Genomic DNA, 144,179 nt, shown 5'->3' with positions numbered 1-144,179 from the left:
GCGACCCATGAATAGGGTTTTCATGGTAAGCAGTATTCAGAGGTGGTTTACCATTGCCTTCCTCTGAAGCTGAGAGGCAGTGACTGGCCCAAGGTCACCCAGTGAGCTTCATAGCTGTGTGGGGATTCAAACCCTGGTCTCCCAGGTTGTAGTCCAACACTCAAACCACTACACCACACTGGCTCTCACAACATCGTAACACTTATTCAAAAATATGACTGTATCAGTCAGGGGCTAAACAGGGAGTTTCTTCTCATGTTACAAAAATAAAAAGAAGCATTTGTGATTTTGAACCCTGAATGCTTCTATGTATAGGTAACTGTACCTTTAAAGATTAAAGACATCCCATTTGCTGACTTGCAGTCTGCAGTTCAGCTCTAACATCTGATGAAATAAGCAATCATCTACAAAAGCTGAAGCTCGTTCAACAAAACCATTCTATTTAGACTTAAAGGTGCAAATGGACTCTTCATTTTTCATTCTACGTTGTGATTAGCAGCTGCATTTTTCAAATCACTGCTATTCCTGCTGAATTTACCGTTATGCCAGTGTATTACAAAACAAGGACATAAACAGTTTTGGAACCCTGCTAAAGTCTAATTGTCCACTAGGCCTTTTGTATGAAGGAGGTTTGTAAAGAGGTGTGACTAGAACTGTCAGGCCCTTGATAACTCTGCATCTATGTAACGTCCGATAGAAGCTATTGAAGCATGACATGTCAGGTTATCCTATCCTGTACATAGGGCCTAAAAGATGCCCAGGACTCAGCTCCTGAATAATGAGCAGAAGTCAATCATACATGACTGAAACTGACACTTTTAGAGAAGCTGGGACTTGTGTGCATACTTAGCCTGTTTCTCTGTGAGGTTTTAGAATGCCTGCTGGGACAGTATTTGTCCCACACGAACATACACAGTTAAAGTTTTCTAGCAGCTCTGTTGCTTTTCTTTACCTTCCTGGTATTTCTGACTCTGTGATTTGTACTCCGCAGAGTGAGATTGACAGAAATCTTATTTGATGGATGTGGGAAGACATGAACTTTTCTTGAGAGAGTTTTTACTGCATGTTTTATTTATGACAGGGGTGTTCTAAATATTCTTCTCACCTGTGGCCCTCCAGATGTTGTTGGACTCCAACTCTCATCAGACCCAGCTTTCATGGCCAATGGTTAAGGATGATAGGAAATATTTTTTTGTCCATCAACATATGGAGGGCCACAGGATCGGGGATACTTTTGTAATGTTGCTAAAATGTAACATACAACATGAGATTAAGGTTTTAAACAGGGCTGTGCATCTGGTATGGACAAATCCTGGATCCTGAACCAAATCAGACTGATCATGGATTTGTCTAGACTGGGTTGAGGCAGCCTGGGATCACCCAGGATCAGGTCAATCTGGGGAGATATGGGGCTGTCAGAGGGGTGGTTGGGGGGCAAAGAGAGGGGCACAGAAGGATACAATGCAGGCAAGAGTTTCAGCCTGCACATCTCCTTCTTCCCCTCCCTCTTGCCACTGACCACATGTTTAATTAGGATAGAATGTGAAGGCCCAGTAAAAACTGGAAAAATTAGGGGGAAAGCTCATATACCCCTTGTTTTATGGCCTGGTTTAGATGCCTACTTGTTCCTGTTTCACCCATTTCCACCACTCTTATAATGTATGCTGCAGCCTCTCCATATGGAAGTCCATCCACACAGAAGTCCAAATTGGGGAAGAATCAAGTGATTTAACCATCTGAACATTTGAGCATCCACGTGGAGCACTCATATCATATATTATAGAGTACTGGAGGGCCGGCCTACTTACACATCCTTCACAGGAAGAGGGTCTTTGGAACCAGAAAGAATCTGAACTGGCCACACACCTAGCAATGGAATGCAGTACAAATAGGCAAAATAAGTCACAATGAGATAATCTCTTCATAACTTAAGAGTTAACAGTGAGAGGAAAGAAAAATGTTATCTTGGCTAAGGGTATTTGGATATCTATAAAGAAAAAAAGGTGCTTTTTGACTGCACCAGGAAAAAGAAGAGAGACACGCCTGATTAGAACACAATCTTCTGATAGCCCAAGGTGTACAGGTATATATATTCTATTTTATGGCCAAGAAGCAATAAAAGTATACCCTACGGTGCTGTAAAGTAGAGTAGGCAATGAACACTCAAGAAGGCACTGAAGAAGCAAATGCAGCAACAAAACATGATGTAGGAGAGAAAGGTACGGTAAAATAAGATAAGCCAGAGTAGGAAGCTCCACTCATTGGAGATGTTTGATTCAGGTTTTATCTAAAACCTTTGACCTGTATAAGAGGTAAAATGATTGTTATGCAATGTACCTGGGCTTATAAGTAACCCTTATATTACTTGGAATGTGTTCATTAAAGGAACATTTTCATTACTCTGAAGAAGAATGAAATAGTCAGAGGGATGCTTCCAGAAAAAGAAAACAATATCATGCTTGGCTATGAGAAATCCTGGTTGAAACTTCTTTTGATGTTTAGCTCACTAGAGAAAACTGCATCTCTCTCAGACTAAACTTATGACATGATCATGGGAATACATAAAGTGGGTTTGTAAATCAGTTTTTACATTGGAAAAGGTAAATTCAGAGAAGGAAAAACAGGAAATTAAATATGCCTAATGAATTTACATTTTAGTTATTAGGTGGCTGGCAAAATTTTACTCATGTAATCAGTAATGTAAGGAAACTTTTGAAATGCCCCAGAATGGGTCACCTAAAATCCAGATTCTCTTCTCCCTCTTAAAAAGAAAATGGAGCACAAAGCAGTTCTACTATGGATGAGACTTGGAAATGTGGTGAGGAAAAGAACAAGTAACGCTGACTTCTTCTCTTGCTGCTTCTCTGGGAGATTTGGAGCAGCGCTCCCATATATGAAATTCCTGGCATTCCTTTTTATTGTACTGATGCAAGATACTTCTAGGTCCATGTGCAAAATGATGTCAAAATCACAAATGAAGGTGTACGTGGGATGCCCCTTTGTGAAAGCTGTTTGCCATACAGGAGTGAAAATCAATACATATTTTTTTTTTCAATAATTTTTATTCAGATTTTCATAAAACATACAAGACGAAATCATAAAACATTCGAAGACAAAAAACAAAATCAAAAATAGTTAAACAAAAAGAAAAAAAGAAAAAAAAAACAAAAATAAAAAATAAAGAGTAAAATATTGACTTCCCATTTGTCAAAGATCAAATCAGTTATAAGTCTATAATATATAACAATCCTGTCTCTTAAGTCATATTATAAAATCACTTTCCTCCAGTAGTTATCTTACTTAATCATCAAATCTCATAAACATTACTTTATTCTTTCCACAAAAAGTCAAAGAGAGGTTTCAATTCTTTAAGAAATATATCTATCAATTTTTTTTCCAGATAAGCATATCGATTAATCCATCTCATTACTAATTATGATAATCTTATTGTCATAACCATAGTCAAAATAAACATTTCAATTAATCCATCACATCAGAATCTGTTAGGTTCAATAATTTCAGTAGCCATTGTTCTATTATCCCTATTAGTTCCATTTTCCATCTTCCATCTTCAGTAGTCTTGTTAAGTCCAATAATTTCAGTATCCAATCTTCCATTATCAGTATTCCATAATAATCTTGCTGTCAAAGCCATAGTCATATAGTAAGAGTCTGATGGGAATTACCTCTATCCCAAATATTTTCTTGCCATCCATTCTGAATAGGTTGCTGAAATACTGCTGTAAAATCATATCTCTGTTCTTTTTTTCAAAATACACTGGGTCATCTCTTGAAAGTTTTTCCATTGTCACATGGCTGCAGTTAATTCCATAGATTTTCTCTATATTGGGCTCCATCACATCATTCCAGTCCAGAAGATTATCCATGCCATTGATAACTTTATCTCTAGAATCTTCATTAATTTCTTCAGAGATAACATTGAGTTCCAAACAATAGATTTTATTTCTAAAGTCCATAGACTCCAAATCTTGTTCCTGTTCCACGTTTGTTCCAATCTCCGGGATCTCCTCTCTCACAGGGACCCCTGTTCCAGTCTCCAGGGTCTCCTCTCTCACAGGGACCCCTGTTCCAGTCTCCAGGGTCTCCTCTCTCACAAGGACCCCTATGTCTTTAATCTCCTGTGTCTCCAAACAATAGATTTTGTTTCTAAAGTCCATAGACTCCAAATCTTTTTCCTGTTCCACGTTTGTTCCAATCTCCGGGGTCTCCTCTCTCACAGGGACCCCTTCCAGGGTCACCTCTCTCACAGGGACCCCTATATCTTTAATCTCCTGCTTCATTTTACTCAATTCAATTTTCAGCTCCTTACAACCCTGTCGCAGGTTTTGTTTCGTTATCTCAATCTCATCCATTATTTTCTGAAACATAGTTATTTCCAGATTCTCAGCCACTTTCTTAATTGCCATTTTAAAAGAAAAATATAGGAAAACCACTTCTTATTTCAGCAACAATTGGGTTAATACTCCAAACTTGGTGACATCACAGTATAAACAGAGCAGACAGCCTTATCTCTCCATGCTTAAGTAAACAAAATGTAGTTCCCAGGATCGAAACAATTAATGGCGGTCGTCAGGAAACAGATTCGTCAAAATAAAATAGACCAAAAAGAGAGTAGTCTCAGACAATATAATATTCTTCAAAATAAAAATCTGGAATAGAAATCCCTCTTCTGTGTATATCTTTAGAATGCAAATCCAGGACAGCTTTTTGCAACAAAAACAGAGATAAGCTATTAATTAGTGAGTAGCAGAGAGAAGTTATGGCTCCCCAGTGAGATGTCAAAAACCGATCAATCTGGCAAATCTCTTTTAAACAGCAACAATTTAAGTCAAGTAAAAGAAAAATATAGAAAGAAGGGTGCTTGCCTGTTAGTGCGTTCTCTCTTAGAAGATAAGATGAACGTTCGCTTTATCAGATAGAGCTTGTTGTTGAAAATCCGTCCCACCTTCGTCGGCTGGACCTCGTCCCATAAATTAATGAGATCTGGTCGTCCCAACAAAAATAGGCTTTGAGGTTAATCTCTTCGTTTCTCCCTACCCGGGAGAAGTTTAATCAGTCAAAAAAAAAAAAATCTGACTGATATATCTGAATAAGCTTCTTTTGAGGCAGGAGCCCGTCTCAAAAGCAGGCACAGGCTAAGTCACCCTTCCCGGAAGTCAAAATCAATACATATTTTTATGAGATTTACAAAGCACAGTTTTGCCTATAATACCAAAGTTTATCTGAGATCAGAGTCCAGACACATCAAGATGCAGTTGTCATTTGAAACTACTCCCACAGTGCACAAACATTCAACATTACTTCCCCAAAGATTATGCTTTAGGCTGAACCTGAATTTCATTACCTTTGAACCATGTTCAAATTGCTATTCTTGGAGGCTGTAGTCCTTCCTAATTATACATAAACTAATCCCAGTGATTATAGACAGAATTACATATATGAAAGTGAGTGTGAGGTTGTAACCATGGTAGCATGATAGGTGATCTCTGTGTAAATTACTGCACTCTTTGACTAAAGAGTATTACTCTTTCCCATGGCTCTCGATACATAAATGGGTTCTTAAGAGCAAAGGGCATACTCACCATTGCATTTATGACAGGTTGACAGTTCTCTGGCATCACCTGCACCTCTGTTCCCAATTGACTTCTCCAGACAAGGATGCTGATTGATAATCCTGCACAAAGTTTGTGCTCTGTTTACTCTTAGCTGTAAAATTTAAGATGTTCTCCCTTACATCTATGGGTTTTTTATTTAGCACTCTTTATTTCTTTCAAGACTTTTCTTGAAGATTTTGTGTTTTAGATCTGGATCTGGCCTGGGATAACAGCCTCAGCTGCCACACCAGTGTTCCCTAAGCAGGGAAGTTCTACCTCTACTATTCTTAACTTCTCAAATATCTCCTCCAAGGTCTGTTCCAAGGTGAAAGCCTCTTGGATTATTTGACATCTTCAAATACCAACTGGGCTGTCAATAACTCACTCTCTCTCCCACGCACACACACCTAACATGCCACTTCACTTTCATTTCCACCTCCAACAGATGCTGAAAAGTAATACATACCCTCAGATTCTTGTCCCCAAGTCAAATTGCTACCAATACCTTCAGGGAATTACAGAGAAAAAATTGTTAACTTTGGAAAATAAACTATCCAGGCTCAGCACATCATCAGCTAGACAAACAATGAAACACTGGCCTGATAAAGATGTATTTTAAAGTGAAAAAGATTAACAATTGGTAATTAAAGAAAAAATATACACAACAGAATCTTTATCTGCCAAGCCATATGTTCACATATGAATTCTGTTACAATTCATGCTAACATTGGGCAAATGAAATAGTCTTGGTATACTGTTAATATTTTGTTTTCACCATTTAAGCATCTTGCAATAATTCACATTTAAATGTTCTGTAAAATCAAAGTTTTTTTGACATAACTTTTCCAAAGACTGTGCAACTATTCTGCCATATTAATAAAATATGATGCCCTACAATGCCTTCTTGAACCATTTTTGTTCATTTGCTGTTTTTAGGACTATATGCTTTATTTAAAGATATATATATAGTACATTACTTTTATGCAATTGTCTCAAAGGAACACCCAAAACTAATGGATAATTTAAAATGCAGATGAGTGTGAAGCTTTTCTGTTATAATGGGAACATAAAATTACTTAATGAAGGAATTTCGTACACTTACCTGACAGTAAGTTGCGTTCAACACAATGGAACTAATGGAACAATAGGGTTGCACTGTCAGTTAATTGAGTTTAAGGTCATGGTCACTTCATTATATGCCAATGTGGCAGTGTAGTTGCACCACCAGTGGAGGAAAGCTGAACAAATGAGTTTTATTGAGGAATCTGATTTGCAGAAAATCCTTCTATATTGATGGTTCAAGATGAGCTCTTGTGCATTAGACTTAGAAAAGTATACCTGGTGCACTTGCACGGAGTCCCATATTGTAGCCATCCTTCATAATGACTGTTCCAAACAATTCATGAGCATAGAATAGCCATGGCATCCCTCATCAGCTTCTCTGCCTAAGTTGCAAATCACTCAGAGCTAATAAGTTGGCCTAGCTTCACTGCCTCAAGTCCATCTGTAACTTCTACAGTTGTCCTGACAAGTAGCATCAACCAGCTTGAACCTGCCCTGTCCTACCACGTACCATCCCCATCTAATAGCTAAAAGGAAACTACTAAGGACCCCTAAGGAGCTTTGCATGTTAAAGTCCCCCAGCCCTTGGCACCAATCAAGGCTTACACATTCTGAACCCTCTACTATACAAATGCACTAGATTGCCTCAGGAAGCACTTGGGATGCATATTTGATTTGGATGACTCCTGACTCCTAATTGGATCAGGCAGATTTGGAGATATATTGTGCACTTCCAAGGTGAAGCAGGTGTCTTCCAAGGTGTCCAAACTGAATTAGGGCTACTCCAAGAGCCCTGAGGCCAACTCAGAACTTCAGAGATTCCAGAACATATGAAATGGAAATGGACTGCCTTCGTGTCAATTCTGACTTATGGCGACCCTATGAATAGGGTTTTCATGGTAAGCAGTAGTCAGAGGGGGTTTACCATTGCCTTCCTCTGAGGCTGAGAGGCAATGACTGGCCCAAGGTCATCCAGTGAGCTTCATGGCTGTGTGGGGATTCGAACCCTGGTCTCCCAGGTCATAGTCCAACATATAGGCAGACTAAAATTATCTTTCTCTTTCAACTTGTTATATTTCCTCAAGCTCTCCATATAAAAATAGGGGACAGTTTTAGCTTCTAACCAGGGAATAACTTTCCCAGGGTTTTCATTTTAACTTTCAGTCACGGTGCTTTTGGGAATGATGTAGAAGTAAGGAACTTGTCCATTGTCAATTGGGCAGAGATCCCCCAACCCCTCCATGCAATCTGTTTTTAATTATCATAATTCTTTAATCCCTGCACCAATCCCTCTAAAATCTTGCAGGGTAGGAGTAGCCAACGTTGTGCTCTCCAGATGTTATTGGACTACAATTCCCATTACCTCTAGTCAGCATGGCCAATGGTGAGGGATGATGGGAGTTATAGTCCAACAACATCTGGAGGATACCACATTGACTGCTCCTGATCTAGAGGCACCTCTAAAACGTATGTTATTTTCATACAAATCCTGCCCGCCAAACACTGGGACGTAAGCACATTCCTTTTAATTCTCCCCCCCCCAAAATCAACTTTAAAAGTGCCAAGCACAAAGGCCATTGCCCCTAGGTTTCTTACCTAGAGACCCCTGTATAACAGATACTATTTTCATAAAAATTTCCCACAAAACAATAAGAAGAATAAGCAAATCCTTTTTTTTACCTTACCCTGAACAGTAAAGGTTGACCTTGCAGTAAAACCTCTGCATCTATGCTTCGAAAATATAATGAGCTACCATGCTTGTCTACTTCATCCAATTCTGCCAAAAAATTGAAGTAGATGGTTCCTTTTTTTAAAATCTGATTTTAAAGACACCCAGGACAAAGACCCTTTGAATGTATTTGACTAAAATTTGGCAAAATTAAACCACTCAGTAGGAGCTTCAATGCCTGCAAATGTTATCCAATTCTATCAAAAGGTAAACGTTAATTTATTGAAATTAATTTAAAATCAGCCATGTTCACACAGCACCTGTAATCCTGTTATTGACCTTGCCCCATACTCTGACCTTCATCTTCTGCAGTTTAAAAGTTAAAAAAAATGCCTGGCTGATTTTTAATAAATTTAAGAAATTTAACATTGGAGTCAATGATAAGCATGGACATGCTAAGTAAGAACCAATTGTCAGTGTTCTAAAAGCCAAACTCACAGCTGCTGGGCTTGCCTAATCAGGGGGCCACATGCACACCAGTCATTGATTCCACTGTAAACAGTCATGGCTTCCCCCAAAGAATCCTGGGAAGTGTAGTTTGTGAAGGGTGCTGACAGTTGTTAGGAGTCTCCTATTCCTCTGACAAAGCTTTAGTGGTCACTGGTTTAACAGTCAGAATCCCTTTTCTGGGGATTGTAGCTCTGTGTGGGGAATAGGGCATCTCCTAGCAACTCTCAGTGTCCCAGGATTCTTTGGGGAAGCCATGACTGTCCAAAGTAAAATTAAGGTCTGTTTTGGATGTGGCCAATGACAGCTTTGGTTTAAATTTGGGTGGCAGACTACATGTGCCTGCTGTAGAATAAAAAGGTGGGGGAAACTCTGAAAAACAGTTCACAATGTTTTCCTTTTGGAAAAGAATGGAAAGGGGCTTTCGCTCTGCCCAGTGCCCATCCACCCAATCTCCTCCCCTCCTCCTTCCCCCTCCCCAAGTCAGTTTCACTTATCCTAAGCATGTTTGTATAGGAGTAAATAAATCCCACTGAAGTAAAAAAGCATGATCAATAGCTTAGCTGTCTTTGGAATTAAAGAATGGACACCTTTTAATAGTCTATAACAAAGAAGGTTATAGTATTAGAGACAATATAGAATTCTGAGTTTCATAGGAAATGAAATTCTGTAATTAATTTACTAAAACTTTAGGGCTCTTTCAGTATTAACAGACAACAGCCGTTACTGAAGAGTTTATGAACTCTGCAGGAATTAACAAAGTCAGATTCCCACTATTATTATTTTTTTTGGTAAATCAGCCATGAAGCAAATCCTGCCTTAATTGTTTTTATTATTCCTATTCACAATGCTGCAGCAGTAGGAATCTTAGCAATAATCCCAACAAGAATTCCTGTCAATTAATATGAGTTTCTGCTTTAGAAACAATGAACTGTAATGTGTTTGGTGTTCTTACAGAGTAGATACTTGAAGAAAGCTGATTTAGTCCAAACCAGGGGTGGAGAGCCTGTGATCCTACTGATGTTGCTGGACTCCAACTCCCATAAACCCCAGACAGCATGCCCAATGGTTAGAGATGATGGGAATTGTCCAATGGTCAGAGATTATGGAAGTTGTCATCGATAACATCTGAAGAACACCACATTGTTACCACTGGTCAAAACCTCTCCCCCCCCCCGAGCAGGATACAAATTCATACTTACTTGACATGAACCCCCTTCAATTCCCCTTGTCAGAAAAGTTCTTATGAGCCACAGACTTAATGGCAAACAGTGAGTTTGGAACGACAGGATGATATTCAATGTTAGTTCTACTCAGAGTAGACCCACTTAAGTTAATAGACATGACTAACTTCATGTCAGTGGGTCTACTCTGAGTAAGACTTAGTTGAATACAAACCCCTGGGGTTTCCTTTGTTCAGCAACTGAGAAAAGGTGAAGCATTTTCCAGGGGAAGGCCTAAGCAAAAGCAAACAGACAGACTATTGTAGGACAGGCACTCAAGCAGAATTCTGTCATGAGACTTTGGGCTTATCCACACGGGAGCCTCACTTTGTACTACAGATGCTGCTTTTACCATTGTAATAGATTTTCAAGGTCCACACTTCTTACTCAATGGTAGCTTCCAATCTGCTGTTTTCTATTCGCACAAGCAGGCGTTCCTCTGCAAAGGATTACTGTCGCTGTTTCCTTGTGGCCCCACCCCAATTTTACCTGTTTACTCCCTCCAGAGTATAGCTATTTTATGGAAGGCAACAATTCCCTCAGTTGCAATCCCCATGACTGTTTGGGCTTCAAGGTTGAAGCAGGAAGAGCGCCTCTGTGTGCAATTGATAAGAAACATGAAACTGACCAGACCCCCCTCCCCTTCTCCATTGACCAAGCCTGTGTGAAAAGTGGATGGGGGGGTGAGTGAAAGGCAAAGTAGGCAGTGGCTGCGGCAGCTTTTGTGGCCAGCAGATGTAATGAAAGCATCCTGGGGAAAAGGCTGGGGGAGAAAGGCAGATTCTGCCCCTGGGAAAGTGGGGACATGCATCCCCTGGGAGGATGAAATACAATGGCAATTCTGATTAGATACTGTGGAAATTGAGCCCATCTCTGGTTACAAGGAGTGAAGGAAGGAAGTTCATTGGGAGAGAAAGGGGGGAAAGAAAGGAGGGCTGCAGCAAACTCCTATAGGGGAGGACGGAGCAGTCAGTCAGAAGTCGCTGGATAAACCACCGGAAACAAAATGGAATTCATGGGAAAGTTAGTGGGTGGAGAAAGAGGAACAGCTGAAAGTGACAATTCACCTACCCACTAAAAAACATTAAAGCAAAGCACCTACAGGGAGGAGTGCAGTGCAGCTGATACGGTTTTCCCTTCCTTTTCGCATTATCAGCGGATTGGGTTAATATGGATTTAAAGGGGAAAACTGCATCATAGTTTCTGCTTGCCTGCAATGTCATGTGAACCATGTGAATTAAAAGGGGATACAAGTAGCACCAGACACACAGTAAACTGCTGTGTGGATAAGCCCTTTCATAAAGAAGCACATGCTACAAGCATCACACAATTGAGGCAAACACATACTATTCAACTGGCATATGCAGCGGGTATAGGCCTCTAACAATCCATGAGGGGAAACTTGATACCCCTAGCAAAAGGAGTATGGATAGGTTTTGCCAACTGCCTGGAGAAAAGACTATTATTTTTAAAGGTGGGCCAAAAATCACTCCCCATTTTTGTGGGTCCCTTTGTTCCTCTGCAAAAATGTGTGTATGTAATTTTCTGCAGCTTTAAGGGGAGGGAGACTTTTTGAATAATTTTGGGGAAAGAGTGGTATTAGTTGTAGATGCTATTGCTTGGTGTCTATGTAACTTGTAAGCACATAGAATAGCTCTTGGATGAACAGAATGCTTTCTGTTGACCAGCCTCACCCAGGTGTACCAGCATTTTTTGTTTCAAGTGTTGGTAATCCTAATAAAAGGTAATAACTAGTCCATGTTCTTAGTTGAGCAGGGATTTGGAATCCAGGGCTCTATATCCACCATTCAATCCACTGGAATCCTTAAGATCAGCCTCGGAGGACCTGATTATGAAATCAGAAATAGGTATGCTTATACTGATGTGTACACAAGGGAAATATAACAGTAGTATATTACTACAGCCATTTTCAGTAGTGCCCCCACCTGCGGAACTCTTTTCCTCGACATTTTGCATCTGGTTCCCACATTGATTTATTTTAGGTGAGCCCTAAAGACTTTTTAAAAATAACCTGCTTTTGGTTAAGGCCCAGGCTGGCTGGTTGTGATATATTGTGTAAGATTGGGGCTAGCTGTGGTGGAATTAGAATTAAAAAAAAAAAAAAGCTGCTGCTTGTCTGACTTAGATTGATGGAGCCTATTTATTTATTTAATAAATAAATAAATAAATAAATGTAGCCAATTATGTACTGATTTTAATTATTACTTCACAATATTGTGTATTGTGTTGTGGTGCTTTACGGTAAACTGCTTTGGCATGATCTATGATCCTGAAAGGTGGCAAAATAGTCAGATAAGCTAAACAGATAAATTAATAAAAAGTAATAATCAAATATAAATAATTTACAAAACAGCTGAAAGTGGTAATTGTTGCAGAAGTGTGGAGAAGAGCATTTAAGACTGAAAAAGGGAGAAACTGAGAGAACTGAAAATGACAGATTTGCTTATTCCTACATGTAGGCTGCATATGTGATCTGGATCCCTTGAATAGGCCAGGTCCCTGATGGCATAGGGCATACATGCTTACGCTTAGGCTGTAAACACGCTAGTTGCCAGATCAAAGCGTTTCCATTAGCCACACCTGGAGGGGGAATGGGTTGATCTGCCAATCAGTTGCAAAATCTTTTTGAAGCTGAATAATAATGATAAAAAATGCACTCAAGCTGCTCCCACCAGGGTTTACAGTAAAAAGGGATGGAGTTTGACTAGTGTAGTGTGCTCCCATTTTCAGAAGAGAGAGGTGGAGATGCACTGGAACCAGCAGAACTGTGAGTGTATGTCTAGCTTTAATATGCGCTTAGGTTGTTTCTCAGATTATCATATGCTCACATAGGTGGGGGCAGGATCAGCCACTATGAAAAGGCGCTGTCTTTCTTCCTCTCTCTGTGCAGTCCATGTAATGTGTGAAGAATCCTATCATTCTGTTTTTCAAAGAAATATTGCAGTTCCAGTTTACAAATGCCCTTTTTGTTGGTGTAATATAATATTAATGTCTAATGGAAAAAGAAACCCATACTGAGCTAATCGCTGTGAAGCAGCTGTTTCTTGAAAAGGCCAATTACTATTATATTTGTCTTATTTCATATTTCTGTGTTTTAAAGATTGCTCACCAAGGCATTTGTGGCCCTTTAATAGAAGCTTAAAGCATTCAGGAAAATGCCTATAGTAACTGGTAAGAGGAGTTATACTTACTCCATAATCAGTATCAGCAGGGGAGGGCTAGTGTCATACACATAATAGTAATTCTTTGCTTTTGTCTACTATTGCAGGAGGAGACTGTTAGAGAGCTGCAGCAGCTCTCTATGGTTAAAGAACTAGAGTCTAGTCCTCTGTGAGTTGCCTGCTGAACAGTGGAGCTGGTGGCACATTTCCAGTCTTACCTCCTGCATTTTTTTTCTTTTAAAGCTATTTGGTTTTACGTTTAAGTGAAACCTGAGTTTTCAAGGTACAGATTCGGGAGGCTCTTTTATGTTTGTTTTTTGCATGTTTAAGACTAAGTGATAGCTTAATCAAAGGTCGGTTATAGCTTTGCATGCTAGAGTGGAATGAGATTTATTTATTTATTTATTACATTTATATACCGCCCCATAGCCAAAGCTCTCTGGGCAGTTTACAATGTGGGTCTAATAAACTTTGGCAAAATGCTTCCACCTCTGTTCCTAACATGTAGCACATGATGTAATGTTTAGGGTTGCCAGTAGGGTTGCCAGGTTCCTGGCCTGAGACTGATCCTGTATCTTTAGGAGAAGAGAAAGTCAGCCAAGTGCAGGTGTTCTTGCAACAGTGTAATGGGAAAAAACCACAAGGTGGAATTCTCCCTTCCCCCTCCACAACTTTTAAAGATACAGAAGACCTCTTGGAGGCCGGGCCTGGCAACATCTGCTTTAAAAGTTAAAATATTAGGAGGACTGTTACATGATTATAGTGTTTGAACTATTTATAACTGTTGTAAAATGCCTTGTGAGGGCAGAAACTCTGAAAGGCAAGTTAAAAATCTGTAAAATAAATACATTGTTATGATGAATTCAAAATAAGTGATTGTACTGGTAATATATGTCATAAGCCGCAGTCCTTGCCAACAGCTGGTTGGTGCAGAGTGGGTGGGAATGTGGGGGGGGGCAATCCACTTACAGAATGCTGGGCCCAGAAAATCCTGTTGCCACCCCTGGGTGTCAGACTGTCAGGAATGTCAGACTGGCTCTGGCACCACAGCCACCCCACCCCTCACCTCTTCCCTTCTTGGTAAGCGACAGCGACCCTCGGTGTCGAGAAGCCAGGTACACAATGCCACTCTACCTTCACCACTCCACTGACCACTACTGGGGCTAATACTGAATATTTTTCACCCCTCCCCTGCTCAGAATTTGCATAGTTTATTTTTAAACATCTGTATTTGTTCTTAACATTTACTAAAATGGGCAGCTATACAGCCATGTACATGCAAAAGCCATTAAAGAGTAAGATAATCACTATCTCATTTCTTCCAAGTTCCTACCTCTGTATATTTGTTATTGCTGTTTTTACCATGAGTGCTTACATTAAGATAAGATCTAAAATATAGGCATTCAGTGTATCTCTAATCCCAAAGCTCTAACATTTTCATGGCCTTTAACAGTCATGTTCCTCATGGCTTTTCTGTAAGCACCATAGTTATGGCAATATGTTCATGGGTTCCATTTGAGGGCTTTTCAAAGTTATATACATTTATTATTATTATTGTTGTTGTTATTATTGTTATTATAGTTTATTTATACCCTGCCTTGTGGCCAAAAGGCCCTCAAGGCGGCTTACAAGAAAAACATAAATATAAAAATACATCAATAAAACTATACAATTTACAAAAATTAAATAACAAATAACATTATTGGAAAAAACAGCAAATTACAACTTCCAGTGAAAATACAGGGTGGTGCAGGCACCTGGAGTGGCAGAAACATCTCAGGTTGCCCCCAACAAAGCTGTGAGTTGGTTCTCTCTCTTTCCTTCTATGCTTGCAAGTCTGACACCTTCAGTTCAACTTCTGATCAGCTTCTCATTTTCCAGGCATAGCTCACGTTGTAGACATCTTTCCCAATTTCACAGTTTGTTTACATGCCAAGAGGGTAAGGAGTTCACCGGGACTGTAATAAGCTGACTGCCTAGAGTAGCCTTTCCCAACTAGTGGGCCACCAGATGTTGTTGGACCACAGTTCCCATCTTTCCTGACCATTGGCAATGCTGGCTGAGGCTGATGGGAGTTGTGGTCCAACAACATCTGGTGGCCCACTAGTTGGGAAAGGCTGGCCTAGAGGGAGGCTAAGGATGTATACATCAATTCTAGTCTTGAAAAATATGATGACATTTGAATCATATTTGAGTCTTGAGGTGACTTTTTGATAAAAACTGAGTTCATAGCCTGTTAATGAATTACAATGAAGTGCTGTGAAGTGCTGAGGATCAGTGGTGGGCGACTTTTTTTTTTGTAAGTATCAGTTCCAACGTATGAGAGAGTGCCACATTAGGGTACATTGCACTGCATATATAGCACCCTTTCCTTTGGATGTTTTTTCCTCTAATTTACTGAACCACAGTGCGAGCCCACAAATATTTCTACAGATCTTTACTGCAAATGTGATGTATGGTACCCAAGCTACAGGCTGTCCATCTATGATGTAGATATTCAATGTAGAATCTTCAACTTCTCTGGAATTAATCTATTGTCATTTAAAGGGAACTGCCCATATGAGCTTGGGTAGCAGTGCTTCAACAGACTTCTTGCAAACCCTTAAGAGAGCTGCTGCCAATCTGAGTAAAAAAATGCTGGCCTAGATGGACCAGTGTTCTGATCTAGTGTAATTCAGCTGATGCAGTGTGTAGAAGGCTGATGCAGTGGAAAAATGATGCACATAGGATGTACATCTGCATGCAAAAGTCATGCAGATTTCCATACCCACAGGCCTCTCTGCAGCCCTGTGTCTCTATTACCCACGTCTCCCCTTGCCCCAAATCACTTGTTCTTTTCTTGGTGTATCACCACAGGTCTCTCTGAACCCTATATTATACCCCTTTTCATTGGTTTCTCACCCCACTCAATTCTCTGCATCTCCGTTCCCTTCCCCTTTGCATCATTCATTCCCACCTCCTTTCTCTCATCCACTTTATTTCTGCTCCTTGCTGAATTCAGTGGTGACATCATACAAGGCTTTTAGTTTCCCAGCAGGTCACACAATAAATGAATATAAGGCAAGGGGAGCTATACTGCAGGACTGGGTGGCTGCAAAAGGCTGTGAAAAAACGGATGCCAAGTCCACTAAATCCGTAGACAGTAAGAGCAATAAGGTGGCATTCTTCCACACTCACTTTTGATGACCTGTGGAGCCCATAAAGTGTTGGGAAAGGACTACATATGCTGTACTATATATATATATATAGAGGGAGAGTTTGGGGACTAATTCCCACCATTCCACTTTCAGATACAGAAGAGCCGGGTTCAGATACCATTCTCCTGATCGGTTGCCAAACAATGGTTTGGTGATAGGGAGGGCTCAGGGCTATACAGATTTGTGGACTCCTTTCTATGAAGCTCACTGGGTGACCTTGGGCCAGTCACTGCCTGTCATCCTCAGAGGAAGGCAATGGTAAACCCCCTCTGAATACCATTTACCATGAAAACCCTCTTCATAGGGTCGCCATAAGTCGGAATCGACTTGAAGGCAGTCCATTTCCATTTTTTCTATCTTCTTATGCATGGATTCAATTCTCCCTTTCCTTGTTTTCTTTAACCACAGTTTGCTGTGATGTACAAAGGCATGCTATGATTAGCACTGAATAACCAGGGTTTGCCTCTAACCATGATTTAAAACTGTGTTTTAGTAAACCGTGATTAGCTACCATCATTGCAAATTATGATTACAGCAAGCCAGGAAAGGGAGAAGGGGATCTCTGTAAGTGGGGAGGGGAGAAAGGCAGCTCATGAGCCTATGTGGTAGTGTGACATCTGCACAGAAAAAGTCACTACCCAAAATTGCGAAGGAAAATGGACAACACTGTGGCATGCTGCTGAAATAAAAGCTAGCAAAATAATAAAGGCAAGCACAATGACTGACCTTCTCTTTTTGGTTGGTGGTGTGACATCTGAACAGGCCAAATTGTTAGTGTGTTTATTGTGATGGTTGAAAGCCTCAAATCAGTTACTCCAGAGTAGCAAAAATCTGTATTTGAGCTCCCGTGATTTATTAGTTACTGTATAGTCATTGTCAAAATTAGTACTAAAATGGCTCTAAGTTCTTATTTTACTGCAATATCACTGACACTTAACTCCTGTTGAGGAATACAGTTTAAGAATGCAAGCTGGGTTGTAATCATTTCAACAGCCATTGCTAGGTTATAGTTACGGCATTTTTTAAAATTCCAAACAGAGACTTAATCATCTCATAATATTGCACTCCAAAATAGTATCTTGCTGCCCTGCCTTTATAGCCTTGCTCTTAACGCTTAATAGATATGCAAATGCACGAACAGGAAAAGACATCTACATATTTAATATTTTTGTATAAATAGGTGCATATCATTAACTGAAATTAATGCCCATGGCCTTTTCATGTATAAAACAATCAAGCTGTGCATCATTTTCAAAGCTTTGCACATATTTCATACATATTTGGGAGAAATGCTTGAGGAGATTGCTGAATCCTCTGAAGCTGTGCTTGTGTTTCCAGTTCACATAGAATTACTATCTGTACAGTCATGAAGATGCTCAAGCTGCAGGAGAATCACATTGAGAAAATGGAGTGCCACTGCTCCATGTGTAATCCTTGATTATAACCCAGAATTTAACCCTCATTCCCCATTGATTGGCAATGGAAGGAAATGCCTGCAGTCATAACAGCCCATCTCCTTAAATATATAGGAGGAAAGTGCTAGAACCTACTGCCATGGGTGCAGGCCTTCAACCAGGATTTTTGAGCTCCATGACAGTTGCACAGATCAGACTGTATCCACAGTAGGACATAGAATATAGTAACCTGCCTTATACAGTGTCAGACAATTGCTCCATCAAGCTCAGTATTGTCTACACTGACTGGCAGCAGCTCTGCAGGGTTTCAGATTGGAATGTTTCCCAGCTCTACTTTGAAATGCCAGGGATTGAATCTAGGACTTTGCATGAAAATCCACTCAACTGTGGCCCTTCAAATAAAAATTCAACTGAAAGGAGCTCTGCTGAGGTTCTACAAAAGACATACTTGCTCTCAAAGAGTATACATCTCAGTTTTGGTCCTTGGGTTGCTTTTAGCACCACCATTTGACATGCCCCTTTTAAGTGGCAGACTTGAAACAGTTTGATGTGGCTAACAGGAGCATATTTTCATAGGTAGGTTTATTTGCAGACAGGCACCCCAGTCATTGCTCTAGGCATCACATTTGCCCTTGTTACCTTTCCCAACATTATTTCTATTCTGATGTTTACACATGTAAACTTCAAGCATTCATACATGAATTTGTTGGGGAGATATTTGAAGTTGCATGTTAAATGTCATTTTAAAATTATAAATTGCTTATTAGTTAACCACAGGATGTATGCTTCTGTGGTATTTTGAATTAGACTATATGGTAAAAGATATGCATGTAGCATATAGTACTGTAATATACTAATCCATATAAAATTATTTCTGCTTTCTCAATAGAACCCCCTTTCTTACTGTTTTTTTCCTCCTGCAAGTAGATATGACCTTTCTTTCATGTACAAAGTATGAATTATTGTCTTACAGTCTGTTATAGTCTTTCACTGTCCTCTCTCTCTCTCTCTCTCTCTCTCTCTCTAGATATATATATTCTGTTTGTTGCTTTCAAAACTGTCTTATATATATACACATACAGAGAGAGAGAGAGAGAGAGAGAGAGAGAAAGAGAGACTGCCAGAGGCAAAATGAAGTTCTAAGTTCCCCCCCTTTTTAATAAGTCACTTATATTTCAAAACTGAAGTGAGTACCAAAGTCATTTTGAAGCAATATTTAACCATCACTCCAAAGCCATCAAAGTGAGAAGGCTGATGCTCTAACTTGAATTCACAGTGAAAGAAAATAAACACCAGATGCTTGGGGGGTGGACGTGGATATACAGAATTAAAATTATACACACTATTACACAACAACTACTGCTCTGTTGATCCCAAAAGATGGAATGGTGACTTGCTCAAACGGAAATGAATAAACACAAAGTATTTTGATGAAATACATAATTAAGAATGTTATCCCCAAAGCATTTGCAAGGGCAAAGTCCTATCTGAACAAAAACAGAAGTTTCTGAAATAATCACAGCATCAGAGAGGTCTGAGAAGAGAGGTCTCCTGTCCCTGATTGCAAACACCAAAGGGTTGGTATTGGAGTACTACAACACAAACCAACAGGTAGCTGCTGTTCACTCTGGAAATGTTGAAATCTTACTGGGACAGGATAGTGGATCAGGAGTGTGTTATTTGGCTGTAGGGTATGGGTAATTGGGCCACTTCTCAGCCAATTCCTCTGTCATTACATCATAGTAAACTCAGTGCTCAGACAATTTAAATACAATACCCATAATTACAATTCATTACAATATAACATGACCAATTCAATAATTGCAGTCCATCAAAAGCATATCAAAATCAAGATGAGGGATTCCCAAAGGAAAGAAAATAACTATCTAAAATGGCTTGGACATTAAGACTAACGGAGCAAAAATTTAAAGCCCATGACCTCTCCTTGGAGGTGGGAGAGATCTCTCATTTTATGCTGGACCTGTTCTAAGTCCTCTGTTACATGCAGAGAACTCAGGAGAATGGAAAGGTTAGTTCATGCTGTACTTTGGTCATCCTTGGAAGCATTGGGAGCCTCTGTTGATGCTCCCATCTGTCTCCAAAGCAGACATGAAGTGAGGGTCTGCAGCCTCATCTTTCTTCCCAAGTCCCAGATATCGAGAGAGATAGCTTCTGTCTCTCATACCCAGTGCAAAGTGAGAGGCCACTCCCATGTCTAAATTCTCTGCAATGCACAGAGAACTCAGGGAAAGGGAGAGCTTTCTCACTTTGGGATGGGCAAGTATTATTTTTATTATTTAATGTGCTTACATGTTGCTTTTTGTTACAAGTGAGAGCAGGTGATCACCAGAAACAGATATGTGATCACTGCTGGCCATTTGGCAGCTACATTTGTGGACCTCTGCCATATCCCTAATTCTCTACTGTGTTCTAAATGTATGTACAGTACAATCCATGAGGTTAATTTCTGGATAAATGGGTATAGGAGAATAGGCTTAAGATATTTTTAGATACTCTTCAGCCTATGTTCTTAGAGTTGTTAACAAACATAAGTTGTTCAGTGGCTGGCTAAAATAAAATGTATTTTAACAAACATAAGTTGTTCAGTGGCTGGCTAAAATAAAATGTATTTTAGAGATCTGGAAACTGCAAACACATACCAGAAAAGAGAAGAAATATATATTTTTGGGGGGAGGGGGGGTTGCACAAGAGCTTGATATGCTTATGAACTGGATATTAGATTTTTCTTTTTCCCTTTTAGAGTAACACGCCAAGAACAACAGATATACATGATTTGAGCCAGTATCAAGTATATTGATAAAATGAATTCGTTGGGCAGCATATTTTTCTGAAACTTTAGCTGTAACTTAACAATTCTGTGGGCAATATCTGTTGACAAGTGAAATTCAACCTTAGATGAACAAGTGAGCACAGCGGGTACAGCATCAGTTATCTTAACAGGCTCATAGGATGAAGCTATCCAACAGTTAGAATGCAAACATTCAGTCTTAACTGTTTTCTTGATTGGACTGCAAGTCTAACTGATCTCAGTGGGACTATTGTTGTCGTTATGTGCCTCCAAGTCGATTACGACGTATGGCGACCCTATGAATCAGTGACCTCCAAGAGCATCTGTCATGAACCACCCTGTTCAAATCTTGTAAATTCAGGTCTGTGGCTTCCTTTATGGAATCAATCCATCTCTTGTTTGGCCTTCCTCTTTTTCTACTCCCTTCTGTTTTTCCCAGCATTATTGTCTTCTCTAGTGAATCGTGTCTTCTCATTATGTGTCCAAAGTATGATAACCTCACTTTCATCATTTTGGCTTCTAGTGTTCTGGTTTAATTTGTTCCAACACCCAATTATTTATCTTTTTTGCAGTCCATGGTATGCGCAAAGATCTCCTCCAACACCACATTTCAAATGAGTTGATTTTTCCCTTATCCAACTTTCAACTGTCCCACTTTCGCATCCATACATAGAGATCGAGAGAATACATGGTCTGAATGATCCTCACTTTAGTGTTCAGTGATACATCTTTGCATTTGAAGTGGGACTATACCGACTTGGTAAATGAAACAGATTCAGACTTTTTGGGTCACTCTCTTTCCTGCGTTTCTTAGACAGCATGGATTAATTAAAATGTATGTGTGAAAATCTTGGAGAAAAACAATATTTTGCTATCTTATGGATGAACAACAGATGAAGAAGGCCAATCTGACATTAGTTATTTCAGAAAGAGCTTCATTCCATCCTCCCATGTAAGCCCTAGGTCACAATCAAATACACTGAGTCCATTCAACAAAATGAGACTTCCTTCCAAATAAGCATGCAGGGGATCAGTCTGCAAGGTGGAAATCTCCTAACAGTCTTGTCAATAACTTTTTGCCTTTCTTTGAGACAATAAATTTATACGCTAAAGTGATATTGAAAATAGAACTACCATCACAACTAACAATTATGTCTACTGATTCTTTGTCTGATCTTTCCCCTTTGTTTTTCATTTGCAAATTAGTGGGCCTTGGTAACTAGGAAACATTCTGATGTAGCCAAATCCTTGATAAACAGACAATTGTGCATTAGAGACAAGTTACATTTGTCCATATTAATTTATACTATATATGCACATCTGTGTGCTTATAAATATTTGTTTTTCTAACAATTCTTAATAGAAAATCAATTTGTGATAAAATTAATTATGCATCTGAAGACTTCTTTAAGTCACATCGTACAGCCCCCATTCAGGTCATACCACTTCAGAGTACAGGTGTGGAATTATGTACTCAAATACTCTTCCATGTTAAAAAAAGAAGAACCCCCTCCCCCCGAGAAAAGCAGAGGCAGGCTAGACCCAGCATGCTAGACCCAACATGCTATTTTACAAAGTTTATTTATACAAAGATGAAATAACATTCAAACATGTAGTCCCCACCTGCAATCTGAACTGATGTAGTCCCAACAGATCTGTATCATTTGATTATTTGGAATGTGTAGACCGACTCTTCCAATAACAGTTTACCAAAAAGAAAGCCAATAAAGTAACTTTGGCAGCTAAACCCCCCCCACTTTAATTGATAAAAGCTTAATTTTATATTTTTATGTAAGCCACCTTGAAAAGTGGCCTACAAATATTTTTTACATACCAATATATAATTGATGGCTCTAAAACATTTGTATAGGATTTAAAATCCAACCTTGTGTCAATGGGATGTATACTTTCAGGCACAATAAAACCTACAGGGTAGAAGAAAAAGCCCTGACATAAGCCAACTAATAGCTGTGGTGTATTCTAATTTATAGCTACCCCATGATCTGTAACTTACCTTACACAGCCTGAAATCACTGGGAACTCTCTAACACTTCACACTGAAGCCTCCTTTTCTAGCTCTTATCACTACACCTTTTGCCCTTCAAGTGCAGCATGTTCCAAACAGGTTGGCAGGAATAATGCAGTTTGGCCTTAAACTGTTCCCTGTTAGGAGGTGCTTTTTGTTTGACTACCAACAGCTCCCTCATATCCTTTTGCTCCATTTCAAGATGGAAATTTGACAGAACTGCCTGAGGATACAGAATTTGGCATTTTTAAGATGGAGAGCATTGCTGCCTCATACATGTCTAGGCCTACCTAGTCCGGCATCTTGTTTCAATTAGGCCAGCTGAATGTTTCTGAGAAGCTATGGGGAGGGGGGGCACTGAAGCAGCATCCCTCTCCTGTGGCTTCTCCCCAGCATCTGATACTGCCTATACACTACTCCTGGCTTTGAAGCTTCATTTAAAGCTCACAGCTAATAGTCACTGATAGTTCTATTATCCATACATTTGTTTCAACCCAGTTTTTAAGGATGCAATCCAAAGCACACATATACTAGAAAATGTAATTATATTAATGGGACTTTCAACCAAGTAAAGGTGCCTAGATCTGGGCTGTAAATAAGGCAGAGGCAACGCGCTTTGCCACCTATTTGTTCTTTTAAAAAAAAAGCTTGTCAAGTTTCACAGACACTTGATAACAAGAACACCAAACTATGTACCTACAAACAAAAATCCCAGTCTTGAAAACACATTTCTTTCTTTCTTTTACTCTCTGTAAGTCTATGAGGCAAGTGTTTCCAATATGTGCTAAAATAGTTTTGGGATTCAAGTCTCAACAGGTATAGGTTGTGCTCACAGAGTTTTAAAAAATCATATATACAAACCCCAATAGCATTAACAAGTTATGCAATTCAAAACCTGACAGTAATTTTGTTAACTCTAACAGATAATTTGTTCTTCATGACAAGTAAGCTGTGTTCACATAATTAGAAACTTTGTTCTTATTTATTATAACAGAAAATGCTTTAAAAAGTACCATTATGAGACACTTTTGTGTATAATACATACATACATATATTCACTATTCTCAAACTTCCCTTAATTCCTATCCAAAGTAAGAGCATCAACAATTGTGTTACACTGACTGTTTTCTTCAAATTATTTAAATAAGATGCTGAATCATTTCACCGAAGTATAAAGGACCTCCCTGGATGAGTCAGTCTTGCAAAACTAGGTTCTTAATATCTGATAGCATCTCTGTACCACACACAGGATCTGTTCAAAAACATCCTTCTATCATCCCTTCACCTCCAAACCCATTATTTGCTAAAGAGATCTGATTGGCTAAGAAGATTGGGAATATGATACCCTGCTTTTCACTGATGCCAGTTTTAATCTGTTTCCACAGTGTAACAGCAAATAAAGCTTGCTCCTATCCCACATCTTTAATGGACTGTGCAAAATGAGTTTTTCTGTAGTCTTATTAGCAGAGTGCAAATGCCCACATAATAAAAATGACCACTGGAAGGGGCAGTAGTTGGGATGCAGGTTAGCAAAGGAAAGAGTTGTTTTTTTACATTTACAGAAGAAGGCTGCAATAGATGGATAGGAAAAGAAAGCTTGAAAGCTTGCACTGTCAACTCACTACCTCTATTATTGTCCACCACCATCCCCCGAACTGCTGCAGGATCAAGCTGGTATCTTTCACTAGCAAGTACATTTGCTAATAAACAAGCATTTAATGTTCCGTTAATTGGTTGCCTCATCTAACTTTGTCAAGTTGGCCGCATCCTTTCCTCTCTCCTTCCAGGTCATTTGTCCTTTTTCAGCCACAACCGAAAACACTGTAATTCCAAACTACTTTTTTGTTTGTTTCTTTTTGCCAGCTTTTAAGAACAATTTCCGGGAGGGGGGGAGGAGAAATCGTGCTGGTGTTAACAGTCGCCTGCTGCGTCGTTAAGCACTCCTAACCCTCAGGTGATTATGTGAAGCCAAGTCACGACTGGATGACGACGATATTGATGATGATGAAGAAGGGAGTTTGTTTTGTTGATGGCTGGTAGAAAAACAACCTTGTCTTTTTCTCTCCTCTTCCTGTGATTTCAGCTTGTCGGAGGAGGACGATTCTCGGAGGGTCCAAGCGTGGAAGGAGAAAGGCCGGGCTAGCAAAGGTTTGCAGCCAGAAAACCAGTAAGCCTTACTTTTTCACCAGACACGAAGGGCTCAATAAAACCCAAAGTAAATGAGGCAGACGGCGAGGGCAGAGAAGGAAAAGAAAGATGGAGAAGGGCAATTATGGAGAGGAAAGAGAAATCAATCACACCTTGAAACAAAGGGAAAGAGCAAAAAGACACACTACGAAGGAAAGAAAAAATAAATTAAAGTGTAAGAAGCAGAGAGTGAGTGAAAAGCACGGATTCTTTCCCCCGGCCCTCCTCCTTTGGGCAGCTGCAAGTGGGGAAGGGGAGGGGGAGGCGCGGAACGTACCAACAACTCTCAAAGGGAGGGAGGGGAAGGCATTGTGACATACCCTCCACTCTCTGTCTCTCTCTCTTCAAGGTGTCCAGCTTCCCGAGAGGAGTCATGTCGTTCGGTTCGGGGGCAGTCCTTTGGGGCAAGGCGTTCAGGAAGGGGAAAGTTTCAGGCCGGTGGGTCAGCATGAACGGGAGAGCCGGGATTGGCTCCCCCTCCTCTCGCAGACGGGATGGTGCGTCCTGTCCTCTGGAGGGAGGGGCGGCGGGCGCGACGCCTCCCCACACAGTGACACACGGACCCGGCGCTGGGAAGAGAAGGAGGAGGTTTTGCTCCGGAGTCGTAGCGGCGGCGGTTCCTGCTACTGGGAGCAGAGCCCCGAGCATGGCCGGGTCCATTGTGGCGGCCACTCCGCCGCCGGCTCCTCCCGGCTCCCACTTTCCCTCTTCTTTCCCGTCGCCCCGGCGTTGTTGCCGCCGCCCGACTGTGCCCGCCCTGCCCGGCTTGCTGTCGCTGGGCTTGCTTTTCTCCCGTGTCTGCTGCGGTAAGTAGTGGAGAAACTTTCTTTTTCGGGAAGGGGGCGGCGGAAGCTTTCCGGACCAAACCAGTTTTTCCTCTTGGGAGCCTGTCCGAGCCTGGGGTACGAAGGGGCCGCCGCTATGGGAGGGACGGTCGGACAAACAGACGGAGAGAAGGGGGGAATCAGAAGTGGCGGGCGGGACTTGAGGGAAACTTTTCCCTCTGTCGGTAGTCGAGAGAAGTTTGTGTCCGAAAGGGGAGTGGGCCCGCTGAGGGGCAGAGACCCCGGGCGGCGGAGAGACGGAAGTGCCTCACGTCTCTCTCCCCCAGTCCACCCCACCCCGCGAGGTGCCGAAATAAAAGGCCTGTTCCCGCCCCCCCCCCACATTTGTTTTTGTTTCCTTTGAACATGCCGGAAGATTCATTTTATACTTGTGGCGGTAACATTTCACGCACAACGCTGAGGTTGAGGGGCTTGGGTGGGTTGGTATGGGGGCGCCTGCAGTTGCTGCTTCTGGCTTGGTGCAGGCTGGTTGTGGCACTTGAGGAGAGGGTTTCTTGTGAAGGAGTGAAAAGGCTGGGCAAAAAAATTAAAAATAAAGAGGAGGCGGCGGTGGCGGCGAGTTGTGGGGTTGGGAGGCGTCGCGAAGAAGGGGTGTGTACTTGTGTGTACTTGTGTCTTCTCTCTACGTTTTCTTCTCGTGGATTCCAGTCTTAATCTAATACGCTCAACTTGGTTAAAAGGCGGGCAGCAGGCAGGCATATGTAAATAAGGGGCTGCAGCACTTTTGGGACTAGCTATTATCTGCCATTATTATTATCATTTATTATAGTGGCGTGGAGCCCTCCTCCCTTGATTGCCTTTGGGCTGTGGCGTGCGCGAGTCTCGAGGGTGCGCAGCTCCTTTCTCAGGGTTGGTTGTGCCTATTGCCAATGCCGTGCATCTCGTATTAAGAAGCGCTCCTCCGCCCGGCATGCGGGCGAAGTGTGTGTCCCGTCGCCTTGTTGTGGTTTGTTGTCGGCGCTGTTGCTGGGAGTTGGAGCTGTTGGGATTCCACTTGTCACTTGGAGCCGCCGCCGAGACCGTTACGTCCAGCATTCTGGGAGCTGAGATGGGCAGGGCTGGCTGGCTGGAGGCTGCGCTTGCTTGTCTCCGTTCTGTCTAGGTTGATGACGGGGCGGCCGTGATTTGTAGGGAGGACAGGCAGATGTCATTATGTAGCTGGTCCCCGCCCTTTTAAATGCTCTCCATCCTATTCTTCCCCATTCATTTCAGGGTGTGTGTGGGAAAGCCCCTGCCTTCCAAAACAACTGGTGGGCTTGGCTAGAATTGGCCTTTAGCCAGTTTGATGTTGAGCAGCAGGTGTTCAACCGAATATGTGAGTGTAACAACCTTTGAGCTGCTAGTTTAGGGGACTGTTCAGTCTTACTGATTAGTTGCATATTTATTTTTTCCTTGTCCCTTTTATGTCTGGCCCCAAGAATCATGTCTTTGTCTATTGATGTAAGTGGGCTATGTAGAAAGGGAATTATTGCTACAATAAGGAATGCAGGAATGCAAAGCCTGTAAAGACCTGAGGAATAAACATCAATGTTGCAATTCAGTTTTGGAAGATTTGAGAGAGTAGGTCTGTGGTAAGAATGGTAGCTGGAAATAGCACCTTGGAAATCTTAGCTTCAGTACTGTCTCATCTCTTGTCTAGACTTACACATAAGTGAGCACCACTGACTTCTTTTGTGCTCAAATAAGTGAGCATAGGCTTGCAACGAATGTGCAGTAGCTCCTATATGGACACCTCCCCCCCTTTACCCTGGAGTTGGGGTATGAAGGGGAGATGAGAGAGTGGTGCAAGTATGTCTAGAGTTGGTGTGTGAGGGTAGACACCTCTGTCAGAGGAGACAGAAACACTTACAATGGGAGTTAGGTGACTACGTTATTATTGTAATTCAAGAGATGAGAAACAGAATTGGTGTTCTACTTTCCCTTTCTCCACACCTCCTTTCTTAATAATAATTAGTGTGATTTGTGTACTGGAGGAGCAGATTAGAAGACAAACTTTGAAGGGAAGAGTTAATTAATATACCACCAGCAGCATGACAGAAAGCCAGTACATGGTCAGAGGATGTGAATCAACTTTCATATTTGATGTTGCTCTTGAGTCTTCTAAAAGTTAGAATTATCTTTTTAAAAATATCACACTGAGAACAATTTTTGTTACATCATGACCTAGTGCTTGTAACAGAAAAAGTGCTTGGAGCAGAAAAAGAACTAAGTTATAATGCAACTAGTAACAAGCACTCTTAGTGTCTGTCCACAAACCTGTAATTGATGTATGCATCTGAAAGGTTTTCTTGGATCTCTTATACATCACTTCCCTGAACTGTCAGGTAGCCAAGTTTGATTGTGTAGATGTGTAATACACATGCCATACAGGAACTTTTTATGCACAACATTTTGCATTCTAACACAAGGTAAAGATGACTATAAAAACAAAACAAATTCGGTGTAGTATGGGTATGAACAGTTCATCCATTGCATAAATTGTTACCCTGTGTAGCCATGTGTGGGAACAGTGCTAACTGTGCATTTGTGTTTATTATTAAATTTTAATCCTGCCCTACCTCCCAAAGGTTTCCCAGGGCAGTGTTTTGTGACTTGCAAGTCTTAAGTGCTCCTGAGCCCCTCCTATGCAGGAACACCTAGAGGCAGCATCGTAATGATTTCAGTAGCAGATAAAGTCAATTTTAATTTTTTGAAGACAGTATACCAATTCTACTTCATAGAAGCTTAAAATGGTGTATAAGATTTAACCCAAACTGTCTCTTGAGTGATGTGTACAAATAGGTATATGGTAAGTAAGAACTTTAAATTTCTGTGCAAGAAAAAAAAGTAGTTCACAACAAAGGGGGCGACTTTGCCACCATAGCCATCAAATGACTTATGCATTTTTCCCCTGTTTATTTCTGTAGCACTTTTCAGGGTATGAAATGCCTTTCAACACATAAGGCTATTGTATTTTACTGTTAGGTGTTTCATTCTTAAATGATCATTTTTATGACACTATATATAGTGCTGTGCTCAACATCATTTCCAGTGGAGACCTGGAATGCTTAAACACTCGAAAAACTGGCCACAGTATGTGGAAATTGGGTGAATATTTGCAGCTTCTCTCCCTCCTTCTCCTCCTAGCAAGATGCTTGAACACTGTTGCATCTTGTCCAACAATGAATTAGCACCCAGGTCTACTTTTTTTACCAGATTTGGGAGCACATATTTTAACTGCCATGGGTAATCAGATAGCAGAATACACATAGATGATGAATTCATATTTCCTTTCTTCTCCTTGTGTCAAATTTGAAAAAGCTTAAGCAGATGATAGATTACTCAAATCTAGTTTTCTCTAGGCTTTCTAGAAGGATATCATGTGGGGCCACATCAGTAACCATTCTGAAGTCCAAATAATACAGTGTTGAGTATATTCTCTCACTGTATTATAACATATTTACTATTTAGAAAGGGAGACAATTTGTTTGTACAGGAATTGCTGCTAAATACTACACACAATGACATTGAATGGAAGATAATGTGTATTGCTAGGAAAAGAATCTAGGAGATTTCTGGCAGGTCCCCATCATTTCATAGGTCATGGCCTGTGCAAACCTTACTTCTTCAGTGTGTAATAGCACCTAGAGGAAACTGGTTAATATTAATGGCTGTAGCTTAGTGGTAGAGCATCTTCTTTCCATGCAGAAGGTTGCAGGTTCAATCCCTGTCATCTCCAGGTAGGCCTGGGAGAGCCTCTGTTTGAAATCCAAGAGAGCCATTTCCAGTCACTGTAGACACAACTGCCTAGGCAGACTAGTGGTTTGACACTATATAAGGCAGCTTCCTATATTTCCACATTCTACCTAATTATTTATTATTTATTTATTTAGTATATTTGTATGCTGCTTTTCATCACCAGGTGACCCCAAAGTGGCTTCCATAGCAAGAACAAAACAATATAATAAAAACAATTCAGAACATAATAAAAAACTACAACAGTATCAATAAATAACCACAAAAATATCATAAAAAGGCTGAAATCTCATAGAATCATAGAATAGTAGAGTTGGAAGGGTCCTATAAGGCCATCAAGTCCAAACCCCTGCTCAGTGTAGGAATTGAAATCAAAGCATTCCCGACAGAAGGCTGTCCAGCTGCCTCTTGAATTCCTCCAGTGTTGGAGAGCCCACTACCTCTCTAGGTAATTGGTTCCATTGTCGTATGGCTCTAACAGGAAGTTTTTCCTGATGTTCAGTCGAAATCTGGCTTCCTGCAACTTGAGCCCATTATTCCGTGTCCTGCACTCTGGGACGATCGAGAAGAGATCCCGGCCCTCCTCTGTGTGACAACCTTTCATGTACTTGAAGAGTGCTATCATATCTCCCCTCAGTCTTCTCTTCTCCAGGCTAAACATGCCCAGTTCTTTCAGTCTCTCCTCATGGGGCTTTGTTTCCAGTCCCCTGATCATCCTTGTTGCCCTCCTCTGACCCTGTTCCAGTTTGTCTGCATCCTTCTTGATGTGCGGAGATCAGAACTGGACGCAGTAGTCAAGATGAGGCCTAACCAGTGCTGAATAGAGGGGAACTAATACTGTACAGTATTATTTATCTCAAATAAGTCTAGTCTGCAAAAGAGAGAGAGAGAAAACAAATATACAGTAAAGTCCCATCATTGTATAATAGTCCATGTCATAACAGTCCATCATTGTATAACAGTCCATATCCCTCAAAGAAAGCTGTAACAGATTCCTTGGTAGCAGTGTCTTCCTCCAGTGTCCAGATAGGCTTGCTTCCATCTCCACATCCTTGGGCTCATTCAGCTGCTGCTCCCCGGGCTTCTGCCGCTGTTGTTGCTTGTTGTGGTGGTTCATGTCGGGTGGTGGCTGCAGCAGCTCAGGCTTGGGAGCCTGGGCCTTGTGTGGAGGAGGTGGCGGTGGACGCTGTGGGACTCCAATACAGTGTTGCTTTGAAGTTTAATTTTGAATATAACCAGGGAATGGGCCTTTATGCCTTTTTAAAGTATCTTTCCTCCTGACATCTACAGATATTTCTCTCCCTACATCCAAATCCTTACCTAGCCTTTATAGTGAGGAGTAGGCACTTTCTGCTGCCTGTGTGGAGCCATTTGAGGGGGACAGAGCTTTATATGTGTGCAGCCTACAAATTTGGGATCATCCAGGCTCATGCTTTCACATAATGCATACTTGGATGTGAGCAGTATTTGGGGGGGCTTCCAATCAGGCAGTGGCCTAAGCAGTTAGATAAGGCTCTTCTTGCTCTTCCTGCCATGTGGATGATTCCATAGTGAAGTCAAGCCAGCAGAGCATCCCACTCCTCATCATGCAGCCACAGCTTTATTGAAGTTCTCTAGACTTTGGTGTGCACTTAAACTCTTGATAAGCCTGCCATGGCTCATCAGATGTTTGTGGATTTACCAAAACAGCGAAATGCTTCATCCACATGTATGCATCACTCTGCTTCCGCCATAGCTTCCAATGGATTTTGCCTAAAAAGCTGGGAGTTCTATAGATGTCTGACTGCTACTTGTTTTGGTGCCAGTTTAATATGTACATTTTTGGAATTGAGCTGCTCATCCCTGTTTGAGATAATTTGCTTCTAGAAGATCCATGATTTGCATTCATCCCTAGTTCCTCCTGAATGCTTCCAAACCAAATGTTTAATTCTTGGCTCTAAACCTTAGGTAGTTGTTAAATTGTTTTTAATGTCATATTTTAAAATTGCTGTAACCTATCCTGGGCCCTTTGGATGAAGGATAGGTAGTTGATGATGATGATGATGATGATAAAAACAACAATTTTGTAAATATTACTGACAAGAATGTATGTATGCAAAGTACTCATAACAAACTATGTAAATGCTAAATTAGTATTTGTTCTAGTGTTGTACTTTTGGTACAATTTTGTGCTTTAAGATCCTTGAAGAAACTTGCTATTGAGTCATGTTTGGGGCCCAGCGTTGGGATAGAAGCTGCTTTGGTTGCTCTAGTGCATCACTTGTGCTGGGACATGAAGAAAGGGGAGTGTCACCTGGTTGATTTTCCTGGGCCTCTCAGTGACAGTTGATGCCAAAATCATTGGCGTTGTCTGAGCCACTTTTTAATGGGATTTCAAATGGTTCCAATAATTTCTGAAGGGCTGGTTCCAGAAGGTGGTGCTGGGGAACTATAGCCCTGGACTACTGCAGAGTATCTTGTTTCTCATGCATTTCAATATCTATATGAAACTGCTAGATAAAGTCTGGTACTTGGCTGAGTAGTGTGCTGGTGATGCCCACCTTTTATCTTTTTTTTTAATCTCTATGCTAAGAAGGCATTTGGAATCCTAAGCTGTTTGACTGTGAGACTTGATAGGATATAACAAATTGAAACTTAATACAGATAAGATGGAGCTACTGTTGAGTGGGCGATTCTTTTAATCTCTATTAGATGATACAGCTAGTACAGCTATAGTTACATGGTTATCCTCCCCCTCAAGGATTGGGTTCATTGATTGGCATGCTCCTTGATGCTGCACTGCTTCTGGAGGTTCATCTAGTATCAGTATCTAGGAGCACCATTTTCTAGCTTCAGATGTGGTTCTGGCTATGTCAAACCTCACAACAATCATTCATGCCCTAGTAACCTACAGATTACTGCTGTGAAATACATTGAAAAACATTTGGGAAACTTAAGCTACTACAAAATGCTATTGCCTGAGTTGTATGATCAGAACAGGTGTGGAGAACCTTTGGCAATTCTCTTCTCCAGGCTAAACATGCCCAGTTCTTTCAGTCTCTCCTCATAGGGCTTTGTATCCTGTCTCCTGATCATCTTTGTTGCCCTCCTCTGAACCTGGTCCAGTTTGTCTGCATCCTTCTTGGAGTGTGGAGACCAGAACTGGACGCAGTATTCAAGATGAGGCCTTACCAGTGCTGAATAGAGGGGAACTAATACTTCATGCGATTTGGAAACTATACTTCCGTTAATGCAGCCTAATACAGTAGGGCCCCACTCGTACGGCGGGTTACATTTCGGACCCCTGCTGTAAAGCGGAACCCATTGAATGAATGATGTGCGATGCCCGGAAACCGCCATAAAAGCGGACCAAGCGCCATACGAGTGGGACTTCAGTCTAATTGCATCTAATTGAGACCGTTGTATTAGCGAATTGCTGTAAAGCGGGGCCCTACTGTATAGCATTTGCCTTTCTTGCAGCCACATCACACTGTTGGCTCATATTCAGCTTGTGATCAACAACAATTCCAAGATCCTTCTCACATGTCGTATTGCTGAGCCAAGTATCCCCCATCCTATAACTGTGCATTTGGTTTATTTTTCCTAAGTGTAGAACTTTACATTTATCCCTGTTGAATTTCGTTCTGTTGTTTTCAGCCCAATGCTGCAGCCTATCAAGGTCCCCTTTGAATTTTGTTTCTGTCTTCCATGGTATCAGCTGTGCCCCCCAATTTTGTATCAACTGCAAATTTGATAAGCATGCTCTGTACCTCCTCATCCAAGTTGTCCCTCCCCTTTCTTTCTTGTTGGAATTGCTTGCCATTGCGCTTTTAGAATTTCCTTTTTCAGAAACTCCCATCCATCTTGGACTCCTGTTCTCATTAGGGTGGCTTGCCATGGAACCGTACTTACAACTGTCCTGAGTTTATTAAAATCAGCTTTCCTGAAGTCCAGGGTGTGCGTATGGCTACTCTCAGCTTTTGCTTCTGTTAAAATCACGAATTCAAGTATGTTGTGGTCACTTTCCCCCAGAGTTCCCGTAACTGCCACTTCATCCACCAAATCATCTCTGTTGGTTAGAATCAAGTCCAGGATAGCTGATCCTCTGGTTGCTTCCTCCACTTTCTATAGGAGAAAGTTATCTCCAACACAAGTCAGGAATTTCTTGGAGGGGCCGTGTTTGGCAGAATTTGTCTCCCAACAGATATCAGGATAATTTAAATCCCCCATTACTACTACATCATGCCTCCTTGAAACATTGGCAATTTGCTTTTCAAAAGTTACATTCTTGTCTTCTCCTTGATTGGGTGGTTGGTAATAGACACCAAGCACCACATTCCTTTTATTACTTGCCCCATTAATTTTAATCCAGATACTCTCGGTGGAACTACCAAGCTCATCTTCCTGTATTTCTGTGCAGGGATATATATATTTAACATATAGCATGACTCCACCTCCCTTTTTATTCCTTCTGTTCTTTTTGAACAAGTTATATCCTTCAATTGCTGTATTCCAGTCATGGGAGTCATCTCACCAAGTTTCAGTTATACCTATCAAGTCATAATTGCCCTCCTGTATTAAGAGTTCAAGTTCATCCTGCTTGTTTCCCATGTTTTGTGCATTAGTATACAGACATCGAAGACCATGTGATTTATGGCTTGGCTTCCTTACTACATTTTTCTGAGAACTGTCACTGGTCCCTATTACAGCCGATCTCTCTGTTCCCGTTACTGTGCACAAGCCTTCATCAGTCGTTACCACCAAGTTTCCATCTCCCTCCACCTTAGGATTCAGTTTAAAGCCCTCCTGATGAACTTTTCCATGCTGTGGCATATTAGAAATAAAATCTACTGTTTGGAATTTAACGTTATCTCTGAAGAAATTAATGAAGATATTAGAGATAAAGTTATCAATGGCTTGGATAAACTTCTGGACTGGAATGACGTGATGGAGTTTGATATAGTGAAAATCTATGGAATTAACTGCAGCCATGTGACAATGGAAAAACTCTCAAGAGATGAGCCAGTGCATTTTGTAAAAAAGAAGAACAGAGATATGACTTTACAACAGTACTTCAGCAACTTATTCAGAATGGATGGCAAGAAAATATTTGGGATAGAGGAAATTCCCATCAGACTCTTATTATATGACTATGGCTATGACAGCAAGATTATTATGGAATACTGATAATGGAAGATTGGACACTGAAATTACTGGACTTAACAGGACTATTGAAGATGGAAGATGAAATTAATAGGGATAATGGAATAATGGCTATTGAAATTATTGGACCTAACAGATTTTGATGAGATGGATTAATTGACATGTTTATTTGGAGAAAAATTGATAGATATATTTCTTAAAGAATTGAAACCTCTCTTTGACTTTTTGTGGAAAGAATAAAGTAATGTTTATGAGATTTGATGATTAATTAAGATAACTACTGGAGGAAAGTGATTTTATAATATAATTTAAGAGACAGGATTGTTATATATTGTAGACCTATAGCTGATTTGATCTGTGACAAATGGGAAGTCAATATTTTATTTTTTTGCTTAATCATTTTTGTTTTGTTTTGTTTTTTGTCTTTGAATGTTTTATGATTTTGTTTTGTATGTTTTATGAAAATTTGAATAAAAATTATTGTAAAAAAAAAAAAAAACTTTTCCATGCTGTGGCCAAACACATTCTTCCCAGTCCTTGTGAGATGCAACCCATCACGTCAGCAATCCATCTTCCAGGAAGCATAGCCCGTGGTCCCAGAATCCTGGGAAGCATAGCCTGTGGTCCCAGAATCCAAATCTCTCATGTCAACACCACCTTCGTAGCCATTCATTCACACAGAGTATTTTTCTTTCCCTTCGCTTGCTGAACTACAACTCCAGTGAGCCCTGGTAAGCATGACCAGTGGCTAGGGATGATGGGAGTTGTAGTTTAGCAACATTTGGAGGTCAAAAGGTTCCTCACACCTTCATTAGAGTATACTATTCTGATTCTGTGTGATCTGTACTGGTTGCCTTTGTTTCTGGGCGTAACTTAGGTGCTGAGTTTGACCTTTAAAGCCCTGTGTATCTTAAGGACCACTTTCTTTCGTATGTGTCCGCCTTAGCACTCGGTTCAACTTCTGAGGCCTTCCACAAGATGCTATAGCCAAATAAAGTCCAGTAGACATCTACTACAAGCAGGATCTTTGATAGTGGTAACTATGTGGAGTACTTGCTGCAGAGATGTTTGCCAGGCCCTGATGCTTTACTCCTACTATAGAACTTGGCTCCTTCAGAAAGCTGCTGCTTGTTGTGATTTCCTGTTATCTGATGTTGCCTTTTCTCTTGGTACTTTGTATTGTTGTATGATTTATTGATTTTATTTGTGAGCTGCTTTGATTTTTATTCCTGATAAAGTTTGATATACATTATTAAAATAAACAGACATGTCTAGGGATTTGGGCTGTGAACAAAAGCTGCTGGAAGATAATAATTATAGTGTTTACTTTATTTAAATGATTTATTGGATCCTGCTTTTAAAATCAATTATAAAATCATATGAAATATGCATACTAACATTAAAATGCATATATAGCAGCATTAATATCAGCATATGAAACATTGTTCATTTAATTGGACCATCAACTATAAAAAGAACTGTAGGATTCTAAAATTAAAAAAGTTTTTCAGTTTCTGCCTAAAAATAGGATGATGTTTCTTAGTATTTCTTGGAGTGAGAATTTCAGAACTGCAGTACCACCACCAAGAAAGCCCTGTTCCTTGTGCGCCTCCCCCCAATTTAAATGTATGCAAAAGATAGACCAGAGGTCTGCATGGGCGGACAGGCTCATGCGGGTGTGCAAACATGTTAACTGTGTTAAAGTTTAGTACAAAAACTTTAAGCTGACCATTGAAACAAAGAAGCAACCAATGTAACTGTTGTAGGATCGGTGTGATATGCTGTGACCATCTTGCCATCTTTTGTACCAATTGCACTTTACAAATTAAGACAGCCTTGTGCAGAGAAGAACGCAGTAGTTGCATAGGCCAGATCCATCTTCTCTAGGTAGAGCCAAAGCTGGTAAAAGGTGTTGCTGGCCACCAGTGTCATCTGGGCATCTAGGGGTAATGAAGAGTTTTTCTAGATCTAATAAATGACATACTTAATCCTTCAAGGGGGTTACAACCCAATCTGGGACATGTTACACATCTCTACCCAGACTAGCAGAACTTCTAATACCGCTCCTGTCTAGTTTAAATTTCATTTTGCTCACTGAAGTCAACCTGGGCAGGCTGGTGGTTTTGCACTTTGCTGGCTGTAAATATGGAAGGCTTGAAATGATGTTTCATAGCTACAAGCCTTCACACTGATAGCCTCACCCAGCCTCTCCACTATATAAATTGCAGTAGTAGTGAAAGGGGAAGGCAGAGAGGGAGGAAGCTATAGTGTGGGAGGCTGTTTTAACCAAGAAGAGTCTGAGATACCTAGGATTTGTTTGTTCTCCTTTTCCAAAGGCAAGGGGTGTTCAAATTGGGCAGACAGGAAAAGAGTCTCGGGGGTGGGGGAGAGTGTTAGTATATGACGGAAGATAATTTTGGCCACAAGAGGGCAATCCTGTTTAGGAAGTCCTGTCTACAGAGTGTTTGGGGATTGATAAATGTTGAAAGGCAGGTAGTTTAATACAAAAAAAAAAGTTGATTCTGAGACAATCACCTATAATCCTTGATGGCTACGGGATTTGGGCTTGCACTGAGGATGTCTACATGATTATTTGTCATTTGCCCTCTTGTTGACAAGAACTACTTCTACACACCAGCTCAGAGTTACTACAACTTGCCTTTAGATCTGAAGATGGGAAAGCCATGTTGGACTAGAACCAGGGAGATCCAGGTTCAAATCCCCACTTAGCCATGAAGGCTTGCACCAATCACTGTCTCTTAGGTTAGGCTAAGAGATACTGACTATCTAACAGAGTTGTGAGGATAAAATGGACTGGGGGAGAACCATATATGCTGACTTGAATTCCGTGGAGCAGAGATGGAATATAAATGTTACCATTATTGACAGAGAGAGTGATTGCCAGCAAACACTACAGCCCCAAATTCCTCATAAGCATTTCCCAATGACTTCAGGTAGATATTGAAAGGCATGGAGGGTCCCTGTTGCATCTCACAAGAAAAAGCTGCAGGGTGAAACACCCCACCCCTCAAGTACCATTTTCTGGGAACACCTCTCAAGGAATGGCTGGAGCCATTGTAAAAGAATGCCTCCCAGTCCCAGCCTAGCAAGATGACACAGAAGGAAAGCTTGGTTGATGACACCTTAAGTTGCTGGGAGGTCCAGGAGAATTAACAGCATACTGCCTCTCTCCTTTTGAAAGTACTTTACCAAGATAATTCATTTTTTTAAAAAACCAAACTTATATTTTTGCCTTGAGACAAAACATTGTGGATAACTGTCTCCTTTCCCCCCAGGTTTATTTATTTATAGTAATTCTGAATTATACTCAACCTGGCTAGCTGATTAATGTTGGAATGGTGGGAGGATTTCCCAGTCTTCAGTGGAATGTTAATAGATGAATTTAATGTTAATATATGGATTTGATTGAGCTGTATTAGTAGTGACTCTTGTTAGTGATTTCTGGTTGAGAGTGTCAAAGTATGATTTTATTTATTTATTTATTTATTGCACTTATATACCGCCCCATAGCCGAAGCTCTCTGGGCGGTTTACAGCAATCAAAAACAAATATACAATTTAAAACACATATTTTAAACACAATTTAAAACACAATTTAAAATTCAAAACAATATAAAAACAATTTAAAACAAATGCTAAAATGCCTGGGAGAAGAGGAAAGTCTTGACCTGGCGCTGAAAAGGTAACAGTGTCGGCGCCAGGTGCACCTCGTCAGTAAGATCATTCCTTAATTTGGGGGCCACCACTGAGAAGGCCCTCTCCCTTGTTGCCACCCTCCGAGCTTCCCTTGGCGTAGGCACCCAGAGGAGGGCCTTTGATCTTGACCATAGTGTATGGATGGGTTTGTATTGGAAGAGGCGTTCCATCAGGTATTGTGGTCCCAAGCCATGATTTTGGACCTGTAGAGTAGGAATACAGAGGGGAAAAGCCTGTTAGCAGATTAAATTTATATGAAAATTGAGTGCCTGCTAAAAAATATGAGGTGGGTTGCATCGGGGAAAATTTGTACAAGATGGAGACAACAAAAGTGTCTGGGGATAGGGGGTGGCTATCAAGGAGAAAGAGATGAAGGGTAAAGATTTGAGATCTGGAAAGAGGTTGTGAGAGAAAATAGGAGTTGTTCCCACAACCTGTGATTTGCATTTTAGCAATTCATAAAGGAAAACTTTTTTTCCTGTGGATTAAAAGCAGATTTTAGATATTTAAGCAAGAAACATAAACTAGCAGATGAATGGAGTTAGTCCAGATGAGTTCATGATGGCTGATCATGATCCCTGGATGGAGCAAAAGGCTCCAGGAGATGCTACAAGTCAACCAATTTGCCCAATTACGGAATCGCTTATATTCATTACCTGCCCTCCTCCCCTGATTAATAGAAAATTTGGATTTCCTGATTTATTTTCATTTTCTTAAGCAATCAGTGTACACAGTTTTGACCAAATCATCTTTAATTCACAATGCAAATTTAAAGCAAAACCCCATTATTTTGCAGCGCTGAGAAATCTTGGAGTACCTAAACAATTATTTGTCAGCATGTAGAACCATCTTGTCTGTGTGATAATGCACCCTCTAATTTTAATTAAAAATCATTTTTTTTATTTAGAACAGTCAGGTAGAGGTCTCTTTATACTCCATATAATTTGTCTCCATTCCTTATTTTTCTTTTTTCACACACTTATTCATTTAACAGAGCTCCAACAATAACATATCCATTCACAGAGCAGTATATCTTTTGAGGGCTTTATCTAACCATATCTTGCTGGGATGACCATACATTTTAGATAATATCACTGTGAATCCTATGTATGTGATTCATGCTAATTACAAAGAGGAGTTGTACAGGCTGATGCTATTTGTCTCCACAGAGTGTCAGAAATCCCTGATACCATCAAGTCTCTTACTAGCTTTTGCTTCTTTGTGTAGAAGGTAAATGATGTTCCAGTCAGTGTCATAAAACTGGAGTTTAAATTCAAACAGTGAGCAGCAGCATCTTTAGCATGTGCAAGAGAAGCTGAAACCTGATGAAAAAGAAAGGGGAGCTAGTCTGGGGAACCTATGTGAGACAAGAGGGTTCTGGTTTGCACCTAATGCCATATGTTACTGTCTGTATATCTATTAGTGCACTGATAATCAGTGCTATTCGAGGAAGAAGCATGAGACATCAATCTATTTCATTGGAGCTGCATTTTAACCAGAAGGAACTGATGATCAGAAATGTACAGGGGGTCCTAGATATGCTTTATGGTGTTGTCATGCACGAACAGCACACACACACACACACAAATGTTCTGAATTATTGAGAAAAGATGTGGGAGCTGTACACGCTGGTACCAGTTGAAACTATTTCTGCAAGAATAAGCTGTACTAGAATAAGGCAGTAGTGACTGAGAACCCACACCTTATTGGGGAACTTGAAGGGAGATGAAGGAATAAACAAGACAGAGCCATCCCATCCCAGAGGGATGTGAGTTAACCTTGCTTCCAAGTGAGAAGTGGAATGCTGGGAAACTGCAGCTGTGGTGAGAGCAGAAATGCAGCGCACCAATGTATATCCAGTGTAATTTGTGGGTATTGGTGATTTTTGTAGTTTATATTGTTTTGACTATTTTATTTTTACTTTTATTGTACTTTTCTTTTGTTTCAATACTCTGTTCACTACTTCGGGGGCCTGTGAGCCAAAAAATGGTGTATAAATAAACCAGAACATAAGAGGCAGAAAAACCACAGCTCCATACGCTATGAATACCTTCTCTGTGGACTTGTAGTCTTGATGCAAAGCAAAGGATGCACAAATCTGTACTATGGCTGAGCCTCTTGACTGACCTCCCCATCTTTGTCCATCTTCACTCTTGATTTAAATAGGGAAGTTTGTGCTAGAACCTTAGAAGCTGTTTTCTATAAGGATGAGTTGCAGAATATATGGATAACTGAGAAAAATGCCTTTGAGCATGTGCAGAGTGTCTTTACCTAAAAGGAATCACTGTCTGACCCCTCCCACACACACTACTAAGGCACAGTGTTCAGGGCTGATGACATTGCTTTCAGATAAGCTTCTGTTTTGGACCTCTCATTTTAGAGAACACTGAGCTTAGGGTAGTGGTGGAGTGTCTTGCTCATATTTGGAGGATGGAAATATTGCAGTTTCCTGTAGTGTAAACCCATACTCAATTAGAACTGTATCACATATCAGGAATATACCTATTTATTTATTTATTTATTGAATTTATTAGTTGCTCATTTGGCTGGTTATCCAGCCACTCTGGGCGACGTACAATATAAAACATCCAAATACATTAAAACATTTAAAATCTCGAACCAGAATAATAAAACCTAACCCACCCCAAAAGCCTGCCTGAAGAGCCATACCTAGAATACATACTGACATTTTACTTTTAAACTTCTCTTATCTGACTTACATGGTTTTATTGTGTTATATCAGCGATGGGGAATCTTTGGCCCATGGGCCTAATTAGGCCTGTTAGGCCTCCACACTTGGCCAATGGCATGCTTTGGCCCAAAGCATGCACACTTGTTAATCACCTGATATCATAAGAAGTCAGGTGTGGGACAGGTGGGGCCAAATTGAAGAGGAAGGATTGGGAGTGTACTCTCAGAGAAATCTCAGTCCTTTTTCTAGATGCTGGTAGAATTTGCTGCTTTTTGAACGTCAAAAAAGGTCAAACTACAACTAGGAAGAGAAGTGGGAGCACTTCAGGTGCATGTCTAATTCTTCCTTTGCAAGCCATGGATTCAAAGTAAAATCACCTGATATGTCATTTGGTTATTGACAGGTGGATGCCTCCATCCTCCCGTCAAAATAGCATGCAGAGGGTTGGGGAATTCTGGATCCGGCTGCTGGCCAAATCCAGTTCCCCATTTTGTTATATAGATTAGTTTTTTTCCTATTGTGAAGTTTACTCTTGGTTGCTTTGGTCATTTTGTTAATGAAAAGGTAAAGTATGAACACAATTAAAATAGATAAAACATTGCAGTCTATCCCTTAGCAATCTGGATCAGTAGGCTTGATCTCTTTTAACATGACCTGTTTTGGATTAAAGTCCACAACAGCTATTACTCTGAAGTATTTCAAATCAAGGCTTAGTTGGATATACAGGGTGGCACAGGATCAGATTCTGTATGTTGAAGAAATGTTAACTGATCTTGACAAATTTACTCTACCAAAGTCGGGAACTTCGCTAATTATCACAACCAGTAACTTGTTTGTTGTGCTGTGTAATCTAGAACAGACAGTATTTCATTCATTGGCGACCACTTGTGGCCGAGTAAGATTGTCTTCCAAGATAATTTGGTTGGAAGATGCCTGTGTGTGAATTTGTTTTGTGGGGAGATAGGCACACAATGATCAACACACAATCTTGACAGAAAAATGCTTTGATCCAATGGCATGGATACCATGATGATTGGAAGTCTTTTATCTGCTGTAGCCTTCATGTGCCTTCACAGCTGTTGTAAGATACACATTGCTATCCTCTGCCTGTTCTGCCATTGAGGACATTCTTGGATCGTTCTTTGTCTGGTTCCTCTCCCTTGACCTTACTGCCATGGATGATCCTGCTGGGAGTACATGACTCCCGATGGCATCTCTCACAGGGTACATTGGAACACACAAGCCCACTCACCACTACAAGGTGACGATCCATCGAGTTGGAGACAATATATGCTTCATTGTATAGGAATGTTTGGAAATGGAAGACATAAATTCAGGACTGAGATTACCAGCATTATCATATTATAATATATAAACACTGTTTCTGATTTAAATTTTTCCCTGTATCCACTCTCCCTCCCACCAGCTGAATCACCCCAATCTCAAACCATTGATCTGTATCAAGAAAGTGTTTGCTCTTTTTTACCAGTGCCTGCAGAACTTAGAATGTTCATTTGGATTCATATCTCCATCTGTGCCTCGGATCTCTAATGTAGTTGAACTTTCTCTACACACTTACCCATGAAACAAATTCAGCTGGAGAACTTTTACATGATTCTCTAGGGAAGATTGTCGACAAGTAAGTATTGCGGTAGAGAGGACTGATAACGTAATCTCCAAGTACCTGCCATTAGTCAACCATGTTTGATTCAACAAATCAACAAAGCCAGTTTGGATGCAACAAAGCCAGTGAAGTAGCTAACCCTGTTTTCATGCACAGCTCTCTACATTCATATTAAAACTCTTATATTTTGCTTTTCACTTTAGGCCAAACATTCAAGGGCTAGCAAAAGTGTATGTACATGTTTAAAACAAATAAAACTAGCAATGCTTTCCCGCTTGGACTACTGCAATGTGCTGTACATGGGGCTGCCCTTTAAGATTGTCCGAAACCTGCTGTTAGTGCAGAATGTGGCTGCTAGGTTGATAAGTGGGGCAGCCTGATGGGACATGGATCACTGATCCTGAAAGCACTTTACTGGATTCTAGTGAGCTACCAGGCCCATTTCAAGATGTTAGTACTAACATATAACACCCTAAATTGGTTGGAAACCAAATACTTAAGAGTATGTCTTCCCCAATATCAATCATGTGGGGCCTTATGATTGGGAGGGGAGGCCCTGTTGATGGTGCTGTGACTGGGTGTTCTCAGTGGTGGTTTCCTGTTTGTGGATCACTCTCCCTGGTAAAGTGTGTCTGTCTCCATAGTATGTCTTCCCCAATATCAATCATGTGGGGCCTTATGATTGGGAGGGGAGGCCCTGTTGGTGGTGCTGTGACTGGGTGTTCTCAGTGGTGGTTTCCTGTTTGTGGATCACTCTCCCTGGTAAAGTGTGTCTGTCTCCATAGTTAGTTAACAGCATTCAAGAGGAAGTTAAAAACATTCCTGTTTACCTAGGCATTTGATGGCTGAAAGCTAGCTCCTGGCAATCCTGTCATGATTAGCTGTGCAGCTATTTGACTTTTTAGTTATTATTACTGTTTCACAATGTATTTGAATGTGACTAAATGTTTTAAAGTTAATGCCCACAGGCTGCAAGCCTTATTTTGAACAAGAGAAATGCTGTTTTGTTTTAATGTATTTTAAGATCTGTTTTTATGATGTTTTCAAGTGTTTTTAGCGCTTTGTTTGCTGACCTGGGCTCCTGCTGGGAGGAAGTGTTGGAGAATTTTGTACTTCTCCTGTGGGTTCTTCACTGGGGGTCCCTTAAATAATAATCCTGAGACAGGCTTAAAGCAAAAAAGTAGGCCTTTATTAAAAACAAGCAACTGCTTGGAGGAGTTACACAGAGAACAAGTCTCTGTGAAATCCCCCCTTACATGATCCACACATCTTTCTTATATACTCTTTTCAAGGTAACATTGATTATACAATTGTCACATGATTATACATAAGCATATCTCAATCAGTACAATAACCTACGTCAATATACTTTATTTGGCATAAGCATAAGCATTATTATATCTTCTAAAATATGCAGGTCAAGATAACTTTTCCCTTCCTTTTCCATGAAACAACTACTCCAACCCCTTCCCTACATTTTCTTCATATCTCCTTTGATAGGTATTTGACCTCTAAAGCAAGCATATATTTATAACCTTTACTCTACTTCTTCTCTTAGCTTTATAAGTGCAATTTCAGCCATTCCACTAATACATTTTACTAATACATTTTGGGCCTAGCCACTTTGGAGAGCTCATGCAAACCTGAACCAAAAGAATTTCGCAACAGAAGGGCGGGATACAAATGAAATAATAAAATAAATAAATAAACAGCATTTTGTGATCTGAAATATGAAATTATTTACATGGCTATGGTTGGGAACACTTTAAAGATGAGAGAACTAGATCTAAAATATAAACTTGAGTAACTCTGACATCTTATATCAGAGGATCCAATGTTGGAAAATCATCGTAGCAACTGGAAACCTGGTATGGGAACTAAGAAATTACTTGCTAGCTGGAATCCTTGCATATAGACTGGGAACATAATTACTACACAATGTTAAAAAGATGGACTCATGCCTATCCTAGCTAATTAGGGCAAAGAGGGGAGAACTAGCAGAATAGGTAGTGTGTATCACAGAAAATAATCCATCTCGTTAGCCCTGAGGGAAGCAGTGGCAAGACTGTAATTTAAAAACATTAGATCCCACACTAGTCAGTCTTAAGTTTACAACTGTTACACAAGTAATGATGACCCTGTGGCAGAAGTTTCTAGATCAGGAGTTCTGAAAGTGTGCTCCATCAGCTTCATTTAGGTGGTCTACGGCAGTGACTCTGTTCAGCGGCGTAGCTGTTGTGTGAAGAACGGTAGGCACAGAAGCTGTGTGTGTCTGAAGAATGATGGTTGAAGTGGCTGCTACATTGTTCTTTGAAACCGGTGATCTGCCCAGAGGGTGAACAGGATAGACCTGCTAAAATATGGGGATGTTTTCTGGGTGATAGTTTGACAGTCCTAAGGAGGACAACCCTGTAAGTCTACTCATGTGTAAGTTATGCTATGAAAAGTGTCTCTGAGGCAGAAATTTGCTTTAGGGCTTTTTGCTGGGGTATACTTGAACCCCAGTGGTTTTCTGTTTCCACAAGGAAAATGGTAACTGATTGAAATTTGGGGACATTGTATAGGTTAAAATTTGTGACAGTGTTCTAATCTATATATTTATTAATTTTATATCCCACCCCTCCTCCCTAAAGGAGACCAGGTGGCAGACAAAATACTAAAAACTCTCTAAAACATCTTATAAACAGACTTTAAAATATATTAAAACAAAATCTCTTAAAAACATGTTAAAAGAAACATCTTGTTTAAAAAGGCTTTAAAAACCTCTTAAAAAGCAATTCCAACACAGATGCAGACTGGAATAAGGTCTCTACTTAAAAGGCTTATTGAAAGGGGAAGGTCTTCAGTAGGCACCGAAAAGATAATAGAGATGGTGCCCGTCTAATATTTAAGGGGAGGGAATTCCAAAGGGTAGATGCCACAGCACTAAATATCAGCTTCCTGTGTTATGCGGAATGGGCCTACTGATAAGATGGTATCTGCAGGAGAGCCTCACTTTCAGAACTCAGTGTTCACATGGATATATAAGGAATAAGATGACCTTTCAGGCATCTAGAAAGATATTCCTGTAGGTCTACTTATGTGGAAATTGCACAATGAGAAGTGCACCTCAGGTCAAAGTGGACCCCCAAAGTCAGCATGAATAAATTGATTTGCAGACAGGGAAATGTTGATTTAAAACAAATGAATATTCATTGATAGGCAAAAAAAGCCTTGCAGTTTAAGAATGTATCTGTAGCAAAAGAAAGCGATTTACTATAGGAAAGTAAATCACTAAAATTGCAAAGTAAATCAAGCATTTTTAAAGTGACAATTTGAACTATATCAACTATCTTAATATTGTTGCTTCCTCCCTTCTAAAACAAGATCAGCACAACACATGTCTTGTTTCTGTTATTTGGGCTGACTGCAGGTGTTGCCACCACGCACCATATGCTCAGAGGCACGTTACCAAATTCTTCCAAGCGGCACAGGAAGTGGATTAGACTGTGAAAGACCAACCTAAATTGTGTAGGGCAGTCCAATATCTCAGAGAGGAGGTCAGGTCTCCTGCTCCCCTGGTGCATTCACTATAGCTGCCCAATTTCCCTGCTTTTTAAAATTTGATAGAAATATATGTTGGCTATATGTACGTTCTTAAACTGCAAGGGGGGTTTTTTGCCCGAATTTCTCTACTTTTTAATCCGAGAGATAAGAAATGGGATCCTGTGCAAAGCTTGCTGAGAATGGATTGATCATTTGCATGCTTACTGAGTTCAATGGGATTTACTCCCCTGCAATCATACTTAGGATGGGTGAAATTGACTGGAGGGGAGGGGGAGGAGGGGGAGGAGGGGCAGAGTGGAGGAGAGAGATGGGAGGAAGAGGGAGGGGAGGAGGAAGGCAGGTTTGATCATTTGCATACTTATTGAGTTCAGTGGTATTTATTCCCCTGTCATGATGCTTAGGATAGGTGAAACTGACCATGAGGAAGGAGGGCTGAAGTGGGCAGGGGAGGAGGAAGAAGGAAGAGGGAGGGGAGAAAGAAGGGAGGGGGCAAGGAGGGGAAAGGCAGGTCAGATCATTTGTATGCTTATTGAGTTCAGTGGGTTTTACTCCCCTACAATCAAGCTTTGCATAGGTAAAACTGACCATGGAGAAGGGGGAGGGGAGAGGAGAGGGAAGGAGAGGCGAAGGAAGGGGGAAGGGATAGGAGGGAGGAGGAGGGGAGGGCAGGTTTGATAATTCGCATGCTTTTTGAGTTCAGTGGGATTTACTCCTGAACAATCATGCTTAGGGTAGGTAAAACTGACCTGGGTGAGGAGCAGTGAGGGGGGGAAGAGAGAGAGACCAGGGAAGGATGGGGAGGTGGAGGAGATTGAGTGGGCAGACACTGGGCAGAGGGAAAACCCCTTTTCTTACCAAAAGGAAAACATTGTGAACAGTATCATTGTTTTTCAGGGTTTCCCCCGTCTCTTTATTTTACAGCAGGCACATGTAGTCTCTCATCCAAATGTAAACCAAATCTGTCACCGGCCCATCCACACCAGTCCTTTATTTCACTTTAGACAGTCATGACTTCCCCGAAAAAATCCTGGGAAGTGTAGTGTGTGAAGGGTGCTGAGAATTGCTAGGATAGGCCCTATTCCCTTCACAGAGCTACAATTCCTACAAGAGACGCTGACAGTTAAACCACTCTGGACACTGGAGCTCTGTCAGAGGAATATTATTATTATTATTATTATTATTATTATTATTATTATTATTATTATTATTATCCCGCCCTTTTCCCAAAACTGGAACTCAAGGCGGCTTCCAGATAAAATAGATACATATAGTTACAAACATACAAAACTACTTTAAAAATCAGACTATTTGCAATATTAAAACCATTTAAACATACAGTTAAAATGAATCAAACTCAGTTAAACAGTAAAAAACAACACAGCAACCTCTGCAAGCCTCATCCCTTAAGGACCATTAGTTCTAAAAGCCTGTTAGAATAAAAAGGTCTTCACCTGCTGACGGAAGGACTGCAAGGAGGATACCATTCTTACCTCCCTGGGAAGGGAGTTCCAGAGCCTAGGGGCAGCCACCAAAAATGCCCTGTCTCTCGTCCCCACCACTCGTGCTTGTGAGGGTGTTGGAATAGAGAGAAGGGTCTCTCCTGAGGATCTTAGGGCCCGGGCAGGCTCATATAGGGAGATACGGTCTAACAAATAGCCTGGACCCAGGCCGTATAGGGCTTTATAGGTTATAACCAACACTTTGAATTGTGACCGGAAACAGACTGGCAGTCAGTGGAGCTGTTGTAACAGGGGAGTTGTATGATCTCTGTAACCAGCCCCAGTTAGCATTCTGGCCGCAGCTCGCTGCACCAGTTGAAGAAGAGGAGTTGTTTCACTCACTTTTGCCTCTGGTGCCACTCACCACTGGCATGTGGCCCCGGGAGATTGCCTAAATAGGAATGTGGTCCAAAAAATATTCCTCACCCCTGTTGTAGTGGGACATTACTGTCATGTGAGATATTACTGTTACAGGGTTACTTAATTCCTACCTTAAGGCAGAGAGGAGAGACAACTGATTCAAGAGTCCTAAAAGTAGGTCACATGTTCTCTCTTGCATGGGGCTTCTAAAACTTACTTTTCTCTCTTAAAAGCTGCTCAGGATCATTTTGTAAAAGGTTCCCAAAGTAATGCAGAAATTAGTAATTTAATAATAGCTGCTATACTGGATTCTTAGGCTATGGTGGTACTGTATGTTAGTATTATATTACTAAGTCCCATTGAATTCATTGGGACATATTTTTGAGTAAGCAAGCATGGGTTCATGCTGTTAGGAGGCAGAGGTTAGTTAGTGAGCATGAAAGCTTGTTGGACCCATTAGACTGAGGCACAAGTGTATATGGTGCTGGCAAAGTTTAGAGTGTTGAGTACATAGATGTAGCGTGTCTCCTGTTTATATGCAAGATGAAGCATCCCTCTCTTTCTGGGTAGCGATTACAGAGCACACGGATTGGTTGGAGCAGAAGCAGAGCCACTTTGTATGGGCTGGGGTAACCAGAAAAGGCATGCAAAGCCCAAGTTGAGTAACTCTGAATTGAGACATGTCTAGTCTGTCAGCAAGGGAACAGCTGCAGCACTGGGGGACTGGAGAAAACCTGCCCTTGGAGTGAGGATCTGAGCGTCTGGGTGCTTGCTTGCTCGCTTCTCTGGGTTGCTGTCTCGAGACAACTGAAGTCCCTTGTAAGGGCTGCAAGGACTGGGACCCCCTGCCTTACCCTGACTCCTGAGAGAGGCTGCAGTTAATCTTGCAGCCTCTTGCATCAGTCCTGGCTGGGTCAGGGGCATAAAAGCCCAGCTGCCCTTGGGGAGCCCCTTAGGGAGTCCTGCGGGTGAGAGCGTTACCCTCTTCCATTTTTGTTTTTACACCAATCTAGAGGAGATTGGTACTAGGGAGGGCATATGGCGAATGTGTAGTTCCTGTGCAGTGTGAGAACCTGTGCAGTGAACTGAATGATAGGAGAAAGTTGCCAGATGTCTTCAGCATGAGAGTCTGCAACTGGCAGAACGTTGGCCCTCCCTGGGTGTGAGACGGGGGGGAGAGTAGATGTGCCCTCTGTGAAAGATACTGAGTAAGTCTGACTGTTCCCAATTGTCTCAGAGACCTACTGGGATAACTGGTTCAGGCAGGTTTTGTTGGTGGGCTCTTGTTGGGTCTATATCAGGTGTTTAGGGGGAGTCTTAGTTAGGAGGGACATGGGTGATGCCACCCCAATTCCAGTGATCATAGAAGACGAGGCCAAGGCTGTCTGTGTGTTGTTCCTTGCTTCCACTCCTCTCATGGATGGGTTCCACGTTGCTCATCTGCTGTGCCAACTGGTCTGTGTGTGTTGTTTAACGCCAGATCGAGTACAATAAGACCACACTCATCCATGATTTGATTGTGGATGAAGATGCCGATTTGGTGTGCATTACCGAGACCTGGATGGGTGAGCTGGAAGAAGTTGATCTGACCCAGCTTTGCCCACTTGGATACTCGATGCAGCACCAGCATAGGCTGCAGGGATGGGGACGGGGGCAGGGGAGGAGTTGCTCTGGTCTACAGAATTTCCATCTCTCTCACCAGAAGACCACTCTGTCTTGGAGCTGGCTGTGAGGGCCTGCACCTGTTGTTGGGCCAAGGAGACATTAAAGTAGGGTTGCTGCTGGTGTACCATCCACCCTGCTGCCCGGCAGCTTTTCTGATTGAACTAGCGGAGGCTGCCTGGGCTGTGGTATTGGTGGAGCCCAGAATGATAGTCCTGGGTGATTTCAGTGTACATGCTGAAACTGCCTCTGGTGTTCCGGCTTGGGACTTCATGGCTTTCATGATGACCATTGGGCTGTCTCAAGTTGTCACTGGCCCAACACATAGGGCAGGGCACACCTTTGACTTGGTTTTTGCTCCAGATGGAGGAAGGGGCAGTCTGGAGATGGGGTGTGTGGATGTCACCCCATTTTCATGGTCAGACCACTTCCTGGTGAAGTTTAGACTTAATGCTCCGAACCTCCCTGGAGGGAGTGATGGACAGATCAATATAGTCCGCTCCCAGAGACTAATGGAATCCACAGGATTCTTGAATGCTCTGGGGGAGTTCCCAGTAGATAGAGCAGATGACCCTGTTGAAGCCCTTGTCATGCTGTGGAACAGTTAGGTGTGTTGGGCTGTTGAGACGCTTGCCCTGAGCGCCCTCTCCAGCATTGTGGAACCTGATTTGCACCTTGGTGCACCATTGAGCTAAGGGCAATGAAACAGACTGGATGACGGCTAGAGCGCAAGTGGCAAAAGACGTGCTGTGAGGCTAATCGGGCATGTGTAAAACATTGTAACCATGCCTACTGTGCAGTGGTAAGGGCAGTGAAGAAGGCCCACTTCTCTGCCACCATCGCATCCTCAAGTAGCCATCCAGTGGAGCTTTTCCATATTGTCAGAGGTCTGTTGACATCAACTCCAGGAAATGGAGTTTTAGACCCTTTGGAGACCCACTGTAAATTGCTTTCAAGGCACTTTGAGGTTAAAATTGCTTGTCTCCCTAGCAATCTTTATACCCCATCCACATCTACTGTAGTCCCCAATGAGGCGTGCAGTGCAACATCTGCTGCATCTTCTTGGGATTGGTTTCTGTTGATGCGGCCTGATGATGTGGACAAGGTGCTTGCAACGATGGGGCCAGTAACATGTCCTCTTGACCGTTGCCCTTCTTGGCTTATTAAAGCTTGCTGAAGGGGGGTTGACCAAGTGGATCTAGGGTATGGTCAATGCGTCATTGTGGGAGGGAGTGGTTCCAGCCACCTTGAAAGAGGCGGTGATCCGACCACTTCTGAAGAAGTCCACGCTGTGAAAAATGCCACCCAGTCGCAAATACCCCTTCTTAGGGAAGGTGATTGAGAGGGTTGTGGCACAGCAATTGCAAGTACTCTTGGATGAAACAGATTATTTTGTTCCATTCCAATCTAGGTTCAGGCCTGGTTATGGGACTTGAATCGGCCTTGGTCGCCCTAATGGAGGACCTTTATGGGGAGAATGACAGGGGAAGTGCAACCCTGTTATTCTTACTTGGTCTCTTGTCAGCTTTTGATACCATTGACCATGGTATCCTGGGCCAATGTGGTGAGGCACTGTTTTACGGTTGTTCTGATGCTATCTCCAGGGTTGTTTTCAGAGAATAGCATTGGGTGATTGTCTTTTGGGTCCCTGGCAGTTGTACTATGCAGGGTGCCATCTTGTCCCTCATGCTGTTTAACATCTGTATGAAGGTGGGAGCAGTCATCAGGAGATTTCGGGCGAGGTGTCAGCAGTACTCTGATGATACCCAGTTCTGTTTCTGTGTAACATCTGAATCGGGAGAGGCTGTGCAAGCCCTGGACTCAGTGGTGTGCTGGTTGAGGGCCAATAAACTGAGTCTGAATCCTAGCAAGACGGAGACACTGTGGGTTGATGGTTCCCGAGTTCGAATAATTGGTCAGTTGCCTACTTTGTCTGGGATTGTACTCCCTCTGAAAGAGCAGGTTTGTGGTCTGGGGGTTCTCCTCGATTGATCTTTGCCACTAGAGGCCCGGTGACCTCAGTGGCTTGGAGTGTCTTTTACCAGCTTCGGCTGGTAATACAGCTGTGGCCATTTCTGGATTGGGATAGTCTGATCACTGTTGTCCTTGTACTTGTGACCTCCAGGCTGGATTACTGTAATGCACTCTGTGTGGGGCTGCCCTTGAGAAGCTGCAGCTGGTACAAAATGCGGCAGCAAGACTGCTCACTGGGCAGGGTGTCATCAAGATGTCACTCTGCTGCTGAAAGAATTACACTAGCTACCTATTAGCTACTGGGCTAAGTTAAAGGTTCTATTTTTGTATACAAAGCCCCATACAGTTTGGAACCAGGAGACCTGAAAAACTGTCTTACCCTTTATGTACCCAGTCAATCACGGCACTCTGCCAGTGAGGGCCTCCTGCCGATGCTATCTTATTAGGAGATCCATTCCTCACAACATAGGAAACAGACCTTTAGTGTAGTGGCACCTACCCTTTGAAATTCCCTCCTTTTAAATATTAGACAGGCACCATCTCTTGTTATCTTTTCAGCACCTACTGAAGGCCTTCCTCTTTTAACAAACATTTAAAGTAGAGACCCTTATTCCAGTCTGCATCTGTTGGAATTGTTTTTTAATATATTTTAAAGCTTTTTTTAAACTGTGTTAAAATACAGTATGTTTTGTTTTAATCTGTTTTTAATAGTTACTTTGTTTTAATATGCTTTAAATTCTGTTTTTATGATGTTTTTAGTGCTTTTGTTTGCCGCCCTGGTCACCTACTGGGAGGAAGGGCCAGGATATAAATTTAATAAATAAATCATAAATAAATAAGTGTAGTTAGTACTTCTGAGAACTGCTACAAATTCATGAATGTTATGAGGACTGCATCTTTTTAAAGAGTAATTTATTCGTGCAAAGGAAGCCCTTAAAAATCAAAATATGTTGTCTGTGGTGGTATTAAACTAAGAAATCATGCCCTTACATAAACCAAACATAAGAGTATATTTAACCAAGGGTCTACAAATTATGACTGGACATGTTAGCCAGGTGTTTCTTGTAGTCACCTGTGAAGTCCAGTCTCATCATGATGAAAATGGAAATGGACTGCCTTCAAGTCAATCCCAACTTATGGTGACTCTATGAATAATGAATATTTACAATGTTTTCTGGTACAGGAATAAAAGGTTGGGAGTCTAGATTTTGGCCACTTAAGATGCTTATTTTTAATTCTCTGTCATAAGAATTACTACAAAAATGAAAGAATGACAAGTGGAAGTGCTATAGAAGAAGCTCCTGGGGTCAGACATAGTTGTTGTTGTTGCTGTAGTTGGATTTGGAACATTTCTCATTACATAAAACTGCATAATTCCTTAGTGTTGTCCCATGACTCCCATTTTTGGTTGTAAAACATGCTGGCATATATCTATAGTTTATGTACTCAAATTGCCTCTGCCAAATAGTTTGCAGTTTCCCCTTCCCATTGCACCTCCCCGCCACCACATCCCAGGCTAGAGAGAGGCTTTTCAGGGAATGCAAAAGGCTGCAGTTGGAAGGAGACAGGAGAGTACCATTCTGTGTGCTGAACTCACTCTTGCACTTTCTGGATCCAAGCCACTGAATAATAGTTAATATGTTCCAATTCTCAAATATATTTCATAGTAGTGAAAACAATGCTCATGAGTTTATAAGCTCAATTTTTTTATGTTAGAGAAATTTCTTGGAAGATATGGTTCCTAGAGACTTTTATTTAGAATGGCAAACAAGCTCTATATTATATATTTCTAGATCAGTTCCAGAATGCGGATTGTAGCTTAGTGGACCTGTACAGTTTTTTACTTTTTTAGAAATGGCAAATCTACTATGTACATAGACACAAAATAATATAACTTCACAGTGATAATGTTATATATTTTATTTCTCTTAATAGTGAAGTAATAAGGAAACAAAAATTAGTGACACTTCATTTCAAATTAGATTAAATGCTGTCTTGAAATTTTGAGTTACCATATTTAATTTATAAAAATATGGAGTTTATAGTAGCTCAATCTTCTTTATGCCTCTTATAATATGTTAACTTTGTTAGAAAAGCTGTATTCCAAATGTTTGTATACCAGTGCTTTATATCTGGTGTAACCAGAGATTTTCAGTTAATTGCTATTACCAGCTTTGCTGCTACTATTAATGTCATTGTAGATGCAAAATAGCTCCTTTTACACAGGCAGGGAACATATGTTTTTGTTTCAAAGCTATACTGCATCCAATAATATCATTAAAACCATGGTTTAGTGTTAAATGGATACGCCTCAGTGAGTCCCCATCCCCTCCTGCCAATTGACTGGCAGGAGTACTTCTACCAAGTTTGCTTTTAGTTGCAGAGAATTTCTACTTAGCATTATGTGCAAACCAAGAAACTCTCGTGAATAGCAAACATTGGGGGAGGACTGTAGCTCAGTAGTAGAGCTCATGCTTTGCATGAAAAAAGGTTCCAAATTCAATTCCTTTGCAATCTCCAGGTAGCATTGAGGAAGAATCCCTCTGAAACTCTGGAGCTGCTGCCAGTTAGTGATAACAATGCTAGATTAGAGGGACAAATTGTCTGAGACAGTATAAAGTAGCTTCCTTTGCTGCTGCTATGGTTAGTTGCAATTGCAAACAATAGGTTATGTAACTGGATTATTTTACTAACCATGGAATTAAGATTCTTCGAAGAAAAGGTAACCATGATGATCAGGAATCTTGAGCAACTCCCTTACAAGGAAAATTAGAGGGCCATATCCAACTGTGTAGCTCCACTTGTGCAACAGACTTCCAAGTAATGGGGTTTCCTCTTCCCCTTAGGCCCGCAAATAATTGGCTCTGGAGAGTTGGCGGACCCTCCAGAGCATATTTTGGGGGTGGGTTGGAGGGGAGAGGAAACAAAAGTCCAGTTGAGCCAGCAAAGTTTGGAGTTGTTTTGTGTAGAAAAGGGGGGGCACATATAAGATGTATCCAATTATGCATGGTATGGAGAAAGTGGATAGAGTTTTCTGCCTCATAATATTATAAGCTAGGCCATCCAATGAATCTGAATGGTGGAGATTCAGGGCACATTAAAGGAAGTATGCTATACAGTGCATAGCTAAAACTGTGGATTTCACTACCACAAGATGTGATGGCCACTAACTTATGTGGCGCTTGTGTTTAAAGAGGATGGAAAAAATTTAGGGATAATAAAGCTATTAGTGGCTTCTGGTCATGGTGGATGTACCTCCTCCAGAATCAGAGACACTATGCCTTTGAATGTCAGTCGCTGGGGGAACAGCAAGGGGAGAAGGGTATTGCAATAATGTCTGTTTGCGGACTTTCCTTAGACATCTGGTTGGCCACTCTGGGAAATGGGATACTGAACTAAAATAGATCTTTGGTCTGATTCAGCAATGCTGCTATTATGCTTAAAACTGAAAATAAGCTTGGTAGAAGAAGTCCTCCTAGCTACATGGAAAGAGATGGAGGAACATGCAAGGCTAACACTGTTCAAACCAGGCCAATGCAAACTTGTGTGTTTGCCTTGACAGTTTCTTCTGAATCTTGTGTAGTTGGTCAGACAAGTTAATAAATTCTTTCAATTTCCTCAGAAGCCAAAACCTGGTTCCGGTTCCGGTTGTCGGCGTTGGGTGAGTCTTTTCCTTCAGTCGACTCCGGCTTTTGCTAATATAAGTTCCAAATACTCACATTTTCGACGTAAATCAAGAGACTCTACAACAAAGAATTGCTTTAACAACCTCGTAATTTAACATCCTATTTGGCTGGAGAAAATAAGCAGGGGCCATGTGCTAATCAGTGCTAATCAGTCGCAGCACTTGAATCTGCTTTAAACTGCCTACGCCTACGCCTACGCAGTCAAACAGTCAAGAGTTATGTGCTAAGAATTAGTGATAAGAGCATAAGAATTATAGCCAGATAATGGTACTAACAAGGAAAGAGAGACAAGCATTGGGACTTTCCCCTCCTTCAGAAAGTTTATCAGATAAAAAAACGAATAAGAAAAGGAAGAGACGAGAGAAGGCTACGCAAGAAATCTCCCCTTTACCAGAACAGACTAGAAACTCACCTGAAGAATTAAGGGGACAACAAAAAAATACGAACTTTTTTCCAATTAAATTATACCAGTATATTGATCTGGATAGCCGGCAAGCTGCACTCTCCCCTTCGGAATGGGCCCTACCCATTAGTGGCTTTGTTCATAGCTCATTAATGATTCCATCTGCTCTGAGTCTGGCTGATGAAATAACTCTGGCTGAAAATCAAAATTCACCTAACACATTAAGGGTTCAAGGAGCCAGTTGTAAGGTGACTCTTCCAGAAACAAATGAACAGTCTTTTTGTAATCCCTCCCATGTAACTTTTGACTTACCCTAAGAAGTCCCCCCCCCCCGACCAGAATGTCTGTATATTACAACAAGCGGAAGTGGGTTCCTTTGCCGATAGGCCTTTAAATCATGTCGGCATTTCTGGTTCGGATTCTAAACCCACTCACCCCGTTCTAACAGATGATTTTCCTGGGCAAGGCCTGTCTTTAAAAGGTTGGCTGTTTATGCTGGCGACAGAGCTGGAGCATGTCAAAGCATATCTGAAGGAATGTAATTTGCTTTTAACCCTTTTAGTCACTGTAAAACAAAAATTACAAACCCCCCAGCTGAATAATACTTACGCTTACACCGCCAAGCCTTCTGTGACTGTAGCGCCGCCCAGGAAAAGGACTACTCGGCCGAAAAAAAAGCGACCGTTACTCCAGATACAAAAGAGCAAAAACTTAAAGTCCTATAAACCATCCCGAAGAAATAGGATGAATTTCAAGAAACTCTTTAGATTGTTGGACAATATACCAGACAAGGGTTGAATGAAGTCAAGCCCGAAGTCGGGAAAGCATCCCTCTTCAGACCGTCCTTATGTTTCTTCTGAAGGTGGAGTCAAACTACCCTCTCCTTTTCCCGTTGCGGAGGGGTCCAGCTTTATTTCCCCCGAGAACCCTGTCTGTTTTATTCCCCATCAGGACCCTTGGCAAGACGCTCTAGAGGGAGCACAGACAAAACTGAATATTGCGTCCTCAGAGGTAACGCCTCGATGGAAACTTGATTTGAACAGATGTAAATTGGTTTTTGAAAATTACCCCAAGCTGTGGGGTCATATTCGGCCAGACAGCAGGAAAAGACGCTTCATAAATACTGTAAGAAATGTGATGTCACTACCTTTAAGTTTTAGCGACATTAATCAGGTAGAATATCTCTATTATAATGTCAACAACGCCCGTGCGGTGGTTACTTTTATTTCACAGGAGGTTGCCAATCAATTATGGCTTAACAAAGATTCACTGGCTTAGGCGGGTATAGCTACTCTAAGATTCTTTGAAAATCAAGCACCACCTAGTGGTCTAACCTTCTACTCCCGCCAAGCCCAAAATAGTCACTCAATGTCCCACTCAATGTCCCACTATAACCCCGGCCTGTTGATTGACCTGGATTTTCATGATCAAACGGGAAGAAACGAAAACTCTATTATAGTCCCTGGAAAACAGGTTATGAGCAAGGACCCAAAAGATCATCTTTGTCTTCAATCCATAGACTCACGGTCGATAAACCCACTGAACTTGATGAAAGGGACGACCAATTTGATCTCCCCGGAGGTTATGATTGAGGGAAGAGATATTATTACCACTTTGCCATTGGGCCCTGTGCAAACCGTGAACAACGAGAGGAACCATCGGGTGGAGCGGCTAGAGGACTATAGAGAATGAAGAACAAGCGCTGCTTCAGTCTTTCAGTAACTTACCAGCGAATGATCGGGATGGAATTTTAAATAGACTAGTTCAACTTAGTTTACGCCTATCTGTAATCCATGAGCAGAAAGAGGGGGTTCTGACCACACCCCTAGAAAGAAGCTTCGAGGTGGAGAATGAGTCGAAAGAACAGATATCAACGGAACAAACTTCATACCAGGCATTTCATATGACATCTTCTCCCCCGGTGTTACAATGAGGGAGTTCATCTGCTAGGATGTCATTTATTACACGACCCAAGAAAGGACATAATTGCTCTTCCATCTCGACGGATGTAATTAACATAGACTGACAGATGACGATTCTTTCCTGGAACATAATGGGTTGGTCTAATAAGTTTATGGAGGTAGACCTGTCCCCTTTTTTGTTAAATTTTAAGATCATATGCCTCCAGGAAACATGGGCGTTGACAGATTCTTCAATGTTTCTAAATGGCTTCCGAGCTTTTACTCTCCCGGCGATTAAATTTAACAGTAAAGGAAGGGGTAGTGGAGGCCTCTGTATTTTCATTTCTACGGATTTATTCGTAGATATTCAAATCTTAAACCCAAACTGTGATCACTATGTTCAAGGTGTGAGGATAACAGGATCCTCTTCAGATGCTCTCATTATCATAAATGCCTATTTACCCCCTTTTATAGCCAGAAGACTAGCTCCCGGATGTATTTGGGATAAATTATCAGAGTTTCTATCATTTGTTGAATCTCAATTCCCTTTTGATAGGATAATACTTTGTGGGGATTTTAACGCTAGACTGGGTCCTGGGTGCACTGACGGTCCTTCATCGAACCAGGGCCCGGCCCCTGCCATCCCCCTAAATACTAGGATCTCTCAAGATCAGATCATTAACAAACAAGGCCTGAAGTTAATAGAACTTATTCAAATACATCACCTGGAGAGTTTACATCGCTCAGCCATAGACTTGTCCAAAGGTGCATTTACATTCCTTTCACCTAGAGGAGCTAGTGCTATAGATTTTACGTTTGTCTCAAGGTCTCTAATACCAGAGGTTCTTAAGTTTTCAGTATTAAACAGAATTGAGAGTGACCACTTCCCCACCTTGACAGTATTGAGTTTAGGCCACCCTTTTCCTTTTACTGTCTTATCCCACCAGGCAGGCCTCCAAATAGCCGATCGTAGAGTCCGTTGGTCTCCAATTTTAAATACCTCTGTCTCGCAATTTTTGGATAGCAGTATTATGCTTGCTCTTAGGAGAGAAGCTATGGACCCTGAGACAGATGCACTTAATTCTTATCAACATATTATCACTCTTTTGAAACCTATGTTGATTCAGAGAGCCCCCCTCAAGGCTGCTCCGCCCTTGAGTAAGAGGTGGTTTGACCAGGATTGTAAAAATGCTAAGCGCCAATTAGTTAATTTTGCACGTAGAACAATAAGGGTTCCAACCCCATTCCGTCGTGCTCACCTTGCCCATCTGCGCTCCTCTTATAAGCTATTGCTAAGACAAAAAAAGGCTCTGTTTATGAATGCGCAATGGCAACAGCTCAATCAAGCGCTGTTGGATGGAAATGAGCATCTGTTTTGGGATATGGTAGCTGGTGGGTCTCGATCCAATAGTCATTTTATAACTGATCAAATTTCTGCCTCAGGGTGGTATGATCGTTTTACCAAACTCTACACCTCTGCTGATATTTCTGGCCCTCCCCTGCTTTTTAAGGAGTTGTTCTATTCTGATTGGCCACCGGTTACAGTAACCCAAATCCATGTTCTTATTTCCTCGTTGAAAAAGGGCAAGGCCCCGGGAGAAGATATGATACCACCTGAACTTCTTACTAATTTCCCAGACTGGTGGGCACCCATTTTTGCCAAGTTGTTCACCCAGATTAATACCACAGGCATTATGCCGGAGGGCTGGAAGCAGAGCATTGTTATCCCTATCTTTAAGAAGGGCCAGAGACAAGATCCAAATAATTACCGGCCCATTAGCCTATTGGACATTGGACCTAAGTTATATAGCAAACTCCTTTTGCTCAAATTAGAGGAGTGGGAAACAGCTAATGGGGTTATCTATCCGGAACAAGCTGGGTTCCGGAAAGGGCAGAGTACCATCGATCACTGCTTTACCCTATATTTCTTAGCTAGACAATCGATGCTGTGTCCTACAAAACATCTTTATGCCGCCTTCGTCGACCTGGCGGCTGCTTTCGATTCAATAGATAGAGGTCGACTGTGGGACAAGCTTGCTCGATCTAATATTGATAAACGCCTTCTATATTTGATCAAGGAATTGTACTCTAATAACAGCATGAGAATAAGAGTGGGAAACAATTTAACAACCAATTCTGGCAAATAAGGGTGTAAAACAGGGCTGTCTTCTTGCACCCACTTTATTCAACCTTTACTTGAATGACATCGTTACTGAACTGGCGGGTCCATCATATTTTCCTCCCTCTATGGGAAGTAGGAAGGTTACAATGTTATTATATGCGGACGACATGATACTTTTATCTCTTACCCCTATAGGCCTAAGGAGATTACTGGCGCATTTGGATGTTTATTGTAAAAAGGAACAATTACAAATCAATTACCAGAAAACTAAGATTATGGTTTTCGGGAAAAGATTTAGTAAACACAAATGGGTTATAGGAGATCATCCAATAGAACAATGTCGTTCCTTTAAATATCTAGGGATCCAGTTCCAAGATACTCTCTCCTGGAAAAACAAATTGCTGCCACTAAACTATCAGCCACTAGGTCTGCCGGGGCAATTCTCAGATTCTATAGGACCGTGGGGGGTTATCTTGTGGCCCCTGCTCTGAGAATTTTTCAATACAAGGTTTTACCTCAGATTCTATATGGGGCGGCTATATGGGGTTGGGAAGTCTCTTCCTTCCCTTCCCTAGAAGCCATTCAAAATAGTTTCATTAGACAGCTTATGCGCTTACCTCCTGGCACTCCTTCCGCGTTCTTATGAGCCGAATCTGGCCTTTTTCCCATGAGTGCCCAGATCCATAAATCCTTGTTAACGTATTGGACATCGTTAACTAACGCAACTGCTAAGACTTTGGCGAAGGCCTGTTTTGATCTGGCCGTGTTGGCCAGTCATTGGCACTCTAGATTTTCGATTATATGCCAGCAATATCATATCGTACCTCTGCCCTTTTCTTTACTGAATAAAGGTAAATTGCGAGAACAAATAGAACGACATTGTATATGGTTGGATAGGTTAGCAATTTCCAACTCTAAGTTCTCAAAGTGGTATGGCACATTTAAATCTGATCATCTAATGGCTAAGTACCTGTCGAATCTTTTATCTGTACGTCTGAGACACGCTTTCACAGCTTTAAGATTGCAGACAATGCCTAGTGCTTTCATGTCTGGCTGTCATCAACAGATTCCGCAGTGCCAGAGGTTGTGCATTTGCCTTTCGGGAAAGGTAGAAGATCTGCCCCATTATCTACTCGAATGCCCACTCTACTCACACCCAAGACTTAAATACCTTGATCCCTTGATCAAGTGTTTGGGTTCTTATGGTGAAGAACAAATTATATACTCTCTTCTTGCTGATACTGATTTCATGGTCACCTATAGGGTGGCCCATTTTGCCCTGGCTGCTCAAAAGTTGAGGGCCAAGCACCTTATAAATCAGGGGTTTTAGGGCTTTCAGAGGCTGTTGGGTTTTTTTTACAGTTTTTTACGGTTTTAATTGTGTTATTTTTAGAGTTTAACATATTTTATTATTAGAGCTGGTGGTTTTGTGTAATAATTGTTTAATTACAGAATTATAAATGTTTAAATGTTGTGATGGCCTATGGCCTGGCAATAAACTTATCTATCTATCTATCAGAAGCCAAAACAATTACTATACCGTCACCTTGGCCGCTGAACTTCTCACCCTTTCATTCTCCCTTCTGTCTGTGGGGCAGCCTTCATTAGTTAATGATTTGTATTATACTTCCTCAATAAAATTCTTTTTCTGGAAAAGTTCTGGTCTTCTAGTTGCTGGAAGCCTCAGGAGGGGAGAGTGTTCTTGCACTCAGGTCCTGCTTGCGGGCTTCCCCCAGGCACCTGGTTGGCCACTGTGAGAACAGGATGCTGGACTAGATGGGCCACTGGCCTGATCCAGCAGGCTCTTATGTTCTCTTTGCCCCCTGGGCATCTTGACTAAATTAACCAAAGTTGTGCATGCTGTACTGCTCTATATTTGTCTACCGTGAATCTATTGATTCTGCTTCCATAATATACCAATGTTTTTCTTGTTATGAAATGTTTCATACTTGGAAAAACTTACTGGGAGTTTCATGGGTGGGTGCGGCCCCATAACATCACCCCATTTGTGACCCTGCTTATTTAGAAAGATGCAACTAACCAAATAATATTTTGTGTCTGGGGGTTGCCAGGGTCATTGGTGGAAGAAAAAAAGAGCTGACAAAATCCAAAATGGTGGTATCTATTCAGGAACGGTTCATTATTGGTTTATTAGATCCAATACAAATGGTCAAAGATTATACAGTGTTCTGAACTGGATAAACATAAATGTGTTCTGTAATGTTGCCTCCCCAGCTTCTTTAACAAATAACTGTGGAGATGTCTTAATTGTCATAGAAATAGCGTATATTTAATTTTGATTCAATAGTGATAGCAATAATGTAAAAGAGAATCTTGAAATTGGAACTCTGTGCATGTACAAGGAAGCATAATGAAGAAATTGGCAAATGTTATTGTAATATTTTAATAATGTAATGTCTTGTACTGAAATGTTAATTGGGTTGTGTTAGTTTTAAATACCTGATACAGGTAATATTTTATTTCAGAGTCAGTTGAGCTGAAAGTTGGTGAAAACCACATACCAAACCATTTCATTTTAGAGTACATTATTGCTATTGCTGTTGAACCAAAATTAAAAATATAAACTGGGTGATACCCAATGTCAGTCATACACATAGACCCATTGAAAACAGTGGACTTAAGTAACAAGCTGGGTATCACCCACTAGAACTCTCCACATAACATTACAGAATACATTAATTTGTGTTTATTGAGTATAGAAAATTAATATATGACCATTTGAAAAGTACTGGAGCCAACATACCAGTTTTGGAACTGATTCCATTTTGGATTTTTGCAACAATGTTGCTTTTTTATTTCTGCCAATAAATACAATTTTAAATAAATAATGCTATTGTTAATAAAAAATTATGCCAGCAAAATGGATGAACTCTCAGTATGGAACCTGTCTATTTCTGTATCAGCTCTAATCTGGACAATCTATTCTCCTCCAGTATAAAGCCAAAGTCGCAGTGGGAAATGGTTCACCTTGCATATAAGTTCTCTCCCTTAAACCCACCCCCCATCATTGGTGTTCTGGAAGGGCTTCTTCCCTGCATATAGAGATGTGCCTCCCAAGCCATTATGCCTGAATTTTATCTTCTACTCTAAACTCTATATTGTAGCATTACTAGCAGACCATTGCTAAAATTACCAATAGATCTAGAAAGTCATTCTGTTAAGTAAAATGGCAATTAATAGCAGCTAAACTTTTAAATACATGTGGAGTGAATGATAAAATAGAACAAACTTTCCTACAGGAATAATATGTGTGATGCAGCTTGACTAATGTTTTGTTCTTCTTTTTTACTCCCCTTGCCCTCTTCAGGTGCCTTAGCTGGACCAATAGTTGATCCACATGTGAAAGCAGTATGGGGGAAGAATGTTACACTGAAATGCATAATTGATATAAATGAAACATTAACACAAATTACATGGGAGAAGATCCATGGAAAGACTGCACAGACTATTGCTGTTCATCATCCTGAATATGGATTTTCCGTTCAAGGAGAATATCAAGGAAGAGTATCACTTAAAAACTCCTCGCTTACAGATGCATCAATCATCCTAACAAATATTACCTTCTCTGATTCTGGAGAATATGTATGCAAAGCAGTTACATTTCCTCTAGGAAATTCCCAGTCATCAACAACAGTAGCTGTATTGGGTATGCTTGTTTCATATTTATTTGCAGTCATTTCACCCAAAATGTTTGAAGATCTGCATTAAAATTGGAGCTTACAATAAGTGTTAAGAGCACAAGAATTGCAACATGTTTCACTTTTGTTTCAGTACATCTTGAAAGCCCTTTTTGCTTTGATTAGGAAATCAACTAACTAGAACAGTGGATTTCAAACTACAAAAAATCCCCACAGCCTTATTCTTCCAGATCTTTTGGTTATTTTATTCTTCAAGATATTTCAATTTTGCAGTGTTTTTTCTTTTGTTAAATTTTATCCTCTCATAAACTACCATGGAATCATTATTGAAAAAAAGGCAGTATAATATACCTAAATATATTATCAAAATAAACTATATTCCAGGGAGCCCTGAGTTTCCTTAGGTAACTTAACAATGGTTCCTCACAATGAAAATGGTAATGGTCAACAAGGTTTCTTGAATGACAATTTGACCATCATTCTGATCTTCCTGTACAGTGTGGAGCTGCAGAAGAATGCAGTGTGGCATGAGTGCTGTGGGCCAATAGCTTCAGCTTATATGCTGCTTCTGTGTATACTAGCTATCTTATTACATTTTAAGTCAAATCAGATGGGCTTTGCTCAGGCATTTTAAACTGGTTTTATGGCCTCTATCTGCTTTTTTAGATTTATAATTATTTCCTCTTGGTTATTTTTATTGTACTGTATTGTCTTATGCTGTAGTTTTGTACGCTGACCTGGAATACAGGATGATGGGCTGTTTAGAAAAAATTTAAATATATAAATAAAATAAATACTGTACATAAGCCCTTGGTAAGAATTGCCTACTTATCTGATGATCTGCCATTACTTGGTGACATTTTATAAAATACACATGGTCATCAGAGGGAGCATGTTATGGCTTCTTTAATGAATGAAGGCAATATGTTTTAATCTCTGAAGTATTTGTTTAGAATAATGATATTTAGCTAGGGGTTTGCATGGTATTATCTGGAAGTTTGTGTCTTCTGTCATAACCCTTTGGACTGCAAAGAAATAACTCGAGGGCAATTTCTTGCAAGGGCACTTATGACTTGGCTGCAGCCCTTCACAAGCAGATCAGCTTGAGAGGTATGTCTGAAACGTCCACATCCTCAAAAGATCTACACATCTGTAAAATGTCAGTTTCTAAACTTATACCAGACAGGCTTCAGTCTGGCAGGGCAAACTGTAGTCCTTGTTGCATGTAAATCTACTTAAGGCTAAATATTCTCAGAATGTTTGTCCAATCATCCCAAGGAACATTGCAGAGGAAATTTGTATTTAATGTGGAGGTTCTCCCTTTTCTCAAGGGGAAAAGCTCATCAGGACAAAGTTTTTGAATTGTAACTGTGGTTTCCAAGGGGAAAAAAAGCTGCTATGGGTGAGTCTTCAGATCCTTTTCTGCTTAATCTTAGTTTATATAACCTTTTGGATGTTGTAAAGAAGTGCTGCAGCCCACTGCATGAAGCAGGGTACATCAGTCTATGATCTACTTTAAGAGTTCTCCAGGCATTGTAAATAAGCAAAACATGACCCATCTTTTCTTAAGCTGTTCCTGCAGCCCATCAATCTTTTTGGAAAGATATTGTCTAAATACATTTGTATGTGCTTCTATCTGGTTTCCATTAATACATTGACTTAACATATTTCAGAATTTTCAAATCCTCTCCCTAGTTACCCTTCAAGGATAGTCAGTTAATCTAATTTCATAGTAATATTAATAAATCATTTACTCATGTGATTATTTCTTAACATCTTTGTCAATATTAAACTTTAAGGCCCGTTTCTTAAACCTGTATCTGTTCTGAAACTAATACTGTGATCTTAAATTCATCTTTCTTAGACTTCCATCATCACTCAGTATTTATCAATAACTCCTTTATCCCTCAAAATGTTCAAATTAACTTGTATTTAAAACAAAAAGAGAAGAGAAACTGTAGTTCACTGTTAACAAGTTAAGGAACAGTGTGATGAGTAGAGTACTCTTTCTCTAAGACTGCTGTGGGTTGCTTTTTGCTCCTAAATGCATACAGGAGGTGAGAAGGAAGAAGGTATGCAAGTTGCCTCCATGGAAGCTTGCAAGTAAATCATTCTAAGAGAAACTTTATCTGTTTTGCCTTTTTTTTTTTTTTTTTTTTTTTTCAATAATTTTTATTCAGATTTTCATAAAACATACAAGACGAAATCATAAAACATTCAAAGACAAAAAACAAAATCAAAAATAGTTAAACAAAAAGAAAAAAAGAAAAAAAAAACAAAAATAAAAAATAAAGAGTAAAATATTGACTTCCCATTTGTCAAAGATCAAATCAGTTATAAGTCTATAATATATAACAATCCTGTCTCTTAAGTCATATTATAAAATCACTTTCCTCCAGTAGTTATCTTACTTAATCATCAAATCTCATAAACATTACTTTATTCTTTCCACAAAAAGTCAAAGAGAGGTTTCAATTCTTTAAGAAATATATCTATCAATTTTTTTTTCCAGATAAGCATATCGATTAATCCATCTCATTACTAATTATGATAATCTTATTGTCATAACCATAGTCAAAATAAACATTTCAATTAATCCATCACATCAGAATCTGTTAGGTTCAGTAATTTCAGTAGCCATTGTTCTATTATCCCTATTAGTTCCATTTTCCATCTTCCATCTTCAGTAGTCTTGTTAAGTCCAGTAATTTCAGTATCCAATCTTCCATTATCAGTATTCCATAATAATCTTGCTGTCAAAGCCATAGTCATATAGTAAGAGTCTGATGGGAATTACCTCTATCCCAAATATTTTCTTGCCATCCATTCTGAATAGGTTGCTGAAATACTGCTGTAAAATCATATCTCTGTTCTTTTTTTCAAAATACACTGGGTCATCTCTTGAAAGTTTTTCCATTGTCACATGGCTGCAGTTAATTCCATAGATTTTCTCTATATTGGGCTCCATCACATCATTCCAGTCCAGAAGATTATCCATGCCATTGATAACTTTATCTCTAGAATCTTCATTAATTTCTTCAGAGATAACATTGAGTTCCAAACAATAGATTTTATTTCTAAAGTCCATAGACTCCAAATCTTGTTCCTGTTCCACGTTTGTTCCAATCTCCGGGATCTCCTCTCTCACAGGGACCCCTGTTCCAGTCTCCAGGGTCTCCTCTCTCACAGGGACCCCTGTTCCAGTCTCCAGGGTCTCCTCTCTCACAAGGACCCCTATGTCTTTAATCTCCTGTGTCTCCAAACAATAGATTTTGTTTCTAAAGTCCATAGACTCCAAATCTTTTTCCTGTTCCACATTTGTTCCAATCTCCAGGGTCACCTCTCTCACAGGGACCCCTATATCTTTAATCTCCTGCTTCATTTTACTCAATTCAATTTTCAGCTCCTTACAACCCTGTCGCAGGTTTTGTTTCGTTATCTCAATCTCATCCATTATTTTCTGAAACATAGTTATTTCCAAATTCTCAGCCACTTTCTTAATTGCCATTTTAAAAGAAAAATATAGGAAAACCACTTCTTATTTCAGCAACAATTGGGTTAATACTCCAAACTTGGTGACATCACAGTATAAACAGAGCAGACAGCCTTATCTCTCCATGCTTAAGTAAACAAAATGCAGTTCCCAGGATCGAAACAATTAATGGCGGTCGTCAGGAAACAGATTCGTCAAAATAAAATAGACCAAAAAGAGAGTAGTCTCAGACAATATAATATTCTTCAAAATAAAAATCTGGAATAGAAATCCCTCTTCTGTGTATATCTTTAGAATGCAAATCCAGGACAGCTTTTTGCAACAAAAACAGAGATAAGCTATTAATTAGTGAGTAGCAGAGAGAAGTTATGGCTCCCCAGTGAGATGTCAAAAACCGATCAATCTGGCAAATCTCTTTTAAACAGCAACAATTTAAGTCAAGTAAAAGAAAAATATAGAAAGAAGGGTGCTTGCCTGTTAGTGCGTTCTCTCTTAGAAGATAAGATGAACGTTCGCTTTATCAGATAGAGCTTGTTGTTGAAAATCCGTCCCACCTTCGTCGGCTGGACCTCGTCCCATAAATTAATGAGATCTGGTCGTCCCAACAAAAATAGGCTTTGAGGTTAATCTCTTCGTTTCTCCCTACCCGGGAGAAGTTTAATCAGTCAAAAAAAAAAAAAATCTGACTGATATATCTGAATAAGCTTCTTTTGAGGCAGGAGCCCGTCTCAAAAGCAGGCACAGGCTAAGTCACCCTTCCCGGAAGTCTCGCCTTTTTTTTTTTTTTTTTTTTAAAGTGCTTTATCTCCTGTACTGGGGACAGGAAGGGGCTGCCTCTGAGGGGGACGGAAGCAGGGCTGTTGGCTAATGGTATTTAGCTCCAGGAAAAGCCATTAGTTGTTCACTGAAACTCAGTAATTTTCATGTGGTCCGCAGAAAACTGTTTGAAAACCCCTGCCATATAGGATTGAGCTGCATATGACAGGCATTGTCATCTGAATATGGCAATCATTTTGTTATCAGATATCAGGTAATGTAAATAAAGGTTTGGGGTTTTATTAGGATGACTGAGAAAACAGCAATTATTCAGAGCCCCCACTGCAATGCTCTCAAAGATACAGGATAATTTGTCAAGCAGTGTGCTTTAGACTGAGAGTTTGATTGTTTAATATACATTTACTCTGTGTGTCTGTGTGTGTTTAGAGGATTTTGGTGGTTTCTGCCACTTCAGGAGAATTCATATTTTAACTTTTTTCTGCAACCATAAATATTAGGAACTCAAATATAATCTTGACAGTACTGATTCACAGGAAGCCAAGTTTTATCATACGGGGTGGGTAACTCCGTGTGCATTAGCCTGATCCACCTCCACTGATCTTGGTGGCAATAGAAAGAAAAACGGTCAGCACCGTGCTGGGGAGGGGGCAGAGCCCACTGCCCTTTTGGGGGTACAAAACATCCCATCCCTGGATTCAGAATAAGAATGTGCAAATTGCCTCTGCTGAATTTCTTCCAGTTCCCCCTTCTCCATTGCACCACATCTCTGCACCCTCAGGAAAATCTTTTCAGTGAGCAATTGTGGGGTGGTGGTGGTGATAGTGGTGAGGAGACTTACTGAGCAAACTGCTTCCTCTCAGGATTAAAACCATTATGTTTAAACAAGTATATTTTGAAAGTGTATACTCCACCCTTCCAATGCATCTGTATCACTCAGGGTGGTTTACAACAAATAAAACAATTCTATTAAAGAAACAGAACATCATAAAAATGAAAACAGGGTTGGCAGACAGACTTTCTAAAATGAGGTCCAACACACAAAAATAAAGTGCTTGCTAGGACAGGAAAAGTTTAACCAGTTGGCAGCAAACAATAGGGATGGGGGTCAAACAGATCTCATCCAGTAAGATACTCCACAATCGACATGGCTACGGAGAAGGCCTTCTCTCTCACCTCAACCAATTGTGCCTTTGCCACTGACAGGCCAAGGAGAAGGGCCCCTCTAAAAGATTTTAGGAAGTGGGTAGGCTGGTATGTGAGGAAATGATCTCTCCGTCTTGGTCCCACACCATTTATCACTTTATAAAGGTGAAACCACCAACACGTTGAATTATGTCAGGAAACAAGTTGGCAACCAGTTCAGCTGTTGGGCGAACACACACTAACCACTTTGCTGCTTTCTAGGCCAGCTTAAATTTCTGAAGACTCTTCAAAGGTAGTTCAGTGTAGAGCATATTGCAATCACATTGCATGCAAGTAGGGCATTTGTTACTGTAGACAAGCCTTGTCTACTCAGGAATGGCCACTACTGTTTGGGCATCCAGATGCAAAACTGGATTCAAGAGTACCCTCAAATTGCAAATCTACTTTTCAGTGTGGAAGGGGGTACTATGCCAAAGCAGGCTGAGTCTTGTCTGGATTAAGCCCTCATCCAGCCCGTTACCAATTCAGGGCATCAACAATATTTCTAGTATCTAATGAAAAGGAGAGAGAGGGCTGCATGCTATCTGCATATTATTATTTATTAAATTTATATCCCATCCTTCCCCCCAGTAGGAGCCCAGGGTGGCAAACAAAAACACTAAAACACTCTAAAACATCATAAAAACAGACTTTAAACTATATTAAAACAAAACATCTTTAAAAACATCTTTTTTATACAGCTTAAAAAACATCTTAAAAAGCAATTCCAACACAGATGCAGACTGGGATAAGGTCTCTACTTAAAAGGCTTGTTGAAACTGGAAGGTCTTCAATAAGTGCTGAAAAGATAACAGAGATGGTACCTGTCTAATATTTAAAGTGAGGGAATTCCAAAGGGTCTGCTTCCTATGTTGTGCAGAATGGACCTCCTAATAAGATGATATCTGCAGGAGGTCCTCACCTGCAAAGCATGTGATCGCCTGGGTATATAAAGGATATGATGTTCTTTCGGGTCTGTTGGTCCCAAGCTGTATAGGGTTTTGTATACCAAAACCAGAACCTTGAACTTGGCCTGGTAGCTAATGGGCAGCCAGTGCAAGCTGGGTGACATGTTGGCGATGCCCTGCCCCAGTGAGCAGTCATGCTGCTGCATTTTGCACCAGCTGCAGCTTCCAGACCAACCTCAAGGGCTTCCCCACATAGAGTGCATTACACTAATCCAACTTGGAGGTTACCAGTGCATGGACAACTGTGGTCAGGCTATCCTGGTCCAGAAACAGCTATAGCTGTCTTACCAGCCAATGCTGGTAAAAGGCACTCCTAGCCATTGAGGTCACCTGGGCCTCTAGCAACAAAGATGAATCCAGGAGCACCCCCAGACTATGGACCTGCTCTTTCAGAGGGAGTAAAGCCCCATCCAAAGCAGGCAACTGACCAATTATTTGAACTTGGGAACCACCAACCCACAGTGCCTCCATCTTGCTAGGATTCAGACTAAGTTTATTGGTCCTCATCCAGCCCACCATGGAGTCCAGACACCGGTCCAGGGCTTGCGCGGCCTCTCCCAGTTCAGATGTTATAGGAAAAAAGCTGGGTATCATCAATGTACAGCTGACACCTTGTCCCAAATCTTCTGATGACCCTCCCAAGAGCTTCGTATAGATGTTAAATAGCATGGGGGACAAGATGGTACCTTGCGGCACCTCAGAGCACAACTACCAGGGGGCCGAAAGACAATCACCCAATGGTATTCTCTGAAAACGACCCTGGAGGTAGGATAGGAACCACTGTAAAACAGTGCCTCCAATACCCATCTCACCAAGTCGGCTCAGAAGGATACCATGGTCAATAGTATCAAAAGCTGCCGAGAGATCAAGTAAGAATAACAGGGTCACACTCCCCCTGTCATTCTACCAGTAAAGGTCATCCATCAGGGTGACCCAGGTCGATTCAGTCCCATAATGAGGCCTGAACCCAGGTTAGAATGGGTCATGATGCATTCTAAGACTGTGTACCACTGTGTAAGACTGTTGCTGCTCTAGGCTCCTATTGAGAGGAAAGGTGGGATATAAATCTAATAAATAACCAAATAAATAAAATAAAATAATGTGTTTCATCCAAGAGTACTTGCAATTGCTGTGCCACAACCCTCTCAATCATCTTCCCTAAAAAGGGAATATTTGCGACTGGGCGGTAGTTGTGGCAAACCAGTGGGTCCAAGGTGGGCTTCTTCAGGACCGGTCAGATCACTGCCTCTTTCAGGGTAGTGATCCATATTGATGGAAATGTATTCCAAATCTCCAGATAATCTCTTCCAGCAGTTCCACATAGGTATTAAAATAGCATGGGGGACCAAATAGAGCACTGTGGTACGCTATTTGCCAGTGGCCAAGGTACTGAATAAGACTTCACCAGTTGTTTGTTATGAATGAGCTATGGAGCTAACAGCTCTGTGCATCTTGACTTGGGCAATAGATTTAATTACTTTTGTGAGCAATCAGTTTGTCTTTATTAATGTCAACATTTATCTTGAAATATTCTCAGGAAGATACAGTATATTCTTACTTTTTTATAAACATGACATTTATGCAACTCAAGGTGACTGTTCTGTCTTATTTGGGAACTACTATTAACACAGTTAAATTGGAATTCTGTATCTAATTATTTGGCAGAAAGCCCCATTGAACTATACAGGACTTATTTCTGGGTAGACATGTGTAGGTTTGCACTGTTCACCTGCTAGATATTTACTGGCTGAGTAATTATTCAGATAGACAGTAATGGACTACACATTGTCCTACTCAATTCATTTTTTATGTCTAAGAAAATTATTACAGTAAATGAACTAGAACACCTATTGTTTCAAATAAAAGTTGAAATAAAAGAGAACTTCAAATACTTGTAAAGGTAAGCTTCATATTTCCATAAATTGTTAAACTAAGTCAAAGGCATTTTTCCCTAGGCTCGAATCCCTTCGAGAAAGTTTATTTAGGAAGATTATTGATATAATAATTAACAATATTTATATATTTTTCCTATAGTTGAACCAATTATGAGCCTCGCAAAGGGACCAAATGCTTTAATTGATGGTGCCAATCAAACAGTTGCAGCCATTTGCACAGCAGCCACTGGAAAACCAGCTGCAGTGATTGTCTGGGAAGGTAGTCTTGGTGAAATGGAATCCACTTCAACTTCATATCCAAATGAAACTGTGACAGTGGAGAGTAAATACAAGCTGGTCCCCACCAGATTTGCTAGAGGAAGGCATATAACTTGTGTTGTGAAACATCCAGCTTTGGGAAAAGAGAAAAGAATGGTGTATGTGCTTGACATTCAATGTAAGTAGTCGCTGTATGCTCTGCGTCCTCACCACTTTGCCCTCCTAAAACATTTCAAATTGTAAATAGTACAAAGTGCTCCTTGTATAAAATATTTTTACTTTTTCAATACCTTCAAATTGCTCTGAATATCCTTTGAAAGCATAGCTAGGGTTTTGGTTATATGAAAGTATAGTTTGTGAAATCTAATGTTCTGAGGTGGTGTTAAGGTGTTGCCAGCTATCTTTTTTTGAGTGTAGGTGCAAAAATAACATGTTAACATGCTTTGTTTTCCTAGATATGTTTCAGAATGACCATGAAATTGTACACACAATGATATTTGGGATGTTCCAACAAATGGAACAGAACACATAACTGGTGATTTTTAAAATGATGAGATTTGTCCTGATATCTATTTAATAATTAGGGCACATGAAATGTGCCCAGAATGCTGTGCAGGAGAAGAGACACATGGCACCATCAGCTCTCTGCATTGGAATGAAATGTTTGAATGTAAAGCAGGTGGACAAGCAAAGACACAAATTATCCTTTATAATATATAACATGCTTGTTTATTTTAGTTATTTATTAAATTTGTATCCTGTCTTTCTCCCCCCTCCCCCGGAGCCCTGAGCAGCAAACAGCAAAAAGTTAAAATCAAATAAAATCAGAAAATCAAATAAGAATATATTTTAAATAATTAAAAACACCTAGAACTTCTCAAAACATTTCAAAGCAATCCCCTACTCTAATAGTTACTAAGGTCATAGTTGCCAGGGCTAGTCTCTCAGCCATCAAATGCCTGGATAAACAGGAATATTTTTAAATTTGTACTGAAAATCATTAATGAGACAGGCACACCTCACCAGGGAGGGCATTACACACAGAGGAAACTCCCACTGAGAAGGCCCTGTCACAGGTTGAGGCCAACTGGGCATTAGCCAGAGGTAACAGCACCACCAACAAAGTCTCTCCTGCTGATTGTAGCATCCAAGATAGTTGATACTGGCATTCACTTCTTTAGGTATTTGGGTCCCAAACCATTAGTGTTTTGTATGCTAATACCAACTGGCAGCAAGTGCAGAGCTTTCAGAATTGGTGGCATTGCCCTGTCGGGCTGCCGTGCTCACCAGCCTAGCAAATGCTGCACTAGCTTCAGCCTTCTGACCTTTTTCAAGGGCAGCCCCCCATAGAGTGCATTACAGTGGTTCAAGCAGGAGGTCACTAGAGTATGGGCAGCTGAGGCCAAGCTATCCTAGCCCAGGAGCAGCTGTGGTGGCAAGCCAGCCTAAGCTGAGCATAAACACTCATAGCCACAGAAGCCATTTGAAACTCCAGTGACAAGTTGGAATCCAGGAATGCTCCCAGACTACAAGCCTGTTGTTCAAGGAAACAGTAACCTCTCCCATGACAGGTTGTGTACCTATTTCCGGACACTGGAACCACCCACCCACAGCACCTCCATTTTGCCAAGATTCAGCTTACTAGCCCCCACCAAACCCTTCACTGCTTCCAAAAACAGATCTAGTAACTTCAGATTATCCTGATCCAGATGGAATGGAGAGTTGCTGTTGTTTTGTGCCTTCAAGTTGATTATGACTTATGGAGACCCTGTGAATCAGCAACCTCCAATAGGATCTGTTATAAACGACCCTGTTCAGATCTTGTAAGTGTAGGTCTATAGCTTCCTTTATGGAATCAATCCACCTCTTGTTTGGTCTTCCTCTTTTTCTACTCCCTTCTGTTTTTTCCAACCTTATTGTCTTTTCTGATGAATCATGTGTTCTCATGATATGTCCATAGTATGATAACCTCATTTCATCATTTTAACTTCCAGTGATAGTTCTGGTTTAATTTGTTGTAACACCCAATTATTTGTCATTTTTGTGGTCCATGGTATCTGCAAAGCTCTCTAACACCACATTGCAGATTAGTTGATTTTTATCTTACCCACTTTTTTCAATGTCCAACTTTCACATCCATACATAGAGATCGGGAATACCATGGTCTGAATGATCCTGACTTTGGTGTTCAGTGATACATCTTTGCATTTGAGGACCTTTTCTAGTTCTCTCATAGCTGCCCTCGCCAGCCCTAGCCTCCTTCTGATTTCTTGACTAGGTCTCCATTTTGGTTAATGACTGTGCCGAGGTATTGATAATCCTTGACAAGTTCAATGTCCTCATTGTCAACTTTAAAGTTACACCAATCTGTTGTCATTACTTTAGTCGTCTTGATGTTTAGTTGTAGTCCAGCTTTTGTGCTTTCCTCTTCACTTTCGACAGCGTTCATTTAAAATCATTACTGGTTTCTGCTAGTAGTATGGTATTGTCTGCATATTAATATTTCTCCCTCCAATTTTCACACCTTCATCTTGGTCCAATCCCATTTTCCATATGAGTCCGGTCCTCACAGCGGGTATTAGCTCCACCTATCGTGCGAAGGCAAGAATGTTTTTGAAGTCAAGACTAGGGGCGTCAGGCCCCTCCCACTCTCCAGTTCATTCTTGCCTTCGTATTGAACAAGTTTGTAATTCTTGACAGCGTAGCTTTAGATAAGTTTTTCTGTATTTTTGTGACGGAGTGGGAGGTTTGTGTGTCTAGTCTGTACCTTCCCTTCCCTCTGTTCTGTCTCAACTGTTTTGTTTCCTCATGTTTGTTCCTTTACTGGGGATTTTTGTTTTTTCCCCAGCAAATTGCCTAACGGCTCTCAGGGAGACCGCGACTGCGGCTCCCTTTGTTTTTTCCCCAGCAAATTGCGATTGCGGCTTCCTGGCCCGCTCCGCGGCATTTTTTCCTGACTTCTTTGGCTTACCTACATAAGGAGCCTGTCCATACGGCTTCCTTTTGCCTCCTGAAGCTCAGTGACGTTACGGGAGACCGCGGCTGCGGTTCTCCCCCCCTATAGAAGGAGCCTGTACACTCGGCTTCCCTTTGCCTCCTGAAGCTCACTGACGTTACGGGAGACCGCGGCTGCGGTTCTCCCCCCCTCAGCAAGCCACCTAGAATTAACTGAGAGCTTGCGGCTGCTGCTCTCAGTACTGCTGCCACTTTACTTTTTTCACGGCAGCTCCAGAGCCTGCGGCTGCGGCTCTTTTTCACCCCTTTGGTTGGGCTGTTCCGTCATCCAGGCTTTTGAGATTGCCACGACTGCCCTCGGAACTGGTGGCTGCAGCTCATTTTCCTAAGAGTCGCCATTGCTCCTTTATCGCCCCCAGTTTTTCTGATTGGCTTATTTTCCCGCCCTTTTTGCGGACGCCATTTTGTTTGACTCTCCCTTCCCATTTGTTATTGTCTAGTCAGTTACAGTGCCAAGGGGGGGGGGCTTTCTATTGTCGGGGCCCTAGTTGGCCGAGCCAAGCCTCTTCATCAGCCCTCACAGTACGATCTATCGACTCCAATACTGCTGCTGGCTCCTACAACGTTATCAACTGCACTATCATAAACGTATACAGGCTGTTGATTCTCCACCAAGCCGCCTGAACTGTGCATTCTGCCCCTACATGGCAGTGTACAAGACTATTGATACATACAAGGCTGTGAATACTATACAAGCGGCTTGACTTTTACCCCACATAAGAGCTGTCTGAACAGTTAACTCTGTACATTCTGTCCCATCGTGGCAGTGTACTTAGACATCTGCCAGTGCATTCTGCCCCAGTCGTGTGCCGTGTACTGAGCCTGTTCCAAGCCTGTTCATAGTGTACATTCTGCCCCATGGTGGCAGTGTACCTAGCCATCTGCCAGTGCATTCTGCCCCAGTCGTGTGCCGTGTACTGAGCTTTTTCGGGTCTGTGCATTCTGCCCCAGTCGTGTGCCGTGTACAGCTACCCTAATATCTATATGATGGCAGAACAGCCAGAGACAACCCAGGCGCCCATGCCAAAACATCATACAGAGACAAGCCAGGCGACCAAGCCTAAACCACCTAAGGCGGTCAAACATAAGCATGCGAAAGCGGTTGCCAAAACAAAGCACCTTTCCAGCTACAGCACTGCCAAACGGCCACGCTATGTCTCTGTTCAGGCTCCTCAGGGGTCAACCCCTGCACAGCTAACTACCCTTTTTCAGTCCCCTGCTGCTTCCTCTGATGAGGAGGACTTTCCGGGCTTTCCTGAGCAGCCAACGGTCATCCAACCTGGGGCTTACTCGTCTACACTACCTGTGGGGCCGTCCACATTTCCGGGACTGCAGCTGTCCCAGGAGTTTATCTCACAACTCCAAGGCATGTTCTCGTTTTTTGCTCAGAGACAGCCACCGCCTCAAGTTCCTGCTATCCCTCAACACAGCCGGGACCAATTTGTACACAGTGAGGCAAACCCATCAGGTTCTCCTGACCCGTTTGATGTTGCCAGGGGCAGGTTCGTTGATGACGCCTTTGGTGAGGAGGAGTCCGCATTCGCGCTGCAAGACGAAGGAGATGAATGGAGTGACCATTCTGAGCATGAGCAGGACACATCCTATCGCCTCTTCGACGCCTCAGACTACCAGCCTCTGGCGCGCAGAGTGTTGAACACTCTTGGCCTTCAATCCACTCCGACTGCTTCTTCCACTCCCATCTTAAAACGGGCCAGGGTTTTGAAATCCCCCACCCCAGCTGAACACTACCTTCCCATGCCAGACCCCATCGCCAAACTGGCCAAAGACGAATGGGCTCACCCTCTACAAGCACGCCGATTTAATAACATTGCGGACAGACTTTATGCTTTGGCCCCGGACTTTGCTACCAAACTGGCCGTCCCTGGCATAGACGAGCCTATTTCTAGCTTAGTTTCCAGATCTCTCTTGCCAAGGAAAGGAGAATCTCATTTAAAGGATGCTACTGAGCGGAGACTGGACTTTGCACTATGCAAAACTCATGAGGCCACTGCCTTTTCTATGCGTGCATCAACCTCAGCCTCTATCTTCGCCAGGGCAGCGATGATGTGGTTGGATGACCTCATCGAGGATCCCAATCCAGATCCTGCTTCAATGCGCAGATCGCTTATAAAATTGCGCAAAACAGCCGCCTTCGTGGCCGATGCCACCTTGGACGCGAATCAACTAGCAGCACATGCAATGGCGTCTCAAGTCGTGGCCCGACGGACCCTCTGGCTTCATCACTGGCAGGCTGACTCTACTGCCAGAGTCAATCTATCACGGGCACCTTATGCCGGAGCTCTACTTTTCGGCGAGGAAGCACTAAAGGCAGTGCTTGTTGACCCTAAGGACACTCAAAAGCCTGTCTTGGCCACCGTCAAAAACATGGAGCGCAGACCTTTCAGGCGTTTTGCTTCATACCGCACGTCTCAGCCCTTCCGAGGAATGCGGCCTGGGCGACGAGGCCGCGAGTTCCCTACATATGATTTCCACTCCTCCAGAGGAGGCTGGAATAGACGCTTCCAGGGTAGAGGTCAGTACCAGGGCCGCAGAGGATCTTCAACGTCCTCATTCAGGGGACGGTCTCGCCAGCGCAGATAGTTCTAAGGCAATACCAGTTGGGGGCAGACTGCTTCTGTTTGGCGGACAGTGGCTATGCCTGACTCAGGTCTCCTGGATCAGAGATCTGTTTAGTTATGGATATTCAATTGAGTTTTGGGCAATACCCCCAGACAAGTTTCATCCCTCCCCTTGTCCCAGGGCACCAGACAGGCACTGCATCATGCAGACAGCTATACAGCACCTCTTGGACATAGCGGCGATAGAGCCAGTCCCCACTGCAGAGAGGTCGGAAGGGGTCTACTCCCTCCTATTTGCTGTGCCGAAACGAGATTTATCATGGAGGGCAGTATTAGACCTCAAGTTTGTTAACCGTTTTGTAACATATCGCAGGTTCAAAATGGAATCCCTCCACTCCATTACAGAAAGTCTGCAAGAAGGAGACTTTCTGGCTTCCATCGACCTAAAGGAAGCGTATCTCCATTTGCCCATTTGCATAGCCCACAGAAAGTTCCTTCGGTTTGCCTTTGGCCACCAGCACTTTCAATACAGAGCGATGCCGTTCGGCCTCTCCTCTGCTCCAAGAGTATTTACCAAAGTGCTACTCATGTTAGTGGCTTATCTCCGGATTCAGGGGGTCCATCTCTACCCATATCTGGATGACCTTTTAATACGGGCAAGTTCGGAGCAGCTGGCTCATCGTCATGTAACGCTCACTCTCAATGTCTTGCAGGCCCACAGTTGGCTAGTCAACTTCGACAAAAGCCATCTACAACCAATGCAACGTCTACAGCATCTAGGTGCAATGTTGGACACCCTACAAGCGACGGTGTTCCTATCATCAGATCGCATAACCGCTATCACAGACATCGCAAGATCTCTGATGCACAAAACCTTCGCAGACGTCATGCTTCTAGCCAGGGCGCTCGGAATGCTCATCTCTACTATCCATATTGTGCCATGGGCTCGAGCTCATACCACCTCCAGTGGGCCTTGCTACCGTTCCAACACGACATTGCCAGCTCAAACCATCGAGCAATCCCCTTAAACTCAGCTCTCCGCCTTTCATTCCGCTGGTGGACGAGGGTCCAACATCTTTCCAAGGGCACTCCTTTCAGAGACCCCCGCAGGACTGTTGTCACCACAGATGCCAGTCTCATCGGCTGGGAAGCCCACTGCAACTCCCAGTATGTTCAGGGGATCTGGTCCACGGCAGAGCAGACTCAGAGCATCAATTGGCTGGAGCTAAAGGCTGTCCACTTGGCTCTACTTCATTTTCAGTCTCTGTTCCCTTTGGCCCATGTCCTCATTCGAACGGACAACACATGTGTAAAATCACATTTGAACAGACGGGGGCACCAGGTCCTGTTCTCTGCAGGACCTAGCTTTCCTCATCTTCGGCTGGGCAGAACAACATCTGCAATCCCTGAAAGCAGAACATCTCAGAGGGATCTGGAATGTGACTGCAGACTGGCTCAGCAGACAACAGGTCTTTCTGGGAGAATGGAAACTTCATCCAACCATTTTCCATCATCTCCAGTGTCGGTTCGGCAACTTTTCAATCGACCTGTTTGCTTCCAGTCGCAATTGCCAGCTTCCCAGGTATTTTGCCCGATACCTAGACACAACAGCGGAAGCAGTGGATGCTCTGTCAATACCGTGGCCAGACGGTCTTTTGTACGCCTTCCCTCCAATACCATTGTTAGCCAAAACCTTGAGGAAGGCGCGGAGCGAGAGGGCACAACTGGTTCTGATAGCACCATATTGGCCACGTCGACCGTGGTTTTCGGATCTTCTTGCAATGTCAGTGACGGATCCTTGGACACTTCCGGTCAGGCCAGATCTTCTATCCCAGGGCCCAGTTTGGCATCAGGACCCCACTTGGCTCAGTCTAACAGCGTGGCTTTTGAACGGGGACATTTGAGGTCGGCTGGCCTGTCTGACGCTGTGATTGATATTATTTTGGCCTCGAGAAGACCATCTACCAATCGTATTTATCAACATACTTGGGTGGCTTTTTCCAAGTGGTGCCAGTCCCACCATCACGATCCATCCCAGGCCACCATGCAGCAGGTGCTACAATATCTCCATAGCGGCTTTATGGTGGGACTCAGACCCAACACATTACGTCGACATGCCTCGACTTTGTCGTCTATTTTATCAGTGGTGCGACTATTGCCTCACATCTGTTCATCAAATGCTTTCTGAGGGGAGTCACCCTACAATCTCCAGCTGTTGCCCATCGTTTTCCCTCATGGAGTCTGTCGAAGGTTCTGCAGGCTTTGCAACGCCCTCCGTTTGAACCCATCAGGACCGTGCCTCTACGTATGCTGTCCTTCAAGGTCTTGTTCCTGATCGCAATCACATCTGCCAGACGAGTTTCGGAGTTGGGCGCATTGTCTTCTGCTCGCCATCTCTGCGTCTTCCATAAGGACTCTGTTGTACTGAAGACTGATCCTTCCTTCCGTCCCAAGGTTGACTCAGTTTTCCATTGCAACCAGGACATTGTTTTGCCTTTTGCCCGAATCCTACCCATCCTCTCGAAAAGGCTTGGCATTCGTTAGATATCCGGAGGGCTCTCAAGACCTACCTGTCTAGGACCCAGGATATACGACGAACTGAGTCTCTATTTGTATCCTTTAATCCACGTTCTATGGGGCATAAAGTAGCTAATTCCACCTTATCCCGCTGGTTGCGGGCATGTATTGCCTTAGCTTATGAGTCACTTAAGCTTCCAGTACCAGCTACCATAACTGCTCATTCAACCAGGTCAGCGGCTACTACGGCTGCATTTTCTACCAACGCTCCTGTAGCTGATATCTGCGGCTGCAATTTGGTCTACCCCACACTCGTTTATAAGGCATTATAAAATAGATCGTTATGCCTCTGCTGACGCTTCTTTTGGCAGACGAGTGTTGCAACAGGTTCTTAATGACGACTAGCATGTGGGTGGTCCCTCCCTATTATGGGCTGCTCTGGTACATCCTGCTGTGAGGACCGGACTCATATGGAAAATGAACCATTGGTCTCACCTGAAGGGTGATTTTCATATGAGTACGGTCCTCACGACCCTCCCAGTTGGAGGATGTATAGATATCTTACTAAGCTGTTATATATTACTGTTACGCTGTTGTATTTAAAGTTACTAGTGAAGTCAAGACTTCTAGTTCTGTTATATCGCTATGTTAGAGTCATGTTATTATGCATGTTATTTTCCTGCTGGCAGGCCTGTTGGCCCTGTTCTTCTATTTTTAGATTTCTCTCTATAGACTCGCTGCGAATGAACTGGAGAGTGGGAGGGGCCTGACGCCCCTAGTCTTGACTTCAAAAACATTCTTGCCTTCGCACGATAGGTGGAGCTAATACCCGCTGTGAGAACCGTACTCATATGAAAATCACCCTTCAGGTGAGACCAACGGTCCATTTTCCATATGGTATGTTCTGCATATAGATTAAATAAATAGGGCGATAAAATACAGTCCTGTCTCACACCTTTCCTATTGGGAACCAATCGGTTTCTTCATATTCTGTCCTTACAGTAGCCTCTTGTCCAGAGTAAAGGTTGTGCATCAGGACAATCAGATGTTGTGGCACCCCCATTCCTTTTAAAGCATTCCATAGTTTTTCATGATCTACATAATCAAAGTCTTTGCTGTAATCTATATTTTATTTATTCATTATTTATTTTATATCGCACCCTTCCTCCTAGCAGGAACCCAGGGCGGCACACAAAAGCACTAAAAACACTTTAAAACGTCATAAAAACAGATTTTAAAATACATTAAAACAAAACAACTTTTTAAAAAGTTGTATGAAGCACATGGTGATTTTCTTCTGAAATTCCTTGTGAAGTTCCATTATCCAACGTTTGTTTGCAATATGATCTCTGGTACCTCTTCCTTTTCTAAATCCAGCTTGGACATCTGGCATTTCTCGCTCTGTATATGGTAAGAGCCTTTGTTGTAGAATCTTGAACATTACTTGCATGGGATATTAAGGCAATGATTACTGCATTCCTTGGGATCCCCTTCTTTTTGGAATTGGTATATTGAACTCTTCCAGTCTGAGCCATTTTTTAGTTTTCCATATTTGTGGACAAATTTTTGTCAAGATTTGGACAGATTCAGTCTCAGTAACTTGTAGCAATTCTATTGGTATGCCATCTGTTCCTGGTGATTTGTTTCTTCCAAGTATTTTAAGAACAACTTTTACCTCGCATTCTAAAATTTCTGGTTCTTCATCATACGGTTCCTCTGTAAATGAATCTATCATGCTTGATCTCTTTCATAGAATTCTTCGGTGTATTGCTTCCATCTTTTTATTTCATCTTGGTCAGTCAGTGTATTCCCCTGTTGATTATTCGACATCCCTACTCTTGGTTTAAATTTCCCTTTCATTTCTCTAATCTTTTGGAACAGGGCTCTTGTTCTACTTTTTTTTGTTGTCCTCTTCTATTTCTATACAATAACTGTTGTAATCGTTCTCTTTGTCCCTACATACTAGTTGCTGTATTACTGCATTTAGGGTTCTGACCGTGTTTCTATCGTCTTTTGCTTTCTTTCTCTCTTTAACCATTTTAAGAGTTTCTGCAGTCATTTCTCTCATTTTAACTAGAGGTGTTGTCTTTTTGCATTCTTCCCTGATAATGTCTCTGACTTCATAGTTCTTCTGGTTCTCTGCCAACTAAGTTTAAACCCTCAAATCTGTTCCTTTTTTTCAGCTTTATATTTTTCTGGGATGTTATTTAAATTGTATTTAGGCATTATGATTGCTTTGTTGGTCTTCTTTAGCTTTACTCTGATTTTCGATCTTTAGTCATCCATTCATTTCTTTCTCTCTTTTTAACGAGAGGTATTCTTCCCTGATAATGTCTCTGACTTCACTCCATAGTTCTTCTGGTTCTCTATCAACTGTGTTTAAAGCCTCAAATCTGTTCTTTATTTGATCTTTATACTTGTCTGGAATGTTACTTAAATTGTATTTTGGCATTATGATTGGTTTGTTGTTCTTCTTTAGCTTTATTCTGATTTTCAATATTACTAGTTCATGATCTGTACCACAGTCTGCTCCTGGTCTTGTTTTCGCAGAAATATGGAACTTCTCCATCTTCTGCTACCAATTATATAATCTACTTGATTCCTATATTGATTATTTGGTGATGTCCACATGTACAGTCGTCTTTTTGGTTGCTCAAAAAATGTGTTTGCAAGAAACAAATTAATGGCTTCACAGAATTCAGTAAGTCTTTCTCCTGCTTCATTTCTATCTCCTAAGCCCCATTTTCCCACAGTTCCTAGTTCTTCTCTTTTCCGTACTTTTGCATTCCAGTCCCCCATGATTATCAGAACACCTTTTGCTCTGTAATCAATTTATTCCTGTACTTCTGCATAAAATCTCTCTTAATTCCTCTTCTTCTGTGTTTGCAACTGGAGAGTAGACTTGGATGATGGATATGTTAATAGGTTTCCCATTTGTGTTATAGCTCCTAATTGCTTTTGCTACATCACTTCTCACTATTAAAGCAATCCCATTTCTTCTTAATTTCTCATTTCCTGCATAAAATATTTTTAGTTGCCTGATTGAAAATGTCCCATTCCCATACATTTTAATTCACTTACGCCAAGTATTGTAATGTTAATGCGTTCCATTTCTTGCTTGACAATTTCTAACTTTCCCTGGTTCATGCTTCTCACATTCCATGTTGCTATTGTGCACTTCGTACAGCTCCAGACTCTCCTTTTGCATCTGTGCGCATCAGCCTGTGGGCTCCATTTGGCTTTAATCCAATGGTTTCATTAGTTATACTTGTCAGTTGTTCTTCCCCAATAGCTCGGTGAGTGCCATCTGACCTTGGGGTCTCATCTTCCAGCACTATCTCGTGTTGCATGTTGGATACTGTGTTCATAGGGTTTTCGTGGTAAGAGGTATTGAAGTGGTTTACCATTGCCTTTCTCTGAATTTGGATGCATCTTAGTCTGGTGTCTCAGCTTTGAGCATTCTGTCTTCGGTGTCCCTGCTAGGAGTCTAGCCTCTTGGTCTAGACTCCTGACGGCATTGCTCTCAGCTTCTTCGACACTCTCAAACCCCCTCACCACGTTAAGGTGTGCATCCTAGAGGAGGTGGAGTGAGAGAGCTGTGTGTTACCAGCATACTGATGGCACCATTCTCCAAATCCCTGGATGACCCAACCATTTTGTATAAATGTTAAATGGCATATGAGATAGAGTGGACTCTTGTGGAATCCTGTAGCTGAAAAACCACAGGGCCAAACAACATTCTCCTAGAACTGTTTTCTGATGACGATCCTACAGATAAGCACGGAAGCACGGTAATAGAGTGCCTCCAACTTCTTTTCCTCTGTGTCGTTCCAGAAGGACACCATGGTCAATGGTGTAAAAAGCTGCTGAGAGATTGAGGAGAACCAGCATGGTCATACTCCCTCATCTTTCTCCCAATAGAAGTAATCAATCGGAGCAACCAAGGCTATTTTAATGCTGAAATCAGGCCTGAATTGAAAGTGAAATGGGTACCTGTAGCTGGCTGGCCAGCACCCTCTCCATCACCTTGCCCAAAAAGGGAATTTTAGACACTGGATGTTAGTTTTCTAAAACTTCTGGATCCAGGGAGGACCTCTTCAAGAGGCATTAACCCATAATGAGGCATTAACCACTCTCTGGACCCATTCAGTTAGTTCCCTCCAACTAGATTTTATCAGCTATGATGGGTAGGGATCAAGAGAGCACATATTCTGCCTCACCGCCATAAGTGTGTTGTCCACATCATCAGACTGCAACAACTGAAACTGATCCCACAGCTTGAAAGTCAGTGGTGTTCCCAGGACCTCCAGCGGAGTTACACTAATTGTGACATCAAGTTCGGCATGGATCCGAGCAAGTTCACATCTTTCACAGCAGGCTATTAAATTATAAATTTTTAGTGATGAGGCATTGGTGAGCACCTGCCGATATACCTTCTAAACACCTCTGTTGGGTGATTCACTAGAAAACAGTAGAGGCCAAGAGATATTCACCTGTGCTCTAGTTGTCATCTGGCCCTCTTCATCACCCAGAGCTCCTCAGAAAATGAAGGGGCTTCCCGGTCACTCCAAAGCCTAAGAGAGCATTTTAGAGTAATTGTGCCCACGGCTCTTGCTATCTCATCATTCCACAATGAAACTAGGGCTTCAGTCAGAGTGCCAGTCATGCTGCCTAAAAAATAGGATTCAGAAATCTCTCTGATTCCATCAGTCTCTAGGGGTGGACAAACTAGACTGATCCCCCACCCCTGCAGGAGGGGCTAGTCACAGCCAAGCCAAACCAAACCTCACCAGGGAGCAATCTATCCATTACAATGGGGTGGTAATCACACACACAACACACACCCCAACTGCCGGTTCCTTTCCAGTCCTTTCTGTTGCAAAAAACAGATCAAGGGTATGGCCTGCAATATGTGTTAGTTACATGATGTACTGAGACATTCCATGGTTGTTATGGCAGCCATGAAGTCCTCAGCTGGGCTAGGTAAGGTGGAATAGATATGGATGTTAAAATCCCTCAGGACTATTGTCTTGGGATTCTTCAACATCAAAGCAGATACCAACTCTGCCTGGGAGGTTTTTGGGAAGCAGGGTAGACAGTACACCAAGATTCCTGTTCTGTCTTTGCCACCCAGCACCAAGTACAAATCCTCACATCCAGCTTCCCACAGGGCATTTTAAAGGAAGTTTTACTGAGTGTCCATTTTTCATTCAAATGGCATGTGCGTGGAAGCCCTCTACCATGTACAAGCCCTATTTGGATTGAAGTGAAAATGCTTCATGCTTAAAAACAACAGAAAACAGGAAATAAATATAGCCTTGCAAATGTAATGTACCCCTATGTTCTACTGTTTCTATTCAATTTCACTAAAATTTCATACCTCTAGTCAGTGTTTCGGTGCTTCCAATCTGAACATGTGTTCTTGGTTCATTGATTAAGCAACTGGGTTAATCTGGATTACCCAACTGGATTAACCGCTGGGTATCCAAAAGCTAGGACTGGATGTCCATTTGGACACACAACTATTTCTTTAAAAATGCCTTCGCCTCCAGGTGGACTGGCCTTCTGGTGAGAATGATAGAACTTCTATTGGATGACTTCCATACCCCCTCCCCATCCCTCCAACCTTGACTGGTGCTGCACAGAATACCCTGGGGGGGGCAAAGATGGGTAAGGTCAGGACCCCCAGCTCATACATCATGGATGAAAGTTCTTTTATTATGGACTGACCTGGCATTAAGTAGCAGCAGCACCAGATGGCATGTCAGCATAGCTACCCAAGTCTCTGTTGCGGGGTGGCTGAGCAGGCATGGCAAACATCAAGTGTCTGCCACCTCCCTCCTAGGATGATGTTGTGCATCCCTCCATTCCATAACTCCCCCTCCCCAAGACCCTGCAATACGAGCTCCCTGAACCTCTTTCACCTGCTCACTCTGACCTAGGCACATGATACTTTAGTTGCTGGTTTTTGTTCGTTTGCTTCCTGTGTTTAGTTTTCTCTACCCCAAGGCAACTGCTCAATCCCATCGTAGGAGAGTTCAAGATCTTCCCATCTCCCCAATTTTGAGTAGTGTGGGGAACATAGTAGTAGTGTCCCACTTTGCAGTTCACAGAGCAGGTGTGTGAGAAGTGCCAAGGGGGTCAGCATTCTCAACAAATGAAGGGGTAAAAAGAGGCTTCTGACCAAAACTACTCTGTTCATAGGGTTTTCGTGGTAAGAGATATTCAGATGTGGCTTACAATTGCCTTCCTCTGAGTTTGGCTGCATCTTAGTCTGGTGTCTCAGCTTTGACCATTCCACCTTGGGTGACCCTGCTAGGAGTCAAGCCTCTTAGTCTAGATTCCTGAGGGCATTGCTCTCAGCTTCTTCAACAGTCGCAAACCCCCTTACCATGTTAAGGTGTGCATCCTAGAGGAGGACTACAGCTGAACGTCAAGAAAGCTAAAGTAATGACAACAGAATATTTATGTAACTTTAAAGTTGACAATGGGAACATTGAACTTGTCAAGGATTATCAGTACCTTGACACAGTCATTAACCAAAATGGAGACAATAGTCAAGAAATTAGAAGAAGGCTAGGACTGGGGAGGACAGCTATGAGAGAACCAGAAAAGGTCCTCAAATGCAAAGATGATAATAATAAAAAAAATAAAACTTTATTTTTACCCCACCCTTTTCCAATAGGATTCAGAGCGGCTTACAACTAAAAACAACATCGTTAAAACATACAGAATATATTATTAAAAAAGAATTAAACTATCAGGGAGAGTTTAAAAACTACAAAATATAGGTTAAAACAGCAAACAATTTAAAATAATAAAACCATATAATATGATCACCAAGCCTATAAGACATTAATCCTGGTCGTTCTCTGTCCCAAATGCCCGCTGAAATAAAACAGTCTTTACTTGTTGCCGAAAAGACGGCAAGGAGGGAGCTGATCGTACCTCACTCGGGAGGGAGTTCCATAACCTAGGGGCGACCACCGAAAAGGCCCTATCTCGTGTCCGCGTCAAATATGCTTGCGAAGGTGTAGGGAGCACAAGAAGGGCCTCACCTAAAGATCTCAAGTCCCGGGCTGGTTCATGTAGGGAGATACATGATGTATCAATAAACACTTAAGTCAGGATCATTCAGACCATGGTATTCCCAATCTCTATGCATGGATGTGAAAGTTGGACAGTGAAAAAAGTGGGTAAGATAAAAATCAACTCATCTGCAATGTGGTGTTAGAGGAGAGCTTTGCAGATATCATGGAGAGTAGAAAAAGAAGACCAAACAAGAGATGGATTGATCCATAAAGGAAGCCACAGACCTGAACTTACAAGATCTGAACAAGATGGTTTATAACAAATGCTCTTGGAGGTCACTGATTCATAGGGTCTCCATAAGTGGTAATCAACTTGAAGGCACATAACAGCCACCACCACCAAAACTACTAGGATGTTTTAGGAGATTTGCCTAACTCTGTCAGTAACTGTTACCAAATGTTAGTTGAATCATTTTGTCATAGAGTTGTCCACTGAAGTCTCTGGTATTGCACATTACAGAAGCCATCTTGATAAAGGAGAGAAAGCTTTAGATGGAATTTTGCAGTCAAAAAGCGAATGGGGGAACCTTTTAAAGCAGCATTTTTCAAGCTTTTTTAAACTCATGCTGGCTTTTAGCTAACATAAAAATCCCATACAGTCCTTCAAACCTGGCTTCTGTAATAATGCTGAACTACTGAGCACCTGTGATGACGTGCAGATCACATATAAGCTGAGTACTATCTTCTCACCTATCAAGCATCACATTTCTTATTTTTATATTTAATATTGTTAAATTTTTAACTTATTGTACATATTTTTGGATACACACACATCCTCAGATCATTTTATGCCCTGCTGGCTGAGAAACACTCCTTTAAAGGATAGGTGAGGAGAAATGATATTACCTTATAGGACATAAGAAATGTAAAAGGGGAGGGGAATATTGAACAGTTTTATATTGGAATTTGGCTAATAGTGATTATGTCACTATTCAGTACCCCAACAATGAGCATTAGATCAATATGTTGGAAGCAAACAACAAAGTAAACCCAGTTTTTTTAAAAAAATAGCCTGTTTATCCTGGACAGATGATAGTTGGTACAAGAAGACTATTATTTGGGGGGGGGTCTGTTGGTAATATACTTGTAGAAGCTGCATAATTAAAAGTCCCATTAACTCTTTGGGTTGTTATTTGCATGTAACTTATTAAATAATTTGACGTGATTTTAAAATAAATTTGGACCTTCGCTATAGGTGACTTTCTGAAATATTGAAAGTGCAATAATCAACAAAAAAAACTATGATTTGCTGTTAGAAGTAAAAGCCATAATCTGAAAAGAAAAGGTTCTTAACTCTAGGCTTTACAAATTGGTTGGCGTCAGTTAATAAATGAAAAATTTGATCTACCAACTTGACCTGGACGATGGCTATAGTACCGGTAGTGTAGATCTCACTCAAGCCAGCTGAGCACTGTTTAGAGCGCATAATCACACCTACCATGTGGCAAATGAGGCATCGAGGAAGTCCTACTTCAAGACTTCTATCGTGTACTCCAATAATCACCCAGCAGAGCTTTTCAGGTTTAGCCATAGTCTGGTCTCACCCACTGGTGGGGAAGGGCTTCTGGAGGCAACGGAGGTCTGCTGTGACTGTTTGGCCCATCATTTTAAGGATAAAGTTGCTCAACTCTGCAGAGATACTACTGTTATGATTACAGTTCCAGCTGAAGTGTCCAATGCTATATCTTCTCTGACTCTGGGATCAGTTTCAGTTGATGAGACTTGATGATGTGGACATAGTGCTTGAAGGGATGTGTCCAACTGTATGCCCTCTCAATCCCTGCCCATCACGACTGAAATCGAGCTGAGGGGGGTTGATTGGTTGAGACCAAGGAGTGGTGAATGCCTGCTTGCATGAGAGGGTGGGTACCTACTGCCTTAAAGGGGCAGTGGTGTAGCCACTACTGAAAAAGCCAGACCTGGACAGAATAAATTATAACTATCAACTAGTTGCAAATACTTCCTTTCTGGAGAAGGTGATTGAGAAGATTTTGGAGGAATAACTGCAAACGTTCCTGGATGAGACTGATTATGTGGATCCATGCTAATCTGAGTTCAGGTCCCCGAGTTTGGGACCAAATCATACTTGGTTGCCCTGATGAATGGCCTTTATAGAGAGAAGGATAGGGGGATGCAACCCTACTCCTTTTGCCCAATCTCTTAGCAGCTTTTGATACCATTGAACATGGTATCCTTCTGAATCGACTCTGCAGGATAAGTATCTGTGGCACTGTGTTCAGTGGCTCTGCTGCTACTTTCAGAGTCATGTCCAGTGAGTAGTGTTGAGAGAGTGCTCTTTGGCCCCCTGGTGTTTACGCTGTGGTGTGTCTCAGGTCACTATTTTGTCCCCAAAGCTATTCAACGTATATATGAAGCCATTGGGAGTGTGGGACAAGTTGTCATCAGAATGCTGAAGACACCTCACTCTTTCTCCATTACATCTGAGTCAGGAGAGACTGTGCAAGCCCTGGACCGATGCCTGGATGCAACGTTCATAAACAGAGCTTGAATACTGGAAAGATGGAGGCCTTGTGGGTGGGTAGTTCCCTTCTCTGGGAGATCAAGTCAGTTGTTCGTTCTGGATGGGGTTGCACTCCCTCTGAAGAAGGTACACAGTCTAGGGGTACTCTTTGGTCCATCTGTGTCACTAGTGGCCCAAGTGGCCTCTGTGATTTTTACCAGCTCCAATCATTCCTGGACTGTGACAGCCTGACTGCAGTGGGTGCATGGATTGGTAATCTCCAGACTTGATTACTATAACATTTTATGTGGGGCTACCCTTGTATTGTGTCTGGAGGATTAACTAGTGCAGAATGCAGCGGCCAGACTGCTCACAGGAGCAGATTACTAACAACATATAACATCACTACTGAGAGAACTGCACAGGGACTGAGCCTTTAGTAATGATTCAGCAGGAAGCATCTCTTCATCCTTCCAGATGTCCTGTCTATATTGTTTAGAAAGAACCTATATCTTAGGAGACAGATCCTAGGAGAAGGAAGCCCACAGAAAGCTAGTTTTCAACACCACCCTAGCAGGAAAGCTTCAGGGGACACTGTAAACAAGGCTAAATTCCAGTCGGAGAGAAGGGGGAAAAGGAAACTCCACCGACACATACAGGGAGAGAGTCAGCTCAGTCCTTGCTAAAAAGGGCAGCTTCAGCCTTCCTGAAACACAACCACAAGCTCTGTTTCCCTAGGTTAAAGAAAGGTCAGGCTGTTCTAGGTGGGAAAACAACAAACACAAAAGACTTGCCTGGAAGGCGCAGCCCCTTGCTGAGATTAAAAGCAGCCAAAAGCTTCAACAGCCCCGCCCCTCGCTCAGGAAGGAAGGAAGCCTGAGAGAATACTAAAGAGTTAAGCCCCAGCTGATAGCCATCAGCCTCAAGTAACACATCATTGGCTGGCAGCAGTAGCTGGGAGGAACCAGCCACACATATAAAGTCAGAGCACCCTAGCGAGGGAGCCTGCTCCACGAGCTAGAGGGAGCCCCAGCTGACGAAGCGTCAAGGCGAGTTAAGCAGCAGAGCGAGTTCGGCAGCAGGGCGAGGAGGCCAGGGCCCCCCACTCTGCCCGTCTGTTCCCTGACCTCAACTAAACCGCAGTCTCCAACCCACTGACGTAATAAACCTTAAACAAAATTATGCAGGTAAGAAGCCAGCAGGGGTGTGGGGGCTTTCCAGTGTTTTGCACCGCCTGCAGCATGTACGACTATCTGCCTGTTGGACAGAAGTCGTGGGTGTGCTCTCGGTGCAATGAGCTCCTGGCTCTCCGGGAACGACTTCATTTCCTTGAGGCCAAGGTGGCGGACCTGGAAAAGCTGAGAGAGGCAGAGAGGTGTGTGGAGGAGGCCTTCAGGGACGTTATAGCTGTGTCCCACTCCAACGATGATAGCTCTCCTGCTATCATGGAGAACGATGGTCTCGGGGAAGGAGAGCATCCAGCTGAGGAAGAGGGAAACGATCCCTTAGAAGGGACCCATTCCTTGGGGGATGAGCAGCTATCCTCTCGTGCCGAGGATATATCTCCAGGGGGTGGAGGGATCCTTGTAGTGGGTGATTCAATCATTAGGAACATAGACAGTGGGGTGTGTGATGGGCGTGTAGACCGCAAGGTGTTTTGCCTGCCTGGTGCGAAGGTTGCGGATATCGCCCGTCATTTAGATAGTTTGGTAGACAGTGCTGGGAAGGAGTCAGTGGTCGTGGTGCACGTTGGCACCAACGACATGGGGAAATGCAGCCGTGAGGTCCTGGAAACAAAATTTAGGTTGCTAGGTAGGATGCTGAAAGCCAGGACCTCCAAGGTGGCTTTCTCTGAAATGCTACCAGTTCCACGCGCAGGACCAGCCAGACAGGCCCAGCTTCGCAGTCTCAATGCGTGGATGAGACGATGGTGTCGGGTGGAAGGGTTTGGATTTATTAGGCACTGGGGAACATTTTGGGACAAGCCGGGCCTGTACAAAAGGGACGGGCTCCACTTGAACCAGAATGGAACCAGACTGCTGGCACTTAAAATTAAAAAGGTAGCAGAGCAGCTTTTAAACTGACTGAGGGGGGAAACCCGACAGGAGCTGAGAAAGGTCCGGTTCGGAATAAACCTCCCCCCTGGGATAAAAACCAAAGAAATGATGAAATTTTAAAAGGGGTAGGCCTAGAAGTAGGCATTGTGAGAGCAGGGGCACAGGATATAAATTCAGAAGAGCAAAATTACCACAGGCCTAACCACAAGTGCCAAAGACACTTGAAGAGAGACACTGCTTACAAGTGCCTGTACGCTAATGCTAGGAGCCTCCGAACCAAGATGGGAGAACTGGAGTGCTTGGTCTTAGAGAAGAGCATTGATATAGTGAGCATAACGGAGACCTGGTGGAATGGAGAAAACCAGTGGGATACGGTTATCCCTGGATATAAACTATATCGGAAGGACAGGGAAGGACGTATTGGTGGCGGAGTCGCTCTATACGTGAAAGAAGGCATTGAATCCAGCAAGCTCGAAACCCCAAAAGAGGCAGACTCCTCCACAGAATCGTTGTGGGTGGTGATACCGTGCCCCAGGAGGGACTTAATACTGGGAACGATCTATCGTCCCCCTGATCAAAATGCTCAGGGAGACCTGGAGATGAGATATGAAATTGAGGAAGCATCCAAACTAGGAAATGTGGTAGTAATGGGTGACTTCAACTACCCAGACATAGACTGGCTGCATATGTGTTCCAGTCATGACAAAGAAGCAAAGTTTCTAGATATTCTAAATGACTATTCCCTAGACCAGTTGGTCATGGAACCGACCAGAGGGATGGCAACCCTGGACTTAATCCTCAGTGGGGACCGGGACCTGGTGCGAGATGTAAGTGTTGTTGAACCGATTGGGAGCAGTGACCACAGTGCTATTAAATTAAACATACATGTAACTGGCCAATTGCCAAGAAAATCCAACACGGTCACATTTGACTTCAAAAGAGGAAACTTCACAAAAATGAGGGGATTGGTAAAAAGAAAGCTGAAAAACAAAGTCCAGAGGGTCACATCACTCGAAAATGCTTGGAAGTTGTTTAAAAACACTATATTAGAAGCTCAACTGGAGTGCATACCGCAGATCAGAAAAGGTACCGCCAGGGCCAAGAAGATACCAGCATGGTTAACGAGCAAAGTCAAGGAAGCTCTTAGAGGCAAAAAGTCTTCCTTCAAAAAATGGAAGTCTTGTCCAAATGAAGAAAATAAAAAAGAACACAAACTCTGGCAAAAGAAATGCAAGAAGACAATAAGGGATGCTAAAAAAGAATTTGAGGAGCACATTGCTAAGAACATAAAAACCAACCACAAAAAAATCTATAAATACATTCAAAGCGGGAGACCATCTAGGGAGACAATTGGACCCTTGGATGATAAGGGAGTCAAAGGTGTACTAAAGAACGATAAGGAGATTGCAGAGAAGCTAAATGAATTCTTTGCATCTGTCTTCACAGTGGAAGATATAGGGTAGATCCCTGAACCTGAACTAACATTTGCAGGAAGGGATTCTGAGGAACTAAGACAAATAGTGGTAACGAGAGAGGAAGTTCTAAGCTTAATGGACAATATAAAAACTGACAAATCACCGGGCCCGGATGGCATCCACCCGAGAGTTCTCAAAGGACTCAAAGGTGAAATTGCTGATCTGCTAACTAAAATATGTAACTTGTCCCTCGGGTCCTCCTCCGTGCCTGAGGACTGGAAAGTGGCCAATGTAACGCCAATCTTCAAAAAGGGATCCAGAGGGGATCCCGGAAATTACAGGTCAGTTAGCTTAACTTCTGTCCCTGGAAAACTGGTAGAAAGTATGATTAAAGCTAGATTAACTAAGCACATAGAAGAACAAGCCTTGCTGAAGCAGAGCCAGCATGGCTTCTGCAAGGGAAAGTCCTGTCTCAGTAACCTATTAGAATTCTTTGAGAGTGTCAACAAGCATATAGATAGAGGTGATCCAGTGGACATAGTGTACTTAGACTTTCAAAAAGCGTTTGACAAGGTACCTCACCAAAGGCTTCTGAGGAAGCTTAGCAGTCATGGAATAAGAGGAGAGGTCCTCTTGTGGATAAGGAATTGGTTAAGAAGCAGAAAGCAGAGAGTAGGAATAAACGGACAGTTCTCCCAATGGAGGGCTGTAGAAAGTGGAGTCCCTCAAGGATCGATATTGGGACCTGTACTTTTCAACTTGTTCATTAATGACCTAGAATTAGGAGTGAGCAGTGAAGTGGCCAAGTTTGCTGACGACACTAAATTGTTCAGGGTTGTTAAAACAAAAAGGGATTGCGAAGAGCTCCAAAAAGACCTCTCCAAACTGAGTGAATGGGCAGAAAAATGGCAAATGCAATTCAATATAAACAAGTGTAAAATTATGCATATTGGAGCAAAAAATCTTAATTTCACATATACGCTCATGGGGTCTGAACTGGCGGTGACCGACCAGGAGAGAGACCTCGGGGTTGTGGTGGACAGCACGATGAAAATGTCGACCCAGTGTGCGGCAGCTGTGAAAAAGGCAAATTCCATGCTAGCAATAATTAGGAAAGGTATTGAAAATAAAACAGCCGATATCATAATGCCGTTGTATAAATCTATGGTGCGACCGCATTTGGAATACTGTGTACAGTTCTGGTCACCTCATCTCAGAAAGGATATTATAGAGTTGAAAAAGGTTCAGAAGAGGGCAACCAGAATGATCAAGGGGATGGAGCGACTCCCTTACAAGGAAAGGTTGCAGCATTTGGGGCTTTTTAGTTTAGAGAAAAGGCGGGTCAGAGGAGACATGATAGAAGTGTATAAAATTATGCATGGCCTTGAGAAAGTGGATAGAGAAAAGTTCTTCTCCCTCTCTCATAATACTAGAACTCGTGGACATTCAAAGAAGCTGAATGTTGGAAGATTCAGGACAGACAAAAGGAAGTACTTCTTTACTCAGCGCATAGTTAAACTATGGAATTTGCTCCCACAAGATGCAGTAATGGCCACCAGCTTGTATGGCTTTAAAAGAAGATTAGACAAATTCATGGAGGACAGGGCTATCAATGGCTACTAGCCATGATGGCTGTGCTGTGCTACCCTAGTCAGAGGCAGCATGCTTCTGAAAACCAGTTGCCGGAAGCCTCAGGAGGGGAGAGTGTTCTTGCACTCGGGTCCTGCTTGCGGGCTTCCCCCAGGCACCTGGTTGGCCACTGTGAGAACAGGATGCTGGACTAGATGGGCCACTGGCCTGATCCAGCAGGCTCTTATTATGTTCTTATGTTCTTATGTTCTTAGATAGGACTCTGCAATTTGAATTTTTGCTTTTTAATCAATCTATATGTATTGATGTTTTTAAAGATGTTTTTATGGTTATTTTATTTTTATATTCTGTACTCCACCTTGATATAGTCTTATGAAAGTGCAGATTATAAATACATGGACTGCCTTCAAGTCGATTCAGACTTATGGAGACTCTATGAATAGGGTTTTCATAGTAAGCGGTTTTCAGAAGTGATTTATCATTGCCTTCCTCTGAGGCTGAGAGGCAGTGACTTGCCCAGGGTCACGCAGTGAGCTTCATGGCCGTGTGGGGATTCAAACCCTAGTCTCCCAGGTCGTAGTCCAACACTGACCTGGGGGAAGGGCAGGGAGGGTAGGAGGGTGAGGGGAGGAGATTGGGTGGGTGGGCACTAGGCAGAAGGGAAGACCCTTCCCTTTCCAAAAGGAAAACATTGTGAACAGTATCATTGCTTTTCAGGGTTTCCCCTACCTTTTTATTCTACAGCAAGCACATGTAGCCTCCCACCCAAATTTAAACCAAAGCTATCTCTGGCCACATCCACACCAGGCCTTTATTTCACTTTGGACACACTCCTAGCCACAGAAGACACTTGGGACACTAGTGACAAGTTGGAATCCAGGAGTACTCCCAGACTATGAACTTATGAATTCCTTCAGCAGGATTGCAACCCCTCCCACTACAGGTTGTACACTTAAATCCTGGGCATGGAACCCACCCACCCACAGCACTTCTGTCTTATACGGCTTCAGCCTCAGTTTATCGGTCCCCATCCAGCCCATCACTGCCTCCTGGCACCTGTCCAACACCTTCACAGCTTCTCCTGATTCAGAATAAATGGAGAGATAGAGCTGCATGTCATTGACAGACTGATGACGCCATGCTCCAGATCCCTGGTTGACAGCTCCCAATGGTTTCATATTGATACTGAATAGTATAGGAGATAGAATGGACCCTTGTGGAACCCCAGAGCTCAAAAGCCATGGAGCTGAACATCAGTCTCCTAGTACTACTTTCTGGTGGTGGCTCTGGAGGTAGGAACGGCACCACCAACTCCATCTCCTTCAGCTGCTCCAGTCAGTGTGTTAAAAGCCATTGAAAGGTCAAGGAGAACCATCATAGTTGTGTTACTTCTGTCTCTCCTGATAAAGGTAATCAATCAGGGCCACCAAGGCTATTTTGGTGCTGAAACTGGGCCGGAAACCAGACTGGAAATGGACCAAGATAATCTGATTCCTCTAAGCATACCTGCAGCTGGATAGCTACCACCCTGAATTGTTTCTGTTAATATCTTAATCTTATCATTATTAACTATATATAGTCAAATATGTAATAAATATGCTAATAATCTCTTGTATTTAAAGTATTGATATTTCAAAGTCCCAAAATAGAGTCTGAAATAAAAGGTGTGTGTTAACTTAAAGGTACATGATTTCCTGCAATAAAAAGCAGTTTTCTAGAGAGAAAACTAAAACCATTTAAGGGATGCATGGCAACCATATTCCAAGTAAACTTAAATTGATAACCTGCAGGATAGTTCCTACTACTTAATGTTTATTTACTGGAATATGTTCTTGATACATTTTTAAGGCGTATATATGATCAGTGCAAATAAAGTGCAACTAATGGCATCTAATTTAGATCATGTTAAATGTGTTGAGATGTTTTTAAGGGCTTTTTAACAACCATGTACTTGATAATTTTCCTGAAGACTGGGTTCCTTAAAATGGAAGCAAATGTAATGTGTTCAAATTCTGTTAACCATAAAGATTGATATAGGTGGCTAACAGGCAGAAGGTGAAATCCACATAAATTACGTGTTCAGTAGAAGTTAAGAAAATACTATAAAAGGGAAACTGTTTAAAGTTGCTGCAGTCCACAAAGTCATAGTCTTGATTGAGGATTCACAGTTCTTTCATAATGTCTTGCACAGTGGCTTACAGTTATATATGTTTGTAGATTCCCCTGAAGTTACAGTAACTGGGTATGATGGAAACTGGTATATTGGAAGAGAGAATGTTTTACTCAGGTGTAATGCTGATGCAAATCCGCTGCCAATGGAGTTTACATGGAGTCGGTAAGTTCTTGTCTAAGTTTGATGATAACCAAAATTAGCATTCATTTAAAAAAATTGAAATATTTTTTAAATCTCAAACTTTTCTTAAATACTGCCCGTGTGTTCCTTACTTATTAGGCTGAACACTATACAAGTAGTTAATGTATAGTGCAGAGTTACGGAATTCATTATATAAAATGTTGCAATAGCTATTAGCATATATAACTTTTAAAAAAGGATTAGACCAATTCAAAGACAATCTCTCAGAAGTATCTGACCAATCAATATCACTGTGGGAATCAGAATTGTAGTTTAGATGGCTTCTTGGTCTGATCCAACAAGAGAAATCCTCAAAGCAGCATGTTTGTCATAACTGAAAGGTGGTATTTTAGAATGTAACATTGGTTTTCAAAGAGAAGAAAAAAATCTGGAAAAAAACATAAAGATACAATTTGAGTATTTCATTAATAAAGTTAAAATAATATTAAGTAGTAGTAATGAACTGTTATATTGAATTTATTAACAATTAAATGTAACTGACTTGAGTAGAAATTGTAGAATATTTTTAAAGTGATCAATTAATTTTATATGTAACATATTTGGAGGCAGCCTTGTGAATGTCTATATAGCTTCTAGGATTTTGATGTGGGCTTGCCAATCATGATTGGCTTTCTACCAACTTTGGTTGGTGGCCCAGATACGCCCCTATCTGGACAGGGATAACCTGGCTTCAGTTGTCCATGCTCTGGAAACCTCCAAGCTAGATTACTGCAATACGCTGTACGTGGGGCTGCCTTTGAAGATGGTTTGGAAACTGCAGCTTGTGTAAAATGCAGTGGCCAGATTGGTAACAGGGACCAGACGGTCCGAACATATAAAACCGATTCTGGCCCGCTTGCATTGGCTGCCTGTATGTTTCTGAGATGGATTCAAGGTGCTGGTTTTGACCTATAAAGCCTTACACGGCTTGGGACCACAATACCTGATGGAATGCCTCTCCCGATACGAACCCACCCGTACACTATGTTCAAGATCAAAGGCCCTCCTCCAGGTGCCTACTGCGAGGGAAGCTGGGAGTGAGGCAACAAGGGAGAGGGCCTTCTCAGTGGTGGCCCCCAAATTATGGGATGATCTCCCTGACGAGGTGCTCCTGGCACCCACACTGTTAACTTTTCAGCGCCAGGTCAAGACTTTCCTCTTCTCCCAGGCATTTTAGCATGTGTTTGAAATTGTGTTTGAAATTGTTTTTAAAATATGTGTTTTTAAATTTGTATATATTTTTTAATGTTTTTAGTTATTGTAAACCACCCAGAGAGCTTCAGCTGTGGGGCGGTATATAAATACAATCAATCAATCAATCAATAGGGTTAAACGCAAATGCTTCAATTGAACCTTGGGCAACAATTCTAATTGAGAATATTTCTAAGGTCCAATATTGTATGGTATAAATACATAGCAGTATACAGTGTTGAATAATTTTTTTATGTATTATTGCATTTATATCCCACCTTTCCTTCAAGGGGTCCAAGGTGGTATACAGGGCCGGTGCCAGGCATTACTGGGCCCTTGGGCACCAGCCTGCCACAGGCCTGTGGCACCATAGTTCAACACCCCCTCTCAGTACAGGTGGTGCAGGGCTAATAAGCCCGACCATCCCACATCGTGTGAATGACATGCACATGCAGTGTGCACACCTGCTATCAACCAAGATGGCAGCAGGGCATCAGCCCCTTAGGGAATCCCCTGCCGCCATCTTGAGTGATGTTAGGCATGCATGCGCAACATTCACCCTGACGGGAGAGGTAGATGGGGTGTACTGGCAGGCTTATTGAAGCCCACACTGCCTATATGGGGGAGTCCCTAGGAGCTCCCTCTGCATGATCTGCTGCAGCAGCAGTTTGCAAGACCCAACACTGCCACGGATCACGGATTGGGAGTGCAATCCTCCCACCCTAAGGAGAGGTCCTGCAGGAGTCCTCGGCCAGGGCCCAACCTGGCCACCCTTTGGCACCTGGCCTGGTGGCATACATGGTTATCCCCTTTTCTGTTTTATTCTCACAACAACCCTGTGAGATAGGTTAGGCTGAGAGTCAGTGCGTGGCCCAAGGTTACCCAGTGAGCGTCATAGCTGAATGGAGATTTGAACCCTGTTCTCCCAGGTCATAGTTCAACACTCTTAACTACCTTGCCACACTGGCTGTAAAAAAAACCCCAAACCTTCAGATCATGCCTATTACTAGTTGACAGCAGCCTTGTAAATATCTTTCTAAAGATAACTTTATTTTAATGCCACTTTATTTATAATCAATTTAAATACAGTTTTGTCTTAAATCCACTTAGAGCCAGCAAGTTATGTGCAGCTTTATTTGAAGTCAAAATATTCATCAAAATATTTGCTCATCGAAATTAACATATAGTCACTATACCTGTAGTAGTGAGATTGATATTGCAGATGCAATTCTAAATATAGCACAATGGAGGGTTTTGTTTTTTTTAGTCTAAGGAATTGAATTTGGATGCCAGCAGGTAGTGAGCTATACATTTACATTTCCTCTGTCCCTATTTTGGAAGCTGTTATAACAGCTGCAGCTATTCATTGTATATTAAGATAGATCTTAAGTTGAAATACAATGCCTGTAACCAACCATAGAAGATGGAATGATAGAAGACTCTCAAATTCCACTTACCAGCAGCGTATAACCATTGTTCGGTGGACTCTGCCCTCCTCCAGGCAGGCCCTATACTTTATTCTTTCCCTATATCCTTTGCCCTTTTTCCTTTTTACCAAGCTAATACTGATGGAGACCAAGTCTAGTTTAGTAGGTAGATGGTAGATTAAGGGATTATATTCCACCTTTGTGTAGCAGTTGCATATAGTAAGAAGAAAACATAATTAAATGCCTTTAAGAGGCCTTAATTTCTTCCTCTGTTGCATTGTGGGCAAGTCACTTTATTAATGAAGCTGAAATAACTTCACTTCCTGTAATCTTGTGGTAGTTAATCTCATTAAATATCAATTAAATATTGTTAATGAGACATTTAAGAAATTTACTATTGTAGTAGTATAATTCAAACCAAAGTGTTGGTACCCAAGAATGAGATTTTGGCCTTGCTTCTTCTGCTTTGTAGTTTGTATGTTCATGATGTTTACATGAAAGTGTACAAATGCAAATAGGTCACTAAATGTGGGGGGTGTCCAGTGCAACCAGTTAAGGGATCCAGATCTCTTCTCTCCCCCTCTGATATTTCTTAGCATGCCAGGTACTTCACTGCAAGAAGCTAATAAAGGATTTACACTTCCATGCTAAGCTTGTCAGATATATGCATGTGTACTTATAGAATAGTTAACTTGGGCTGATTGAATATCGCTACATTGCGGTTGTTGTGAAAAATTTAAATGGCAGCTCACAACCAAGCCCATGGCTGCTGGCCAACTGGTGTAGGATAGGGACTCACCAGATGACATTTTGCCAAAGGTCCCCACAAACCTGGAGTAGACCCTGGTTGGGAGAAGGCACCTTTGTAGCATCTATATCTGGCATTTAGATACTGAGTTACATATAGGGAGTGTTCTCCAGAGGTTCAAATAAGAATCTACTAGCAAGTATTACACTACTTTGTAAAAAGTAATCAAATGATTCTCTGCTCATTTTTTTTGTGTTATGTGCTTTGAAGTCGAGTACGACTTATGGCGACCCTATGAATCAGTGACCTCCAGTAGCATAACCACCCAGTTCTTGTAAGTTCAGGTCTGTAGCTTCCTTTATGGAATCAATCCATCTCTTCCTTGTTCTTCCTCTTTTTCTGCTCTCTTCTGTTTTTCCCAGCATTATTGTCTTTTCTAGTGAAGCATGTCTTCTCGTGATCTGTCCAAAGTATGATAACCTCAGTTTCATCATTTTAGCTTCTAGTGACAGTTGTGGTTTAATTAGTTCTCACATCCAATGATTTGTCTTTTTTGCAGTCCATGGTATGCACAAAGCTCTCCTCCAACACCACATTTCAAATGAGTTGATCTTTCTCTTATCTGCTTTTTTAACTGTCCAACTTTCACATCCATACATAGAGATCGGGAATACCATGGTCTGAATGATCCTGACTTTAGTGTTCAGTGATACATCTTTGCATTTGAGGACCTTTTCTAGTTCTCTCACAGCTGCCCTCCCCAGTCCTAGCCTTCTTCTGATTTCTTGACTATTCTCTCCATTTTGGTGAATGACAGTGCCAAGGTATTGATAATCCTTGACAAGTTCAATGTCCTCATTGTCAACTTTAAAGTTACATAAATCTTCTGTTGTCATTACTTTAGTCTTTTTGACGTTCAGCTGTAGTCCTGCTTTTGTGCTATGTTCTTTAACTTTCATCAGCATTCGTTTCAAATCATTACTGGTTTCTGCTAGGAGTATGGTATCGTCTGCATATCTTAAATTATTGATATTTGTCCCTCCAATTTTCACACCTCCTTCATCTTGGTCCAATCCCGCTTTCCATATGATATGTTCTGCGTACAGATTAAATAAATAGGGTGACAAAATACACCCGTCACACACCCTTTCTGATGGGAAACCAATCGGTTTCTCCATATTCTGTCCTTACAGTAGCCTCTTGTCCAGAGTATAGGTTGTGCATCAGGACAATCACATGCTGTGGCACCCCCACTTCTTTTAAAGCATTCCATAATTTTTCATGATCTACACAGTCAAAGGCTTTGCTGTAATCTATAAAGCACAGGGTGATTTTCTTCTGAAATTCCTTGGTCCATTCCATTTCCAACGTATGATTGCGATATGATCTCTGGTGCCTCTTCCCTTTCTAAATCCAATTGGGACATCTGGCACTTCTCACTCCACATATGGCAACAGTCTTTGTTGTAGGATCTTGAGCATTACTTTACTTGCATGGGATATTAAGGCAATAGTGCGATAATTACTGCATTCCCTGCAATCCCATTTCTTTGGAATTGGGATGTATATTGAATGCCATTGTTTAGTTTTCCATATTTCTTGACAAATTTTTGTCAAAATTTGGACAGTTTCAGTCTCAGTAGCTTGTAGCAACTCTGTTGGTATGCAATCTGTTCCTGGTGATTTGTTTCTTCCAAGTATTTTAAGAGCAGCTTTCACCTCACATTCTAAAATTTCTTCTTCATACTGTTTCTCTGTGCATGATTCTGTCATCCTGGCATCTCTTTTATAGAGTTCTTCAGTGTATTGCCTCCATCTTCTTTTTATTTCATTGTGGTCAGTCAGCATGTTCCCCTGTTGATTATTCAACATCCCTACTCATGGTTTAAATTTCCCTTTCGTTTCTCTAATTTTTTGGAATAGGGCTCTTGTTCTTCCCTTTTTGTTGTTCTCTTCTATTTCTATACAATAACTATTGTAATAGTTCTCTTTGTCCCTATGTACTAGTTGTTGTATTGTTGCATTTAGGCTTCTGACCGTGTTTCTATCTCCTTTTGTTTTTGCTTTCCTTCTCTCTTCCTCCCCATTTTTCTTCAGTCATCCATTGAAGTCTTTCTCTCTTTTTAACTAGAGGTATTGTCTTTTTGCATTCTTCCGTGATAATGTCTCTGACTTCATTCCATAGTTCTTCTGGTTCTCTGTCATCTAAGTTTAAAGCCTCAAATCTGTTCCTTATTTGGTCTTTATATTCTTCTGGAATGTTATTTAAATTGTATTTTGGCATTATGATTGCTTTGTTCTTCTTTAGCTTTACTCTGATTTTCGATACGACCAGTTTATGATCTGTTCCGCAGTCTGCTCCTGTTCGTGTTTTTGCAGAAAGTATGGAACTTCTCCATCTTCTGCTACCAATTATATAATCGATTCCTATATTGACCATTTGGTGATGTCCATGTGTACAGTCGTCTTTTCGGTTGCTCAAAAAATGTGTTCACAAGAAACAAATTATTGGCTTCACAGAATTCAATAAGTCTTTCTCCTGCTTCATTTCTGTCTCCTAAGCCCCGTTTTCCCACAGTTCCTAGTTCTTCTCTGTTTCCTACTTTGCATTCTATTTCCCTATGATTATCACTACATCTTGTTTTGGTGTGTGATCAATTTTTTCCTGTACTTATGCATAAAATCTTTCTAATTCCTCTTCTGCATTTGCCATTGGAGCGTAGACTTGGATGATGGTTTTGTTAATAGGTTTCCTGTTTAATCTCATTGAGATAACTCTCTCAGACCTTGTGTTGTAGCTCCTAATTGCTTTTGCTACATCACTTCTCACTATTAGAGCAACCCCATTTCTTCTTAATTTCTCATTTCCTGCATAAAATATTTTGTAGTTGCCTGATTGAAAATGTCCCATTCCCGTCCATTTTAATTCACTCAAACCAAGTATTGTAATGTTGATACATTCAGTTTCTTGCTTGGCAATTTCTAACTTTCCCTGGTTCATGCTTCTCACCTTCCATGTTCCTATTGTGTACGTTGTGCAACTCCAGACTCTCCTTTCGCATCTGTGCGCATCAGCCTCTGGGCTTTCTTTCGGCTTTGACCCAGCTGCGTCATAAGTCACAGCGCTACTCGTACTTGTCCTTTGTTCTTCCCCAGTAGCTCTGTGAGTGCCTTCTGACCTGATGCTATATATGTAACATATGAATTAACTTGTGTGTCTTGAGGTAACTGATGAGAATTTATATTAATTAGATTAGGCATAAGTCTAAACTAGTTTATAAACACCTGGTGCTCAGCTTTGTACCCTGAGGAGGGAATTGTTTCAGCAACAAATTTGGCATCCTACAAATCTGAGCAGTATTTTAAAGTAAATAACTAGCTGTTATGTCTATGAAGACTTGAAGGTTGTGACAATGTCTGGTGAGATCTCAGGTGTCAAGAACAATGGTTGAACAGAATTTCAAGAAGCCAGAAGTTTGGGTTGAAATCCTACGATAACTCTGTCCCCATGATTCTGCCAGTTGCCTATCATGGAAGAACAGTTGTGGTCCTTTATTGATTCTGTGATACATGAACAAAGTGACTAATTAACTCCATCAGTATTGATGTAAAATATAATTGTAAAATTCAGATTTTTATTTCCCTTGCTTTGAGATACTGTGCATTTCAAAGACAGTGAGAAATTGTCGAATTTAAATAAAATCTTATTATTGGAACACTGAAAAACTGCTTCTAAACTCTTTGTGATTCAGGTTAGACGGACATTGGCCTGAAGGTTTGCAGCCTTTAAACAATACTCTGCATTTCAACAGTCCATTGACATATAATTATACTGGAACTTATGTTTGTAGAGTGGCCAATTCACTTGGCCAAAGAAGTGACCAAAAGACTGTCTACATACTAGGTAAGTCACTGGATTTTTTTTCTGTATTTGAACTTCTAAATGATCTGTCAGAAATATAATTGTTCTAGTATTGTGTTAGTAATGGTTCCTTTTTAACTGTATTAGCTTGAGAGAACATCATCCAAATTACTCTCTGATACTTGCAGAATATTTCTGTTGCATGGCATCTATTTTACATCAGAAAAAATAGAGAGATGCATGTGCACAGAGGTCTGACAGAAATCATGCTTGTGACTTTATAGTAGCTGGAGCAACAAGGCTTTGGATTAGCATTAGGGACACAATGATATACACACTATAAGTGGGCAAAACTTTGACCACTTGTAAAGATGATTGTCATGACCTACCCAGAAACTAGTATGAACTCTGAAAGTAAAATAGTATTGGTTATCACAGTTACTGTTGAAATAAAAATGTTTCAAATTTTAAGTCTTGTGCTTATTTGTTAAGGTGGTATTTCTTATACTGTGGGTGGAGACTACTGGTGGGTCTTGGTCTACCTCCAACACTGGAGGCCTTCAAGAGGCAGCTGGACAGGCACCTGTCGGGAATGCTTTGATTTAGATTCCTGAATTGCACAGGGGGTTGGACTTGATGGCCTTGTAGGCCCCTTCCAACTCTACTATGATTCTTTGAAGAGGAAAAGGAGAAAGGAAACTTACTTACTCCTTCTCCCCTCAAGCTCTGATATTTCTCCTCCCTCATGCCCTAGTTTGCAGCCACCTACTGTGCCTCCTCTCTCCTTAGATAGAACAATTGAGCAGAGGATTTTTTAAAAGTAGGAGCATGAAAACAGATTCTTGGTAATTGCTCTCATGACTGGGCTGCCCCTTCCCTCTTTTTTTTTTAAAGAAGAAGTTAGCTGAAGGAGATGCAGGTGTGTGTGTGTGCGCGTGCAAGAGAGAGAATAGGAAAAGACTGAAAAGGCAGAGCAAGTGGGGGGAGGGTAGAGAATTAGAAACACATAGCTGGGGCGGGGGGGAGAGGTGGTGAGTCCAGAAGGATTAATGGGGAAAATTGTAAAAGCAAATTTGAGGAGATGGAAGGACTATGAAAGGAAAAGCCCCTATTATTTTGGCTATATTAATCCATTTCTTTGTCTACATCTCCTGTCTACTTTATATAAGATCAGTTTGTGTGCTTTGATCTAACAGTGAGCTTTATACAGTTTCAGTGGATTCCCACTCCCCACCCCCATTTCCTTCTGTTTAATTAGGTGGCTATTGTTAAGATCAGACTTGGGGATGGGAAGAGAAGAAGAGCAGGCTGCATGCCACTATCACATTAGGCAGTGTGAATGAATGATTTAAGAAAGATAGATATGTCAGTGAGTTTGATCCCAGGGACTCATTTTTGTATACCAATCGTGTGATATCAGTGTATGAATTGAGCCAGAACTGAACGGTTGGTGAAAGCAGTGGGAAGATAAGCTTTTGAAAAGCTGTTGCCGATATTGTAAATAATAAGGTTGCTTGTAAGGCATGTTTTTTTGATGCTGAAGGAAGACTTGACATAGTACTAAATATTAGTGTAATCAGCAGTGGTGCCTGGGATTACACAGTAATGCAAAGAATGGACTTATTGGTGTAGGAGAGGGAATTGCCTTCTATTATTGCTAATACATAAGGATTGTAGCAGCAATGCAAAAACAGTGAGTATTAATGCTGTAAATAATATGGCGTAGTGTCTCCAGTGATTTCTTTCTAAAATAAGAGACATCAACATTTAAGACAATTTTAAAGTTAGATATGTTTTCCAAAAAAGAGAACTATAGAAAGAAAATGGGGAGAAGTCCTTTATAAACAAAAGTAAGAAACCCAGGGCATTGTCTCCTTTCTGAAGTTTAATGATTGCTGGAAATATTTTCTTATCCTACCTGATAGTCTGTTAATTGATACAGTAGGGCCCCGCTTTACAGCGCTTTGCTTTACGGCGCTTCGCTAACGCAGTGGTCTCAATTAGATGCAATTAGACTAAAGCCCCACTCATACGGCGCTTGTTCCGCTTTTCAGCGGGGGTCCGGAATGTAACCCGCCATATGTCAGCTCTGCACTGAGACAGCAGTGCCGGTGGGGCTGGAAATTCCTGGGTAGTTACCAGGGCGGGAAAGTCCTTAGTTGGCAGTCTGGTTGTAAATCTGCCAGGCTAACGAGGATGAAGCATGATAAGGGCAAGGCCCTTTCCAAGCTTACGTGCCAAGCCAGAAGTCCAGAAGCGAGGTCAGTAGAGGTCCGGGTTCAATTGCCAAGGGGTCAGTCCAAGATAAGGTTCAGGGAAACTAGAAACACACGAAGCCACGCCTGATGTTGTAGTCAGCAACAAGCTGCAGCCAAGGTTTGTCTTTTAAGGAGCAGGTTTGTCAGCAGGTGTGAGCCATCAGCGTTTTGACCTTATGTGGACATGCCTGCCCCTCTTCTGCCTGACCTTCTGCTGTCTACGTTCTGCAGGTGAGGGGGGAGTATCCTGTTCACTGTCTGCGTCTGGCTGAAGGGCTTCAGCTGTATCTGGGGTGCTCTGCAGCTGAGGAGGAGAAGGAGCTGGGTTCTCAGGAGTTTCCTCCGTTTCTCCTTCTGGGTCTGCTGCTTCTGGGTCTGCTGCTGTTACTCCCGAGTCATCCTCGTCTGATGAGTCCTCTGACGGGGCCATGACACCATATGAGTGGGGCCCTACTGTATTATTATATTTTGACAACAGATAATGCACAGATGTGATCGCGCAACTCTTGATTTTCATAACCAGTAGTTTTTTTTAAAGGTTTGAAAGTATTTACCTGCAGACTTAAATATAACACACTTTACTGTTTTAAGTCAAAATGTTGTCTTTGAGCTATAGTTTCCTATTTATCTCCCTTTTATAAATAAGCTAAGTGTCCACAGGATTTTTGCAAGTGGGGATGTATGAGAGAAACACAGATGGCTCAGCCTTTAGTGACCTCCTTTCTTCACTCTGGCTCTGGTCCCCCCTCGTTCCATCTCCCATTAGCTGCTCAGCTGCCCTACTATGTCATGTGATCACCGTGTGCCACAAGGGGGGGAATAGGAGAAAATTAGAAATACAAGGCTAATATTTCTAATAATAAACAGTGAATAGAGAGGAAGGGAATTAGAAAGGGAAACTTAGAAGGAAGAAGTGAATGTAAAAGGAGCAGATTGGAGGGATCAAAGAAACTGACACTTTGGAGTGGGAAATAGGGTATAATTTAAGTGTGAAAGGAGAAGGGGAGAAGAAATGGCAGTAGGTGGTAAAATAAAAAATAAGTATAAATAAATAGTTCAAGATACATACAGAGGAGAGAACAATATAAAATCAAAAAACCTTTCTCCATTGAGAGCCTCTGGTTCAGCGAATTACGTCTAAAATAAGGAGGCTGATTCACAGTACTTCAAGCGCCAATGCCTAACTCTGACATTGTCAGAGCCGGTGTCAGGTTTTCAATAACATACCTCACCAAAGAATCCTGAGTAAGCTTTGCATTTATTGGATAAGAGGACAGGTCCTTTTATGGATTAGTAGATGGTTAAGAAACAGGAAGCAGAGAGTAGGTACAAATGGACAGTTCTTGCAGTGGAGAGATGTAAGAAGTGGAATCCTCCAAGAATCTGTGTTAGGGATGAGCAGTGAGGTAGCCATGTTTGCTCATATTTCAAGGTGGTTAAAATAATAAGAGATTTTGAGGAGCTACCAAAAAGGTGAATTCTTACCGCATGATAATGCTGAACATGATTTCTGAAAAGATCTATACCTCAAAGAGTTGAAAAATAGATGGTAGACCTGCAACAGTCACACATTTTATTTGTGAAGGTTTTTATATGTGAAATACTTGTTAACACTTTACATAGCTTTAGAGCTGAATTTCTGTTAAAAGCTAACTAGATGTGCACGTTCAACTCTGCAGTAGAAAAAATGAAAACATGTTAAACTTAGTGTTCAAGGTATGTCTTCCCCAGGTAGCATACCATCACGTGGGTAGTCATAGTGCCATCTAGCGTCCGAAGGCAAGAATGTACTGGAGTCAAGATCTGTAGTGAACGAGCCTCTCCTGCTCCAGTTTCATTCTTGCCTTCATCCGAGGCTGTTCATCTCTCCAGTAGCGTAAGGCTAGAGTAGGATTTAGTGTTCTCAGAGTGCTCAGTGTGTGTGTTTGCATAGTGTGTGTGAGAGATTGGGGGGCTTCTGCTGGTTCCCAACTTGCTGGGGCCTTTTGTCCTGGGGTCTCACCCCTTCTCTCTACCTGCCTTGGTGGGGTGGTGCTTGGCTTCCCCTCTCCTTCCTCTCCTTGTTCCCCTTTTTACTTTTTGGGATCACGGGCTGCACTGAAGGTCCTCTTGTCCCTGCCTTCAGCGGCAGCATCTCTCCCCCCTCTTAAGGCGGGGAAGAGCCCAGTGCTATCGTGCCTGGCTCTCCCACCTTTGTTCCCAGCCCCGCGGGGCCCACCGGTCTTGCGGCGTCTGCTTTCATGACCCGCTTTTTCGGCACCACCTCCATGTCAGGCACCAGTGTGTGGCTTCTGTTGCCCCACCAGCTGCTGCCGCGGCTCGTCCCTACGGCCATTCATGGCCTCGGCCGCCGACCACTCCTCAACATCCTGCTTCTGAAGCGCAGCTCTCCTGCGCCATCAGGAGGCTCACCATGCTCCTGCACCCTCGTCTTTGCCACTGTTTTTTACAGCGGCTTGCATGGGAGCCCTGCTGTTGCTGCCTCTACCTGGCTATTAGCCCTCGGGGGCTCATGGGCAACCGTACCCATCTCGACCCCCCGGCTGTTCAAGTGCACCCGGGCAGCAGAGAGATCCGCAACCACCATTTTGGTTTAGGTTCTCTCCAAGTTAAATGTCCCGCCCTTTTTTGAATTTGAATTTCCCGCCCCTTTTTATTCCTTTTCTTATTTGATTGAATTAACAATTAGTAATAGGATCTTTCTAGGGAATTTATTTCTATTCAGGGTACTGAATCTACTGAGGATAATGTCGCACACACCCCCGTGGGCATGTACTACCACTTCTTTACCTGCTATAGTGCACAGCAGCAGTACCACATCCCCAATGGGCGTGTACTGAGATATATTTCCTCAGCTAGTGCACAGGACCAGGACCAGTACCACACCTTCCTCCACCTGTGGGTGTGTATTGAGATCCATTGTCTCATATAGTGCACAGATATATTTCCTCAGCTAGTGCACAGGACCAGTACCGCACTCCCCTCCACCTGTGGGCGTGTACTGCGATCCATTGTCTCATATAGTGCACAGGAGCAGTATTGTGCCTCTCTCTCTCTCCGTGGAGGCACATCTAAGCCTGGTCCCTTCAGATTGCATCTCGACTACTGCATCTACCAGCACATGAACGGGGCTCCTGTCCATCTGCTTTCCTGCACGTTATAATGGCAGATCAGCGACCTGAGACAGATCTGCAGACAGGTGATAACCAGCATTGCAAGCTTCAGTTGCATCATAAGGCTTCAAAGCGCAAGCATTCCAAGCTCCACTCCAAGGCTATCGCCAAAACTAAACACCTCCCTACCCATAGTGCCTCAAAGCAAGCTCGATATGTTTCACTTCCTGATGCAGAGGATACTGGTCAGCAGCCATTGTTAGGTCTTTTTCATTTACCTACTGGCTCATCAGGTGACGAGTTCGAGCGGTTCCCTAGCCAACCAGGTTTGGACTGCCCATCTCAGTCGATGGTGACAACATCTCACTAATCAGTTCATCCTCACCTGACTCAACAAGGGCAAGCCCTGCCCTCGGAGCCTCAGGCAACAGTACCTGATCCTCTCCTAGGCCTGCATCTGACCCCCGAGTTTCTTTCCCAGATGAAGGATATACTGGGGTTCTTTTCTCAATTACAGTCAGTTTTCCAGCAGCAAGTACCTCAGCAGCAGCCCAGCTCGATGGGTCATCGTGTTCGCAATGATGCTGTGCCACTTCCTTCTCCAGATCCTTTTGATGTTGCCAGAGGCAGAATTGGAGGTGATAACGCCTGTTCAGAGGACCCTTCGTCCTTTCCTGAGGCTGAAGACAATGAGTGGACTGAAGATTCAGAATTGGAGGAGGATTCTTCCTATCGTATGTTTGACTCAGCTGACTATCTTCCGATGTGCTGAAGAGTTTTGGACATGCTGGGACATGCTGCCAACCCAATCTCTCGCCCCTCCCTTGAAGGGGGCCAGGGTCCTCAAATCTCCCAGATCGCCGGATCACTTCATTCCGGTTCCAGATCCCATTGACAAGGTGGCCCACGTTGCTTTTCTGCCATGGCCAAAAGACATTACGCTTTAGCTCCTGAGTTCATGACTCACCTGAACGTCCCAGGAGTAGATCAGCCAATCTCTAACTTGGTGTCTAGGTCTCTCCTCCCGAAAGAAGGAGACACCCAGCTTAAGAACCCATCAGAACGGCGGCTAGACTTCGCCCTGCGAAAGAACCATAAAGCCACTGCCTATTCCATTCAAGCCTCTGTAGCGGCCTCCATCTTTTCAAGAGCCTCAATGATGTGGCTGGACGAGCTCTTGGAAGACCCGAATCTGGATCTGCCCAAACTCAGAAGGGGCCTGATCAAGCTAAAAAAAGCAGCAGCCTTTGTAGCTGATGCTACTTTGGATGCATCGCAACAAGGAGCTCGAGCACTGGCTGCAGAAGTAGTGGCGCAACGAACTCTCTGGCTTCGTCACTGGGACGTGGATACCACATCTAGAGTCAATTTATCCACAGCCCCATACTCTGGAGCGTTGCTGTTTGGCGAAGAAACCCTTTAGAGCAGTCTTGGTAGATCCTAAAAACAACAGAAAGTCTGCTTTAGCCACATCCAAAAAAGACGACCGCAGGCCGTTTAAGAGGCTTGCTCCATACCGATCTTTTCAGCCCTTTTGAAGAGCACGGCCTGGGGGTGAGGCCGCGATTCCCATTTTATAGACTTTCACACCTCCAAGGGAACCTGACACAAACAGTGGTTCCAGGGCAAGGCTCAGTTCCAGGGACGTCAAAGCCCTTCCACTTCGTCATACAGACGGGGAGCGCATCAGCGTCGGCAATTCTGATGCCATCCCTATCGGAGGCAGGCTACTCCACTATGCAGGACTCTGGCTGGAGCTAACCCAAGTTTCTTGGATCAGAGATTTATTCTCTCAGGGTTACAGCATAGAGTTTTGGCTACCCACCCCCCAGACAGATTCCTTCCCTCCCCCGTTCTCAAAGCCCAGGAACGGCAGAGGGTCATGCAGGAAGTGATCCGACATCTCCTTGACATAGCAGCAGTAGAACCAGTCCCACCAGCAGAGAGATTGCGGGGTGCTTACTCTGTCCTGCTTGCAGTTCCCAAGCGCGATCTGTCGTGGAGGGCGGTTTTGGACCTGAGTTCATCAACCACTTTGTGATGTATCGACGGTTCAAAATGGAGTCCCTTGCCTCAATTATACAGGTTCTACAGCAGGGAGACTTTTTGGCTTCCATCAACCCAAAGGAGGCATACCTCCGCATACCAATCTGCCCTGCCCACAGACAGTTCCTGAGGTTCGCCTTTGGCCACAATCATTTTCAATACATGGCTATGCCCTTCAGGCTCGCGTCAGCACCAAGGGTATTCACCAAAGTGATGGTCACCCTGGTGGCCCATCTCCACCTTCAGGGGGTCCATATTTACCTCTACTTGATCTATTGCTTCGGGCGGACTCCAAGGACCATCCACGCGACCAGGTTCTTTGCACCCTTGAGATTCTTAGGACTCACGGTTGGCTTGTCAACATCGACAAGAGTCAGCTATAACTGACTCAGTGACTACAGCATCTGGGAGCAATACTGGACACAGCACAGGCCAGGGTCTTCCTGTCACCGGAACGCATTGCAACCATCAGAGATATGGCAAGGATCCTGCTACGACGCTCAAAGGCGGATGTGATGTTTCTGGCAAAGGTGCTGGGAATGTTCGTGTCTACCATTCACATTGTTCCATGGGCATGGCACCATACTTGGCCTCTCCAGTGGGCCCTATTACTTTTCCAGGCCGACATTGCCAATTCCAATCATCACGAAATTCGCGTGGATTCCCTCCTTCGGATATCTTTCCCTTGGTGGGCAACAACTCGAAACTCAGCAGGGGAACTCTGTTCTGAGAACCGGACAGAACTGTAATTACGACAGATGCCAGCCTAACTGGCTGGGCCCCCCACTGCAACTCTCGCTTTGTCCAGGGTCTGTGGTCCAGTCTGGAACAACATCAGAGTGCAGCCCATCTGGCTCTCCGACATGTCCAGCCAATCTTCCAGTTGGAACACATCCTGATCTGGACAGACAACACCTGCGTAAAATCACATTTGAACAGACAAGGGGAAACCAGATCACAAGCTCTCCAGGTGGAAGCGACCCGGTTCTTCAACTGGGCTGAAGGTCATCTGATGTTTCTGCGGGCAGAACATCTCAGTAGGACTGTGAACGTGACAGCCGACTGGCTCAGCAGGCAGCAGGTGGTTCTGGGGGAGTGGAAACTTCACCCAGCGACATTCCACTTCCTCCAGTGCCGGTTTGGCACCTTCTCGGTGGACCTCTTCACCTCGAGTCACAGTCGGCAGCTGCCCCGGTACTTTTCGAGATATCTGGAACAGACCGCGGAGTCAGTGGATGCACTGGCGACACCCTGGCCAGATGGCCTCCTGTATGTCTTCCCCCCCGATTCCTCTACTGGTCAGGACATTGAGAAAGCTGAGATGCAAAAGGGCACAACTGGTTCTGTTGGCTCCGTACTGGCCTCACCGCCCGTGGTTCTCAGACCTGATCGCATTGTCAGTAACAGAGCCTTGGAGGCTGCCAGTCAGGCCAGACCTACTGTCTCAGGGACTGATCTGGCATCCAGATTCCGAATGGCTGAGTCTGACGAGTCTGTATTTTCCTTGCTGGCAGGCCTGTTGGCCGTTGCATTTCTCTCAAGATGTCTCACGCCAGACTTACCACAATGAAACTGGAGTGGGGGGGGCTCGCTCACTACAGATCTTGACTCCAGTACATTCTTGCCTTCGGATGCTAGATGGCGCTATGACTACTCATATGATGGCATGATACCTGGGAAAACCACCCTTCAGGTGAGACCAGTGGCCCGTTTTATCCTTTCTGTAAGAACGACATAAGAATTTTCTGCAGTCTTGCTACTTTTATTCTTGATCTCCTCAAAATGGATACATGCTATTTTTAAACATTGTCCATCAGGTAAAATATAAGTCGCTCATGGAATCTGCTTTGTTTTGATATACTAAACATTCTGATCAATATCCCATGCAACACATAATAGCATTTATAGCATTTCACAATAAAGTTGTTGCCTTTAGTTGTTCAAAAGATATGTGCAGTTCCTTTGCCCTCAGCACATCTACTCTTACATGTTAAACTTTGAATTCACATTAGTCATTACAGTAATCCAACTCTTCATCAATTAAATGTTCACCATTCTCTGAACTTAATGTCTGGCTTCTCCAATTTTGCGTTTTGTACTCCAGTGCATGCAAGCCCACTTCTTTCAACAAACATATTTTGGTAGGTGACACTTCTTGATGTAGACACAGACTAATACATCAAGCATGGCTTTGGGTGCTGACAGTCCCTCCATCCAGGGTATGGTGTATGATTTGGGATAGCTCAAGCCTTATTATGGGGTGTACATCCTCAATTCTTTATTCATTTCTACATATTTTTGTGGTTATTGATCAGGGCTCATGCACTTGATAGTGCCTTATGCCCAAACGGCATTAAACCAGACACATATCTATGCCATCTCAAGAGTTCAGTCTCCTAGAGGTGTGAATTTATGATTTGCAGCAAGCCAAAGCTGTTTCTGGGCTGGATACCCACAGTTGCTTATTCCTTTCCATATTGGTATGAGGGGTGCCATGCTTGGAGTGTTTTGCACACAAGATGCAATGTTGAGTCAGACATGTTATGTCCATCTATAAATTCCCTTTCAATAGCCATACAGTTATTCTTACAGATAAAAATATTTGTATTGGGTAATTTTGCTGCTTATTTAATAGATTATGGAGGAGGTTTACAGGAAAGCAGCTGTTGAAAGCAAATTTGAGAAGTAACAGTCTGCTACAATAGTCTTGTGCACTTTTAAAGACTAACCGATTTATTTTGGCATAGGTTTTCATGGACTAAAGCTCATCAAATGCATCAAGTGTTGTTATCTTGATTGGCAGGTGTACCTAGTATCACGTAGTGGATATGAAGAAAAAAATAGTAAACAGTGGGGTCAAAAAGCCATGCAGAAGGTAGAGGAAGGAATGTTTGTATACTGGCTTGCTTTCCTCTTTGTCTTCTACTCTTTAATTTATCTGTTGCCTTATGGAGCCACTCCAGGACAGTGCAATAGTGTGATGTCCCATGATTCCCCTGCCTTCTATCTAGCATCTAATACTGATGTGACCTAGAAAGGAAAGAGGGACTAAAGGAAGAAGAGGAAGCCAGCAGGCTTTTCCACTGCCATAGCCAGTCCAGTTGTGCATGCCTTGACCTGGGATCATGAAAAGACTCAACAGCCTTCTCTCTCTTGGTGTGGATGGAAGGTCCTGTAACTGCCTAGCCAGGCCTATGGTGTCCTGCAAATGAATTCTATATAGTTGGATTGGTATCCAGTAGAACAAATGTGGGGGGAAAGGAGGAAAAGCTTTAACTTTCTGGACACCACAAACTGATCAAAAGGTGTAATTTTCAAGACAGCAATTGCAGCATGTTCCTAGTTTTTTCCCTCCCCCCCCCGATGATACTTTTGTTTTGAAAAATGGTAGAAACTAATTTAGCCCTTTTCCACCTATATGATGCAAGGAACTGCTGACCTTATTCATTACTTTTTAAACTAAACATGACTCTAGATCCATATGTTCATCTATGAAGTATCCCCATTTTACAAATTTTGCTGCTTTCTCTTTTGTCCATCTAATATAGTTATTAATCTCTACATAAAGAATTTAAGGTCACTGATGAAAGTGAATGAATTATGTCAATTACAGGTGACATAATAGTAGTGACAAGATGTAACAGCAGTAGAATCTGTTAAGCAAATTATTTTACTTTTTGATTCACACATTTTTAAAAGGACATGAAAATTAACTGTTCAAGGTGGTTTGAGGTTAATTGAATGTCATTATATAGCTAGTTAAAATATAATCATATTAATTATTACAATTATTTACGTTGTATTCGTACATACACTGTCCTTAACTCATTCTTCTAGATTTGTCTTGCCTATTTTTTATTTGTAGAAGTAGCCTAAAAGTTCCTCCAGTTGATTGTATTTAAAGTGAATCTAGCTGCCCAAAATAGTTTTTATTTTAAATACTCTAAACGGAGCATCTGGTAACCTTTTACTTTTTATGTTATGCTGGAGACACTTATTAATTGTAAAGTGTATTAATAGTTTTATTGTCAGGCACCGAAGAACTACTTTAGGTATGCCCTGGGCTTTGGGTGTGGTCAGCAGAATTTATCTGTTTCCTGACAGACCCATGGACCATATCGCAAACTGCTTGGGTATATAGAACTAGTCTTATGTTATCTGAATCTAGCAGTTGGATTACCATCCACATAGAGCACAGTTTCCAAGTGCAAAGGTAATCTTTGATTCATCTTGCATAATTGACCCCTGACAAATTTATTTATTTATTAAATTGATATCCCACCATTCCTCCAAGTTAAGAGCCCAGGGCGGCAAACTAAAACACTCTTGAAACAACATAAAAACAGACATTAAAATATATTAAAACAAAACATCTTTAAAAACATCTTTTTAAAAAAGTTTAAAAAATCTTAAAAAGCAATTCCAACACAGATGCAGTCTGGGATAAGGTCTCTACTTAAAAGGCTTATTGAAAGAAGAAGGTCTTTAGTAGGTGCCGAAAAGATAACAGAGACAGTGCCTGTCTAATATTTAAGGGGAGAGCATTCCAAAGGGTAGGTGCCACTACACTAAAGGTCTACTTCTTATGTTGTGCAGAACAGACCTCCTGATAAGATGGTATCTGCAGGAGGCCCTCACCTGCAGAGCATAGTGATCGACTGGGTATATAAAGGGTGAGACGATGTTTCAGGTCTCCTGATCCCAGACTGTGTAGGGCTTTGTACACCAAAACCAGAACCTTGAATTTAGCCCGCTAGCTAATGGACAGCCAATGCAATTCTTTCAGCAGTGGGTGACATGTTGGCAATACCTTGTCTCAGATAGCAGTCACGCCGCTACATTTTGCACCAGCTTAAGCAGTATTAATGTCAAGTAAAGATTTTATGTGCTGTTTCATCTTTTAAGTATGCACACTCAGTAACAGAATAACCTACAACTTTAGCATCAATTATTAGACGGTTCACTAGATACTTTTCATAAAAATTAAGATGGTTTTCAAATGAGAAACTAATTTCCTAGTTTTTTATTTGTTCCACCAATTGTTTGTTTTTAAAAGAAATTCGCTACTCAAATTAAATGTTTCTGCTGTACTAATGAGAATTTTGGAAACATTGAAATGCATAACAGACTCTTCAATGCTTTCATTTTTAAAAAAGTTATAACTATAAAATAGAATCATACCGTCACACATATTGGGGGTAGAGATGAAAATCATATCTGGCTAACTTTGGCATGCAACCTTTAGTTTTTCATTCTCTAACAAAGCTGAATATAATATTTCTTTCACTCATTCTTAACTCTGACTTGGAATATAAGGAAAGGTTGACCTCAGCTGATGGCATTCCTCCATGTTTGCTCTAAAACAGCATGGAAACAATTGTTAATGACATTGTTAGAGTAAACTATTTTTCATACTTCAATAAACTGTCCAGAAGGTGTACATTACTATTGAATTAAGTCCATTCCTTCTGCCAAAAGTAATGGGACTAAATGAAGAATGAAAAACTATGTTGACGTACACTTACTTACTCATCACCTGTGCTTTCTTATCAGCTCTTAATTTAGTTTGCATTGACATTCTCTGCCTTTTCTGTGTCTTGTGTATCTCTTTGCTCTTTCATTAGATCCTCCTACTACTACCACTTCACCACCCACGATTCCATGGCTTCCTTCAACTGATGGCATCACAGGTTTAGCAACTCAACCAAAACTAAAGCTTTTTCCAACACCATGGCCAGAAATGCAGGAAGACAATTGGGGCACCGTCATCGGTAGTGCAGTGGGCGGGGCTCTTTTCCTGATACTTGTATGTGTCTTGGCTGGAGTTATCTGGTATAGGAGAAGGAGGACGTTCCGTGGTGACTACTTCGCCAAGAACTACATTCCACCATCAGATATGCAAAAGGAGTCTCAAATAGATACCCTCCAGGTAGAGGATGTGGATTCTTATCCTAACAGTGTGAAAAAGGAAATAAAACATCCAGTGAACAGTCTCATAACTAAAGACTACTTGGGAGAATCTGAAAAAACAGACTGGAACAAAGTAGACACTATTAACAGGTACCAGGACAGGTATGAAAGACCAATGGATTACTATGAAGGCGGAACACTGGGAATGAAATATTTGGGTGAAGAATGTTATGATGAAAACGAAGATGACTTAGTTTCACATGTAGATGGTTCTGTAATATCCCGAAAGGAGTGGTATGTGTAAAGACCACTTTCAAGTCTTGACTACATAAAGGCTCCTTCATTAGCTGATCACTTTGATTGTTTATACTTTTTCTTGAGGAATACGTTTTTGAAGTTGATTTTCAAGCTTTTTATATTCTAACTTGACAATTGAAATGTAAAAACCTCATTTAAATGTATTGAAGCTGCTTTATGATTTTTTTCAATGCTGTACTACTGTCTTTCACAAATTTTAATATAGTGCTTTATTTGGCCTATAGCACAAAGTAAGAACCAAGTGCTAAGTGGAAAAAAAGAAATTGTTATAAAAAGTTTGAATTGAAGCAACTGTCTTTGCTTGTGACTACAAATATATGATCAAGACCTATCTTACTAGAACCTTTTGATCTATAATTCTAGTAAAAGGTAACATGAGACTGATTCAAATACAGAGCTGATCTAAGGTACTTTGTTTACAAAATATTTTTTATGACATGTAATATTCTGATGGCACAGTTTTTTCAAAGCTTTATTTTTAGGTTTTCTGCACAGAATTTAATACCTCTACATTTTTGAGCCTTGCCATTTAGATACTGTAGTGGGTGGTACCTTTTACAGATGACTCGTTGCACTGAATCTGCTGCAATGGACTTTTCAGTGAACAAAGTCTTGCAACCTAACAGGAACTCTATATTTTTACACTGCATTTTATTTCCAAGCACTGGAACATTAGATTCTGAACACTTTAGTTATGTTTCCAGACTTGTCTCTTCGAGAAGATTTATTAAATGTTACTTTAACACAGACAGTGTACCCTATCCAAAAGAAAAAAAGAAATGTTCAGGAAATACTAGGTTTCCCTTAGCAGTCTATGGAATGTTAATTAAGCACAAAGCTAGAATTGCATTGAGTTGAAACCCAGATGCAACTTCCATATTTGAACGAAGATTCATTTTAAGAAATAAATTTCTGGCTTCCACAGAATTTGATGGTACAAGAAGTGTTTGGGCTGTTTAAAGAAAAAATGGCTAAAGAACAGGAAAGCTTTAAGTATCTTGTCAGCATATGTCACTCTGGCAAACAATGCATATTGTGAAAGAGAAGGGTGAAAAGATTCATATAGATGCCAAATGATTCAGCTTAAATAGAAAATATACTAGCTAATGGTAGATCTCCTATGAGGCATTTTGAGAAATTTATGCTGCTTGAAAAGAAACTGAGTGGTGCAGAACAACTTTACTATTAAAGTAAGAAGTTAATACATTGGAGAAGCAAATATACACAAGAAAGGGGGTTTGTTTTTTCTGAAAGACATAAAAGCTGTGCTGTTTAAAAATACACCATGCATCTAGTTGTGTAGAGAATGCAGTACAACCAGTAGGAACCCAATAGTACTTGTAAACAAACATGCTTCTAAGCAAGTCCCATTAAAAATCTGTGGAGACCTTCTGTTTAAACATGTTCAAAACTGAAATGATAGATGAGTGTTTGCTTCACATTAAGAGAAACTTATTTAAAACATTTGCATAAGAAATATTCCATGAATTTGGTAGCATGTGTACACATGAGAGTAATACTGTTTAGTATTTCCCAATAAAATTTTGAAGTAATATGAGTACATCACATAATGACTTGCAGTATTTTAGAGCTTTTCAGTGAGTACAGTATCTGTATTAAGGTGCAGCTGTGACAGCACACTGTGACTTGGTTGCTATGTCTTCAGAAATGTAATTGCAGTTGAGTATTTATAAATACATGAAACTGGTTTTCTGCACATCTCTATCACATTGATAAATCAAGTGGTTACACTATTTTACTTGACCAAAGTCTGTCTGCGGTACATTTGGAAGTAAAATTAAACCATGCTTGCCTGTGAACTCAAGTGAGTTTTGATAATTACTTCATGGTTCTGATCAATCAATAGCTGAAGTGCTTACTTCAGTTAGCTTTTGATCAGACTGTAAGCTAGCTGGTCCTAATTTGTGTCTTGTTTTTTTAAAAAAGATAGCTCATGGTCTTAGGAACATCTCCATTGTAATGGCATACTTTTCTGTAAGCCTTCTAAAAACCTTTCTTGTAACACTCAGATTTAGAAGCAAGTACCTAATATTCTGTGTTCTTTATTATAACTTTGTTAAAATTTGATCAAGAGCTTTACAGTTTAATACGAAGAGGTTCATAATCGGTTTAAGATGTTCAGTGTTGCAGTGTTTTTACTTAATGTATGTTTGGTGTAAATAGAAAACTGATTGTAAGTATTAATAGTTGTGTGAAATAAATCTTTTGTTAAATTAATTTCTTGAATGCAGGTCATATGCACAAATCATTGAAAGGCATATAAAATGAACAAATGCTAAAGTTATATTGAAGAATATTTAACTATATTTTGGTGATTTGAAAATTTTCACAAATGGCTTGTTGATCAACATGGCTGTCATTGAGGACAGGTTGTATATTAAACTTTTTTGCAAACCACTCACACAGTAACTGTTTATGTCCTCCATAGTCTAGTTAAGTGACAGAAAAGGCAGCAAGGCTACATTTAATTTTTAGCTATACAAAGCTTTGCCTGCTGTTTCTTCATGAAGTTGTCAGTTGTTTTAGTCTGTCGATCATGGACAAAAGTCTGTAATGTATGTATGTGTAAACACAAGTCACAGAGACTTAAATTGGTTTGGCTTTTAAATGACTGTGTGAATGTGAAAGTCCCCAAACAAATAAAATCTAGTCACAGGACAAAAATGGATAACACCTACAACTCTTTTGTAGTAATATTCCTAAGCATGTCTAGAAAACATTTGCTGCTCTAGCCACTAGTATGCCTTTAGTGTTAATGTGGGGGCAGGAGGTATACAGAAGTAGGTGTCAATAAATATGTTAACTAAATTCTCCCCATCCAAACTTCTTAATTTTGGGCTAAAGCACTAGTCTGTCTTTATAAAAGACACAGGGAATGGACTGCTGATGAAATCTGTATGTTGGCTATGTAAACTGGTAATTTAAGATAACCTTGTCTGTAGAATGAGAAAAATAGATCCCAATTTATACTATTGCATTTCTTCCATTTAGAATGTGAAGGAAATGCATAGTTATATAAATCCATATATTTATTATATAAATGCATAGAATTGCCATTGAAGTATTTGTCCACTGAATCACCAGGTAAATATTAGTAGCATTAAATAGTGTACTTGGAAACATGCATAGTTTAAAACCTGATCAGCCACCACTACTTAATTTCCAAAAATTAATAAAACAGGATTACAACTGAGCATAAACACGTGTTCAAGGCTACTGGCTGAAAATTTGTATGAGTAGTATTGGCTGTGGACAACATAGTACGAAGCCATATATGGAGGGCTGTATGCTTGTGTGATGAAAGCATACTTGTCTGTTTTGACAACGTTGCTAAATAGATGTATATTTGTGTGTGTCACGGTGTAACCATGTTTGTTAAATTAATGGTTTGGGAATTACTATGTAGTAACAGACTTCCAGACACTCATTCTCAACTAGTTGGTTGTTGCACATTCTATTCTTCCCGAGAAGAGCTGATCATGCAACTTGCATATGATTCCCAGGCAGTCTCCCATTCAGACAGTTTTCAGGGTTAGTTCTGCATAGCTTTAATAGAATGGCATTTTGTGCCTTCAGACAATTCTTTGGGCTGCTAAGTTGTAGAGCTCAGTTCCGCAGGTTGCAGTTGTGTTCAGTATGTAATAAAGCACAAGTTCACATGAATATTGATATGGGGTAAGAACAACTGAATTTACACTGGAGAAACAGATTAATAAGGAAAGCCATAGAATACTATGAACCAACTAAAGGCAGATCATACTTAATACTCATATTTGCCATGAATGTACTGCAGTTTCGGGGGGGTGCATTAGTAAAAGTACTTATGACCCAACACAGGTTAAGTTAGTTCCCCTGAAAGTAATAGCTTTTATTTAACCTTGGTTTTAATAAGATGTGGGGCCAAACTACACATGGTGGTCATATGTAGCTTGTCCTCAAAATGTTTTTGTTGATGCAGATGTGGATCTTTCCCTGCAGGATAAAAATCATCTAGTGTAAAAACTGCCAGATGGGAATGGATTAGGGAGCGCCCCACCTGCACTTTCTACTTTCAGTTTTAGCTTCTGTGGCTGCATTTTGCAAAAGGGGGAAAATGGGGGCCTTTGTGAGTAATGATTTGGAGGGATTGGGCAATTGGTGTGCAGACCTCCAAAATCCCCTTGGAATTTTCCCCTTGGAAATAACATTCTTACTCATTCAGAGTAGGCTGTTACCTGAATGTTGTTCTTTCCCACTATTGGAGCTGTCCAACGCTTTTAGCGTGGCAATGTTCTGTGTCAATGAAGCAAACAGCAGTGCATGTATTCAAATGTTCTGAGATAAGGCAGGAAGAAAAATAATAAATGCTAGAGGCATTTTCAAGTATTTCCGATATGTTTAAGCAATGCTTTGCACGTACGGGTAACTCATTTCATGCAAAAGGGTAACTTATTGACCTGCCACTAAAGGGTAACGCTCTTGCGCACCTGCCGCCGTGGTGCAGTTGTGCTGTGTTGAAGCACTGAAAATTGTGACAATTTCTGATGTACTTCATACAGTTCCCAATTTTCAGCCTATGTTGCTGAAAAAGTCAAATATTTACAGACATTTTGTTTGTTTTATGTAAAATAAAATCATGTCTGCTGATTTGTATGATAAATACAGCTTGCACATATATTTGATAGAAAAATTAGATTACTTCAGAGAGCATTGTTATGTCCAATCTCAGGGATAAAGATTAAACAAAGTTGCGTTGGTAAGTATAACTTCAGTAGCTTATGCACTTGCATTCTTAAAGCTTTAGATAACTGTTTCTAAACCAGACTGACTTTCAGTATAACTACCATTCATTTTTGTATGTTCTTCTTACACACAGTCTAAAAACAAATGATTCCATTTGTACATGAAAATATAAAACTTTACTATGCTAGGATATTTCCGGATATTGTTAAAAGTCCTTTGTCTCAGATACTTAATGCCTTGCGAGTTAATAATTGAAAAGCATTTTCATGTCAATATATTTTGCTTTCCCCATTTTTCATCTTTCACAGTTTGTTTATCTTATGTTTAAAAGTGTACATTAATACTGTGCCTCTGGCAATCATTTTTCGTATTGTATAGCTGTTGATGACTCACATGCAATGGGAATAATAAATGGTAGATTCCACAACATATTTAACCAAAGGCAGCCAACTATATTTCTGTTTCCAGAATTTGAGGAATTTTGATAACGTCTCACTATTTGAAAATCATAATGGATGCTGAATTACATTTCAGATGTTCCATTTAAGCAGTCGTCATCAGTAGCTGTAGCTGGGGCTGTAATAGGAGCAGTACTTGCTCTCTTTATCATTACCATCTTTGTGACAGTGCTACTGACTCCCAGAAAAAAAAGGCCCTCTTACCTGGACAAAATGTAAGTTGTTTTTGTTTACTTGTTTAAGTTGAAGTCTCTGCTTTGTAAAAAGTGTGAAACACTACTCGGGTACAAATGTTTTCTCCCTTTTCTCCTGCTACACTGACTATCCTACGTTAAGGCACAATCATCTGAAGTGGTAATACAAAATGGCAACATACACTACTCTAAAAATATATACCTAATCTAAGGGCCTTGGTCTGCCACAGATCAAGGAATATTTCTTTGTGTCTCTAGTGTATTCTTTTCTTTATTTAGAAAAATGTATAAGACTGCTTAACCACAAAACTCTATGATTAGTGTAAATAACATTATCAATAAAAGACAGCTAGAGCAATGCCAATTACAGCGTTAGCAGTAAAAACTAATTGCCTGTTCTGCATAAAGTTTGGGTGTTATATTTCTGTTGAAAACGGTGATGGTTGGGGGGAAAACCAAACTAATTTTGTATACTTGTGTCTATACATTGTTCACGTAGACAGTGCAATAAAGATGTAGTTAGGCTTAACAAATCATAGTGCTTCCTCTTTAATTGCTCAGTAGTCTCTGGTTTTTCTAAATCTAGCATCTTGTCTCCTTTTGTTGACTCTGATTTCAGCATTGATGCAAGTTATATTCCTTGTGTGTGTTAGGAGTTCATTGGGCATTATGGGTTTTCTACATTTGAAGCACAAGATGGAACTTTCTTTAGGAATGTTTTTCCTAAAACTCCACACCTCACATTATACCTTCATTTCAAGAGCCGATGAAAGAAGCTCCACATAGTGAGAAACTTCCACATGATTGTATCTACTAATGGCTCCAACAGTGCTACAACCACCAACAGAGAGCTCTGTTATACCATTCGTGGTTGTTCACTCATCCTCCCCACCAGCAGCAGCAAATCACTGCCTTGTGGAATAAGAAAGTCACAATGAGCCAGTGCTTGGAAAGTTCATTTTTAAAAGGACCTAGTTCTAGTTCAACCTGTTCAAAAAGGAACTAGTTCCCGTCCAAGTTTGTTCTTTTACAAAATGAACTAATACAGTTCAAATTCATCCTCTGCAATTTTTTATCAGCATTCAGAATGTCACAAGTTGTTGTAGTGAAATACAAGGTCCAAAAGTAAATCAGGAGCCAAGTAATAAGATAACTGACAAACAGAATGTCAATGTTTTTTTGGGTGTGTGTGTGTGTGTGTGTGTGTGAGAGAGAGAGAGAGAGAGAGAGAGAGAGCGCCACACAGCTGTTAAAGGCACAAGGCATCATTTGCTTTACTTGTACCTGTACTTCTCATTACAAGCTGCTCTTGTTGGAAGATAGCGAAATTCATCAGCAGGGAAGATAAGGAGATGCTTTACATCTCTTCCTTCTGATCACTTAGCAACAGTTACTAAGTTAGTGTGTCCAAGTGACCCTAGCAACACCTGTGCCTCCATATCTGCCTAATAAGTCTTAAAACGTTGCCTCCATGTTACGCTTTCTAACTTTGCTTTTAGATGTCAAACTTACTTGCTACTCCCAAATCAACTTAATTCATCTTTAGTTCACTTGGCAGCTGTGAGAACTGCTTTCAGACATAATTCAGATAATTTGGAACTAGTTCAGTGAACTTGTTCAATGGAACTAGTTCATTTCAAGCATTGCAATGACTGGGGAGGATAAGGTGGTGCTAACTTCTCTACCAAAAGTTGGAGGAGAATGTCAGCAGATGGATATAGCAGCTGTTGGAAACACTAGCTACTATAAGTATGCAGAGGCTTCTTGCCATATGGACTCATTCCCAGACTTCTGGGTTAACCGTGGCAGTTATTTAATCAATATAACCAATTTTCTACCCAGGTTCAAAATCCTGAATACGAGTCTGGTGGTAGTGCTTCTATGAAGGAACGTAGTAAAATTGGTACTTGTCCAAATTTTTCAGATCATTCCATTTATATGAAGTGCCTGTCTCCTTTTGTACAAATAATGGTCGATGTCTAATTGAATTGTTTGCACCAGTACAATTCGAGAATTTTGTCTATGTGGGATATTTACATAGGGCAATTTTACATTAATAGCATTTTCTGTTATATAGCCAAGGAAGTATCCATTTTACTGGTTTACAGCTGTAATCTAAACTTGGTTCAATCATTTCACCAGTGTGGGTGACTAAACTGCAAGTTTTCTAATGCAGGATTGATCTTCCACCGACACACAAGCCTCCATCTTCATACAAAGAAAGAGCTCTCTCCCTGTCTCAGAAAGAAATATTTCTTCCAGTAAGTTACTGATCAAATATAGTACTTTCAAAAGGAAAAGATATGCCTACAAAATGTCATATTATAGGAATTCATATTTAGAAGAGATTATGTTGAAACTTGGGCATTATTTGATCAGTCAGTTGACAAAGTATATTTCTGCTGGTCAGATTTCAAGACTACCACACTAATCCGTTTCATTTCTGAAAGAGTGTTCAACCAGACCTCAAAAGACTGACAGGCTTGTTCCAAGCTGGGGTCCTATTTTGAGGGTCAACTCTCATATTGCATTATGTATTTCAGTAAATGCAGGTGTGTCTTGTCAAGTCTGAATGGTACATGTTTATTGCATGTCCCTTTTAAAATAATTGGAAGTAATAAGTGGGAGGAATTGGATGGGTTTTTCCCACCATGAGTGCCACTGGGAATCATGGCAAAGTGGCAGCAAAGCTGCTTTTTTCGTGGAGAGGGGGAGAAAACCTTTTGTCCATTCAATGTTATGCTGCATTCTTTTAATTACCCACCCTCCCAACGTGGATGTCCATCTACCAAAATATTTTAGACTAGCATAACTCATAATATATCATATTTGGCTTTTCAGGAACCCACAATCTGTACCGTTCTTAGCTACCCAATGCTACCATTAGATTCCTCCAAGTCTATAGAAACCAGCATGATCAAGAGGGTGTGATCACTCTAGGAAACTCTACTGTTAGCCCTAACATTAATATGAGGCAGTCATCTTGCTAGCCAGCTCAGTCCACAGCATGATGGATTAAATCTTCCCCCTGTGAGTGTGCGTATTAGGGGGAGACTGTAGCTATACATTTGGCATTCTCAGCCACAGTTACTAAATTCTAAGCACCACTGTATTCTGGCTGGAGAAATGAAGACATACTAGTCTTTGGTCATGGAAGTTCTAGCCTAAGAAATCCTTGTGTTTCCCAAACTGGTATTTTTAAGCCCCTGAAATATTGATATGAAATTAAAGAAACTGCCATCAGCCCTAATGTTTCTCTAGGTAGTGTGATTGAGCTATCCAAAAAAAAGTACTAAGCATACTAACAAGCTAGTCCTGATTGACTTCTTCTTGTTGTTGTTATGTGCCTTCAAGTCGATTACGACTTATGGCGACCCTATGAATCACTGACCTCCAAGAGTATCTGTCATGAACCACCCTGTTCAGATCTTGTACGTTCAGGTCTGTGGCTTCCTTTATGGAATCAATCCATCACTTGTTTGGTCTTCCTCTTTTCTACTCCTTTCTGTTTTTCCCAGCATTATTGTCTTTTCTAGTGAATCATGTCTTCTCATGATGTGCCCAAAGTATGATAACCTCAGTTTCATCATTTTAGCTTCTAGTGATAGTTCTGGTTTAATTGTTCTAACACCCAATTATTTGTCTTTTTTGCAGTCTATGGTATGCGCAAAGCTCTTCTCCAGCACCACATTTCAAATGAGTTGATTTTTCTCTTAACCACCTTTTTCACTGTCCCAACTTTCACATCCATACATAGAGATCGGGAATACCATGGTCTGAATGATCCTGACTTTGGTGTTCAATGATGCATCTTTGCATTTGAGGACCTTTTCTAGTTCTCTCACATCTGCCCTCCCCAGTCCAAGCCTTCTTCTGATTTCTTGACTGTTGTCTCCATTTTGGTTAATGACTCTGCCAAGGGATTGATAATCCTTGACAAGTTCAATGTCCTCATTATCAACTTTAAAGTTACATAAATATTCTGTTGTCATTACTTTAGTCTTTTTGACGTTCAATTTACTTCACTATAATTCCATTGATGTCAATTGACATAGGCTTAACTTGAGCACATTTAGGTTCGTGGATCGAGCTGCCTGGTTAAAAGTTCTAGACATGATCTAATAGTCTAGGTCAGCCTTTCCCAACCAGTGTGCCTCCAGATGTTGTTGGACCACAACTCCCATCAGCCTCCCATTGGCAATGCTGACTGAGGCTGATGGGAGTTGTGGTCCAACAACATCTGGAGGCACACTGGTTGGGAAAGGCTGGTCTAGGTAGTCTAGGCAGGCACCTGCACACACTATTCAGAAGTAATCATGTGGTATCATTGAATACTGTGAAGCAAAATTTACTTGGCTTTATACTGTAAAATATCAAAGGAAGTAAAATAAACCCAGACAAGATATACTTAACTCTGATGGAGTCATATTCCATACTGGTCCATTAAGTGTTTTTCCAATGTTTGGCTAACAAATATAGACAGAGACTGACATAGTTTTGACATCCACTTGTAATAAAAAGCTGAGTGGCTTTGTATTAAACATTTCAAATTCATTACACCAAAAATTACAATTAAAAACGCAGCTTTACATATTGGAATCTATAACAAAGATGCTGCTTCACTATACTTGTCCAAAATTATGCAAAGATAAACTGCAAGATACTTAGGTTCACTTTCTGTAGTAAATGTTAAGCTACTGTTGGGATGAGGTAGTGTGGAGTTATTTGTGTGGAACTGCCATAGAACTTTTGTCTGGTTTGTTTGATTGCTTCTCATTTGCTCTAAAATAATCCTGTTTATGAAATTCCCTCAGTTTTCTAATAAGGCATGCTGTGTACATGGATGTAGCTGTATGGCTTTTGGGATTGTGGCCCAAGGCACATTCATCTTAAGCCATGGTGTCTTCTCTCTTTATTTAGAATATTCATTTACCTCCATTCACCAAAATTCCATAGCAGTTTAGAAAATTAAAATGACAATAAAAACAACAAAATAATATACAGTGCCTTGCAAAAGAAATCAGACTGACCAATGCTCTCACATTACTGAATTGCAAATGGTACATTGTAATTTTGTTCTGTATGCTATTTTATTTTGAAACACTGAAACTCAAAATCAATTACTGTGAGTTGACATTGGTTTTATGTTGGGAAATGTTTGTAAGAAACATAAAAAGAACCATGTTGCTTGCACAGGTATTAACCCCCCCCACATTAATATTTGGTACAGCCCCCTTTCACTGCAATATGTACCAGCTTTGCACACAGTGTTGGAGGGATTTTGGTCCATTCTTGGCAGATTCACTCCAGGTTGTTCAGGTTGATTGGATGTTGCTTGCGGACCACAATTTTCAACGAGTGCCATAGATTCTCAATGGGATTGAGATCAGGACTTTTACTGGGCCACTGCAGGACATTCACCTTTTTGTTCTTGAGCCACTCCAATGTTGCTTTGGCCTTGTCCTGCTGCTCAATGTCCTGCTGAACAGTAATTTCCTCCCAAGCCTCAGTTTTTTAGTGGACTGAAGCAGCTTCTCTTGCAGTATTTCCCTGTATTTTGCTCTATTCTTCCTTCGATTTCACCATGATGCCCAGTCCCTGCGGATGAGAAGCATCCCCACAGCATGATGCTGCCACCACCATACTTCACTATAGGGATAGTGTATCTTGAGGCATGGGCAGTGCTAGGTTTGCACCACACATAGCTTTTTGAGTTTTGGCCAAAAAGCTCTATGTTGGTCTCATCTGACCACAGAACCTTTTCCCACATTGCAGTTGGGGCACTCTCATGCTTTCTGGCAAACTCCAGACTTGCTTTCAGAGGTACTTTTTGAGTAACGACTTCTTTCTTGCCACCCTCCCGTAAGGGCCAGTGTTATACAGAGCTCTTGATATGGTTGACTGGTGCACCATTACTCCACTCCCAGTCACTGAACTCTGTAGCTCCTTCAAAGTGATTGTTGGCCTCTCTGTGGCTTCTCTCACAAGTCTCCTTCTTGCTTGAGTGCTGAGTTTTGAGGGACGGCCTTTTCTTGGCAGTGTCTGGGTGGTGTAATGCAGATTCCACTTCCTGATTATTGATCCAACCGGGATATCCAAACACTTGGATATTATTTTGTACCCTTTTCCATTTATATTATATTATCTTTTACTTCTGTAGAATGCTCTTTGATCTTTGTTTGCATTCAGGTCCACAGCCAGACCAATGACCCTTCAACAGTGGGTTTTTTATCCTGACAATGTGACAGCAACTTTAATGGTTCACAGGTGGAGGCTTATAGTAAGGTAATTGCATCCTCGATAGGGCAGTTTCTTTCATCTGTGTACACTGGGAGCTTCCACAGCACGGGTTTAATAATTATGCAAGCAACATGTTTGTAAGAAACATAACAAACTGAAACATAAAACCAATGTCACTTTACAACAATTGATTTTGAGTTTCAGTGTTTCAAAATAAAATACCATACAGAACAAAATTACAATGTACCATTTGTAATTCAGTAATATGAGAGCATTGGTCAGGGGTCTGATTACTTTTACAAGGCACTGTAATAGAAACTAAAAACAATGCAGCAATAACAAGACAAGCAGGGTAAAGTGGTGGTTAATTCCAAACTTGAACTGAAATAAAAAAAAAAAATCACATTGTAGACAGCCAAAGAGGAGGTTGTTCACTTGTGTCAGGAGTTCTGTTAGTATTGGGGATTCTACAAAAATGGCCCTGCTTTATGGGGAGGGCTGAGTAGCCTCCCCACAAGATGGAAGCATCTTGAGATAGGGTCTCATCAGTAGATCTTAAGTGTCAGGAGGGCCTTGCTTCTTGAAGCATGTAGTGGCTGACCCAGCAATCTCATTACGTTTGGTACCCAGCAGAAGTCTTTCTGTACAAGTAGACTGGAGCGTTGTCACCATGCTGCCTGCTACTTTTCACTGGTAACAGCTAGTGCCAGATTCTTGGTAGCAAGAGGTTATTGCTATAGTTCCTCTACTGGTGAATCCTTCTGCTCCAAGCACATCTGGGACAAACGCAGACCTGCTCCAATCATAGTTCACTTTTCAATGGTGACCAGTCTTCTTTCAGGCTTGAGATCCAGATGTTTGCACTGGTTTGGAACCCACTTTCTGCCTTCTTCTCACCTATGCAGCAAATTGTTCAGTGGTGACCAAAACTGGGTGAAATGCAAGATGCTCGAATAATAGGCTGTGTTTTGAATGAGAAGGAGACCATGGATTCAAAGAAAGAAAATACTTTTCTGAATAACAATTTCATATTTCTGCGTCCGATTCAAAGTGCTAGTTTTGGATCTTTAAAGCTTTAGCTTGGGTGCAGGGTATTTGGAGAGTAGCATCTCCTCATATATGCCTGTCTGAACTTGGAGATCATCATAATCTTCAGAAGTTCTTCTCCAGGTACCCTTGTCAGGTAATGTGTGGCAGATAGCTGTCAGTGAAATAGCCTTTTTTGTAGTTGCACCCCATTTATGGGATGCCCTCCCCAGAGAGGCTTGTCAGTGCCTGTCTTATTTCCTCATCAGGCGACAACCTCCTTTTACATTTATGTTAGCCTGTTGGAGCCACTGCTTCTCAAGGTTTCTGCTTCATCATACTGCTTTTCTCTTTTATAGTTTCAAAAGCAAACAAATTAAAACTTAGTTTTTTGCTATAGGGCAGCCTATAAATTTTGTCAATAAATAAAATTTCAAAGCCAGGAAAACCTTCCAAGTGCAGGGAAGGGAGGGCTGATCTGGTCAACCAGAGAGTTAGAACTGGGTGGAAAGATTGGCTCCAGCAGTAACGTTTCCAGTATTCTCTTTAAAAAGTAGGATCAGCATCCCTAAATGGGATCACAGTGCATTCCGCTAAGGGACCAGCTGTGCTAACAATGGAAATGTGAACAACAGACCAAACATCCAAATGAAAGGTGGTGAAGGTGGTGGAACTTTCATCTTCATTCAGCATGTTCTGTCTTCATGAGCAACAATTATCAAATAGTCATACTTTGCATTAAGAGACTGAGGTTTTTTTGAGATACTTAGCTGTCGCATACTTAGCTGAGGCATCTTTCCTCTTTTCAAAAATTGTGCAAAGTAATTCTATGAGTTCTTGGTAAGTTTTTGCAAAGTTGCAATTTTAGCACCTGTAAGATGGCTGCCAAATGACATCAATTGAAATCCAAACAGGACTAAGGACATCCCTATATCAGTGAAACTACCTGGATATATATGATATATATACATCTGTAGCTGGAAACAAAATGTTTAGTGAACTTAACAAAAATAAACTTATGCATATTGTATTGTTGCATATCTTCATGATGGCTGCATACTATCTCCAGGATCAGAGACATCATGCCACTAAATACCAGAGAGGGAACAAACTTGAGAGAAGGCTCTTGTTTGTGAGCTTTGCAGGTTGGCCACTGGGGGGAAATTGGATGCTGGACTTCATCTGATGTAGAAAGGCTCTTGTGTACTTGTTAGTACAATACAGCCAATATAGCAAAATAAGTAAAAATGTGTGTGTTTGTGTGACTACTGCTCATAATCCTTGTCAGATTTGAAATTCAAAATTTAAATTACATTTTTAATATATAAAATTCTAATCATACTACTGCATGTAGTTTGGGGTTGAACTCAATGGCTTTATAGGCCCCTTCCAACTCTACTGTACAACAACTCTACTAGCATTAACTAATCAATGTAGTCCATGAGGGCTACATCAGAGTTTGTGACAGCAGGGTACCACCAGTGTTTCCTGATAAGCATACAAAATTTGAAGAGAACATCCATGTTCCTGAACACTGGAGAGATATGTATTGGGAACTATGGCCACATATCTCCCAAGATTTTAGAGGTATGCATCTGCCCTTCACATTTGTTACTTATTTGTTTTAAGGCATTTATATACTGCTTAATCCTTAGCATTTCTAAGCAGTATGCATAATAAACCATACAGAAAATAAAACAAAATGTTTATACATTTACTGGGAGAAACACCTGTGCACCCTAACTGCTGTGTAGTGTGAAGTGGTTCAGATTATCTTTAACAAAAATAATGTCACAGTTTCAGTATTAAAGTTCTAAGGTAAAAATTCTCATCTGCAAAAAGATTACTTCACTAGGCAATATGAATACAGAGAAAATGAAATTGGTAGCTTGCACAAAGGAATACAATTCATTTATTTAAATGTAGTGAAGAATTGCTCATAGTATACAATACTGCTGTTAGTTATCTTTTGAATGGACCAAACATCATGTCCATGAAGAAGAGTGGCATGAGTTGAAATGTTTAATAATTACTCTTACGCACCTTTTTGAAGTCTTTCTTCCTTCTGCATTTATACTGGAGTCTTCCCATTTTCCCATCTTTGGAAAGAGCAAGGACAAAGGCAGGGTGGGGAGCCTTTTTCAAATCGAGGGTCACATAACCCTGGAGGAAAGCTGTTGGAGGGCACATATCCATTGGCTATGTGGCCATGCACACTCAAAGCTATTCCCTCTGGACACAGGCATCCATTTAATTCTTAGTAACTGCTCAGGTTTCTCCTTCCATTTTCTTCATAGATTTTTTTAAGTTTCTGACAGGGTTACATATTTTCTTAACATTCTTCATTCATCCTGACTATTACAAAAGACAAAAATGCAGTAATAACAGAAAAGGATGCAAACAAACAGGATTAAGTTGCTGCCCTTTGCCCTTCAGCTATTTAAAGTTGCAAAGTTCAAAATGCAGTTGCATACCAAAAATTGTGAAATGTGTGACACAAGCCTGCTGAGATCTTCTTGCAGAGGAAGGAGTTGCAATTGAACACTCTGCACGATATCATCTCTCCTCTTGTCCTGTGCTGAACTGCTGATGGTCTAGAGGAGACTTGGTGCTGAATGAAATTAATTCCTCACCCCTAACTTAAGGGCAACAAGATATTATGCAGAAACTCATCCTTGTGCTACTCAGCTTTGAAGGCCCTCTTCCTCTGTTTTGGAGAGAGGAGGTCATGTTGAATACTGAAACAACTAGAGGGAGAGGGTGACATATATTTTTTCACTGCTGCCTTTTTGCTTCTGATCACACCCGGTTAAAAATTGTGAATCAGTGCTATTTCACTTACTAGGGAAATTGTGTCCATGTGCAGAATAAATGCAAGTATTAAATGAAGCTTTTCAACTGTTACATAATACTAGGTTTTGAAGAACACTGAAAAAAGTGAATAGGCCATTGTTGGACATTAGTGTCTGTTCCTTTTTGTTGTGTTGAACTATGTTAATGCTATTTTAAATGGCATGTTGACAAATGTCCATGAAACTGAATGTATATAATATTAATATTATGAAACCAGTTAAAATTATTTAGGATTCCACAGCTACTAGCTACTTTGAGTGTTATGATTCAGGGGCATACCTTTTAAGATCAAAACAATTTAATGGCAAAGCCAAATAAATCCTTAAAAAATTATACAAAATCTATCTTTTTTTTTCAGAAGATGGTAAACTGCAGGCAATTTAGCTATGAAGATGAATGTTCCTTGGCTCAAGGTAGCCATCAGCAAATGTGCCCAGCTTTCAAGCAAACAAATGGCAAAGAATGGAGTGACAAGAAGCATCCAGATCCAGGCCATGGAAAAGTGTATATCAATTCCAAGGAGCATTATGTGTGACTTCACTTCTCATTTGTGAATTGATCATCAAAGTAATACAGCTGTTCTAATAACTGTTTTATACCATATGGTTTTCTAGTTTGTGTGGTTTAGGTTCAGTGAATGCTTTCTTTCTTTGTGGAAAAATGAGGCAAAGGAAATAGGATTAGTAGTAAAACTCAAATGTGTGGAGGCCAATGATTCTTAATGCTTTACTGCAATAAATATGTCAGCCACAGGTCTCTGTATTTTAAAATATCTCCTATGTATTTTTTATCTGTAATTTAGGTGCGCACATAGAGGTGAAATATGAATCTGTTTTTCTAGCTATTCCTCTGAATTGTTTCTTCCTGAAAAAACATCCGATTAAACCTCCTTTCCTCCCTGTAATATTTGCTATGGAAATTTCTCCAACCTTTCTCGCCCCCAGCAGCATTGGCTGCTGCTTTTAGGAGCATAGAAATTTTCAGTACAATGATGTTGCATCATGCATTTTATGATCTTAGATATTACTGGAAGGAAGAGGAGAAGGCATGGGCTGTTGCTTTCGGCAGCAGTCATGCATAACTCTAACAGTAAAAACCAGTTCAGTAATTGGTTGGTTTGTTGCTTCTTGCAAAATGCTGACAAGTGTTGCCTACTACATAAATAAGCAATGTATGTTCTTTTTTGCTAATGTCTAGGGCTAATGGAGCCTAAGTTGTCATTTGGTTCAGAAATGTCAATAGTGTCATTTAAATCAGTGGAGCACAACTGGCCCAGGGGATGGTCTGAAGGTACATGAGGCCACCACCTTGCTGAAATTAAGCAGGTCTGGGTCTGGCCAGTGCCTGGATGGGAGTCTCACTGGGAACCACATGCATGCCGTCTTGGGTTCTATGAAGAAAGAAAGGATATAAATGTAAGAAACAAACTTTTTAGTGTTGTGGGAAAATAATATTCGTTTCTCGCTCTGGCTCAAAACAAGATGCTAACAGCAGTTCAGGATAAAACTTAAAAAATAATTTATTAAAAAATAAGCAGCACTCACACCAGCAATCAGAGTGAGTGCGGTTGACCCAGACTGTCTTGTTCCTCCAATATTTATACCCCTCAGTAAACAACTTACAGGAAGCTTACAGTAGGAACTCTATATATGGTAATATTACAGTGTGTTACATTGAACTAGTTCCACCAGTGTATTCCCCGAGTCATGCTTCCGGCCATAGTGCATGATCAGCTTATATTACTAAGATGGCGGATATAGACATCCGTTGTAAGATGGCAGTGCTTAATCAAAACAGTAGATAACTCTCAAGGATGGCCCTCGAGGTGCTTTTAGTGTGTCAGAGGAATTAACCCTTAACATTAACATTCACTTTCATATGCTTGTTGCTCACTTGAATCAGATTTTCTTAGTCACTTGCTTTATCAGTCATGCCAGAAATAACAATTGTAATGTTGAAAAGGGGAGGAATGGCTTCATACACTGCAGAAAGAGGAATAAAAGTAACATAGTAAAAGTAATGGATGACAGCAATTTTAAGCTGTTTGTTTTTGTTGCATTATTTAAATGAGAGTGGGAAATGACTTAATGTTCAAGATGGCTTGTTTGGGAAATGCCTTAATGTACAGCCTAGTTGGATTCAGAGTTTCTCCTCTGTTGCCATTCTAAGTGTTATTTGTTTCCTTTGGCCCAATTATATGTTAATCCCCTAGCCATAAAGGGCTCCCATGTTGAATCATTTCATATTCATTGCAAGATGCATCAGCGAATTACTTTGCTTGCTTTCGTCTCAAATGTAGCAAAAGGTTAATTTCTCCTTCTGTGTCCTTTCATATTTAGACCTGCAATCAAATGGGGAGGTCTTACAATGCTGCCGATAACAGAGTGGGAGAAATGTAGATAGTTCTACAAGCCTACATTTCATTGGTTTCTTATTGTGTGGTACTGTGTTAAACATTTCATGGGGTTTATAGAAATGCAAATAGGCCTTTGAACAGAATTTCTAGTTTATTGCTGAAGGTAAGTAGCCGAATAAATTGCAAGTTTATTGTAAATTTGAAGTGCAAACTATATACCAATCTGTAGCTTTTATGTAAAAAGGGTAGATAAGTCAATTGTGCTTGTACAAAGCAGAAAGTTATACACGTAAAGAGGTGTAGCATGTTTTAGGTGTACATTTAGCCTACATGATGATTTGCATTATGAACGCAGATTAGAAAAATCAGTAGATTATAGATACAAGTGAATTCAGGACAGAATATGAAGTTTCAATAAAGATAAATTTGAGATGACACATTGTTGAAGATCTGGCATTCTGTTGAAACTTTAAAAACATATTTGTGTTGCTTGGAAGTGTAATACAGTACTGTTTAAACACACACAAGAACATGGCATCAGTTTGAAGAAATGTAAAAGTGGTAAATTTTCAATTAACAATTCTAAATGTGTATGGGTGAGTAGAAGCCGTTTCATTTTCTTACTCTCTCAGCAAGATTAATGGGATATAGGCAGGGTGATGGGATTGGGCATAGGTTTTCATGTGTATTCCCACCCCCATACATGGATTCATTAAAATCTGGTCTAAACCCCTTTGGACGTGGCCCCCGATAGACCCATGTTAAGACCTCCTCTTCATTGGGCCCCCTCTTTTAAACTTAACTGAATATGTGGGTGTGGCACAGGGATTTGCAGCATTTGTCACTAGGCATTCCTGCCAAAATACTCAGAAGAGTCTGAGACAAGAACCATAGGAAGTACAATTTCTGTGGTTCTTGTCCTGGGTATTATCATGCATGCTTGCATAGGGCCCCACAGAGGCTATACTGTGAGCTGTCCATACCATTTACAGGTACATTGTGGCAATAGCACTTCTGGTAGAGGGATAATTCACACTTGGCTTAGTTCAAAGCATGAACTGACACATAAAATCACAGAGTTGGGTCCCCAAAGGTCATCTACCCCCCCTCGCTGGTGTAGGAAATCCACAACTATGGCATTGCTGGTAAGTGGCCATCCAGCTTCACCTCTAAAACAGACTTCCAAGGCAGTGTGTTCCATTGTCAGATAGCATGTACCATTAGGAGGTTCTTCCTAATATTTCATCTAAATCTTTTTCCTTGTAATTGGAACTCATTGGTTTCGGTCCTTCACTCCGGAGCATCAGAATATGCTCTATGTGACAGATCTCCAGTTATTTGAAGGTGGCTATCATATCCCCACTTAGATGTCTCTTCTCCAAACTAAACATACCAAACTCTGCTTTAACCTTTCCTTGTAGGACTTTGTCTCCAGGTACCTCACTGTTTTTGTCGCCCTCCTCTGGACCCATTGCAGTTTCTCAATCTTAAGCAAAATTTGATTGGCAGAGCACTCCGTTGCTACTTAGTTCTGAGTCGGATTCTAGCTAGTGATTGTAACAGATTTACCATTTGCATTAAAGAACTTTCTTCACATTGCAGCAACCAGTGTGTTAGCCATATTTTAAAACATGATACATGTATGGGGCCTCCTTCGTTCACTGTGTGTTACCCAATATTTCTTTGCAAGGGACACACAGTACTCAAAACCCATCTATAGGAATGCACAGAAGCAACTTCAATGAACTGTTGTCAGAGGTAAGTACAGTTTAAGTTTTATTCATGTTGCTCCATTTGCGGTTCAGAACAATTTCAGCAAACCATCATTAGAAGTAAGGAATTGTCTGCTTGCTTCTTTAGCAAGTTAGAAATGTTTTTGCAAACCAGAGCTAATCAAGACAGTTGGTGCCTCTTCTAAGTATCTTTTAAAGCAGGATGGAGAACTGCAAGCACAGCTCAAAGGTGGCCTTCCATGCCTTTCTGTCTGGCCCTTTGGACTCTCTGCTGGCCACAGCCCTCACTAGCCTGTTTGTTGTCCTTCTGAGTGCTTTTGTTCAGTTGGAATATGTTCTTGAACTAATATGTGATTAATACCTTCTACTTGTCTGGATAAAGAATAAAAATATGTATATGTAGAAACCTACGACGTGTGTGGCTGGAATGTCGCCTGCTGTATAACGGTAAGAGTTGCATCCACTGCTGCATGCATTTTTGCCTTGGGCCCCGCACACCACTGACGTGGCCCCTGTAAGGTTGCCTACTAGTAAATGTGGCCCTCAGACTGAAAAAAGTTCCCCATCCCTGCCTTAAAGTATTAGGGGTTAAAAGAGTAGTTTTAGCTGTTTGGTTTTTTCCAGGAGACAAGTCCGTTTTTGTTCAAGAAAGCTTTTGATGATCTCATCACTCTAGCAGCAAACTCACTGTCCCCAGGCCAACAAACATTGGAACAAGAGGTATCTGCATATTCAGGGGGGCTTGCAGAAGTACAAAAATAAAAGGAGATAGCCTCTTCCCTCCTCCTCCCCCCAAAAAGTCCAATGAGGATTGAGCATACTCTGTAGACACTAAGAGCCACAGGATGTTGTGCTGGGAAGAGGGAAAATCAGAGTGGGAGAAGAAATTGGTGTGCTTGAATCCTGAACAGCTTATAGTATTCCAGAGGGAAAGCATGGCTAATTAGCAGACAACAGCATTCCTGTTTACAGGGTTGAGGATATACTGCAACATTTTGTTGTATGTGCTACGTGTGAGAACTAAATGCTAACTGGAATGTCAGCTGGTTTTGTCTTAGCTTTGTCTGGATGGAGAATGAAAAGATGTATGTTGTGGTTTGCTTAGGATTTATTTTATTTTACTTTGTATTTCTGTGTTTACTTTTTGCCAGTGACAGTTCCCTAACTTTACGAAGATGCTTGGAATGCATATATTTCAAAAATGCATTTAGGAATGTAAAAGCAAGCCATACTGCCAGCTGTAGTCATCATCTAAACTGCATCCAGATTAGATGGGTTTTATATCCTATAATACTTGGAACACTTTTAAAGGAAATATATAAACAGGTGCAGGCAGTGTTGAGTGGTCATTACTTGCTTTTTGTTTCTGGCATTGAGCTTTATCTTTTTGTAAACTTTTTAATGATGACTAATGCTTCTTTTCAGTCTACCCTAAACTTGTGTGATCCTTGAACCTGGCCTTTGCAACATACCATGGTAGAAAATTCAATTTATTTCTTTTTCTTCCTTTTGATTAAATTCAATGTCAGCATCATTTTTGTAGAACCAACAGCAGTTGAAGCACAGTATCATTTTCTGTCATCACTGCTTTCTTACCTTTTAAAAGTTCGTTTATGTTCCTTTTATTGTCAGCTGCCTTGAAGCCCTGTTTCCAGGCGGAAAGGTAAGAAATTTTTAAAATAAGTAATTCTCCCAACTAGTATCTAGCAATAGGAGTGTTACTTTTACATATCATGAGAATTACATTTCATTCTTCAATATAGTGTTTTACCTGATTCACTTACTTGAAATGGACTGCCTTCAAGTCGATTCCAACTTATGGCGACCCTATGAACAGGGTTTTCATGGTAAGCAGTATTCAGAGGGGGTTTGCCATTGCCTCCCTCTGAGGCTAGTCCTTCCCAGCTGGCTAGGGTCTGCTCAGTTTGCCGCAGCTGCACAAGCCAGCCCCTTCCTTGTCCGCAACTGCCACCTGGGGGGCAACTGGGCTCCTTGGGACTATGCAGCTTGCCCACGGCTGCACAGGTGGCAGGGCACGTAACCCTGTGGGGGTGATCTTTAGCTGGCCTTTGACACCCAGGAGACACGAGCAGGGATTTGAACTCACAGACTGGACTCCCAGCCAGGCTTTCCTCCCCACTGCTATATCAGCTGTATGATTCACTTATCTAGGGCAAAGAAAGCATGCTGTAAAAAAAAAAAAACTTTTACAAAAGCATTGCTCCATGAAATGCAATTCTTACATTTAAGAATTTCAATATAAAAATGTGAAGCATTAAATGTTGTTGAGCCTATTGATATTGCACATTGGTAGAATATTTTGCAGAAAGTCATTTGTCTCAACTCAACAATTTACCAATTTATAATTTATGCTGAACATTGAAATTGGTTATAATTAAATGTACTACAAGGTACATATATCAATGTGGTAATTTTTTCTAGCAGCTTTGAGAGCAAACTTGGAAGTGGGTATGCTTACTGTTAATAGAACATTGCCGAATTCTGCTGTAGGTGAAAAAATGGTCTTGGCAAGCTATAGCTGTAGTTCATGTCTATGACGATGTGTTTGATACTTTACCCTTACTTGGGTAAGGCTTTTCTTCATTACCATGCTGAAGTATATTTTCAAATGTGTTATTTATTGGGGAAGCAAGCCTAGCTTGTTGGCTGCCAACACTTGTTTCAATTTTCTGCTCTTATAAAAACTCTTATGACTACAAAACAAATTCGCTTGCTATCACTCTTGAAATTCTAAATGGTGCATATCTATGTTTAAAATGTTTATAACTAAGAGCAACATAAAGAATATATCAGCTGGTAATTATGGCTTGGTTGGGTTTTATAAATAGTTCAACGTAAAATGAGCTGTTTTTGTAGTCCAATTTAAAATTTTAATCAAAACTTTTTGACTTGAGAACCTATCTTCTATAACAGTGGTTCCCAACCTGGGGGCCGTGAAGTAATCCGAAGGGGCCGCAAACAGTAAACAAATGAATTATTTTTTATATTTTTTTTAGTCCCTGAACACTGTCTGCTCCTCACTGCCACTGCAGACAACACCTCCCACTTGCTCCAAACAAGAGGGAGGACTTTCGTTGAAGTGGCAGAGCGTCTTTCAGGCATGCTTAGGGAAGGTGCCTGCCTCTAAAACACATGGCAGATGCCAGAGTAGACTGAGGATGGAGCTACCAGGAAGAAGAGGGGATTACTATCACCAGCTACCAGCTCCTCACACTACCACTGCTGACGACACCCTTGCTCAGAATGAGAGGAGAGGCTTTTCATGAAGCAAAAAGAAGCAAGGCTGCAAGGAAAGGCTGCTTCTCCTCTTCCTTCCTGACAGCTAACGTGCCTGCCTTTCTTGGCTCCTGCTTCGCTGCCACCTCCATTTAAAAATTATTCTTATTCGTGTGGCCGCCCAGATCTCGCCTTCAGCACAGACAGAGCCAAGCATCAGTGAGAAAGCCCAGGACTTGCTCACCCCCACATCTCCAAGGCGAAGTGTGTGTGTGCCAGCGTTCCCCCTTTCTTCCACCTGTACTCCGCCCCCCATCTCTCCAAGATGCTGCAGCAGTTGAGGGCTTCCCCCCTCTCAGATGCCCGAATGCATGCACGCCTGCAGATATTTTCAGGAGGGACAGGTGTGTTTGCATGTGTGCGTGCGCTGATCTGTCTTCTGCTCCGCTCTCATTCCCCAAATGCATGCTAACCAAGTCATCAGTTCTGATTATCATTCCAAGGCCTAATGGCACTAACCTCCCAACTTAATCCATCCACCCTCTTGTCTGCAGTGCACAGTCTAGCATCCCCATCATCACCACATTGCTGCTTGTTGTTGGTTTTTTTTTAAAAAAAACTCAGTAGCTCAACACTGTCACCCACTGGTGTTCGGAGATAGGACTGTACATCTTCAAACTGAGTAGGAGGGGGATATCAACTTGTTTGGACCCTTGCATTAGAAAAAAAAAGCAACCCCTCCCTGCATATAGAAGATGAGCACATCCGGGAGTTTCTAATGCAATTCATGATTCTGGGTTTCTGTTTGCGGGAGCTTTTAATGGAAAGGGACATTTGAAGATGTGATTTTGCCACACACCATCTGAAGGAGTTCACTCTATTTCTACCACTTCAGAACTAAACATAAGAACAAAACCACAGTAGAAAACATGAAAAAGAGTAAGCCCAGTGAATGCAGAATGAATCAGGAAAAGGCAAAACTGAAAATCAAAAGTGCTAGGAAGTCAAAAAGAGAGAAGATCGGTACAGAGGTGAAAGTACTGACCCCCCCTCCTCACTCTATCCACCCTTTTGTCTTCACAATTTAGCATCCCCACCACTATCACATTGCTGCTTTATTATTATTATTATTTAAAAGCTCAGCAGGTTGGCTGAGGCTGGGGTCCACCTGCTGCAGCTGAAATGTATTTACTTAATTATTATTGCATTTATATCCCACCTTTCCTCCAAGTTGCTCAATATAGTGCATATGGTCCCCTCCTTCCGTTTTATCCTACACCAACCCTGTGAGAAAGGTCAGGCTGAGAGACTGTGTCTGGTCCAAGGTCACCCAGTCGGTTTCATGGCTGGGTGGGGATTTGAACTTGGATCTCAGTCCAACACTGTCACCCACTGTGTTGGGAGACAGGACTACATCTTCAGACTGGGGGTAGAGGGGGATACCAATTTCATTGGACCTTTGCATTAAGAAAGTAACACCTCCCTGTCTGCAGGGAGTTTTTATGGAAAGATTTATTTGGAGATGTGATTTTGCCATGCACCATTTTGCAATTAACGGAGATTAGACTCCAGTGTTATAGCAGGTGAATCAAGCGAGGTATCCAGAGCACAGCCTTGGGAAGTGATTAATGCCTCTCTGCAAGAGGGGGTGGTCCTTGGCTGCCTGAAAGAGGTGGTAGTGAGACCACTCCTGAAGAGACCCTCCCTGGACCCAGAAAATCTTAATAATTATAGACCGGTGGCAAATGTTCCATTCCTGGGCAAAGTCCTTGAATGAGTGGTGGCAAGCCAGCTCCAGACACTCTTGGATGAGACCGATTATCTGGATCCATTTCAGTCGGGTTTCAGGCCTGGTTTTGGCATGAAAATGGGCTTGGTCGCCCTGTATGATGACCCCTGTCGGGAGAGAGGCAGGGGGAGTGTGACTCTGTTGATTCTCCTTGATCTCTCAGCAGCTTTCGATACCATCGAACATGGTATCCTGGGAAGACTGCTGAGTTGGGAGTGGGAGGTATTGCATGGCAGTGGTTCCGCTCCTACTTGGTGGGTTGCCTCCAGAAGGTGGTGCTTGGGGAACATTGCTCAGCACCCTGGACTCTCCAGTATGGGGTTCCACAGAGGTCAGTTCTGTCCCCCATGCTGTTCAACATCTACATGAACCTTGGGTGCAGTCATCCGGAGCTTTGGAGTGCATTGCCATAAGTGTGCTGATGACATGCAGCTCTATTTCTCCTTTTCATCTTCTTCAGGTGAGGCTGTCAATGTGTTGGGCCAGTGTCTGGCTGTGACAATGGACTGGATGAGGGCTAATAAACTGAGGCTCAATCCAGACAAGACTGAGATGCTGTTAGTAGGTGGTTCTTCTGACCAGATGGTGGATGTCCAACCTGTCCTGGATGGGGTTGCACTCCCCCTGAAGGAGCAGGTTCGTAGTTTAGGGGTTCTCCCAGAACCATCTCTGTCACTTGAGGCTCAGGTAGCCTCGGTGGCACGGAGTGCCTTCTACCAACTCCGGTTGGTGGCCCAACTACGTCCCTATCTGGACAGGGATAACCTGGCTTCAGTTGTCCATGCTCTGGTAACCTCCAAGTTAGATTACTGCAATGCGCTCTACGTGGGGCTGCCTTTGAAGATGGTTCGGAAAATGCAGCTTGTGCAAAATGCAGCGGCCAGATTGGTAACAGGGACCAGACGGTTCGAACATATAAAACCGATTCTGGCCCGCTTGCATTGGCTGCCTGTATGTTTCTGAGCTCAATTCAAAGTGCTGGTTTTAACCTATAAAGCCTTACACAGCTTGGGACCACAATACCTGACAGAACGCCTCTCCCGACATGAACCCACCCGTACACTGCGCTCCACATCCAAGGCCCTTCTCTGGGTGCCTACTCCAAAGGAAGCTCAGAGGACGGCAACAAGAGAAAGGGCTTTCTCAGTGGTGGCCCCCAAATTATGGAATGATCTCCCTGATGAAGTGCGCCTGGTGCCAACACTTACCTTTTCAGCACCAGGTCAAGACTTTCCTCTTCTCCCTGGCATTTTAGCGTGTGGTTTTTTTTAGTGTTTTTAAATTTGTATATTTGTTTTTAATGTTTTTATTGTTGTTAATCACCCAGAGAGCTTCGGCTATGGGACGGTATACAAATGTAATAAATAATAATAATAATATTACAATTAGCATGGGGAATTTTTTTGAGCTTACAAAGGGGGTCCCATAATCATAAAGGTTGGGAACCACTATAGTGATTGGAAGGTAGAAAATACTATGAACCTTGGTGGTCTTTCCACAACACTTGTTAATAATATGAAGATTGTTAATGAAAGGTGGGTTAAAAATAATGTTAAATGTACTATTTATT

General features: G+C 41.5%; 1 protein-coding gene across 4 annotated transcripts; it reads left to right on the top strand.

The window, feature by feature from the left end:
* Positions 1 to 24,923: 24,923 nt before the first annotated feature.
* Positions 24,924 to 136,276, top strand: NECTIN3 (nectin cell adhesion molecule 3). 4 transcript variants are annotated; one of them, XM_061628098.1, is made up of 10 exons: positions 24,925 to 25,080; positions 25,241 to 25,697; positions 63,127 to 63,465; positions 71,912 to 72,208; positions 96,973 to 97,090; positions 104,226 to 104,377; positions 123,258 to 123,396; positions 125,552 to 125,636; positions 133,853 to 134,061; positions 135,834 to 136,273. In XM_061628098.1, exons 1-9 carry the CDS (start codon positions 24,961 to 24,963, stop codon positions 134,027 to 134,029), a joined length of 1,884 nt encoding a protein of 627 aa, XP_061484082.1. In that variant the 5' UTR covers positions 24,925 to 24,960; the 3' UTR covers positions 134,030 to 134,061; positions 135,834 to 136,273. The 4 variants fall into 4 exon arrangements, with proteins under 4 accessions (XP_061484083.1, XP_061484082.1, XP_061484081.1 ...); XM_061628099.1 differs by having other exon boundaries at positions 24,924 to 25,080; positions 133,856 to 136,276; XM_061628097.1 differs by having other exon boundaries at positions 24,926 to 25,080; positions 133,853 to 136,276.
* The last annotated feature ends 7,903 nt before the right edge of the window (positions 136,277 to 144,179 follow it).

The sequence above is a fragment of the Rhineura floridana genome, chromosome 5, assembly GCF_030035675.1.
Source record: "Rhineura floridana isolate rRhiFlo1 chromosome 5, rRhiFlo1.hap2, whole genome shotgun sequence".
NCBI classification, from domain to species: domain Eukaryota; kingdom Metazoa; phylum Chordata; class Lepidosauria; order Squamata; family Rhineuridae; genus Rhineura; species Rhineura floridana.
Note: the sequence above shows the minus strand (reverse complement) of the source record. Positions and strands in the feature narration are given on the sequence as shown.

What these genes read in the sequence shown, in the direction of transcription:
- NECTIN3 (XM_061628096.1), top strand. Translation starts at nt 24,961, where the DNA reads ATGGAGAAGGGCAATTATGGAGAGGAAAGAGAAATCAATCACACCTTG. An exon ending in TAAAGTGTAAGAAGCAGAGA is followed by an intron (nt 25,081 to 25,240) that starts GTGAGTGAAAAG and finishes TCTCTCTTCAAG; the next exon opens with GTGTCCAGCTTCCCGAGAGG. An exon ending in AAAGACTGTCTACATACTAG is followed by an intron (nt 104,378 to 117,376) that starts GTAAGTCACTGG and finishes CTCTTTCATTAG; the next exon opens with ATCCTCCTACTACTACCACT.